General features: G+C 41.0%; 1 protein-coding gene and 1 long non-coding RNA gene across 5 annotated transcripts; one reads left to right on the top strand and one right to left on the bottom strand.

The window, feature by feature from the left end:
• Nucleotides 1–443: 443 nt before the first annotated feature.
• Nucleotides 444–96,255, bottom strand: SIK2 (salt inducible kinase 2). 3 transcript variants are annotated; one of them, XM_067565272.1, is made up of 15 exons: nt 95,968–96,255; nt 84,027–84,143; nt 78,032–78,095; nt 55,664–55,825; nt 36,413–36,537; nt 34,163–34,286; nt 33,005–33,225; nt 31,250–31,402; nt 26,821–26,985; nt 16,915–17,143; nt 15,524–15,808; nt 15,185–15,348; nt 13,870–13,983; nt 12,800–12,891; nt 444–10,387 (listed from the first exon to the last, which is right to left on the bottom strand). In XM_067565272.1, exons 1-15 carry the CDS (start codon nt 96,115–96,117, stop codon nt 9,805–9,807), a joined length of 2,748 nt encoding a protein of 915 aa, XP_067421373.1. In that variant the 5' UTR covers nt 96,118–96,255; the 3' UTR covers nt 444–9,804. The 3 variants fall into 3 exon arrangements, with proteins under 3 accessions (XP_067421373.1, XP_067421381.1, XP_067421388.1); XM_067565280.1 differs by lacking the exon at nt 95,968–96,255 and adding an exon at nt 82,544–82,686 and having other exon boundaries at nt 84,027–84,135; XM_067565287.1 differs by lacking the exon at nt 444–10,387 and adding an exon at nt 10,597–12,015.
• On the top strand, nt 4,186–26,645 carry LOC137164416 (uncharacterized). Of its 2 annotated transcripts, XR_010923021.1 has the most exons (4): nt 4,206–4,248; nt 21,197–21,260; nt 24,510–24,645; nt 24,756–26,645. It is a non-coding gene; the product is annotated as an uncharacterized lncRNA (long non-coding RNA). The 2 variants fall into 2 exon arrangements; XR_010923020.1 differs by lacking the exon at nt 21,197–21,260 and having other exon boundaries at nt 4,186–4,248.
• Nucleotides 96,256–105,977: the final 9,722 nt, after the last annotated feature.

Raw genomic sequence — 105,977 nt, 5'->3', positions numbered from 1 at the left:
ATTTGCTGTTAAGTCAATTCAACAGAGACTGTTACATAAAACCATATTATGACATTTTCCTTACACAAAATTACCCCATTAAATTACCTTTTGGTACAAAGATTTCTTATTCAACCACCATATTTAAACATCTTCCTAACACTGAGTGACAGCAATACAGGAGACACATTCTTCACGTTAGGGATATTGTATTGACTCATCTTGCTCAAGACACAGAAAATTCAAGAATTGGGAGACACCCACATTTCAAAATAAAGATAAGATCTGCTACAAGAATTGCTGGCTCTCCTGAATAGCTTTTCACAGAGTAAACTCCTCCTAAGATTAAAGGAAACTACCTCTGTATCCCCTATGTGCAATTTCACTGTCTTTTTATTGCAGACAAGGCTCAAATTGGGCTGTTGTCACAAGCTCCAGAATCTCAGCTTTTATTAAAAAAAAAAAAAAAAAAAAAAAACCAAAAAGGTCCGGCTCTAGCTGTTTTGGTTAGGAAAAAAACCTTAAAGGCGTGAACTGAGGGTAAAGTTTCCAGACAGACTGAAGCAATAGCTTTCAGGAGAGAGGGCTGCCCTGCTTGTCTTGATAGTGTTAACGCCATGCCCCGTGATGATGCTTTAAGTGTCACCATGCTCAACTTTCGCTGCTTTCTGTCAAAGCCCGGGGGGGAGGAAGAGCGAGGCCCACGTTGTGCCGATCTGCACGCTCTCCTGTGAGTGACCTCTCCTGTTGGTGCAGTGAGTGTGGGGCTTGGGCGGTACTGCCACCTTGCTCTCTTCTCCTGCTGACCTTTGGAAACAGAAGGCCAGAGGGGAGAAGCAGAGCCTGAAGGGACATCTGAGCCCCAAAGGGGAGCCAATCCCTCAAAGTCCAATGGCCGTCCAGTCACCCCCCTCCACATTCTTCAACAGTGCAGCATGCTCTGGCTGGGAGCCCAGGCTGCTGTTTGCCTGGCTCCATGTGTTGCTGACCCTCCCCTTGCTGGATGCAGCCTGCAGCAATCACTGCTGGGGTTACACTCGGTTCACATTTGTCTTCAGCAGCATGAGGGCTAGAAACACAGGTATATTGAGAGGAGAGTTTAGATTCTCCTGGCTGAGAGCTGGGCCCCAGGCACACGTCTGTGCCTTAATCTTGCCCTGCCCAAGGATGTATCTGAACGCCTATGAAGGAAAGCCCAGCCTGATGAGCCTGGCAGGGCCTGCACGATCATATTCCTGACAACTGCACAATCCATCAAATGGTATCCCTAGGGGCAGAGCCTGGGCAAGTACCACTACTCTGTCACCCTACCAACTTGAGCCCTGACTGCAGACAGAAAAGGTACCAGGGGAGCCGCCTTCCCCTCTCCCTGTGCCATGGGATTTGGGCATTAACCAGCTCTTCTGCGGTTTTACAAATGGCCTTGCCTTCGTTTGATTAAACATAGCCCCAGATAAAGTACATGCAGTGCTACTAGCAGGCACGCAGCAACACCACGCAGCATTAATTTCATCCAGCGGCACTGTCAACACATCTAAGGGGCAAAGAGGATACTTTTAATACTTGCTTTTAAAAATCAGCTTACATTTTTGGAACACTCTTGTGCAGCCTTGTTTGGTCTGGGGTTTTGATAGAGACTTATAAAGAATAGGTGCTGGTGTTTTCTTGGACAGTAACATGCCATCACCTTGCGCCAGATGGGACGGGAGGTGCATGGCCTCGGTTTGGGCTAATGTTCTCAGCAAGGACTGACGTGAATAGCAGCTGCTGCTGTCACAGTTTTACCTTTCCTCTGCAGTCCAGTCCTATGCATGTTCTATGCCGTATGGCTCCAAATTTCTATGCATGTTCTATGTTCCTGTGCCGTATGGCTCCAAATTTGCACGCCTCTTCCCCTAGCCACTCTGCAGGACAGGCCTTTGCAAGAAAGTTTTTGGAAAGCTGTAAGTGAGAAGGTTGCCCTTTGGGACTGTCAATGTCACTCGTGAGTCCCTGACTTCTTTGCCTTGTGTCTCCCACTGGTGGTTCATTCAGTTCTGTCTTCCCCGGGATGACTTTCCTTATACTCTTCCCCCACCAACCAACCACCTGTCTGTTCTCTCTCACTCCATTCCCAACAAAGGCTCCAGGGAGAAGCATTTTACAAGCTTAGCTTGAATAGCGTCTGGATTCAAACACCTTGGGAACTGTCTAGTCAAAGGGAAAATTAGCGCGTTGGAGGAGGTGAGTGGCCGAGACAATGCCAGCTCAGAGTCAGCCAGTTTCTAACTTAGAGCATGCCCAATTAATTGCTCAAATTAGATTATTAAAAAAACCCAATCAGCAACACTGCAACCCTCCCCTCTGCAGCCTGTGCATACAGGGTGAGGATAGCGATGCCTTAAACGGCCTGCGCTGTGCACCGGCCTCAACGGCATCCTGCTCCATTACCTGAGGGCCAGGGACTTTGCGAAAAACCAAGTGGCATGGGCCTGAGGGCCAGGGTGGGAAATACTACAGCGCCTAGTTTAACGTCTACGTCCTGATCTAAAGCCAGCAGCTTATACAACTGAAAGGGGGGAGATTGGCCTTGCTATCTAATGGGCCCCACAGTACTTGCTTCTAGCCCTGGAATGTTCTGAGACTGATATAAATGTCATCAGGGAAAGCAACAGGCGGCCATTTGAAGAAGTGTTACTCCAGCCTCTGATTTGCATCATGATAACTAAGGCACCTGCGCTAGAGGTGGAGCAAGTAGCCCTTCCTGTGCAGCACTTTGGAACTCACGCTGGCCGGAGGTGGTGTAAAGGTTCTATTGATACTTGATTTGAGATGGCCTGGTTGAGTCTCACATGACTTAGTCACTGCTGCGGACTACAACCCACCCTCATTAATCCTTGCAATACCTCAGGCAGCATGACCATGTACTGCTATGGATGTAAGAAGGCCAAGGGAAGGAGGCTGCAGAACACAGCCAGCCCCCACCACGTACCAGCAAGCCAGGGGCTGGGGTCATCACCTCCTGCTTTTTTATAGGAAGATTGTTTGCAAACAGGAAGTAGGGACTGTGAAAACTAGATTTAAGAACGTCTTGTCCAGGGAGCTGAGCTGCCCATCACCTCATTTTCCTATTGCCTGATTCACTCTGAATTCTGGCCCACACTTCCACTCACATTTCAGGCAAAGGGCAACTCAGGCAATCCCACAACTTTTACCCTTCTCACACAGCATTGTAACTCAATTGTGGTGCTTTCCTGCTAGGGTGAAGTGTTGGGGGTGGGGGGGGTTGAAGGAGGCTGAAACAAGTTGGTTTTGGGGATGCAGCTGTCAGTGCTGTATGTCCAGTGTATCATGGGCCACATGGTGTGGGATAAATATTTACTAAAAAACCATCCCTTCTCTCACTGCTCTAATCTCTGCCTTGTTATTTCTAGGAGTAGGAATGCAAAAAGGTTTATCTGGCAGTTAGCTGTAAGAAACCAAAACTGACTCAAAATGCTAACTTCACATCTCACTGCACACCCATACTTTGCTGCAGAGCTTGCAGTTCTTTGTGGTCTCACACACACACACCACAGACAAGCAAATCAGGGCTGAGTGGGGCCCTCACTGACACCTGTGCACCACTCCTTACAGGTGCTGTCCTGACACAGCCCTTAGAGGAGCAGTCAGGTCTGGGTGGGGCAGGGTTTTTCTAATTCAGGTTGTGCTCCCCTAGTAAATCTTGCTCAATGTAAGTAGGAATTTAATAGCCCCAACCAGGTTAAAAAAGAACCTTTCAAAACATGATGCTAAACTGATCTGAAGTTTGCAAGAGAATATCATTGTGGTTATTGGAGAGTTAGAAGAGTTAAATAAAAGATCCTAACCCAGTAGGTCTCAACTTTTTCTCTACTGTGATCCTCCTCCCAGCTAACTAGAATCCAGGATAGTCTCTTGTTCTATTTAGCACTATAAGAAGGCAGATTAGTAACAGCTCCCTCATTAAGAACCCATTTATCTGTATATTTTCCTTACCCTAGTAGTCTGTCTCTATAGCTAGCTGTCCCTCTGTATCTATTGCTTTTTATAAAGTTTTCCCTCTCTATGTGTGTTTAAGTTTCCTTCTCTATGTGCTCAGCAGGCTGCCATGATTCCTTTTTATAGTCCCTCCCCCTATCAGGGCGGAACCATGAGACCTGCCAGGTGCACCCTATAAAAGCAGCAACACACAGCCTTCCTTAGCCCTAGGGAATCAGTTCTAGTCACACTAGAAAAAAAAGCATCTTTTGAGGTTAATCCAACTGCAAGGTAAGGTTTTAAGAAAAACTTCTAGATTTAGTTTATTAAGCCATAGTTCTCCTGTCATACACAACATTAGTACAAAAGGCTCAGGAAAAGTAACTGGCAAGATCAAAACTAAACTGTGTTTATCCCTCAAGTGTCTTTCTCTAGTTTTTCCTCTCACTTTTAGAAAGAAAAAAAAGCTACCACAGCCTGCAGCTTCAAGTAAACCAAATATATTTTGTGATAAGGAAGAAAAATATGAACAAGGACTTCAATTTTAATACCCAACTTTAGATGGAACAGGTGCTGCTGCTTCTGCAGACAGACCCCAGAAATTGTAACTGGGAGTCTCCTTTTGTCATTCGTTCTTAACTTGTGGATTTTAGTGATATTTCTCTTAGTGATTGCAAGTGACTGTAATGCTGGTAAAAGGTGTGGGATTAATACCTCTGCAGGGTGCAGTCCTCTACTTAATCCCCAGAACAGATACAGTCAGAGCATCTGAAACTCCCCACTACAAGGGGGGAAATTGTCCTTTGCACTGACTCTTTGGAATTGGACTGAGAAATAGACTTGCTGTAATACCCCAAATAGCAAGGGTGGGTTACAACTGAGCTAGTTGGGATTTGACAATCTATGCATGCTTTTGTACTGATTTAACTACATTGGTTTAGAACACTTAAATCAGAAGCCCTTTGGAGTTGGTGTTCTACTGTATAATTTATTCCTGTATATGTATGGGAAGGAGTTACATTATAGCCACTTTTTACACCAGTATAATCTCATCCATGCTAGAGGGCTGCATGGATTTAACTGTTTCTAAACCTATATATTTAATAGGTACAGCCTTCCAGGGAAAACAGTCCAGAGCCAATTCTCAATCACTGTATCCACTATGGTAGAGCAACTCAGAATTTTCCACCCAGAAAGCTTTCCTGCACAGAAAATGGAGTTTCATAAACAACCAACATTTTCACAGGAAAATGTCATTTGATTCATTTTTTTAAATGAAAAGTCATTGTAACTTTGGTGCTTTAGTTCTTCTTGTGCCACCAAATGCAAAAGAATGAATGGAGTTGAGTTTTATTCCTCCCTCCACCTTTTAATTTTCTAAATGTTCTCAACTTTGGAAGATTGAAAATGACACACACACAAAATGAAATGCTTTGCTCATCTTGTAGATTTTTCCAAAATTGAGATGGTTTTAAAAAGTGAAAAAAAGAAAATGTCCCATGACACTATTCATTTTATTGCATTCGGGGGGAATGAAACTCAGAACAATTTGTTTTGAAAAATAGTGAATTTTCAATTTCAAGCCCTGCTAAACACAAATAACTGATGTGAAATTGTTTTTCCATTTCTCAATTAGCTTTAACATTGAATTCTTTTCCTGATCAAAACCAAATGATTCTTCTTTTACAATGGCTTTGGGAGGGTAGCGTTTGGGCCAGGTGACCTGTCAATTATAGTGGCAAACATCTATGGCCATACCCAGTCTCTTCTGGTGCTCAACATTGTGTGAGATGGAAGAGTTTTTATCACAAAGTATAGGAACTACCATCAGGTAACCTGCACTAAACTGCTGCTTTCAAGTCATTTGGATTTAAGGATCAGTGTTCCCTGAATACCTTAGAAATTACCTATGGTTTTAGTCTTCTGTTATATGAAAAACTGGTTTTGAAGAATTACTTTCCTTATTCAAAATTATCTACACCGTAGGCCAGTGATCCTGATGCATTAAGTAAATGTTGCCTGTGTTGCGAACAGGTGATTTTTGAGATCAGGGCATGCTAAATGGGTTGCATGTAATACAGAAATGGAGCTATCATATGAGGCATACATTTTCTTTCTTCATCTTTGTCTTCTGATGTCAGTTATATGAACTAAACTGAGTTCTGCATCACCTTGAAAAAGACAGTCCAGAGAACCTAACCCTGGTAATAACATGCTAATTTTTCATTACTTGTATCTCTGTGTCTCAGTTGCAGCCTGCCATTGGAATAACTTCAAGGTAATGCTATCATGGTGGTTGATAAGCTTATTGTGTAGAACAATTTTAGATGCCATTTTAGCTCACTAAAGATTTGAAAATGAAATGTACATACTCTTTATTTTGTATTAATACACTGCAATTGCTTTAGAGTCCAGTATACCAGTTGCATGTAAATACTACAGATGAACTTGCCAAACTGGAGCTCACAAAACTAGTGCATTTATCCCAAAGCAAAGTCTAAACCCTCTAACTCCTTAAAAAAATACATTAAAGAACGTACCACACACACATATTGCACTTTTCTCCATATGAAATTTTTACCCCATATACATCTCACCAAAGTCTCTTCAAAGGAGTCTGTAATACAAGATAATAAAGGTAATACTTAACTATACAGTACTATACACAATGCTCTAATGTAAGACACAACAGACTTGAACAAAAGCAGCCACTTCAAAGTAGCATGACTACAAGTGGTGCCCAGGAGATACTCTATTGTGGCATTAGAAATTTTTTATTCTAAAGAAAATTACATGAAATGTTAAATAGGTTGTTAGTTGAGGGAGAATCCTCTTAACCTACTTCATGTTCATAACATTCAAAACTCTTTAGCTCCCTAGATACTTGCACTGTCAAACTCAACAGCTTAGACTAGCTGGGACCCTCTGGTAAAGAAATTACTAAAATAAGTTGAGAAAGAGAACAGAATTATTGTTGTGGTTTGATCTGTGCCCGAGTCCTGATCCATGTCAGCGTACTGCTGATAAGTTAGAGCTTAGGTTGTAGGGTTTGTTGTGGAAATAGTTCAGAAAATGGGCAGCTATGTTTTGTAACCAACTCCCCTGTGCAGGATTGGGCCTCAATTTATTTTTCATGCTATGGAGACATTTCCATATCCTCTTCTCGCTTCTCCCTTGTGCAGCTCTGAGTACTCAGCTTGACTTCATATTTCTACAAATGTTTGCTTCATGTTCGGGGGCCCACTCCTCACACATACATGTTTGTCACCTGCCCTGCTGAGGTGCTGACTCTACTGGGCTGGCCCTTTGTTCCACGGCAGTGTTGTTGCCAGTTCCCTGCTCTCTACTAGTTTCTTAAGACCTAGGGGCTGTTCTTTGAAGATGTTTAATGCCACTATAAAAGTTCCTATGCAATAGGGCATTAAGTCACCTTAAAACAGTCTTTAGATCAGTGGTTCTCAATCTCCCCCAGATCAGGAGCCCACATTACAACAGAAAATCATTAGTGGACCTCATGGCCATCTAGCCATAACCTCTAGGCTGGGAATCCATGCTTTAGATTAACATGGGATTTCAAAAAGCAATGGCTTTAGAATCACTGTGTAGTAAATACCAAGCCCTGACTGCACTATAAATGAATTAGTGACCAATATTACACAATATGCTGTATAAACATGTCAGATTTTAGCATACTAGGAAATAAGGCTATTGCTGGCAGCAGTGTTGAACTTTTTCTTGTTTAAAGCTGACTGATATGCAGTCACTAGATTTTTACCTTTGCCATGTAAATACTGCATTATTGCTCTGTGTGCTGGCTGCTCATTCTCTCTGGTGAAGGGGGAAAAAAAAGAGTTCTGCAGTCTGCTCTTTCATAACTGAGATTTATGAGAGGAAATTAGTTGAAGAGTCAAGAAATCTGATGAGAAACACCAGTCAATCAGGAATTCCCTCTTCTGCTACCAACAACTTAGTTCAATGCTTTGGTACTTTATACAGTGATTGGAGAACTTGCCCGTGGGCCAGTGTAAAATGACATCCCCCTCCCTGATTTGGTGGGGTTGGGAATTTGCAACAAGACTTTGGTTTGAGAGCAAAGTCACAGGTGCAGTGTTGACGACTGTGTGGTGATGGATACAGATGGAGCTATTAGCATATTTAGCCTCTTTCCTCACTTTGAATTTAATGCAAAGGGAAACCTTCCAGACAACAAAGGTGTTTTTTCATAAGCAGTACCTGCTTTTCTGCTGTCCTTTGTGCTTTAAAGAACCTGTGTTGTGCTTAGTGTGCCCATCTGCTCAAAGAGAGCTAACCTCTCCAACTAGGGGGTACTTTTTAGAAATACACAGTTCTCCTTTAATAGTGTCCCACAGTATTTCAAACACTGGAGACAAAGCCCAAATTACAGGGATTAACCATGTACTTTCTGTGGATCCAAAACCCAGCTGCTGTCTGGCATTTTGTGAACTGCAAGGGTGTGGAGACTCAAGTGCTTGCTCAAAGTGAGTATCTGTTGAAATGGTTAATATAGCAACAGTTCTTGACACTAAATATTGCTGTAATAATTTTAACATTTCATATATATATATATATATATGAGCAACCAAAACACTAAGGAAGTTACATTGTATTCCACATGGTGGAACACATGCTCTGAAGTTGACTTTGGCTTTAGCATGAATATAAATGGGGTATTGTCTACTTTCTTCAGAAAAAAGCATATAATCTGATAAAGAACCCAAAAAGGCACAGCACTATCACTTCACATGGGTTTTTAAGCTCATTGTCCTTAAGTTCTAAAACCCTAAATAATTGTCCAAATATACAAAGCTTAATAAACCACCAGCAACGCATACTGTAAATTCAAAATAGTTATTTTTTAAAAAGCGACAGGACAGCTGTATCCTCTCCAGTGCCCAGAGCCGCTTCGAGGCAGAGGCCTCCACAAGAGGCTGTCTGCAAAAAGGGTTGATTGGCTGACCACTTGCTGCAGTTGTAGACCTCCTCTTGGTATTTCTTGGTAGTTCCACATCTCTCAACTGATCCTTTTTCTTTGGAGTATTCTGCACCCCATCCCAAGGCCTCTAAAAACACTGCAGTGCCCATGGCAGACCTCGCTCTCTTGACTAGGTCAATGTATCATTTTGTCAAAGATCCAGAAACTTCCCAAGTGGGCAATTAGAAGTTTTTTGGCAAGTTTGGGGAAATTCTGTTGCTAGCAGGAGGATGTAGAGTCTGTTGGAGAAACACCTGGTGTCCTCAGACTTACTGTGGACTAATTTAACATCAGTAGCTTAGAACCAGCATTGCAATGCCAAAGTGCAACTTTCCTTTACAACCACCATGCACTAAAGTTTCAAGAGTTCTTGATTTACCTTCAGGTTACCCAAGTCTTTGACTTCCAATGAAAAATATATTGCTTTTATTGCCAAGAAGTATAATGCATCACACATTCATTCTCCTTTCTTTTATGGATCTGTAACTGGTTTCGCCTGGTACTGGATGGATGCTAGTAGAATTTCCAGTTTTTAGAAGGGCCTTTTCCTTGCTGTTAAAACTAGGCCTGTGATTTTCTCTGCAAACTGGTTCTTTGTTTGACCAAATTGCACTATCCATCTCCAGCCCTTGCCACCAGCTTTGTGACGTGGTATTGACAGAATGAACTAGTGGCTACGTAGCTTTTAGCCATCCCCTGCTAGTACCAGTCAGGTGGCTTTTATATCCCCCAGTAGGGTCAAGGGTTGGAAAATAAGCCATGAATTTTAGGGTTGGACCAAAAATGAAAATTCATATGCTTTTCCTTCACTTCACCTCTCTTCCATTCTGAAGTTAACACTGCAGATCACTTGGTTAATTCACCAAGACAAAGCCACTATGTTGGGGGTCGACAGTCTCCATCATTTCACAATCAAAAAGTCCAGGCAACTCTGAAAGGGTTAATGCCTCATAGCTGGACTGAGACTCATGAGGTGCTGAGCTCCTCTGGTTGTCAGGTGATGCTACACTACTCTGCTGGGCTGAGTTCATGGAATACTGGCACTGGTTTGGGTAGTCTGGCTCAGAAGAGGTGATGACTGGCAATTCACAAGTCTGATAGGAATATTGTAAGGGCTGTGGTGGTGGCTGCTGTTGCACATGAATCTGTGATGGCAACCGAGGTGAGCTGTGGATCTGTGATGGCGGCAATGACTCCAGCTGTAGTTTCTGATACTGGCTAAGAAAAGGATCATATTGCATTTGTTCTGAGGAAGGCTCCATTACAGGGCTCAGGGGCTGTGCCAGGCTGAACTGTGGTGGTTGCTGCTGCTGCTCCTCCTGGCATGGAAGTGGCAATTGACTTGACCTTGGGTATGAGCTTTCGGCTATTTGCATCTGGTTAAAATAAGCCTGCAGCTGGGACTGCTTCTGGAGGAAGAGTCTCTTCTGATGCAGCCTGAATCAAGGACATGAACAGGAATTATTTTTAACCTTTGAAATATTATTTATGTGAGACTGTCTGCTAGACACTAACAGCCATAGCAGAGAAGGGTGACAAGTATGCTGGTTCCATAACCTTTGACAAAGCCAATCCCCGAACTGGTAGTTGGGTTTCATTTACAACTGAACCATGCTAATTGTCACTTTGCTAATCTGCACGCACAATGGGTCTCTCCCTGCTTCTTAGCAAAGGTGCAAATGCAGACACAATGCAGTGAGGTGTGTCACTGCTAACATTATAGAACCTATTCTAGTGGACGATGAAATATTATCCTAAAAAATTAAAACTTCACTATGCTTGTGCATTATGTGATGCAGCAGGGATAATTTATTTTAAAAGCCCTCACTTCACCCCCACAAAAACAGTAAGGGTGCTGATCATAAATTCTCATTGGTTAATAAAAACCCCAACCTCAACCAAAAATGCATATATGTGGCTTTTTTGTTTGCTACTTGCTAAATTGCAGAACTCAGCAACTGACACTGAGTCTCCCCAGCTACCAAGGCAAATTAGGGATGTTCCACTGTATTCCTATTTATGACCTGCATCTTCCCGCTGGATTTTAACAAACACCCGTGCTCTTCACATCTGATGAACAGGAAGAACTCAACACAAGGACTTTTGTTTCATAGCTACCTTTGGCAGATTCCGGGGATACCACAAAAGTGGGATCTCCAGTCAGCCAATTTGCAGGGCATCCAGAAATATGAAGTCCTCTCCTGGCTAGTCTCTACAGCATCAAGGAAAGGAGGTATCCAGACAAGACTGTTCCCAGCTCACCTAGTTAGGTAGTTTATATTTCCTTACAACCCTCTTTTCTTTATTTAAGACGTGAAAAAGCACATGAAGTTGCTTTGTAGCAAAATAATATTCTCAATGGCTGTCAGCCCTAGCCCTCAAGCAGTTGCCCCTCAACTCTACAGTCATTCGTGACATCAGACTGCAGCTCTAAAGGGACAACATCCATTTCAAGAAGGCAAGTGAAGGTTTCATGACCTCCATCTGTCCAAGTCCCTCTACCAGTGTTTGTGGTATTACAAGCACATTTAATTTATTTTAAATATTTCCCCCTCATGTCAATGTGGCTTATCTGGATATGTCTCACTAAATCAATTCCCTGCCATTCCCTTGGACACACTGCTGCATCCCCATCCTTCCTATTTGCTGCCTGTGCACACAACAGTTTAATCTCCTAAGGGCTGTAATGCTTTGGTCTAATTCTGGCTGTGGGGCCAGACCCCTTCTGACCTTAAACTATGTGGTTCTTTCACACAGCAACCAGAGCTAGGTTTAGCTCTTATATAGTCCTTTGTATATGCTTGCTTTTTTGCTTTTGTATCAATTTTCTCCAACTGCCCATCAGCCTAGCAATTTAAATATACAAAACAAACAGTGAAAGGGATTACAAAACGAAAAGGTGGGGGAAGGAGGGGAGGAGCAAAGATTTCTCTTCCAATCACAACTGTTGTAGTAATCTTAGATGTTACAACAGGTAAAGTGTCATTTCTAAATTGACTGTCCTTTCCGATGTCTTTAAAAGCCTGATATACAGGAATTCCTCATGTTCTTTGTGGGAAAATTATCTGGTCATGGAAAAAAGGCAGGAAATACCCAAATGACTAAGGATTCCAAGTGGTGAGACACACCATCTGTGTTCTGAGTTACCATAAATATTGCAATACATGGTACAGAAACCTTCACTGGGAAATCATGAACACAGAAGTATAGGAAAAGGATAGCTCTGAGTACTGCCCCCAATTCATAGAGAACCTCTGCACAGCAAAGAAACCTAAGAACACACACACCACTATGCAGAATCAAACTTTATGCTCCTTTACTGCAGTGGTCAGGTGGTCCTGGCTGCCGGGACCCGACTCCCTGCCAGTCTCGCTCTCCCCACACTCTAGGGCTGAGGTCTGGAGGAAAGCAGAAGGCTGCACCCTGAGTATCAATCCCTCCACCCTACCAGCCCTTCAGCATGGCCCCCCATAGCCATTAATTCATCGGTCCTGAAAAACCTAAATTTGGATGAAATTAGCAAAACCTGAATAAAACCTAGGAATTTTTCAGCAAAAAGCAGTAAATACTGATAATGAAGGGTCTTATTAGTATCAGATATACCAAGAGCAGTGTTATCAGTGAAGTACAGGCACATGTCCCCACTAGTTCTCAACACAGAGATCCATACCCACATGGCAGGGACCTTTCTTTTCCATTAGGAGCTGTGTTCTTGCAGTTTTTTAATAGTTTGCCTGTCCAAGAATCTCTGTTCCTGAACGGACGCAGGGATTGTCCCAATTCTCCTGTTACTCCTGAGAGGAAGTTGTGTGCAAATGAGTCATCTACCCAGATTGTGAACCTTCTCACCTATGCTCCTGTAACTGCTGTTCCAGGCTTCGGGGCAGTTCTTTGCAGTACAGCTGGCAGGTATTCGGGGCTTTTGACAACAGGCTGGGTTTCTGCAACAAGTACCAAAAGATGATAGAATTGAAATGTGAAATGAAATGCACTGTCTTTAATGGATGAGTCCAGGAGAGACTGAACTGTCCCATAAAGTCTCAGCTGGGGAAATACTTGTTTCACATATCACAATGTGAGGGTTTGAGATTGTGGGCAGCATTTTTCAAAAGTGGATGTGCACGTTTTGGATGTCCAACTTGATATCTAGCTGTGCAGCAGCACCAGTTACTGGCAGCGCCTAGAGGCCCCAATCAGAGATCTGGACCCTATTGTGCTAGGCACTGTCTACATATGTAAGTCAGACAGCATTTGCCCCAAACAGCTTCAGTCTAAGTAATCACCCACAACTGTAACTGAAGCCAATAGTAGCTGCAGGTAATCTGTACTCTAAAAAATTAAGCCCAATGGCATTCAAGTTGGATACCCAAAATAATGTGAACCGCTCTGAACTAGAGCACACTTGAAAACATTGGTCTGTTTCTACATGAGTATGTACTAACTGGTACTCTCTAATTGATTTAAAACATTCACTGTGGTTTGACTTGTGGGAATTATTACACAAGCTGGAAGAATTTGCAGAGTTTGTGTTCTTAAAAGGAAACCAGTAAAAATGAAGAGAAATGTTAAACTGAGATGGAAAAAGGCTCCTCAGATCACTTCCCAGACCAGATCTTGGTACATTTCCTTTAAAGTAATGCAACCACAAGGAGCTACCAAGAACTGTTACTGAACTCCTGTTACTCATAGTTGCCTCTAATTAGCACATAAGTGACTGGCTAAGAAAGTGGAAAACCAGCAGCAGTAGCTGCAGCAATCAAAGGAACCAACCATGTTACACAAGAAAGATAGGTGTAACTTGATGTTTTGTTGCTTTACTAGTTATCCACTGATTTTTCTCATTGAAAATAATAATTCAGGAGCCAGAGTAGTGTGTAGTATCAATGACTGGCTTGACGCTGTGGAGGGAGGCACCATACCTGTAGTCTGTGTTGCAAGTACTGTGTTTCTAAACTCTGCCGTCGGGATAACAACTGGGGATGCACACCATTAGGGAAGGCAGATACAGTCTCCTGCTGCTGAGAAGCTTCCTCCTGGCAAGAGAAGACAAGACTATGAAAAAGGACACTATTTCCTCCAGACAGACACTACATTTTCTGCTTAAACCTTTTAGGGAGATGCTTACACAGATCTCCATAGATGCAGCGACTGGGGCTCTAGTGCCACTTGGTGTGCAGGATTCACTGCTCACTTAAGCAACAAAATGATTGTTTAGATTTCCTCTGTGCCACGTAATACAAAAGGACTCACCTGACTAACCTGGAAAAATGCAAGGTATTTTCTGACTCATTTGTCCTCAGATCCCAGCGGCACCAGGACACAGTGACCCTGACCCTGTGAATTGTTTACTTGCCCAGCCTTCTCCTCACAGTTTTAAAACAAATACAAAAGGTTTTTGAGAGGAGTTAAAAAGATCTACACACAGTGGGTGTCTCCAACAGGCAGGATAGCTGCTGATGTGGCTGAGAGGGAATGATTCACGGGTTGGCACCACAACAGCTCCATGAGCTCTGCAATGTCACACGCGTTCTTCTGAACATAGTGACGTTCTGGTTTTCAGAAAGTAGGGAGTGGAACTTAAATTTCACAATGAAGTGTGAGAAAACCGTGGGATTATCAGTGCTTCAAAGTTAGCAGTCTTATCTAGAGCCTTCCGCAATAGGTTCTATCGACTACCCAGGCTGATTATTTCCCTGAGCAGGTGGGCCCAACAAGGAAGATGGAAAATGCTTCTTTACATTTGCTGCCTGCCTCCTGTTTGTTTACAAACAGGTAAATAAGGGTAAATGGGAGCAACTAGATTTTGCCTGGCAACAGGCCAAAACTGGCCAACTGAGGTATCACCAACCACATTTAAAATGATGGGGAGATCAGTTGTGTTAGAGCACAATAACTCCACTGTGGCAGAGCAGAATTTGGCTCTATATGGAACTAAAACATCCTTTAGACTGAAATGAATAATTGATGCTTGGCTCTGAAAAGCCAAGAATACCATCTCACTGGTTCCACCAGGCTGGCAAACACTAACCCACAAAAGCTCAATACCTGCTCTACCCTCCATTACACAAGTGACAGGGAGAGGAAAAAATTTAAGCTATAAATTAACATCTCTTCTAGATCTCCCTGTGTATCTCCTCTCCTCTTCATCTGTCTTAGAACATCAGCTCCTTGAGGAAGGGGCTATTTCTGTTTTGGCTTGTACACAATCAAACATAGTATCAGTGCTTAACACACCTGAGGGGGGCTGTTTATGAGATTCTGCAAGTGGGGAGCAGTTGACGTTAGGCTGGGCTCTTCTTCTGATCCTATCTGTTCATATAGCAGCTGGGCTTTATTCAGTTCCAGGATTCCTTTGGTTCGTGCCAGATTCTGAAGGTGCTGTCTAAATGCTACAATTCCTGTACGAAAGTCAAACAGAACAACATCAGAAGAGAAGCTATTGCTATTCAGTTTGCATAGCAATGTGAACTCTGGCAGAGCCCATCTCAGTCATATTTCACCACTAAAGCAGGGTTAAAGCACACATGGTACTAGGTTTTGTAGAACTTCTCATGACAACAGTGAAACAGTTACCTTGTGTGAGGGATGTGTCAGATGCTCTGCGCCCCTCTCGGAAACTGACAGGGGAACGGTTGTGGGCCTCTCGTTTTTGGGAGGTCAGTGCCTGCATGGCTGGATTGGCAGGTCTCAGGCCTATGAAAGGGGGTGTCATTCTGGGTGCTGGCTGATGGGCCAGCACCATTTCCTTCAGGGAAGGAGTATCCTCGAGGAAGTTCAGATCCCTCTGAATAGATCCCATATCATATTCTGAGTCAATGCTGCCCAAAGATGGATTCTCATCTAAGGAGAAGACTTTCCCTTTGAGAAATAATAAAAGTCAGATTAAATGGAAAGTGCAGTCATATAGCAAAACAAAGGAAGTGCCACAAGTTCAAGCCATTCTTGCCAGCACTGTCTCCAGTGACTGGCTTGGAAGAAGGGTAATAAAAATGCGATCTTTATAAACAGTTATGTAATACCTCTAGCACTGGAATGGGGTCACACCATTGGTTTCAATACTAATGTTGAGGGTATAACAAGTTAAATGGCTTGGCTGGTGAAGATACTGCCCTTTTCTAGAAATCTCCCAAAGCCCTTTACAAACTAAGTATCACTTCATCTACCCCAGGGGTGAAGCACAGTAGCAGTGGACAGGTACAGTACATAATTACTAGGATCATGAAGCACTCCACATCCAAGTAAACTGCAGTGAGAATTTAGGGAGACAGAATAGAATTATCCCAACTGGGATCCAGCCAGGATAGTGGGAGTCAACGTTTGAACTCTTGCAAAAATGCAGTGCAGTCTTGCATGGTTACATGTGGTTATGAACTTGGTTCTAACAATCGCTAAAAGACAACAGCTGAGCACTTTAGCCTTGCACTAAGACATCAGATCAGTATTGACTCTGGTAGAATGCTATTAAGTCACCAATCCTGCTTCCTTCACCACACTGTTTTTCTTGAGGAATTTCCCATTCAAGTACTGTCTAGATTCTGTTTAACTTGGGAGATGACAAGATCATAGCCCAACTTGGCCTGGCTGCATCACCTCATTGGCTCTGCGCTGCCAGACAAACTAGTGTTTCTTGCCAGGCCCAAATATCACCTGGGAATCGAATGTGTTGGAATGGTTAATTATGCCAAAAATGTAACAAATTTAAGTTGCCTGCCACCCTCGACCATTTCTACATTGCCATGGGATTGGATGTGGTTGTGCTGGCGTAGGCCAGCTGTGAATTTGCTCCCTTGTCTTCATATCTGCCTCTATATTAAGTAACAAACAATAAACAAGAAGCTGCTTCTCTTGATAGTCACTAATTTAATTGACATGAAATCAAGACCGTGTTCTTAATCCAGCATGTAATAAACTGGGCTCTTAAAGTCTACATTAAACTTCTGTGGAGACCTCTATTATTTATGTACCTGTGCCTGGCATCATGACCAGCTGATTGGTCACTTCTGCCAGAGTGTGACGTCTTTTCCCACAGCGGGTTGCTTGGAGGGCTGCAAATGCTTGCGCAGGGTCGTCTTCTGAGTCGCCTTCTGTCTCTATCCCCTCATCAATAGAAGTTTCCATCATACTGGTAGGCAGTGACTGGCATCCTTTCCTCATCACCATAGGGGGCACGGGATCCAGCAAGCAGCCATTTACCTAAATGCCATAGGGAGAGGAAGAAAGACAGCATTTATTTACTAGTCGAGAGACTCCATGAAGAATCAGAACTCTGCCCTATATTGTGAGATGCAGACAGACTCAAGGCAGCTTGACTATTCAGTGTCGTCCGTGAACTCCTCTAATCTATTGATTTAAATCAGACCAGTTCAGAGTTCCAAAATGAGATTCCAAGGGTAGAATCATTGGTCCCCTTGTTTCTTAGGTTACTGTTGGAATCTCTCTAGTTTAAAGTCTATTTCGTTTCCAGACTACTTACTCTTGTCAGGAGTTTAACTCATGAAATCTGCTTCAGGCTTAGCCAAAATATTGATGAAACATTTGATTTTTGTTCTCTTGAGTCTGCCCATTGTTTAACATGGACAAGAAGCGTATGTAAGACCAAGTTTGCAATATTTAATTCTGCGCTGTCCCTGTAAAGCTGCAAAACAACACATTCTCCTAAGTGCTATGTCAAAGAATCAGCAAACATGCCCTTCCTTGGTTCATGCCTAGAACTGGTCATTTGCATTAAAGGTCCATTCCTCTTATCTTGTCTGCTAGCTGAGGTGGGGATGTCTGGGACTTGCAAGTGAAAATGAACAGCATCAAATTGCTCAATGTAAAATTATCTGATTTGTTAATAGTGAATAGAAAAAAAGATGAGCTACTCACTGGAGCCTGTGTTCCAACCATACTGTGGCTGGTACTTTAGAGACAGAATACTGTTTTTTTTAAATACTGCATAAAGTACCCTAGAAGCTATAAGCAGCTTCCCATTGCAAGACTGGCCTGGGCTGCTACTTTTTCTTCTGGCAAGATTGGGGTGGATAAAAATCAGTGTTTTAAAAACAAACACTCCCCCTCCCATTTTATTTAAATGAATTTTTAAAAATTTAATGACAAATTTTGCTTTTCAAAATAAACCTATTTAAAATTAAAACTGAAATGGACAACCTATGTTAAGGACTAAATTTACTATAATTATAATTAAAATTAAATATTAAATAGCACATCTGCGGCTGAAGTTTTGAAGAAAGTCAAACCACTGAAATGGTGGAAGTCACTGGCTCAGCCCTTGGAAGCAGAGTTTGTTGAAGTGCTAAACCAGCTTTTGACAGCAAGTAGCCTCTTCTGCAGGTGCAGAGAATTTTTTTCGTTTGTTTAATTAACTAATTCAAGTTCAATTACTAGCTCATTCAAAGTTGAGAAACCAATTGGGAGCTGAAAAATCAAGAATGTTTTTTCTTCCAACCTATTAATAAAAATGAAGGATGAGATATTAGAACTAAAATTTTGACGGACATGATGACCAGAAACATTTAGTTCAGTTAACTACAGACACTTCCTTTGTTTAATAAAACAGTACATTTTTAAATGGAATTTTGATACTTATTTCTTATGTATCCAGCACATGTAAGATTTTTATTTAACTAATAATTCTAACCTGCTTTTTGTACATTCTTAAATTAATTCCAACTTCTATCCAAATACTGCTTGACACAAGTCATGTGTAAAAAATGAGATATCTAGTAAATAAGAAATGTCTAACGGTTTCCTAAGATGATAAAATAGAATTAACATTTATTCAGATTTTTTTTTAAACTGTAACTGCTTAAATAAATGTGTAGAAATATAGTATATCTTTCTGGTTAGCAAGAAATACCAAATTTAGGATAAAGGTTATATTTAGTTGTAAATCAAACAGTTTTAATGGTTACTAACCAATGAGAAACTACCTTTCTTCAAGAAAATAAAACAGATGCAATTCAAGATAAAAATTAATTTTTCAATTGAAATTTAAATAATTTTTTGTTAATTTAAAATCAATTTTACAATTATTTATTTTAAATCATTTTAGGAAGGAACAATTGATGGCACACTCATATGAAATGGGAAATGATTACCTAGGAAGGAATACTGCAGAAAGTGATCTGGGGTTAGAGTGGATCACAAGCTAAATATGAGTCCACAGTGGAACACTTGCAGAAAAAGCAAAGGTCATTCTGGGATGGAAGCAAGACAAGAAGTAATTCTACTCTACTCCATTCTGATAAGGCCTCAACCGGAATATAGTATAGTGTGCAGTTTTGGGTGCCACGTTTTAGGAACAAAGTGGACAAATTGGAGAAAGGCCAGAGGAGAGCAACATACATTATTAAAGGTCTAAAAAACATGACCTAGGAGGAAAAATTGAAAAAAATGGGTTTGTTCAGTCTGGAGAACAGAAGACTGAGTGGTGACATAAGTTTCTAAGTACCTAAGATTGTTACAAGAAGACGGGTGAAAAACTGCTCTCCTTGACCTCTGAGGATGGGATAAGAAGCAATGGGCTTAAATTGCAGCAAGGGAGGTTTAGGCTGGACATGAAGAAAGCTTCCCAACTGTGAGAGTAGTTAAGCATTAAAACAAATTGCCTAAAGAGGTTGTGGAATCTGTCCCATCTGTTAAAAATCTCCAATGACAAACACCTGTCAGGAATGGTCTAATTATTACTTGGTCCTGCCTTGAGTGCAGGATGATTTAACTCAATCCACCCTGGAAAGATGTCCAGTATGACATGAAGACCACCTCCAAGTGCCACCCCCCCACACACATACCCCTTCAAGCCATCTAATGTAGTTCTGTTTCAAAACAGTACAACAATAATGCACACTAGGGAACTTTTAATGCACACTGGGGAACACTCCAGCAGGGTCCACAAGTAGTGCATTCTAGAATTCACACCTCTCTAGTGTAGACTAATGCACCATGTAGACAAGCCCTAAGGCTCTTGGATGTCTACCATTCAGATGTGGCTCCCAATAAATTGTTTGCCATTGTTCTGATGTCTAAGCTGGCTAGGGTATAGTTGTCAAGTGTAGCTCAGTAGGGATGTCTGGAAAACAGATGAAAGAATGAAGAGGCATCCTTGGGTTTGACATTTCATGGATCAGCTGATAACATTTCCTCATTATTGGTTTAAGAAGGTTATAGGAGAAATAATGTAATCCTCTATTCTGGTCTAATACTGAACATTTAATATTACACTTTTGCCTTTATCATGTATAGTGTTGTAAATCTTCTCCACACCCTTCAAAGGGAGCCTTCTTCCCACTGCCTGGAGTCTGAGAGGTACTCTGCTCTTGAGTTTTCCTCTCTCCTGTATTTGCATTTCCAGTCCCTCCAGCCAGATGATGAGAATTACTTTTCTGCTCTTCATTAATCCCCAGACATACGTAGTTGCAATTGTACAAAACGGTGTAGAGTTCTCTATGGAATTTAGTCTCATCAGATTAACTTCATAATTAGTTACCTGCTGAGCTCTTTGGGCCAAGAGTCCACACATCTCTGTGTATTTTGCTTTCTAGTCTTTCATCTGGGAATGTAAAGTCTATACCTGGATAAGGGTTAGAGTCGGGAGCCCCTCTGCCAAGCCAGCTAGGAACCAGAAACAGGGAAAGGGCAGGCATTCAGCTATGCCCAGGTGGAGGATCCACAAAGCCAACCAGATGAGAAATGACTTTGCCTGGTGGTTTGAGCTGGAACTTAACTTCTGTGGACTCATGGAAAGGAGACTTCAGGGTAAAACTGAAATTCTCTAGTTTGTCAAGTTCTGCTTGGGTAAAAGCTGAGTCATGTTTTGGGGTGATACCCCTGGCCAGCTGAAGTTGTCCACCTCCACAGCTACAGGTTGCTAAATGATAGATATTTCTATGGATAAACTTGGAAGGGGAAGAATGCATTCAGGCTTTACCTAGAGTAATTTGGATTCAGTTTTATTCTAGACACTTCCTGCTAACTTTTGGAATTTAATTCTTAAACTTCCCTATCATTAAACTCTCTCCAGCTTTCTGTGTAACATTGCCAAACCGTTTTAAAACCCACTTGAACAGGCAGCTTGGTGCCAGGCCAGGGTTATTTCTGTACTCTCCTTCACACCATTCCTGCAAGCCACCAAGTTGTGAGCACGGCTGACCCAAGGACTGAGACTGGACTATTTTCTGGCATAGCAGTGCACAGCACTAACTACACTCGCCAGTGACTTGGATTTCATAGGTTGTGTTAATACAGGAACTGCTCGTGTCCCTCACCAGTCCTGACTGAAGAGTCTAGTGGGCGGCTGAATTTTGAGAAGGTACGCACACTTCCCACTGGTGCTGTTTAATACTGACAATGTACTTTTGTGACATTAACAGAACAAGAACAAATAAGATGCCAACACCATGCTGCAGAGCTTGCATTGCTTCTGGTTGATAAGAAATTGTCTCAGCTAGTCATTTTTACAATAATATGGGGCAGGTCATTGCTGTTTGTTTTCTTTGCATTGCTATAAACTTGAATAAGAACTTTGCACATGGTCCTAAGCTAAGCAGCATTAGCACAGTGCAGATGTTCCCCCTACACACTGGAATTATGCTGGCTATACAGTGTAACTAGCATAACTTCCTATTTATTAAACACAAGAGAAGATATCAAAAGACTAGGCCTCTGTGCCTTCCCTGGAGTTTAAACTGCTAGTAGGGGGCTTCTAGGGAGTCAGCATTCTCAAATACAGGGATGCAATGGATTCCTGCCACGGTTTCTGGAAGGGGCTAGCAGGTGCGTGACAGATAATTTGGCCTCCCATCCACATGGGAGCCTGCAAACAGAAAAGTGTTAGTGACACCTGCGGCCTTGCTAGAGGCATTGCTAATGCCAACTCCAGCAGTTAAATCTGCACAAAAGGCAAAATGCTAGGCCCTGTGACTCTGTCTTGATGGGCAAAAAGTGTGACTGCATGTTAGCTCACTATAGCCTAGGCTACCTCTCTAGCTACAACAGGGCCAGCTAAAATGTCTTCAGCCCAGGGTGGATTGATTTAAATCAGCTATTTAAATCACCAAGAAGAAAGCCTCAATTTAAATCACTGATTTTAATAAAGGTTTCTATTTGTACTTCCTTTATTTTCTAAAGAAAGGTGCATTCTCACTAATGGATGTAACCATTAAAACATGTTGATTTACACCTGAATAGTCCATACGCTAGATTTGGTGCATCTTTTTGCTACCTAGGATGGTACACTAACTGCACACATTTATTTAAGCAATTCTATACCTTAGTTTCACATTCTTATCTAGTGTACGTTTTTAGTATATTTGAAAATGGTGAATGTTGTAGTGCTTATTTACTAATAAGTAACTTTTTGCTCATGATTTGTGTCAAGCTGCATTAGGAAGGGAACTGGAATTTAATTAAACACACAAAGCAGCATATGAAGTTTATTTTTCTTAACTACCTTAAATGTTTTGCATACTAAAAGTTCTTATCAAAACATGTTTCACATTTACCACAAAACAATTTATTAAACAGATTAACTGTAGTGAATGAATTAAACTGATTATTTCAAATCAGACTGGGAAAACTTTCAAATTTGCCTAAGTGAAAGTGACTGGAGCTAAAAGCTCCCACTTGCCTAATTCTCCTGAAAACGAGACAGTCTCCTGAGTTACTTAGCTTGACCTATTGTGCCCTACTTATAAAGCTTGACCTCAAAAGTTACATCCCCCCGATTCTCTCCTTATACAGAAAAGCAGCCTTAACTCAAAATCTGATTGAGGCTCATGGATTCAGCATATTTATTTAAATGTTCTAAGATTATCATTTTAGTCTTAACATATTTTGAATTCAAATTTAATTTTAAACAGGTTTATTAAAAAAAATTTTAAAAATCCAAATTTTATTTTAATCTATTTTTATCCACTGTTTCACACACTATCTTGTATCTTAAAGAGCAGTTAGAGGGCATTTAAATTATATTAGACTAACTCAATTGAATGAGAACAACTGAATACCCCCATCCTATCTGCTGTCAAGACGGTGCCTATTTTTCTCCTCCTTCCGAAGTGCTTAATAAATAAGGATTTAATATTTGCTATGCTGTTATCAGGAAAGAGAACAAAGCCAGGGATACACCAGTACCAGACTGGTGAGTGCAAATTACTTGGAATGCTCTGACCACTTGTTTGTTAGAGATATAGATCAGATTTGATGTTACAAGCCAGATACAGAATAAGAATAGGTACCAGAGAGCTTTTCCTGAACTCAGCTGATTTCCATGCCATGAGAAGCAGCACTGTAAAATGACAGGATGAACACCAGGTTCCTCCCAATGACTACCAAACCTGTTCTGTTTTACAAATAAAATGCCATTTTATATCCCAACCCTGCACACTCAGTCTGGGATCTGAGTTAAGCTGTTTTTTCCTAGCTCACGCATCATCAAAAGTAATAAAAATTCTGCCACTTCCCAAGCCAGAAGCAAATCCAGTTTGCCTTCTGTTAGCTGAGCTAGCTATGCTGCTGCAGCAAGAGCTAGAATAGCAAAACCAGTGCAGACTTATTTTAGTAAAGTCAGCTGACATGACCAAGACTAAAGAAGGAGTAGATCTGTTGAATAAGGTTTGGTTTTTACCAAGTAATTTTCTGCCTAATCATTTCATATATTTCTGAATCTGTTGAAAGAAAAGAGTAGCAAAACTTCATTGTTATAAGAGTGCTTATAGAGCAAGACTTAAATATTGAAAAGGGCTTTCTATGCCCTTCTTGAACACTTGTCTTTTCCAACTGCACATGGGACAAACAGCCATAAAAAAATAAGATAATGCAAAAAACCAAACAAGCTGGCAGTCTAGAGAAATAAGTTAGGGCCCTCTGTTCACTACATCCTCTGGTTTTGGCTCCTGTTCACATATGGGATTCAGTTCCTCCATTATCAAGGGCATGGGCAGAGCAGGGCTGCTGCAGGTCAGAACTAGCAAACCAACATCAGGGGCCAGGACGGGAGTAGCAGGGTTGAGATGCACTGGCAGAGCTGTAATGGGGAAGTTTGCATTGCAGTTGTCATTCCTTCTTGTGCTCATTACTGGTATTAGTCCTTGGACTTCCATCAGCACTACATTTATGCACAAACAAAATCTGATGAATTGTAAGCCCGGATGCAGGGTTCTCCCACTAAAATTCTAACATGGAAAACGTGGTATTTGGGTCGTGGTATCATTCTTTATTAAATGTTTTGAGGGAAAATGTATTGCATAACAGTTCATCTACAACATGAAGTGTCCTTTGGTATATTGAAAACCAAAATGTTTTCAAACAGCCAAAAGTATTTGTTTGGAAAACAGCTTCTCAGCATAGGCAGTAGCTATTGGTAGCTATTGATCACAATGGTCCTAACAGCAGCCTGCGTCGTGTAGCTCTAGGGAAATACTTCCAGCATTCTTATGAAATGAACACCTATAAATATTTTGTGCTTGTAGTAGTAATGTGTTGGTATTTAGAAAGAAATACCAGCTCTGGATCTGATATTTTAAGACAACGGCTCTCTATTTTTTTTTTCTTTCCCTAGTGTGGATCATGTCTTAGGAGTACCGCACAGACACCTCCACCTCCCTTCCTATCTGTGGACCTATACATAAGTTTCAGATGACCACCTATCATTGTCATGCATTTTGTGCCATCTCCGGCACTTCTGCCTTTTCAAGGTAAAAACCTCTGCTTCTCCCACTTGAAAAAAGTTTAATATCCCTGTAACAATAATAGTTTCTTACATGGAAAGTATTTAACGTATTTGCTGTCTTGTAATGTATTTTAGAAGCTAAAATGAGAGGACAGCCACCATCAGATGGTCAGTCGTTTCTCTGTGGACCACCAGTGATACATGGATCATAGTTTGAGAACCTCTGAACATGGACTGTAATACCTTGCTGTTGCAATGTTCTTGAAGTCAGTGTGAGCGCACTCTACAATATAAAGTAGTCTCCATGTGCTGGCCTATTCTGTTCAAACTGCATTTATTTAAAAAAAAACCTGCAGCGTGACGAAGAAATTTTTAATTTTCAAAGGCTGCTTCTTTTAAGTCTCTTGATTTGATGGCCATTTGCTTTCAAGTGAATCAATAGTTTTTTTTTGCTGCAAAGGGACCCCACACACAGCTATTCAAATCAGTGAGGTGAAAAAAGTTCAAAGTCCTACTGTCAATATCTAACTATCAACAAATAAGAAATCCTACAGAATGGCAAGCAGGAAAAAAACATGGGTTGAATCAGGCAGAATACACCATGCCAAGGTTAGAATTATAATGGGGTAACATGTGAGAATGACAATGTTACATGTGAGTAAAGACATTTTTGAACAAATCAGTCCAATGACAAACTCCTGAGTTTTCTCCATACTGCCCGTTCATATATCTCTGCCTCCCTGCAGAGTATCCCAGACAGCTAATTTGATGGCAAAATACATCAACCTAGCCATAGCTCCCTTCAGAGAGTTAAACTGTAAGTGTACACTTGTACAGCTAGGGAGCTGTCCCATCCTATTAGCAGAGTTCAGTCTTACCTGTGGAGGTACAGGCAGCCTACACAAAATCTTTGGCTGATTGCAGGAAACAAAACCCATTAACTGGGGCTGCAGTTTAAGATGGTCTCCAGAGCAGAGTTTATATCCATTTCTAGTTACAGAAATGGCCTTGTGAAGAGGATCAGCTGTAATCCCCCTGAGACACAGCAGTCTGCTAATACGTTCTGTCAGTATGAATGTCCCTACGGGCTAGTTACTGTTCAAGAAATGGACTATAGTAAACAATTAATAAATACTATATTTAAACTGAAGTACTTGTCTGCCAATTCTCCTGAATTTCATAAGGCAGGAAAGAGTGAAATTCCAATAGCTTTAGCTGCTACCGCAAGCTCATGGTTAAGGCTTCATTAGAATCTCTTGTTCTCAAATATTTACATTTCTGAAAAAAAAATGACCTTTTCAGCTGAAAGTTTCCAGTGTTGGTCTCAGCACAAAAGTGGGTATTGAAGTTTGAGGAGCAGCCACTTGCCCCTTTTTACACTTTCTGATGCTGGAGACAAATATACTTACTTCAACTTCATACACACAACGCCTGCTCGAGAATGGTTTCAGGCCAATTTTTACATTTGGGGAGGAGGGGAAAAATATCTAGGGAGGTTGATTTGTTTTGTTTTTTTTAAAGGGCAATTCAGGGGGCTTTGAATGTTAAAACTAAAACCCACAGATGCAAGCTTAAAGGGCCCAGGATACAAAATTATTAAAGGTATACAATGAATTCCTATATCATTGTCTCAAACTTTTTTTTTTTCTCATACACCTGTAGTAGGGGTATGTATATGTGACATTCACATTTATACCATGTGTGGACATAGCATGTTCAATAAAGACATTCATGATGCACACTGACTGGCTTACCCATCCTCTGACCACTAATCCACCTCCACCAGGTCACCCCCTACACAGATAGGATGAATAAAATTCTGCTTTTAAATGCCTCAGAGGCAAACAGGGAGCAAAGATACAGGAACTTGGAGAGAGAAGGAGGGTTATGGAGCTCAAGAATATAGAGTTTTCACTAAGCCCAGCTATCTCCAGGGCAGATGCCAGTTTGCATGAATGTGGGTAGGTCTGCTTAAGTCAGCAGTGACACCACCTTTAAAAAGCTGAGAATCTGACCTTGGCTCTTCAGGGTTCTGCACTAGGAAACAGACCTGCTTGAAAGGCCAACATGTTTGTTTTCAATTAACTTATGGAAAAAAGTGCAGATCATTCCCATACCCTATGCTACTGTTAGACAATTTAACAGTACCAACATCCCCAAAACATTAGTGACACTGAAACAGGTAATTTATAAGATGTACCTTTGGGGTATCAACTCTCTCTTCCTCCAGGAATGCTGACTCTACAGAGCAGCTGGATGGCGGAAAGGAGAAAGCTTCGGCAGTAGAAGGTGGTGGGAGGCCTGGAGACCTCAGCAGCCTGGGATTCTGTGAATGCAGGTTCAGGGGGGGCACCACAGCTTGTGTCTACAAGATAACAAAACCAAACAAACAGTCTCAGGGCTGAAGAGGAATCATGAACAATGAAGACACCAAGCTAACTGCGAATATGAAACCTGGTATCAGGGCTCCCCTGAGGAGTGTAGATTTTTCTGCTTGTCACTGCATGACAAGGAGAGAGGTTTGATATTAGTCAGACTTTTGTCACGTTGGATAAAGGGAGAGATGTGCTTGAGCTAACTTCCTTCAAGGTCATTGGCATACCAGTGTCATTAACATTAAAAACATAGTCTAGCTCAAAGGTAGCGGGTGGGAGTTATTGCCTAGTTCTTCATATGGAAACACAGCCTTGCAGGCTTAGACTTCAGAGTTAATTTAGTAAATAGAAAGACTTACATTTCTGAACAAACCGCATCTCTTCAAAGATGGCAGAAGAAAATTGCTTGGAATCTGCAGCATGCTCCAAACTGCGCATGCTTTCCTAGTTCCACAAATCCCATTCCTCTGTCATGAACTGATCCATGTTTGAAAGTCTCATTTAAAAAACTTTTCTTATATAAACCACCAGTGTTACAATGAGGCAAATGGCTATTTTAAGTTTTGTCTAAAGATCGTCCCACCCATTGACCCCTGTAGAAAAAAGTCAGACAGGAAGGGAAAGGATTCAGATGTGAAGTCAGGCCCCCTTAGAGGAGACTTTTCACCTGCAGAACACAATACTAAAACCACAGGGGCACCAAACTCCAGGCAAATGTGGTGAAATCAGGGAACTTGACAGTTCCATGGAAATGGACAAGAACAAAAGAACTGAGGATCCACACAACCTGTTTGTCCATGAAAATCAAACTGCAATGCACAGGTGCCTGTGGGTTTACCACATGAGGCCAAACAGATCCATATTACAATGTTGCATAAAACTGAATATAGAGGACAGACTTTCTTACTGCACCTGTGCAAACGTTGGGTAACTCTGGCAATAAAACACAGGTCTGCTTCATGCAACCTAGTAAAGATGTGAGGGGGTTATTTTGTCATCTTTTTTCCATCAGTTAGTCTCCACTTGCTCAGCTGCTGCCTCAGTTACAGCTTAACCAGATTTCAGACTTTGTTATGATGGGAATTTGTTTCTAAAACAATTTAAAATATAACCTGTATAGTCTTATGCAATTTTATATGGGAAATTCACATAATCCATCCTGGAAGAGAGATGAAAGAACCATCAACTTCTCAGAGTATCTGGGATTAAATACTGGCTGACTGAAGTCAATGAGAGTTTTGCCATTGACTTCAACGGGGCCAGAATCTCCCCCCTCTTGGAATTCTCAGTCAAATTGCACAATCAAAGAGGGGGAGGGCAATCTTTTATAAAAGTGGTTGGTGCCATAGCTGAGATTGGTAGGACTGATGGGATATGCAGAATGCTGTGGATGAGAACCGAATGTTACCTGATCTAAGGTAACAGCATATCCTGCCTCAGTAAGTAGCTGAGGGTTACTTTTCATGGGAATTAGGCATACCTCTTTGCTATAAACACTGAGATGAGAAGGCACCTCAAGGCAGTATCATAGCTATGCAGACTAAATTCCTCCACTGTCCCTAAAGGACAGTGATTAGACGCAGCTCCCCCATATTTAGACACGTCTGGAAAAAAATAGTGCCTGTATTCCTAGTCACAGGCTTGGCTCAGTGCTTCCTGGTGCACCAGAGGCACAGACTGATCATGTGATTACATCTGTTTGGGCTGCGCATCCAAATAAAGTGTTTACAAACCACCGAGTTCCCTACAAAAATATTAATCAGACTCAAAGAGATAATGGAGATCCCAAGTGTAAACAAGGCTCTAATGGCTTCTGATATTTTACCATCAACATGTTCATTGATATGGTAGTCAAAAGGACAGAAAGCCTGCACAGCCTTTTCTAGCCCAGGGCTCCCCTATCTACAGCTTAACAAGTGGTAGCCTGAGTGGGAATACTAGTAAAATTCCCTAGCGTAGACACAGTGAACATCATTCATGTGTGTCCCGGACATCTATCTATTCAACAGCCTGAATGATTTTCAAATCACCATGTGATTTACAAATGTGTTCATTTGCGTTAGCTGTGTCTGACCTGCATTTTCAGACCTGATACAGTTGCTGCCTTCCACTTCAGGAGAATCTAAAACAAACTGTCTTACAACCAAGCCCCCAGAGCACCATCATTGCTCTGATTCCTTCTGGAAAAGAATAATGCAAGAAGTCTGGTAGCAACTAGAATCAGACACATCCAGACACAGCAGCACTCAATACAGAAGGGACCAGTAACTTGACAGAATAAAAAAAAAAATATATATATATATATATATATATATATAATCCCACTAAAACTTGACTCAGTCATTTTAGGGCCAAGTCTCTCATGTTTTCAGTCAGGCATTAATGGAAATTAGAAGCCAGGCACTGTTTTTGCACTTTAATGAAACAACAGGGGAGCATGTAAAAAGAACTCTAAGGAAATTATGGGAACAAAACATGATAAATTGTACATGACCTTTCTCTGTTTGGAGGTAGTAACTAGGGAATAAAGTGATCAAATGGCAAGAGCAAAAGTGCCCAGAGTCTGTATTGAATCGTCAGTTTTTGAAGCATACTTGAAGAAGATACTGAATGGAGAGGCCAGTGTCTGAGTTTTTGTGAATGTATATAATGTATATAAAATGTGACATCTTTGAGACTCAAATCAATTAGCTAATCATCATAGTGGGTCTTACACAGAGGTGCTGGAAAACCCCAAAGGAGTCATTTACAGTACTCAGCCAGCTGTGCTACAGGATTGCTAGCGAAACTAGATTCCTGACCGCACCTCTCAGGAGAACCTTGTGCTGGTCTCAGCAGAAACAACATTGTGTTTAGTGACAGGTACATATACCCTTGAGGCACTAAGTACATGAAGACAATGGTCGGCATATCTGCTGCTTAGATACCACAATGAATAGGTGCCTTAGAGAATTAGATTGGACAGATCACCCTTAGAGATTTGTCTTGGTTACCACCTCACTCCTCTGGATTTAACTACCAATAGAATGCATAGCTCAAAAACAGCAGTGGGAAGGTTAGGGAGCATTTTCAAAGGGCCCTGAGAGAGAGAGAGAGAGAGAGAGAGAGGGGGGAGAGAGAGAGAGAGAGAGTGTGTGTGTGTGTGTAAGAACACTGAGTAGTGTGTGCAGACCATCAGGCCCCTTCAAACACAAAATCCTTTTACTCATCTCTAAATAATCCCCTGTAAGACTTTCAGCTGCTCATTTGCAGATTACATTCAAGATACTTGGAGCACAGAGCAGTCTGCAGCACTGCTGAGTAGATGGAGAAAGACAAACTTGTCAGTTACTGACAGCAAAGAATGCTGAATCCTCAGAAAAGCAGAACCATTGCATTTAAAAGTAGTGTGACCGCACACTTTCATTTGAATGCCCCTCAAAAGCTGCCCTAAGAATGCTGAGGGTGAAACAGAACTAAACAAACAATGAACTGGGGGTTAGGCATGAAATTTCCTTACCCATTAATCTTGAGGACAAGTGAAATCAGCTTGAGCCTCCAGTTCCTTCAACCCCCATCATGGAAGCCAAAAGACTGTTTTCCTCTCCCCACCCAGCAAGCAGAGAGCCTCAATCTCCCTTGCCACCTGTTTTCATCTCCTGGACAGCGTCTCAGCCTAGAACTGCTCTGAGATCTGTACCAGGAAGTATCAATCTCTAGCCTGCTCTGAGCCAACAGCCTTTGCTCTGTTCTCCATCGGAGGTAGGAGGCAAGATCCTTCATCAAGAAGGACAACTCTGTGTGTGTGCACAGACCATGACGTTGGAGCAGTTCATTGCAGGGAGTCATTCTGACCCAGGGTGGCCTCCCAGGAACCACATGCCCTCTCCACAGCACATTGACCCTAGTGCTCACAAAATGAAACAGGAAACCTAGCTAGTCCCCCAGGTGACAGCCACTTGGGAATTGGCCAATTTCCAAGGGTTCTCATCCCATTGCTTAGACAGACACACATGGTACCTAGTCTCTCACAGGATTTGACAAGACCCACAACTCTCAACAGGAGTCACAAACATCTGTCTTGTCACAGGATGATTTTGAACAGAAACAAATGCAACGCACTATACCCAGAGCAATGCAGCAAAATCTTGGAATTCCGAAGACATAGGAAAGAGTGAAGGATCCTCTGACACAGAAATAGCCAGGAACAAGAGCTTTCTGAAACAAGAACATTTTGTGCAGTGATCAGTCCCATCTCTGCCTGGAATCAGTTACCTTGGCGACTGTCTGTTCAGCAATGGAGCTTGGCCGACGCTGACGAGCATCCAGTCTCTGCTCCACAGGGAAGCTACTCCGATGTGACTTGAGTCTCTCCACTAACAGGTAATATATAGCAGCAAAGTGGTTATAACTCTTGTTCTGCAGAGACTGAAAAGAGAAACACACGTGTCTAAATGCAGCCAACCATGTGCATCTTTCCTGGGGAAGGCGAGAGGAAACCTGACCCTCCATTCCCCAAAACCACAAAATAAGGAATTAGGAGAAGAATCACACTTTTAGCAAAAACCAAACCAAACCCTTGAAGGTGATGGGGTCTTTAGCAAGGGTCAATCTGGAAATCACTCTGAGAGGAGAGAAAGTTTCAAGCCAGAATGGCCAAGCAGAGAGTGTCAGCCTCTGGAGGCACAATGGTCCTTTTAAGTTAAAAAGATCAAGTAGCTGCAGCTGCAGTGGGAGCCTGCTTCCAGAGCAGGTGCTCACTGTGTTCCTATCTGCAGTGATAGTGGATGTCTTTAAGACTGGGTCTTAGCCCTCTGAAGGGAGCAAGCTCCACCACCGCGCCATGAAGGGTAGGCTATTCCACCAGCCCTGGGGAATTGCCTGTGCACAGACTCAGCCCTTTCTGGCAGGAAGTGTTAATAGTGCAGCCTCCACGTTTGCTAAAAATACCAGCCATTCTAAAGGAAATGATCATGCTGAGTCTTTAGAGAGTCTTTTCAGCATTTATTTCTGGTAAGAGGCATGATTTGGAATCCAAGAGAGAAAGACAGTCAAATGCTTGCTGCTTTTATGCTTCCTTTTACTCTCCTCTGAATTTCACCTCTCCATTCTCTCAGAAGCGTAAAACCAGTTACTTTGCTTCTGATTTTGCCCCTCTCCATATGCCAAATAATGCTTTCCCTAACACCGCCCTGTGAATCTAATGGAGCAGAAGCCAACACAGCTCCTTTGCTTTGCTCCTCTGCCTAAGAATCAGCCTTACTGGCAACACAGAAGCTTCTGTATCCCAACAGGGGATCTTACAGGGATATCACTTCCTAGGAAAACCCCACAGGAATTATTCACAGGCATTGCAGTTTGCCCTGTGGTCCATTATAACGAGCTGCAACCCCAAATGTTTGCAAGTGCACGAGCTCAAATAAAAATACCAACCAATAATTAATAAAAGAACCACCTCCAGTTTTGGCGGTCCTGGGATGCCTGGAGTGAATTAATTGACCTTTCCTCTCCGGAGCCATGGGTTTCAATTATGATTCCCAGCACAAATGAAAGTTAGTTAGGTGATTTCTTCCCAGGTCCCATTTTTTACATAAGCACCATACATTTTGCTATGACTGGCAGTATCTGTACAACAGAAGCCCAGTTCCCTGATAAAACTGTTTGTGGGAACTTGCCTGCCGTATGCTCAGCATAAGCCCAATGCTTTCATGAGAACCTTTTCAGTTAACTAGAGACATTCTCATTCCCCTCTGATCTCTTTTATTAATCAGCTACAAAGGATTGAGGCCAAAGTTGGCTAGAGCCATTATTGTGAACTACAGGATATTTAAACCTTCCAGAAGTTTGGGCACATCTTCTGTAACTTGTTGCCAGGGTCTGTACAACTGATACTACATCAGCAGCTTAACTTTGCTGCAAGAGTAACAAAAAGCATGTTACGAGAGAGACTCAGGTAAAATCTAAATGAATAAAGCAGTACATGAAAGGAGCTCCCTCAAGGGTTACATCTTTGTGGAAGATCTATTTTACCTCAATCGTTTTCTGTTGGTCTATTCCAAGGCTGTGCATCAGCCGCAAAACCTGCTCATTATACTCTCCGATGGAAGGCTCGTTCTCCTGTCCTTGTGGATAGAGAATAGGTCTCTGCACAGGAACTTCTATTAGCATCCACTTATGCTCCTTAATCTGAGCAATTGTCAATCTCTTGGATGGGTCTAGGACCAGCATTCTCCTAATCAGGTGCTCACACTCTGTTGGAATACAAATAAAGTAAAAAAGAGAACATGCTACAAATTCCCAGCAAAGAGGCTACAGTGCACACAGTGTATCAATCTGACACCTACTGATGAACAACAACAACAACAACAACAGGGAAATGCCTTAGTTCTACCTAATTTTTGTGCTAAGTAAATTTCCTGAAAGGAATCTTGTGAACTAAAGACTTTAATTCACACCAAGAACAAAATCAGCTTATTGGGGTGTCATTATTTCTAAGCATCTTCCAAAATAATAACAATAATACTTAACAATCTCTAGGAAGACACTTGATATGTTCAACGCACAGTATTCCTTTAATTTAGGATAGAATATTGGCAGCTCCTTCTCAGCCTGCAGGCCAATACCCGCATCATCGATTCTGGGGTTTCACTACTAAACCTTTCCTCATTGTGGTCAAGAATGACAGAACAAGATCCAACAACTGCAACAAACTAGGCAAAGTCTGATAGTCTCACAACAACATGTGGTCGTGCCAGAGATACAAGACCGTGACACTCTGGCACGTGAGTTGGTTATGTGGTTTGTTGGGCTTTCCTTGATCTTTGTTGTTGTTTTGCTCATTTAAGAGATGCAGTCAAAGAAAACAGGAAAACCCAATCTGCATTACACTAAAATGATGGTGATTTTGTTTACCCTGCATTTGCTTTCTAGACTAAAATAAATGTTTGTTTTGTAGCTTTGAAGAATGAAAACTACTTGCTGCTTAAATATGTGAATTTTTTTCCATTTCTAGTCATAGGTAGGAAGTGGGGCCCTTCTCTTCATCTACAATTATATTCATTGATCATTAATGACTTGGTTGTCTTGTCCACCATCTGCAGTTCTTGCATATGTGGAGAGACTTCTCTAGATGTTTAATTTAATCAGAGCTTAAAATTCCCAAAGCATAAGGACAAATATATTGATTACCTTCTGACATGAAATAGGGGATCCTGAACCTTCCTTCCAAAACACGTTGTCTCAGAATAGGGAGTGTAGGTCCATCGAAAGGTAACGCTCCACAGACTAGGACATAAAGAACTACACCCATGCTCTGCAAAACAGAGAACACTCCTGCTTTTACCTTCCAAATGCACACAAGCACTCTTTGCTCTGAGATTTGCTAGTGAAACCCCAGGCTGTCACCAAAAAAATTAAAGTTGTTTCTACATTCTGCAGAAACAGAGTTAAAGAAAAAGGAGTCATATACTTGGAAATCCCTAAACCTTAAGAACTCTCAGCTAAGCCAAAATGGCTAGGTTTGCAGTGCCTTTTGCTGAAAAGCAGGTAAATTGGTGTGTGTGATGGACTTAAGACTCCAGCTACTAGAGCAAAGCTCCATGCAGGTGTTTGAATGGTACATGAAAAATGAGCCCCTATTTCAAGTGAGATTTAAAGACACTGTTTACTATATCTGAATATGTTGTTCAAACAAAAAACTCACCTCAAATTCCAGTTGTTCAAAACACAGGACCCTCAACCCGTCCTGTTCACTGGCTTGCAAAGTTTTAGGGGGAAAAACCCACTGATGTTTGCATGGACTGTGATGGCTGTGATTCTGCAGTGCTGTGTGTGAAGCCCGTTAGAGGGATTACATAAAATGTGCAAAGAGCAACACACAACCAGAACAGCAGCATTCAGCCAACTGTCAGACAAGTTTCTGAAACTGTGTGTGTTAATTGGCAATGTAAATGGAAAAAGTCTTACAAAATTTGCCAAAGAAGGTAGTGCCATATGGAATTAAATGACCATACCAGTCCCTGGGGACATGAGTCAGTATGGGTAGCCACGACACTGGTGTCTTAAGGGAAAGGAAAAAGCATTCTAAACACACACCCAAATTGTGTCAGTATACTCAGATTTTAAAACTCAAAATATATAAAAATCAATGTTCTCTATTTATCTGCCAAGGCCTAGTTGAGGATTATGTCTTCTTGCAAACTCAGCACTTCTACAGACCATTTCCATTAGCTGCTTTAGCAGTTGTCAATCGTTGCACAAGACGACAGTATCCTGAACTCAGGTCTGGGCAGGTAAGTGAAGGGGGGGAACTGCTTTTCAGATGTTTATTTTAAAATGTAAATACACTTGCGGTGTTTTTAGTTTGCAAAGAGATTTTGTTAATGAGCCGAAATATTAGAATAGTTTAAAAAATATTTACCAAAGCTCTGGAATTCACTTTTCACTTTCAAGAAATGTTCATGTTACTCTGAACCTTGTGCGTGGCATGAGAGTACTGAGTTCATTTGGCAGCTATAGGACAATAGCTCAGCAAAGCTATAACCTTTACTCATAAAGAAGTGCTTACGGGACACTGTTTATCTGCTAAAACAACATGGATCTCGTTAGATGAGCAGCTGCAAGGTGAACTTCTATGCACTGCCCTGTTTGTTCGTACTGAGAAATTAATCTGCATCTCTCACATGTATGCAGTATTAGCACAGACTGCGAATTTCACTGTATCTCTGGGTACTTCGGGATATGGACACATCATCATCAAGACCAGAACACTAAAATCAGATTAAAAACAAATTAAGAATGAAAAGCCTCATGTCTGACAGTGCATTAAAGAATGCAAGGAATCTTGCTCAGTGCATTTTTCTCCCTCTTTCACTTCATGCGATTTAGGTTGTTTTCTGTCCTCTTCCATTAGAGGAGCAAGCAGGGAAACACACACACTGATTCAACAATATTCATCTGCCTGCAGCAGAATGGCACGGGGCACATAGCTTCTTCTTTTTCTCAGCTCAGAGAGAAGGCAGCCAACAGATCCCTCCCCTTTGTGTTAGTGACTCACACAATCCCTGCACTCTCACCAACAATCATTTTGAACTCCTGAGGGAGAAGGAAGCAGTGCATTGAAGCAGGGACATTCATGCAAAGAACCTATTCAGAACCTCACATTCAGCAAGGGACAGTGACAACTTTTAGGCTTAGCTAAATTATTTCTTGCAGTAACTTGATATGTACCTACCATGTAACCTTAATGACAAACTGGAATTCAAAGCAATTTACAAAGCAAAGTCCTAGGCTTCAAAACTATTAGGCCTTAAGGTCATTTTGTGACTTGGTCTAGAAAAATAAAGCCAGAGGGGAACAACCTGTCTTGAAATTCAGAGGTGATTCCAAAGTTAATAATTTCTAAAAGGTGATTTTAATCTAGTAAATAAAATAAGATACCCAGATATCCAGTTGGGGTCCTTCATACTGCTGCCCTTCAAAGACTTCTGGGGCTGCGTATGGGGGGCTTCCACACCAGGTGGTCAGAGGCTCATCACTTTTATAGAAATTTCCAAACCCAAAATCTGTAGGGAAAGAAAAAAAAAAAAAAAAGTACTTTTAATGCATCTACATTTTAAACCTACATCCACCAATGACCTGATTTTGATGTGCACTGGTTGGGCCTAAAGGCCCACTTTCAGTCATAGCTCTTTTAGAAATCCCCCATATTTCCTGCAATAACCAGAGAGACATTTACTCAATTTTTTGCTCACTGTGCAGATTGCTAATTCTTCCTTTAACAGCAACTGCACAACCAACCCCCTCCTCAATCAGCACACCATAGTGATTAATTTCTACCACGGGGATAAATTTGGGTTTATAACAATGTAATCGTCTAATGAAGTGAGAGAGTGGCAACCAGGCTGTATGTGCTGAGCCTACTTACTCATCTATATGTGTCTGAGATTCCATACTGAACGGGATAGCTCCTTGGCTTTCTCTAGCCTAGGCTTTCTTTAGTCCTGAGCACACTCAGGGTGCACTGTAAACATCGACAACCAGGGCATCAGCTTTGGCAAAGTTCCTTCTCTCCATCTCCAAAAACAGTAAGTACTGTATGTGAAAACACACAGAGCCTTGTATCGGCAAGGAAGTCTGCCACTCACCCGTCTACGGCCCTTTATTGCTAAAAGCAGGCTCCGCAACTGAACACTTACTTTGGACAACTCTGCAATTTATGGCCTAAAAAAGTGACCATAATTTGGAACTTTTTATCTTAAATGCAATCCTAAAAAGTTCAAAATCCAAAATGCACAGGTAACCACTTAAAGAGACTTAGTTAATTTGAAATTAAATCAATTAAAAAAAAAAATTTCAGGTTCTACACAGCCTCCCCCCCTTGCTACCTTCCAGTTTGTATGGTTTTACTATCACATTTTTCTACTTTTTAAAAAAAATATTGGACAGCTAAATGATAACCAGCACGAATAGCAGAGCAGATGAATTACTGACTCGTAAGGATTTTTATTTTTACAAGAGTAATACCTTGAGGCTCCATTGTGCTATGGCATTGTATATACACATCTCTGCCTTGAAGGGCTTACATTCTAAACAGACAAGTCTGACAAGGACGGGAGGGGAAGCAGAGGCTCAAAGAAGGAAAGTCATTTGCCCAAGAGCACACAGCAGGTCAGTGGCAGAACCTAAGGCACAGAACCTTGGTCTCTTGCGTTCCAGTCCAATGCCCTATCCATTGGGGAATGCTGCCTCTCCAAGGAAGCATCAAAACAGATTTACAACATGCTATCAGATGCTCAAAGTAAACAAACTGGAAAAAAAAAATAGAAAAAACATGTTTCTCCACTCTCTCAGTTCCAGTAACCACAGTGGTTACACGTAACAGTAGGTACAAAAACATTCAGTGTAATTTTTAAGCTGATAGGCCTTTCAGGCTTTGATTGCTGATTTGAACTTTGACAATGTCTCTGGAAATATGGCTTTTACATAGCTATTAACCCTGACTTTAAGAGTGAGTTATGTGCCATCAGCTTCTGTGCATATACAGTGGACATCCAGGGACAATACACCCATTCTCACTGCGCCACCAGATAAAGTAATAAAACAAAATTTGGGGAATGTTGTGTGTCTATTGCCACAATCCATGTCAGCCCTCCGGCTCTCTCCTGCTTCCACACCTACTTCCTAGTCAACACCTTCAATGCTCAGCACTACTGTGATCTGCCTCTCTGCTCTTCTTACTTCTAGCCATCCTTCTTTACTTCCTTTACTCTGTCCACACATCATTCCCTCTCTCTCACATGTGGCTCACAGTAACATCTTCTCCTCCTAGCACACTCATTTCAAACCCCTCCTTTTCCAAACCATTCCTTCCACAAAGCCACTCAGTGCTAATCCACACAGTGGCGTTAACTATTTATTAATAGCGTTTTAAAAATAAACCTCCATTGTTGAGAGACAAATGCATCTGCTCATCTCTTATGAATTTCTGACGCCACTAAATAAGTAGAGGTTTTGCCATAGACTTCAGTGGGACCAGGATTTCTCCCTTGCTTTATGAGTTGTGGGTCTGAATTTTTTTCATATACCAATTTAGAGTTGTTGGACCATGGACTGTTCTGTATGGAGTCAATCACTGTTGGCTGTGGAAGAGGAAGCTCTCAATGTGAAAGGGGTAGTGGTAAAGAGAGTGGGATGGACATATTCTTTGTTTAAAAACCTTCAAGAGTTAGACCTGTGGTTCTCAACCCGCAGCCTGCTTGCAGCCGAATCAGCACACAGCACATCCTCAGGGCCATACAGGTAGTATATATATCGTGTGGATGTGGCCCACAACACAAAGAGAGCTGCATATGCAGCCCACAATGGTAAATACTTGAGAACCACTGGGTTAGACGAACCCCACCTTTAATGTTAACTAATGGACTGTATTACTGTAGGAAACTAAGGCCTGGTTGTGACATTACCCAGGGTACAATCTGGACTGATAAACAGCTGAGTTCCCTTCATCCTCCAGTCTGGGGTGCCTTTTACACTACTTTGCTGTGAGGGCTTCCACTTCTGGTCTGCTCTTTCACAGCCTCCAGCATGTAAATTACTCCCAGTTATATTGTATGAGCGTTGTAGCCAGCCACTCATGAACAATATAGAGCAACACCAGCAAATTCCCAGTCCCAGACTTTCTGCATAAATGCATCTCTTGTACTGCTCAGCTTTCTCCTGGACAATACAAGCCCATATAAAGACCATCATTTTATAAACAGAACTTAACAAGCTACGGGCATGTCTACACTGTTGCAGCAGCAGGCATCGATGCAACGGCACTGAATGTGTCTGTGTAGACCCGCTCAGTCGATGGGAGAGTGCTCTCCAATCGACTCAACTGGTCCACTCCCCAAATGGCAGTGTCGATGTTACATTATGTAACTAGCATATCTCATGTTGACCCAGCTCAGCAGAGTAGACCAGGCCTTAGTGAATTCAAAGGGAAGTCTTTCTCACCATGTTTCAGTAATCTTACTGGCTGAATTCCTTTCAGTCAGAATCCCTACTTCAATCCAATGCTGCTTCCTTGTTCTTCAGGTGTTGTCAATGCCATGGGTAGAGATAGAGATAACAAAGGAAGAGAGAATTTGGAGCATCTACTCTCCCTTCTTATAGTTTTCTCTTCTTCGAGAAGCATCTCTAGCTGAGGTTCAGGAGACAGAAAGTGTGTGGGGATGGGAACCCCAATCTGTTTCTTTGACAAGATGTAGATTTTTTACTCACATCCTCTTTCCTGCCAAAGAATGGCTACTTAATCAAGTAATGATCCATTTGATTTTGTCGACACCTGGCTGAGGTGACAGCTAGCCTTTTGTCTCTGGGGAACTGGTTTGTGACTGCTCCTCAGACTTGGAACATGTCTTAGGAATTTCATACAGTAGAATCTTAAAAGTTTACACTGTAGCCTATAGGACTATCCTGCTTGCTTCCATATATATCTTTCCTTATAGATTTAAGCATTGTTGTTTTATTATAATATAGTCATAGATTCATATTAAAGTATTATAGCTGTAATGCAAGGTACCTTACAGGCCACATCCTGTATGAAAGCTAAGGCAGTTAGCATTCATATGTTCAGGACCTTTGGCCCAGATAAGTAATGATGAGTTAAAGGATAAGACATATATGGTTATAACCTTTACCCTAGATAAGTCAGGAGGCATCAAAACAGGGGGGGGCTGTCTCAGGTTATGCCCCGAGTAAATCTCATGTTATGCCCCGAGTAAACTTCACAGGTACACCACAGAACCCACAAAAAGGGCCAGAAATAACAAAAGGTGAGATAAACGAACTGTCTGGAACCATTTGGAAAGGATGTGAATAAGTCATTAATACGCATGAACCTGACAGCCTATAGAATAAGTGTACCCTAATAACTTGGGGGTGAAGAATGCAAGTTTGAACTTCGGAGGACTCGTACTGCTCAGGGTATAAAGAAGGGGCAAACTGTGTTACTTGGGGCGATCGTCAGCTACTCCTTCTTGAAGTTGCTTTTAGTTAGTGTATTAGGATTCCTTTGTTTATACTGAACAGCTCTCTCAACCAGGTCATCAGGGAAGGGTGTGAGTATATTAATCCAAAGCATACCATAGAAATATTTATGTCACATGAGTCTCTAAAATAAGACTGTATTATCCATTATCCATTTGATTATTCATTTTCTTTTAATCAGTCATTTTATGTTATTTTAATAAAACTTATAAAGTTATCCAAATTTGGCCATCAGTGTGAGCATTCTTGTCGTGCACCCCAGGATCCCTATGAAACTCTTCTGGAGCCTGGTTCTGGGACAAGAACTTCATTATCTTCTGATCAGATCAACTGGTGAGCCTATAACCCCATTCAAACTACAAAAACACCCAAAATCAGGCTACAACACACAATGTTGCCGCACACATTTTACCAGGACAATGGTCAACAAATTATGAATTTTTAAAAGATACCTTACAAGTTGTATTTTGGGTGAAATTTATCACAGTCTTGTAAAAGGGGTGAATATACAGACTATCACACTGGTCTATATTAGAAAATTAGGTCAGTTTAACTATGTCAGTCAGGGGTGTGAAAAATCCACACCCGAGTGGCGTTGTTAACCAACCTAAGTCCCCACGTAGACAGCGCTAAATCGATGGAAGAATTCTTCCATCAACCTAGCTACTGCCTCCCTGGGAGCTGGATTATATACACCAAGGGAGAATCCTACCCATTGATGTAGGTCGTATCTACGCTTAAGTGCTACAGTGGTGCAGCTGTGGCAATGCAGCTGTAGCATTTTAAGTGTAGACATTGAGGCACATAACATTAGCAGGTTACAGGCAATCTAAGGCCCACAATCCGCTATACCGTGCAGAACATCCTTTATGCTCAGCATTAGTCTAACTTGGTGTTAGCCATTGTTTAGCTGCTCCTTGAAATAGTGATCCTGTTAGCTTTTCCACAGAGTAACAAGTCATACAGTATCAGATTTCAGCGTGTATTTTTAAGGCGATAAAGCTTTACCCTTCTAAGTAGCTGAGCTCTTAACGTGTAACTGTACACTCTGTGACTTGGGAAATCTTGTGAAAGTCAACAGTGCTGATACACAGTAATCAGGCTGTTGATTTAGTCCTATCAACTGCTGAATACCTCTGAGGCATGTGAATACCATGTGGCAGTGATCAACAGATAGCTTCACTGATAAATACTGTGGTTAGTAGACATTGTACAGGCACCGCTGATACCACTTCATTTTGCTCTATTTGCATATGTTGTATTATGTTTGGGAAAGAACTCAGCTCTCGTCTCATCTGACCTGTGCTAGTCATCGAGTCATCAAAAAGTAACATGGCGTTACTGTTAACTATATGAAAACACAAGCTAATCCCAAATTAAGAGGAATTGACAGTCTTCAGTAAAAGTAACCTGTTCTTGCTCTGGAATGGCACACATGTGGAGTTGAAATTGTAAGGTTTATTTTCCGTGTAAAGGTATGTGCATTTCTCTACCATAAGGCTACAAGATGCTTGGTTCTCCTTGGGGATGTCTATACTCCAACTGGGAGCGAGCCTCCAGCCTGCACAGACAAACTAGCACTAGCAGGGCTTGAGCAACAATGATAAAAATAGCAGTGTGGTCATTGTGACTTGGGCTGGAGCTTGGGATCTCAAGCCTAGTGGGTCAGCCCAAGCCGCAACATCCACACTGCTATTTGTAGCACGCTAGCTCAAGCCCCGCTAGCGCCAGTCTGTCTACGTGGGCTGGGAGGCTCACCCCCCAATGCAGTGTAGACATACCATTAAGGTTCATTTAGTTTTCTCTACCTTTGTGTACTATACAGCGTCACTCAAGAGTGTTTTCTTTGATGAAATTCAGCAGAACCAAGTACTGAAACAGAATAAAATCTTAAGTCAGTGGGTCTCACAGAACTTCAAGAAGATTCCTGTGAAATCAGGGTAGTCGCAACCTTTTTCATAACGTAGATTACATCTTAATAGAAAGGCTGACTCCTGGATACTTCCACTCCCATTCATAATTGCATAGCACCCATTTAGTAGCTACAGCAATTGCTTATGTGTAAAGTAACATCCACAGAATATTCAATGAATCTTCTGCTGTCTTTTCATTAAATGTAGCAGCTGGGAACAAAGAAAGCCAATGCCACATCACCAGTCAGCCCTCTGTAGACCACAGTATGGAAATCATGGCAGCATGAAACATGGTTTAAGCTGATGCAAACATTAAGTCAAAATTCACCCAGTATGACTATTCAAGGGGAATTCCTCCCTAAACTGGCCTTTTAATATGGCCTGTTTTGTGGCCTATCTGGTCCACATGAGCAGTTGAAGTGTGTAGTTCAGTCACACTACAAAAGCAATCCATGTAATTTCTTCCTTGCCTTATCCCTCTCCTCCTTCCACTCACTCACTGTTATCTTGAGTTCGGTGCTGGACACAGACACAGGAAGTAAATGTCTAAACTAACTTAAGCTTAGACTAGTTCTCAACTGACATCACCCCTTGTTACATGAAGTTTAATAATACTTTACACCTTTATAGTATAGATCCTTCCATCCAAGAATCTCAAAGCATTTATTATTGAACTTGCCTACCTTATAGGTTATTTTGATGATAAATATCCCTATTTTACTGATGAGGAATCAGAGGTGGAGGTTAACCGACTTGCCCAAAATCACACACTGAATTAGTAACAGAGCCTAGACCAGAGCCTTTCATGACTAAAGTGGCTAATTAACTCCTAAGCATTAAGCAGAAATCAGTGTCTCTGAACCTTTGTCTGGACATTCCCAAGCATAGAAACCAACAGGGATCCCTGAAACGATGCTTTGCTCCACCCTCTCTTACACTTACATATATTATATTAAGTGGATTGTGAGTGACCTTTCTATCATCTCTGTTTCACATGATTTGCTCTGGGAACATCACACTCAGATGACTCCAAAACATGAGGACTCCAGTTTCCTTTCGTAAACATTAGCCTTGTGCCTTTTTGCTCAGCTGTAACCATGTGGTCCAACTATTCCCACATATTTCTTTATCATTGTGTCAGGCACATCTCACAAATTGGTTTTCTTCATTATATAAGCCATTCATCCTATTCAAGACACCACAGAACTTGCAGTCATGAGAGAAGGACATGACTTAAGGTAAGCATTTGGCAGCATTTTTATTGATGATAACCAAACACCACCACCAACCGTCACATGCATTGTAGTTCTATTTGCTCTTTGATACTGCATTAGGTCATCCTCTCCCCATCTCAAATTAACCGTACTCAATATTCCCACAAGTAACAAAATAGACACTAGACATATCCCAGGGTTATCTTGTTGGGAAACATGAGTAAGAGGTGTTAATGGATGGGCTCCCTTTCTGAATGGAATGGTCTATCTCAATTGATTCAGAAAGTCACTATCGTATTCTTCATCTCTCTCTTCCAGACCCACCTCTGCCAAAACGCCTATAAGAAGATAGCCAGTTAACAGTGGGTAAGTCAAAGGAGTATTTGAAGGTTATGGATTTTTACTGAAGAGGGAAAATGTTTACACTCTGTGTTTTATACTGATCCTCTATATTTCAGATACTAGTCGTCTGAGATAGAGTGATTATGCCTTCAAATTTGTTTGAACTGCCCTAGCACGTTGGTGGTGCTACCAGAATTCAATTACTAGACCTCTTTCATTTTTGTAGACACAAACATTAATATGCTCCTCCTTCAACACCTGTGTGTATAAATATTATGGGGGCTCCCCTCTATTGGTATGTAATTCCTGGATTAGGTATACAACACGAGTCCTTTTATTATAAATCAGATAGACTGTCGCATAAAACTGTAATGTAGCATATGGTAGATTAGCATACATGTGAACACAGTGTGACTTGGACTCAAGTCAAGGGTTAAGAGACTTAAAAGAGGGCAGTAAGAATCCTGCTCTTCCAGCAAATGGAGTAATTCAATCTGGGACAATTGGGCAGGGCCAGGGCAGTTTGCAACAAGAGGCAGATCGTCTTCCCAGCCAGGGCAAAGAGGGTACATCTCCACAGCAAAAAATGGCTGGTGGCAGTGAAGCTCAGAGCCTGGGTCAATTGACTTGGGCTGCTGGGGCTTGCCCTACCAGACAAAAAATAGAGGTGTAGATGTTCTGGCTTGGGTTGGAGCCTGGGCTCTGAAACCTGGTAAGGGGAGGAGGTGGGGGGGGGGGGAGAAACAGTCTCACAGCCTGGTTTCCCGAGCCCCTCCCTCTTCACTGGGTTTCAGAGTCCGGACTCCAGACTGAGCCTGTCTGCTGTTTTTAGCCCTGCAAGTGACCCAGGCTAGGAGACTCACTGCTACTGGATTTGTTTGTTTTATTTGGTTGCTGTGTAAATGTACTTAGAGGGGCCCACCTAACTGTGCAAGGAGGAGCTGGCAAGTTAGGGGAGAGACGTGCATTTAGGGTTTGCATTACCAATGTTACTAAATACTGTATTCTAGTTCACAAATAAAGTCTTGTTTTGGAAAGGCAGTCCTGTATCATCAGATAACATCTGCTGGTTGCATTGCTCCTAAGAGAGGAGATCTCCAATGGGTCCGAGCTCATTTGGACCGGTTCAAGGAGTCACACTGAGAAATAGAGGTGCTGAAGCCAAGAACCCAGTCTTGGAGTCATGGGGCTCCCACACCTCGGGCAGAGTGGAGGCCCAGGGCCTATCATATAAAGGTCAGGGGCATAGCATATTGTGTGGAGCCATAGCATCACATTTGAAAACATGCAAAAAGCCAGACAAGCTGGCTAGACAGGCACCCAGACAGAGTGTCTTTTCAGTGGCCCTGCAATACACCATTGTCAGCTGGAAGGGCATACCATGTTTCCCTTTCTCCCTCCCCAAGACCCAACAATTGCAAAATAAGTTGTGAGAAATACTTAAGGAAATAGTATAAATGAAAAAACCCCCAAAACCTTCAGTCTCTGTTTATCACCTGCCCTATTCCTATCACAGCCAGACTTGTGTTGTGACATTTTTAATTCACTTTGACACAGTTTTTCTTCACACATTATTGGCTTAGCAACCTTGACAATACTTCAGGAGACGTGAGGCAATTTCTTCTCTCAGAAGCATTTTGCCATCTGTGCAAGTGTCATTAAGTCTGAACTCTCCCCTCAGTTATCTTGAATTTGTCAGATCAGTTAAGATTTTCAAGAGTCTCTAAGCACTGCAGATAGACACCAGTCTTTTGCCAGGAACTGCAGCATTGTTCAGGTGCCATTATTAGGAAGTTTCCAGATCAGATCACAGTTACTTTCCAAGAGGTAAAATTACAGTGACTTGTCTTGGAGGGAAACGTACAAGGTGCTATTACAATTCTCAATGAAGACAAAAGTTAGGTCTAGTCTGCACTTAAAAATTAGATCAACCTATGTCACTCAGGACTGTGAAAACATTCATACCCTGCGTGCCATAGTTAAGTCAGCTTAACCCAAGTGCAAATGCAGCCAGATCGATGGAAGAGTTCTTCTGTCAACCTATCTCCTGGTTCTCAGAAAGCTGGATTAACTACACTGATGAAAAATCCTCTTCTATTGATGTAGGAAGTGTCTGCACTACTGCAGCTGTGCCGCTGCAGCGCTTGTAGTGTAGACATACCCTTAGTTTGAAGATTTTTATTCTTTTTAACTAATTTGGACTATGTTCTGATATACTACTACCTGTTTGCACTCTGGGTACTTACTAGACTATGTTGCTATATTCATATCATTTTGGGCTCCAAGTTTTTATAAAAAGTACCAGAATGCCTCCAGATAGCCTTGTCTTGAAAAATTAAAATTAGTGGTATGTAACAATACAGTTTAATATAAACATTCTCTTGTGTGCAGTGCTAATATTTCAATCAGCATCTTAATGAATCCAGAGAAGGGATCCAGATAAGGCCAGAACTCTGTAGAGCTAGAGACCATCAAAATAAAGGTTACTTACCTATAACTTGAGTTTTCTGAACAACAAAAGAAGAGAAAAGGCCTTTATATTGGACTGCTCATGTATTAAAAAAGTGTGTGTTTTTCTAGTGCACAAAGGATTTTTTAAAATCTTGAGGTTCTCCTCTTTCTGTAAAATATGTAAGTTACATAACCAAATACTTGGTTTTTATTTAATATTCACTAAGCCTACACCAAGGCAACTAGGTTTTATAACTGGACTGCATGGCCCTGGCAAGACTTAACTTCCTGCTCCCCATTTGGTCAGTGGTATGGCACATTTTGAATACATACTACTCCAGATGCTCAGACAGCCTGTGACCAAGTGGTGTGCGTAGCAGTACCTCTTTCCCACAATAGAGAAACTGGGATTTGGGGAGGAGTTTATGTCATGGATAGAGCCATTGTATAGATTCCCCAAGAATGTTCCTTTTGATTAATGGTGGAAAATCGCAATCTTATTTTCTGAACAAAGACTAGACAGGGTTGTCCACTATTTCCTCTTTTATTTGACATCACTCTGGAGCCATTAGCTTGCTGACCGTAAACACTAGATGTTTTTCAAGGTCTCTCTCTGAACAATTCCGAGTTGCCATGTATGCAGATTATATGCTGCTTTTTATCTCCAATCCTACAACATCAATTCCTTCCCCTTCACTCCTGAGGAACATACATATCTCTCTGGTTTTAAAGTAAATGTTGAAAAATGGTATGCATTGGCAATAGAGTACAGCCCAAGCCAGACACCTATTTACTCTGATTTTTTCATGTAATGCAAATTTCAGATACTTAGAGATACATATTCCAGCAAATTGCTCAGATCTTTACAAATCCAATACACCCCACTGTTAGACAAAATATTTGGATAAATGCCAGGAGTTCCATGTAAGCTGCTAGGCCATATCTTTGTAATAAAAAGTTACCGCTTTCTTGTTTCCTTCTAGGTTTCTATAATTTTCTTCCATTTTTTTAAAAATAAAGCCCACATAAAACCCAATGTATTTGGACCAAAGAAATCACCCAGACTTAGACAGAGCGTTGTATGTGGCCCCACATTTAAGGTATACCATTGGACTTCCTCACTGTTTGAGTTATTTATTTTCAGTTTGATTGGTTTGTTTTGATCAAAGCATTACAGAGACTGGTACTCAAGTAAATACAAAACAAACAATAGATTTTTTTCTTCATTTCTGTGTTTGTGTTTTGTAATCGCTGTTCCACTATAATCAGACTTCATCCTGGATCAAAGATGATCCATTTAATATAATAAGAATTTTGTTAATATTTCTTGTTCCAGATCTAGCAATCTGATTTAAAGAATACTAGTGTTCTTCAAGAGAAAATCTTCCATAGAGCACCTGACATCCTGAGAATTGTAGGAGGGCTGCAATTGGACTCGTTATAAGGGATGAGGATATACAATGGAGTGATCTTTATTTTCTTAACCTTTGTCTGCATCTGTGCTTCAAATAATCGATCATTCACAGCTTTGTTTTCAGTTGTATAAATTGTATGTTTCTGCAGTCTGCAAATGTTGGTCTGAATGATCTTGGCATTTTGTTTCCTTGTTATCTCTTTAAAAATAATAAACTACTTAAAATAAAAAAATGATTTTGAATCAAAGAGGTAATTTTTGTGCTTATGTAATTTAAACGAGTCTCTGTTAAAAAAGGGAAACAATGGACTAATGTTTTAAACCAGTTTTCAAGCTGAGAAATGGAAGCTATTTCCCAGAAATAAGAGAACCACTGCAATTTTTGCTGTGCATCCAACAATGGGAGTTAGTCTGTAATTCATAGCTTTAAAAATCCTCCTGCTGAAGAGCAAATAGCTTCAGGGTTAAATTAATCCACTTTTTAAAATTACCAACAGAATTCAACCTGCCTAGCTTCATGGAGACACATGGATCTTTTGTTATGATGGTAATATGACTGAAGGAGATAATTGTGAGGAGAGAGATGCTGATAAAGGAAAGGTATGAGTGTGGTAGAAACAAACCTGACCCACTTCATGAACTGAATACTGATCAGCCATTCTGACGTCAATGCATATTTTACTGTCCACCAGCAAGACAAACCAGCCGTGCACTCTACTTCAAAATAATAGTCACTCCTACCTGATCTGGTTCAACTACAACTGCAATCACGTTGATGTGACCTATGCAGTGTCTCAGTCTATAAAAGATCTTAATCCAAGCTTTCATGGGCTGAAAGTATACAGAGAGCTTCTCACTGTTTCATTCCTAGTTCAAACCTGCGCTTATTTCCCACAGGCCTTTATAAAGCACACAGATTTTATTTGGTGGAGCCATAGTGCACAAGCAATCATTCTGCACTCTAGCCTTCACAGACCCTTCAAAACCCAACAAAATCCAAGGGGAAGAAAAATAGTTTGACTTTTTTCTGAGGCAGTTTCGGATAAGAACAAATGTGACTGTCAATAGCCCTAACAACGCCACCCTTCTGCAAGCAGACATCTTGTATTATCACTATAATATTGGGTAGTGATCAATGGCTCAATGTCTAGTTGGCAGCCAGTAACAAGCAGAGTGCCCTAGGGGTCAGTGCTGGGGCTGGTTTTGTTCAACATCTTTATTAGTGATCTGGAGGATGAGGTGGATTGCACCCTCAGCAAGTTTGCAGATGATGCTAAGCTGCGGGGAGTGGTAGATATGCTGGAAGGTAGGGATAAGATACAGAGTGACCTAGACAAATTGGAGGATCGGGCCCCAAAAAAATCTGATGAAGTTCAACAAGGACAAGTGCTGAGTCCTGCACTTGGGACGGAAGAATCCCATACACTGCTACAGACTGGGGACCGACTGGCTAGCCAGCAGTTCGGCAGAAAAGGGCCTGGGGGTTACAGTGGACAAGAAGCTGGATAGGAGTCAACAGTATGCCCTTATTGCCAAGACGGCGAACAGCATATTGGGCTGCATTAGTAGGAGCAGTGCCAGCAGATCAAAGGAAGTGATTAATCCCCTCTATTCGGCAATGGTGAGGCCAACTATGTCGCGTTTTGGGCCCCCCACTAAAGAAAGGATGTGGACAAATTGGAGAGAGTCCAGAGAAGGGCAACAAAAATGATTAGGGGGCTGGAGCACATGAGTTATGAGGAGAGGTTGAGGGAACTAGGCTTGTTTACTCTGTAGAAGAGAAGAATGAGGGGGGATTTGATGGCAGCCTTTAACTACCTGAAAGGGGGCTCCAGAAAGGATGGAGCTAGGCTGTTCTCAGTGGTAGTAAGATGACAGGACTGGGAGCAATGGTCTCAAGTTGCAGTGGGGGGAGGTCTAGGATGAATAGGAAAAACTTTTTCACTAGGCGTGTGGTGAAGCACTGGAATGGGTTACCTAGGAAGGGGGTGGAATCTCCATCCTTAGAGGTTTTTAAGGGTGTGGCTTGACAAAACCCTCGTAGGAATGATTTAGTTAGAGGTTAGTTCTGCTTTGAGCAGGGGGATGGACTAGATGACTTCATGAGGTCCCTTACAACCCTAATCTTCTAATATATAAAGCCCTTCGATTTAAATTTTTACCAATTTTTACCAGAAAATTCCCAAGTTCTACAAAAGCTATTTGTTTTCTTCCAGTTTTCACCCCAATTTTGGACCACTGAAGTACATGAAAATACTGATTATGTTAAGTTAATCCAATACATTAGGTAGATGTGTTTATGTTAATAATAAATTAGTCTAAATGTAAATACAAGGCTGTCTGTTAAAGTAAAGCCAGGTACACAATGTAAGGAAGACATGCGTGTGTGTGTGTGTATGTATGTACTGTTAATATACAGTTCATGAAATCAACCACAGCATGAAACTACTTTTACTTTCAATTCTTGTACTTTCCTCTATTTGTTGCTTTATTTCTATTCTCCCATCCCCAACATTAACTTCGATTCTTACCCAGAAAACTGATGTTTACTTTTTGCACTGATTTTCACCCATTTTTAATTTTCTGTAATGAATAGGATATGATAAATTTCCTAGTAATTTTAAACAAAATAAAATAAAAATGAAGGGTCTTGTCAATATATGACAATATATAGGGTGGAATGGTTAGCCTAAGCAGCAAGGACGACACTCTCACAAATGCTTCAGCACACATTCCCAGGAACAAATGTTTTTGGTTTGAGTGTCTTCACCATTGAGCAGAACTGCATAGGGCAATTTTATTCCTATTTCTACATTTGACTGAGAAGTGTTCTGCCACTAAAAAGAAAAAGCTTCAGAATAATAGCCCCAAGAGCCAGAAGCAGATTTGCAAGCAAATTAACTATCGAGATGCATCAGGAAGTTACTGTGAAGCATGCAGCTGGGTGGTTGACTCTTTTTTTCTTCCATGGGAGAATTGTATGTTTGGTTGGATTTCCCAGATGCCTAGACTGATTAGCAGAGAGAGGGCCTGAAGGATTAGTACAAAAGGCTGATGCCACTACAATAGAAACACTCTTGGGGTTAGACATCAGCTGTGTTTGGTTTTCCTCTGACGTTGCAGAACTCTCTCTCAAAATAATCAATCGCTTTATATTGCTGTTTAAAAAACAAGCTGTTGGGGAGTTGGGCTCCTGGCTTTCTTTTGCTCCTCCTCCATTTGATGATTGGAGGCACAGAAGAACACCGCAACTTGCATCCATCTGCGCATAAATGACCCATTGGGGAAGGGAAAAGGGGCAAGGATCTCTTTGACAACACATCACCACAGTCTGGGCTGAAGCACTGCATGAAATTCACTGCCCATCACTTTGTGGACTGAATGAAACAGGTGACCAGGTATCAATCACCATCCTGTTTCTGACAGCTATAACTGTCTTTGGACTAGCTATCACCACAGCCACTGCTGGACAAAGGGACCACGAAGGGTTTGAAAAAAACTGTACACAAGAATCACAGCACGTGAAAAGTGTGAGGCTCCTAGCTAACATGGCTACTTAATCCATGAGCCAGCATAGTAACTAGCATTTTGACAATACAGTGGGAGCACTACACAAGATCCAAAGAGAGAAAGCCTGACATAAGCAGCAAATGGAGTCTGCTAATAACTTTATAATTTTGCCTTGCTTTTATTTCTGAATCCCGGAGAATGCACACTCTAAAATTCCCTATGATAGAATAGCTCGTGTCTCTAACCTTTCCTTGGCTAACAGGTCTCCTGGGATGCCTCTGAAACTGTTTTTGTGAGCCTTTGTTATGCTTGTGCTGGAATGTTCAGAGAGACAGAGAACTTGCTTCCCTGTGGTGCTAAGGACATTCATGAAAAGAAGACCTTCTCTGAATACAGCACAACCTTCAAGGGAGCTGAGGCCCCTGAGGAAATCTGAAAAACAATCATCAATCCCTATTGCACTATATCCTGTAGATATTTTATGCATTATATTACTGCCTAGAAGCCATCTCTAAGAAAACCCATTTTCACATGACATGCTTACATTGCTATGGATCTGAAATGTATTTCAGTTCCCTTTTCATTGTCACATATGAAACACGTCAACACAAAAACACTATGAAGAAATGACAGAATTCAAGAGCCTAGGAACCCACCTGTACAAAAGACAAGATGACAAAAAGTGTGTCGCAGCCTACCAGAAACATCCCATTCTCATATCAGACAGTATATACTGTAAGAAATCTCTCTGAAAGTACTAAAATAATCCTTCCCTCTCTATCTTGTTTTAAATGCCGCTCTCATTCATGGAGTGGTTCACTTCTTAAAGGCGACATGAAATTTTTATTTGTTTTTTAAAACTGAGTTGGTTTCCTTTATTGCTTCTTTTGGATAAAGGAGACCTGGAAGGCTTAAGAGATTTTCCTGATTTTTGTTTTTTTTTTTTAACCCTAGAAACATCAGGAACATCAAGTCTGATCTTCCCTGGTTTTGCTACAGGATCTCATCATCTCAGGGGTGTTTACTGGACGCTCTAGCACCTTAATGAAAAGGGTGAGGGTGTTGAAACTTTAACAAAGGCTTCATTTACCAAAAATGCTATTAAACCGCTGAAGCTAAATAGGTGTTTAAAATCCCTTCCCTCCTCAGTCCCTCAACTTTCATTCTCTTGGCTGTTCTGATGTTCCCATTTCACTGGTTCTCCAGTCATCATAGTCTTCCACCCTAGATAGGTCTTGAATTTCTTGTATAAAAAAAAAATAGAATCCCCATGCCTTTTTTTTTTTTTTAAACTAAAACCTTTTAGCCCACCTTCTTTATACTTCATAAATAAAAAGGAACAAGCCAATTTAAGACAAAAATCTGCTGAGTGTCACCTTTAACACATTTCTACAGCCTTGACTTTATGGAAGATATCAGAGATCAAGATGCATTTTCAGTTAGCTCCTGCATCCTGGCAATGTCTTTTAATCCACTGCAGGAAAGCTAAGTAGGAAGTCCAACAATAAGATGATATGATAGGGATTTGTGACTTAAGAGTATCTCGGCAGCTTTGTCAGCCAACTGAAAGTCTATTTTCAAGTGTATTTCACTGAAAACCAGCTTTTTACTGCAGAGACTCCTTTTTCCTTACCCCCACACTATTACTAATGACAAAAGTTCAACAGATCTCCAAGTCAGGGCCAGATCTAGGGGTAGGCGACCCAGGCAACTGTCTGAGGTGCCGGTCTTGGGGGTTGCCAGGCTCTGGGTGCTGTTTTTGTTAGCGACAAAAGGGAAAATAGAATGTTTGAAGTAGTTCATAAAGAAGCTACGGACCATTACTACTGTAGCAAAATGATTCAAAATGAATTGGCTGACCTTATGGTAAGCAAGGTGCTTGATAACACATTGATGTGGCTCAGCAAAGCCAAGTACTACACCATAATAATGGACTGCACTCCTGACATTAGTCACAGCAAAAAGATGGAATTTACAGAAAGATTTGTTCACGATGAGGATGGCTGTATCCAAATAAATGAATGCTACCTGTTTCCGGTCTGTGGACAACTCTACTGGAAAAGGCCTAACAGAACTGTTTATGAATATTTTGAATGCAAATAAAACAAAGCTTAAGGACTGCCGCAGCCAAGGCTATAACAACGGTGCGAAAATGATGGGAAGAAAAAGTGGTGTTCAGGCAAGGATCCTTGCGCTGAATCCAAGAGCTTCATGCCTTGTGGCTGACATTCCCTCAATCTGGTATGTCAGATGCAGCGTCATCCTCTTTAGATTTAGTATCTCTCTTCAGAGTAGTGCAAAGGATACATAGGTCCTGTTTTCAGCATAAACTATCAGGTGGAAGATCCTCACGGACAACGTTACAAATCTAACCGTAAAGCCACTAAGTGATACTTGCTGGGAGAGCCGCACTGACAGCGCAAGGCCAATGAGGTACCAAGTGACTGAGGTTTACAACGCCTTGATGGAACTTGGGCAGTTGAGTAAAGCCGAGGCCAGGATCTGACACGAGGCACAAAGCTTGGCAAAACAGTTCATTGGACTCCAAATTTCTTGTCTCAATTGTGATTTGGCACGATATCCTGTTCCAAGTGAACGTTGTAAGCAAGGCATTACAAACTCACTCGACAGACACTGTGACCACTACTACTTTGATGAGAAGCTGCCTTGATTTCATTTTGGCCTAAAGAGACAATGGATTTGAAGATGCCAACACTGCTGCCAAAGAAATTTCGGAAAACTCAGGAGTTGAGCCTGTCTTAATTTGTATTTATCAGAAGAGGAGACTGTTTAATTACAGGGCAGAGATGAGGTGATGGGAAGCTTGGAAGAAAAATTCAAGAGGGAATTGTTTACTCGCTCATTGACACTGCTCAAGTATCCATCAAAGAAAGGTTTGGACAAACGAAGCCCCACAAAAAGATGTGGGGGCTTTTGTATGACCGCAGTAAGGAAAATACTCTTGAACAACTGTACCGACCTTCACTGGATGCTGAGGCATGGGGAATGTTCGGACATTAATAATAAAGAGCTCTATGTCAAACTGGACAACATCCATCACATTTTGCCACATGTGAAGCACTCTCCACTCCCAGTTCTCCAATTCACTCATGATGCAGAACCAAAGGACACTTTTCCTAATGTGTGGATAGCTTTGAGGATTCTGCTCACCATGCCTGTTACAGTTCCAGTGGCGAGTGTATCTTTTCGCAGCTCAGGCTCATTGTAACATATCTTCAATCAAGGATGGCTGACAAGAAACTGACATAGCTGGCCAATGGCATTTTCAAGCAATAAAATAGCAAGTCTTCAGATCCCTCTGATGCTGTGTTTGAGTTCATGACCAAAAAGGCAAGAAACGCAACCTTTTGAACTAAAGGACTAGGGTTAACATACTACGGTTGTCACCTACTGTAACACTATTTATTATTGGTCCACCCAGTGTTGGTGCACAGTTCAATTTCTTGATGTTAGTACATTTCAGTCATAATTTAAAAGTTTCTCTAAGTTTAGAGAAAATGAATTTTTTTTATTTGCTTATATATGGCATGAATAAATACAGATTTACAGATCCTAGTGTGCAAATTTATCATCTTATATAACAGAGATAAATCATGCATGCAAATTGTACATCAAAATTGTGAAATAGGCTACAAATGCAATAAAAAATAAGGTATTCAAAAGTTTAACAAAATGGAGCGGGGGAGAGGGGCACCAAAGATGTTCCTTGCCTGAGGCACCATTTGGTCTAGGGGTGACCCTGGTGTCTCCCAGCCCTTCCCTATGCCACAGTGTCAGGGCAAATATCACTCTGGAAGTGTTCTTGGCATTGTAATGAGGTGACAAGCAGCAAAAATATCCCACTGCATAGAACATCTGCTGTCTCTAAATGTATTACAAATAAATCATGCATGGTAAAAAAAATCAATAGGTGTCCATTTTGAGCTTTCTGATGTTGAAAGAAGTTATTTGATGAATTCTGTTTTAACCTGTACATCTAGCAGCGTTAATGAGGTGTCATGACACTACAAAAAATACCAAACAAAACCCGACACCACAACTTTACAAATTAGTTCCGTTTTCCTGGAGACAAAAAGGAACTAAATCAGGAGTTATTTTTAGTTGGTATTTATTGCCCTTATCACAAATTACCCACAATGCAAAATGATTAAATATATGGCCTTCTTTTGCCTTTCCACTTCCTAGTGTTAGTAGAATCTCATGAGCAACAGCAACTGATTTGTTGAAGCAGACCAGAAGCTGCCATGGGTACAAATAAGTTATTATTGAGAATCAACTGTATTCTGCATACCTGCTATTTTGATGTTCATGTTGTTGTCGAGTAGGAGATTTTCAGCCTTCAGGTCACGGTGCACAATCTTTCGGCTATGACAATATTCCACCGCAGAGAGGATTTGCCAGAATTTGCGCCTGGCCTCAGGCTCGCTCAGACGACCGTGGTTAGCAAGATAATCTATGAATATAATGCAGGTTTCAAGGGAAATGTGAGAATCCTGTGATTAATTAATTTCTTTCAAACATTTACCATTCAGAAACAAGAAAAGGATTTTAGGCACTCTCAAACACCAATAGTTATTCACTCAAGCCCCTCTGCAAAATGGCTTCAGAGTCAAAAAAACCACCATGCAACATAGCTCAATAGTCCCTTCCATTAGTGCTGCATGTTTTGGTTTGATAGTCTTTTGTCATAAAACAGGAACTACTTCCATGGAAACCTACTTAATCACCTGAAGAAGACATTCACACTTCACTCCTCCTCTCTCCAGATATGTCTACACTGTGCTGTAACACCGCAACACAGACCTTTCTTACATGAGGGATAAGGTCAACCTAATGATGGGGTTCAGGGCACACACCTATACCAAAGTAAATTCCTAGTGTAGACCAGGCCTAAGTCCCCGAGTAGAAAGTGCCAGGCTGACGAAAGAATTCTTCCATCGACCTAGTTACCGCCTCTTGAGGAAATGGATTACATATGCCGATGGGAGAAACCCTCATGTCAGCAGAGGTAGGGTCTACACTGAAGCGCTGCAGCAGTAGCATTTTAAATGTAGGCATACCTAACCAAAGTGACTACAAACAATGATAGCGCCACTCCCTCCCACACCTGCCAGAAGGACGGAAACTAAGAAGGGAAAACCAACACAGTAGGCACTGAAGACACTGTATACAATCTCTGCTTGTTGCACCATCACTGATTAGGAGAGAAGGGCAATTGGGACGACTCCCCCACTTATTACCCTCAGAAACCTCCATCAGTGGAGGGAGCAGTGAGTGGACCCTGCTTCACAGAGGACTCCAGAAGCTTATTGCATGCTTTGATTCTGAAAGTGGGGTACGCAAAGGTCACTTGAAGCAGTCCTATAGGGACTGCTCCCTCTAAGAGCCCCCAAGATGCAAATCATTCCAAAATGATCAGGGAGGAGATGGAGATATGCCTCGGGGAGGTGGCTGGCCACAAAGAGGGGAGGAAACTGTAACATCACAATGGCTAAATGCCACAACCAGGTTTTCAATCCCCAACAGATGAGAGCTGTCATGTCTCTTTGAACGGTCTAGATGCATGACGATGAATGATGACTCAAATAGGTTTAAAAAAACGACTATTCTCTATTGTTTTTTGCTTGGATAAATCAGAGGAGACCACACAATCAATATAATCTAATGTTTCTAAGGTAAGTGATAGCTTGTATTTTTAATACCATCATAGGCTGTTTTATAAACCTGCATCCCCACCCCTCATTTCCATTGCTACTCATCAATAGATGATAAATGATGGCTTATTAGCTGCTAGAATGAAATATAAAGTTTGCATAGTGCAGAGGATGGTGGAGACAGTCTGCTGCCATTTGGCTGTGATTCCCGTGCTGTGGCTGGAGTGGAAATTTAACAGGAAAAAAGAAAAAAAAAAAAAAAAAAAAAACCCAACTTTTACATACTGCCAGGTCCATAAGGCATTTAAAAGACACCCCCGCCAAACATTTCCCTCTGTCAATATTTCAGCCATACAAAATATGTAAAAGAAAAAATCTAATTTACAAACCATCAACAACAGTTTAGCTACTTGTTTATGATGCAACATTGAAGAAGAGTAACATAGCTGGCAAAGGACCATCACACACTTAAGACATATTCAGGGCCAAATTCTGTGTATTTGAGAACAACTTGTAAAGCCACCGAAACTTCACTGATTTCAGTGTATTACTCTGACCTTACATCAGTGTCAGAGGTGTTGGATTCAGTCCTTAATGAGTAAGGAAGCATTCAACATCAAAACTAGAGAGGAACTGCAGTCAGGTGACTTAGGAGAACCATGTTAGAGTAGTAATTTAGGAAACGGGGGGGGGGGGGAGGGGGTAGGAGGAGGAAGAGGGAAGAAACAGAAAAAAATTGTGGAAATGGCAGAAGTGCTAAATGACCTTTTGTTTCAGTTTTCACCAAAAAGGTTAGTAGCGATTGGATGTCTGACACAGTGAATGCCAGTGAAAATGAGGTAGGATATGAGGCTAAAATGGTGAAAGAACAAGTTAAAAATTAGTTAGACAAAGAAGATGTCTTCAAGTCACCACGGCCTAATGAAATATATCCTGAAATACTCAAGGAACTGACTGAAGAGAAATCTGAGCCATTAACGATTAACTTCAAAAAGTCTTGGAAGATGGGAGAGATTCCAGAGGACTGGAAAAGGGTAAATAGTGTCAATCTATAAAAAGGGAAATAAGGACAACCCAGTGAATTACAGACCAGTCAATTTAACTTCAGTACTTGGAAAGATAATGAAGCAAATAATTAAGCAATCAATTTGCAAACACCTAGAAGATAATAAGGTGATAAGTAACAGTCAGCATGGTTTTGTCAAGAACAAATCATGACAATCCAACCTGTTTCCATCAAAAAAAGCAAAGAAGTCTTGTGGATAGGGGGGGAAGTGGTCTATGTGGTATATCTTGACTTTAGTAAGGGTTTTAATACTGTCCCACATGACCTCCTCATAAACTACTGAAATATAATCTAGATAATCATGGAGCTACCATAAGTGGGTGCATAACTAGTTGGAAAATCATTCCCAGAGAGTAATTATCAGTGGTTCACAGTCAAATTGGAAGGGCATATCGAGTAGGGTCCCGCAGGGATCAGTTCTCGGTCCAGTTCTGTTCCACATCTTCATCAATGGTTTAGATAATGGCATAGAGAGTACACTTATAAAGTTTGCAGACAAAACAAGCTGGGAGGGGTTGCAAGGGCTTTGGAGGCTAGGATTAAAATTCAAAATGATCTGGACAAAACTGGAGAAATGTTCCGAAGTAAGCAGGCTGAAATTTAATAAGGATAAATGCAAAGTACTCCACTTAGGAAGGAACAATCCGTTGGCACACATACAAAATGAGAAATGATTCCTTACGAAACAGTACTGCAGAAAGGATCTGGGGTTCATAGTGGATCACAAGCTAAATATGAATCAACAGTGTAATACTGTTGCAAAAAAAGCCAACATAATTCTGGGATATATTAGCAGGAATGTTGTAAACCAGCTAATCTGTGCAGACACAGGAGTTTGGTGGATGTGAGGACTAGGTGATTGAAATCAAAGGTGCCGAGGAAGGAGGGAGGAAGATTCTCAAGAAAAAATTTGCTAAGGGCTCATTTTAAAATTCTTCCTCTACCGAAGGAATCTTTTAGGAAAAAAATACAGAAAACAGAAATGAACTAATGTGAAAAATCCGTAGACTGAATTCAGTCAGTGTGTGTAACTAAAGGATTTTAGTTCTAGTCTAACTGTAAATCTTAATGTAATATTAACTAATATTAACTATGGAGCCACTTCCTACACCTTCATATTATTTATTACTGAAGATGGTCTTGTGGAACAGGATTCATCATTTACAGAACTACTGCTGACACAACCATCTTTGTCTGAATTCAACTACCAAGTCAAAGCTGCACTTTAAAATGCAAACAAAGATGATGTAATTGGGTTCTGAGCCCTGCTTCTGTATGTTTGAAATAATCTGTCTGGAACATCTGATTAATGGTTTTACTTACGAATTTCAGTCAAAGTGCTTATGTAATTCTGATGGGTCAAACAGGGTTGTCCTAGACATTGTAATGCCAAAAAGCAATAGCTCTAGGAAGCCTCTAGGTAAATTGCTTAATTTTACTGGATTAGTTAGACAACATTCTGTTTTAATGGTAGCCCACAGGAGAAAAAAAATTAGGTTTCTTTGCTGGGAAGGTGGGTGGAAAGGAAGTTATGAGAAGGCCTCAGGGGTGGTTTTTGTAAAGCCAAAATCCATTTTTTTTGCCTGCTTATTTTTCACATTAGAAATTCAGCTCTCATTGTCCCAGAAAACTCTAGGGGGTACGTCTACACAGTGGGGAGCGAGCCTCCCAGCGCCAGCAGACAGACTCGTGGTAGCAAGGCTCAAGTTAACATGCTAAAAACAGCAGTGCAGACACCGTGGCTTAGGTTCACACAACCCCCTAAATCTGCGCTTAGGTGGCTAGCCTGAATCTCTGCCAGCCCCGAAACATCCACATTGCTATTTTTAGCATGATCGCTCAAGCTCTGCTAGTGCATCAGTGTACTCGTACTAGGAAGCATGCTCTCCACTGCAGTGTAGACATATCCATACTATTTAAAATGTTATGAGTTGTTTTATTAAGACCTAATTTAATAACTCAACTTTTAAATAAAAAGATGGACTTTGTCAAATATACATCCCCTCTGTGTCCTCCAATTAAAGTGTTAGCACTCCACGAAGCATGCTCTGTCTGAGACCCTTAAAGAGATGTGAAATCAGGGAAGACTAGACTTGGCACTTCTGCCTGGTTATTTCTAAGGTAAAAACAAGCACAGAAAGAAACCTACTCTAGAAATAAAACCTTCAGAGTTTTTTTTATACCTTATAAAGAAGCAAAAAAAGAGCATAAACCTAATTTGAATAAAAAAATCCTTTTGACAGTCTCCTTTAAAAGTGAGTTCATATAGCAAGATTCTCTTCAGTTTCAGGCTGGGTCTCCTTTCTGAAGTATTGGAGTTTTTCACAATCTTCTCTCCCAGCCAAGGGGGGCAGAGGGGAGAAAATTAAAAGTAGAAAATCTGAATTGGTATTAGATAGCTATAGAGAAAAACGAAAAAAAAAACCTATAAAAAATGGCTGAATAGCACTTCATATAATATAATCAGCTGTAGAAACACATCTGGTTGTTGACTGCATTTAGACTGGATGAAGAGGGGAAAGATGGTCTTGTGGCTAAAGCATAAAGAAGGGTGTGTCAGGAAGGCTGAGTTTGTTCCAGCTCAAAGAATTACTGTGTGAACTAGGATAAACTGCTAGCCCCCCCCCCCCTTTTTATTTTCCTTCAGAAGTGGCTGCAAACTTTAGGTGGCCAAATTGAGGTACCCAGAGTCTGCTTTTCAGAGGTGCTGGGCAGCTGAAATCAAGCTACAAACTGCTCTACATTTTAAAAGAGCTGTACAAATATTAATTAATTGAGCCTTACATTCTTCATTCACTTGACAAGATATATGCACTGTGGGGTAAGTTGTGATAGGTTCTTGTGTGAGCATATAAGGGACGAGAAGGTGCTCTCCCCTCACCCTTATAGCAGCTTATCACAAACTGGCCGTATAAATATTTTTTCTCCTATTTTACAGATGTGGAGACAGACACAGAGGTGAAGTTCTGGCTTGTAAGTACCTGCAACTCAGGAGTTCTTGGCTCCCAGTCACATGCTCAATCTACAAGACTACAACTGCTTCCATAAGCAGAATGATTGCTCTCTGAAGCCTAGTTTACACTAGAAAATTAGGGGCATGTCTATACTGATGGTGGCAAAGTCGCCATCGCCAGATCGATCTTTCTGGATCGATTTAGCGGTCAGTGTAGACCCGCTCAATCTATCAGGAAGTCGACTGAGTAAAACCACCCCCCTCAAGTAGCGCAGCGAAGACACCGTGCAGAAGGGAAGCACAGCAGTTGACGTGAGTTACGCAAGCTACTCTGCATAGTTTGCGTAACTCCCGTTGACTGCCGCCGAATCTTCAGGTAAGTGTAAACTAGGGCTGAGTCATCTTAAGTATGTCACTCAGGGGTCTACACCTAACCCCCAGAACCAGACAATGCTAGATCAACAGAAGAATTCTTCCACCAATCTAGCCACTGCCGCTCAAGGAAGTGGATTACTTACACCGATGAGAAAACCCCTCTCGTTGGCATAGGCAGTGTCTACGCTGAAGTAGTGCAGCAGCAGCAGTGTAACTGTGCTGCTATAGCAGCCCTAAATTTTCTTTCCATAAAGGCTCTTTCAGCAGACATATCATATTATGGGATCTGATCATACCTCATAAGCTAAACCAAATTAGGCCTGGTCAATACTTGGGTGGAAAATCAAGAAAATGCCTGATACTGCAGTGTGATCTTGATGATTCACATGTTGCATTTTCTCTGAGTATCAATGCTGAATCAATGCACTGGCATTGTTGTTGGAGAGGACATCTTTTAGGCAAGATATAAAGCTGAGCTTCTCACCATGCCTGGTCTCAGAGACCCTCTGATGTTTTTCCAGTGGGCAAATATATATGAATCGTAGTGCTCTGCTTTGCTAAATACACCGTTTCAAGCTTACAGAACTCTTCTGTATCACATTCTTATCTCAGCAATGAAAGAATGTGGACAGATAACTGATTTATTATAGTGCTACACCACTACTGTGGTTATTTACTCAGTTTATTGCATCAATGTAATAATAGTTACAGGGCAATAGTCACCTTTTTATTGTTCTTTACACAGAAAATTAAACCCAGATAGCGCTCTCTCTCTCTGCCTCCCAATAATATCTTTGAAATCCTTCCATCATACAATATGTAGCTCATTTGATTATTTTACTATCATTTTATGAGCGCTTTACAATAATAAATATGTTGGGAACACTATGCAACCCTCTATCCATACAGCAGTGATACCATTCATGCTGTGAAAGACATGAGTGTGTTAGCATGCTGCTTTTTTGTTATACACAAACCCTGATTTTAAAGGGATTTTTGAAATATCAGTTAGAAAGTACCAAATTCATGTCGAAACTTGATGCAAGATTTTTGCCCCACACATTTAAAAAAAAAAATTGAAGAAAAATATTTTTGGCTGCTCTGGGACAATGAGTATGGAAAACAGAGGGAAAAGTAGTAATTTTTTTCTACTGTGAGTCAATAAAATTACTCTCATTTAAAGACTGACCTTTGACAAGAGATCAAGCCACTTCTGGGTCAAAGTAACCTAAAATGAAAATTAACAGCACACAAGATATTGATCTTCAAAAGTGTTCACTAAGAACCTGATCAAAAGCTATCAAAATCAATGGGAGTCTCCACTGACTTCAATGAGCTTTGGATGAGATTTCAGGAGCACAGGGTGCCTTCTCCATACTTATTTGCATCTGGATTTAACATATTCATTGTCTACTCCTAATCACATTTATCCCCCAACCCACGCTCTAGAAATCTTTTGTAATAGGAATGCCATTTCCCTGTTGGATAAGCAACCACTTCCATGACCTCCTGGATCATCTAAGACCAATCATGGCACAGCTTCTGCACTCTGGATAAACTGGAAGAATTTGCCCACTAGAGAGTTCAATATCCATGTCTATTCCAAATAATCTAATTACAAGAGCTATTCAAAATAAACGGCTATTTGAGTATATTAACAAGAAGGCTCCAGGAAGAGGAACATGAAATATCAAGTTCCTTTTTAAATCATGGGATCTTTAAATGTATGAATCAGAAAAAGCCAGCATGATGTGCCAATGCCTTGAGGGCTTACTGACCTTGTGCTATCTAGTGGACTGAGTTAAGTGTCAGCTGGGAACTCAGATGCACAAGTACATGGCAGTGAAGTTTTGGCTCTGTCCTATTGGCTAGAGAAACAACATCCTCATCTCACAAGGATGAAAATTACTTCCATCCTGGCTCAATTAAATTCTTGTACTTCACATGCTGTTGGTGCTACTACCTTACGAGCAGGTACTGTGGGCAGTGCGAGCTTGCAGTCTCTATCCCCCAGGCACTGATATGCTAGAGACTTCAATTAGATTGTATTGACCATATCGTCACCAAAAAATATTCATGTAAAACACCCTGGATCTGATTTGCAGAAACAGATTTGAAGTCACCCCAAAAGTCTCTAACCTTCCTCCTTAAGCTACAGTGCATTCATCGGGTTTAATTTAGCAAAGTGCAAGAACAAACAAAAATCTGAAGATTAAGGTTTGTGATTTCATCATATTTGTATGCTGAATATCATCTCATAATACTAAAATCACTTTGACAAATCACATGATATCAAGGCAAAGTCAGGTTTCAAAGGCACACCCTGAAAAACAGTCAGTGCAACTCACTTAACCCTTTAGCAAAGACATATTCACAGGCCTATTAGGATAGGTCTACACTGCAATGAAAAACCCACAGCTCTGAGTCTCAGAGCCTAGGTCAACTGACTTGGCCTTGCGAGGCCTGGGCTAAATCGTTTAGGGTACAAAGTCTTCATATAGTCTCAATAAACTTGGTCACTACTCTACTCAGGTAATAGCATTATACTGATATCTTCTCCCCTTAACTTACCAATCTGTGATACTTGTATTACCCTGTGGAGGCTTTGCAAACTTCACTTCTATCCTGTAAGTACACAGCATCCTGCTGAGATACTACAGTAATGGGCGGCAGCAGTATACAACAGCCTATATGCTGTTATTTTAAACTTGTATCTTGAACAAACTTCACTCCCACTTCATATCATTTGAATATCTGCAGTGTTGTAGCTGTGCTGGTCCCAAGATATTAGAGAAACAAGGTGAGTGAGGTAATATCTTTTATTGGACCAACTTCTGTTTGTGAAAGAGACAAGCTTTCAAGCTACACAGAGCTTTCTACAAGTCTTCTTCATTTGGTTAGGTGTTAGTTGAGGTTGTTTTTTTTGTTTGTTTGTTTCACTGTTTCTTTGAGTAGTTCAGTAGAAATTGGAAGCCACCTTAGATTGACTAGACCAACAGCTGGAATAAACAGGCTTTTCACTTGGAAGTGGGGCGGGCTTCCTGTTCTGGTTTCAGCAACACATTCCTTATTTGGATGAGTAAAACATGGTGGAAAGGTTACGAAAAGGGTGATGCTTTGAAATAAGTATGTGATCTAACAAAAACAAAGTCAGGAGAAGCCAGTGGTTAATGCTTTGTTTCATTTAACATGCTAGCCTTCATATGGTTTTTCTTGTTGTACATGTGAGGGATCCAGGTAGATTTGAGAAAAATGTCTGGTAGTGAAGTAATCTCTTATTCATTTTCTGCCTTACGTTAATATGGAACAGAAATGACTATTAAGCATTCAGAGGACACATTTTTCCTTAGCTAAATCTGCAGAATGCCTATTTACACCCAGATCAGAACATTGTATGAAAAGACTTATTTGATAAGGGTTGTGATATATGAAAAGGAACTGATATGAACATGTCTTCCATCTCTGCTACATACAAAAGACTGGCCACGATTTTAAGTGCTTAGATCCTAAGAAATACTATAAGTGAACAAATTCGCAGAAGCCAGCTATTTATGTTCCTTTGTTAATGGCACAATCAGAAGTTTAGAAATCGTCAGAAGTTTACCATTATTAAATGTCTTCCTTACAAGACTAGGAATCCACTGTACGCCTTTTATTTGAGGTCAAGATATATGGAAAGGTCTTTCATGTATTTTAGGAAGATCCAATCTTAGATTAAAAGGTAAGAATAATGAATTTATAGTATGAATGAACTCATCAGCTTTAACTTAATTCTTTACAGCTTGCTTATCTTCTCCATTCTTTGAAATATTCTAGGTGACTCAGTGTCAGCTGACTATTTCGGTATAAAGCAGCTTCTCAAGTGCTCTAATATCTACATGCTAATTTCTAGTTGTCTCCAGGCTAAAGGGATTTTATACTATAGGCTTTGCTGATTTCAGCAAAGCTCAATTTCAGGACAATACAACTTTACCTGGTCTTCTCTGGTGAGTAGCACAAGATCAGGAACAGAATTTAGGTCAGTCTGATGTAGCTGTGCATGAATTACTAGGTTTTTCTAATAATCTAAAATAGGAATGCTCAGAAAAATAAAGGTCACTGGGCTACTGATGTCACACGCTTTTCTCTTTCATTTGCATACTCATGACTCAAGAATACCTCACTATTCATGTTTAATTTAGAAATGTAGTTTACTTCAACTCTTAGTTTTTTATTGCTTTCTTTGGAAAAATACTTTCCACATGTATATTAGCCTCTGTCCAAATTCAGTAGTATGTTATTCAATAAAAATGTACAGGTACCTGGTTATGTCACATGGGTATTTCAGAGCAAGAGAGTCACTTCAGAGAAATACAAACACTGGCTGCACCGATGCAATGGTGGTGGCAGTGGGGGGGAAGGGGGTGCTTGTTGTTTTTGCAAGAGTACAGGTAAGAAGTGTTGGATCAACAGCCCTTGAGAACAGAATAATCTATTTTACCACAGAACAGCCAGAGTATAGATAAGGCTTCCACAGGGCATGCCACTATGCTTTAACCAAAACCTGGAGGAACCCCTTCTAGGGGCAAGAAGACAATGGGAACATCTATCTTTCAGACTATGTCTACACAACAGACTTTTACTGGCATAATTATGTTGGTCAGGGGTGTGAGGAGATGTAATTCCTACCGACATAGCTGTGCCAGCAGAAGCCCCTAGTGTAGATACAGCTACTCCAGCAAAATTGTGCTTTTACTGGTATAGCTTGTTTCGTTTGTGGGGGTGGTTTTACTACACTGGCACAAAGCTTAACCTTGCCAGTACAGCTGCATCCACACTGGGAGAATTCTACCAGTAAAAGAATACCTGTATAGGAATACCTGTGGGATTTTCAAAGGAGACTAAGGAAGTATGGTGCCTAACTCCCAAGGCACCTACCACTCAGAGGTGACTTTGAAAATCCCAACCCTCAGGAATATTTCAATGAGGTATTTTCCTTTGTCATTTCTTAACTTATTATATAGCAGAAATATACTGGTATAAGGCAAGGAGATCTACCAGCACAAGAGACAGTAGAAGGGCTGAGGGTTTGAATGCCCATAATTTGCTGATACTTTAGGATAAATTAATAAGATAACACAGTAACAATAATGCTGTTACTACTTGTTTGAGGAAAAAAGCCCTACGCAAAATCCAGCTGCAGACCCATGTACAAGAGTTTGAGGCGGATGAAAATCTATTCTCCTAAACCTTGGCCAAAAGCATCACATTCTTGTCAACAGTGATTCATGCTGTAGGATTTATATGCCAGGTTGGACATAAATCACAGAATAAATCAATACCCTATGAGATTTGGTCACATTTATGGCTCCTGAACTATGCAATGAACCTTTTTAGTAGTGGGGAATACCTAAGATAGACCATAATGATCAAGATCGGATGAGCTACATTAGCAGGAGTGCCACCAACCACATAACAATGACCTCAGAAACATTCCTCCACCCCACACCCTGCTCAATGGTTAGCTTATTTTTAGGATGAATAATCAGCTTTAGCTTCAAGAGTCTGAATTCTTGAAATACAAAACAGAACAATTGGTCATTGATGAACAGAACTAGTGAATCAGTCCCTAGAAAACAACTTCACTGTAATTAACACTTGTCCAAAAAATATCTGCATCCCTAGAAACTTCAGGTTTCAGGCACAGGATTTGGTGGAGGGTTGGGAAGAGGTGGCTGTGAAAATACCTCAAATATGCATAAAAGTGGTCACTGAAACACACTTTGTTGGTCTGTAGAACATTAAACATACTGAAGACTTTCCCCTACTCATAAATCAACTTTCTCTCTCTCTCTTTTTTTTTTTTAAAAGACTCTCTCGGGTCTGTTTATCTCTTACCAGCTTGTAAAATGTAACACCACTTAAACTGACTAGATTTTTCTCTGGAAGGAATTCCTCCAGCTTCTGCCAGTTAGGGTCACCGCTGTATTCACAACTGCCACTAATTGTGTAATGTTCCAGATGTCCATGGGGAAGAGCCAGGAGACTTACTTCAGACCAAAGATAAGATCAGATAATCCTCTCTATGAGCTAATGTATAACACTACCCAACATTATTTTGGCTGAGCTGTGAAGCATCTCAATGAGATGCACCCCATGGATGTTTATGCTGAGAATTTGCAATACTGACAAACAATGAACAAGGGAGTGCTTACTAGCTGCTGACAAACAAGTTAAAGCATTTTCTGTACAGTTTATACTACCTCATTCAAGAATTAGAATTAAAGGGTCTTCCACAAAATCTCTCTGATTTCTAAAATTAAGTCATCAAGAAGTATTTTGTTACTAATTCTGCAGTACAACCCTTTGAAATAATCCATTCTTGTCTGAAAGACTCACTCAATCTCTGTTTAGGTGTAATTGTGAGGAGCAGAGCATGATTAAAAAAGACAAGTCAGCTTAAGAAAAATGGAAATCCAAAAGGATGATGTTTATTTCAGCCGAACTGGTGGACATGGCGAAGTGTCAGTAACCCATTGGTGCTGGAACTAGAGGTGCTACCACACCCCCTGGCTTGAAGTGGTTTCCATTATATACAAGGTTTACAGCTGGGTTCAATGACCATCAGCACCCCCAGTAAACAAACTGTTCCAGCATCCCTGTAGAAACCTGCAAGACACTATGGATTCTGAGCTCCAAAAGGGCACTCCACTATATGCTACAGGGTGTGATCCAAGAGCATGAAAAAAGCAGGATTTATTTCACATGCTATTAGGCTAGAGGATGGGAATTTAATACAAGACAATAAAGCATTTGGTAGAAAGAAGAAAAAGCTTTCACCTGAAAAGTTCTGATTTGATTTTCTCTGATGATTTTTGTGTAAACAAAAGCCTTGTTTTTTTCCTCTTTGCTCTTACACAAGACTTCTTCTGGACACAGGACACCCTGGCACTGACACATTCAGTCTAATGATAAGGATTTAAAGGTGAAAAGAGAATGCAGCCCAGACAACTGGAATGGGCTTTGTAAATTTTAGTGAGTTCAGTCTCAGTCCAACCAAAAACTGTTAAGTAAATGAGATGGTAAAATCATACAGCTTCTGACTCCTCCATTCTGTAATCATGAAGGTTCTCAACATCAGAGCTGAACTTTATTCTAACTGCCCAATGCTGAATTATTTTCTTGCTGGTGATGTCAACTGACAAAAGTTCTGCTTCCATGAAGCTGCCCTCACCATCCCAAACTGTGTTATCATGACTGAAGGAGAATGTAAAAGATTGCAAATGCCTAAGTGTTGAACATAAAAGACATGAAGTTAACAACAAAGCAAAAATACCATTGTTACAAAATACCCACATTCTATTTAGAACATTTACTAGAACAGCTCAACCAATGAACCATAACTAGCAAGGAACGTTCTAGATTCAAAGATAGTTTTAATATTTTTTCTTCACCCTTGATCTCATTTCTGTTCTAATTCTAAGTGGTCTTAAACACTACTGTAATCTTCCTCTCTTTGTTCCTTCAATTATTAATCTATTCTGAGGTAATGCCTAGGAACCACAGTGATGGGCCAAGACCCCATGGAGCTAGGTGCTGTATAAACACAGCACAAAGCTTTTGGTATTAATTTTTGGCATTAGTAAATAATGAAACATTCCCTTGTATAGCAGTTTATCATTATAGTGGATTTTTCTGCTTTTGGCAACCTGCAGAACTAACAGCAGGGATCCTTTTTCTCCCTTTGAAATTTCAACATGTTTCTACAATTAATTGCTTCTCTCACCCTCAAAAAAACCAGTAATCAACCCAACTACAAAAAATATTCAGAAGAAGAAAAAGGCATTTCCATATAGAAATTCCAGCCAACAGTGAAAAGTCCCATCCACTAACAGAAGACCTAAATAACTCATAAGGAATAATCATTACTCAGAAAATGTTGAGCTAAGGAAAAAAACTGTAAAACAATATTAAACTTTCAGTAATGCACCTAAAGCATAATTCAATTCCTTTACACAATAAGCTCTGGTCTACACTACAGAGTTAGGTCAATGCAGTGCAGTGTATGTTGATCTAACTCTGTAAGTGTCTACACTAAAATGTCACTTCCAACAATGTAACTCGCCTGCTATGGTGACTTAACTCCACCTCCATGAGAGGTGCAGCGCTTAGGTCAACGTAGGTAGGTCGATGCAAGGTCAAGTGTAGACACTGTGTTGCTTTCAACAACTGTTGCTGGCTTTTAGAAGCCGTCTCCCTATTGCCCCACACCGACAGTTAAATCGGTGCAAATGCTCTTGTTGAGGAGGCGCACCACCAACACAGGGAGCATAATGTGGACGTGCAAAAGCGATTTGATTACTGCAGTGGTTGTACGTTGGCATAACTTAGGTCAACATAATTTTGTAGTGTAGACATACCCTAAGAAAATTCAGCAATAGACAACAATTCACAAGTTAGGTTATGGAGAATCAAATAAATTTAGTGTTAGAGGCATCTTCCCCATTTACATATCCTTTACTATACATCTAGTAGACCATAAAGGTTTTTGTTTCACCATAGTAAAAACACAGTTAATCTTTTTAGACTCACAATATTGCAGGAAATATGAGAGATATTAAAACGCAGAGACAAACATCACCATGCAAAAAATAGCCCATCAGTTTCTTTCTACAAACTTATGCAGCCTTGGCCCCATCAGGGAAGATACAGTCTTTGCTCTGTGCTTTTTTCTAAAAACCACCACCTCTTCTCTTCTCTCCCCCCCCCCCCCTTCTTATACACACCTCAATCTCTCCTGACCAGTAAATACATATAATATACAAATGGCAACAAGAGAAAGTAATTGAACTGTTGCAACTGAGGATACAGCAGCCAAATCTTTATTAAATATTGAGAATAGTTTTGATTAATTAAAAGACATTTCAAACTAATGGGAGAAACACAAACAAAAATACCAGACCTCTAAAGCATCTAACTTTAATTCTAATGCCAGAATCTCGACAAAGACTGTTTCCAAAGACATCATGGAGTTATAACAGAAAATTGTGTGTGAACCTGATCTTTCTGCACAACAGACTTACTCCAATGCTGCAGATGCTAAGGGAGATTATGAGGGAGACAAAAAATGAAAGAAAAATCTCTCTCTCAATGTCTCCTTAGACGTCAGAAATATTCCATGGAAAACAAGTCTATCTAGTTTCTTATTATAATGGTGTCCATCAGCATACTATCTTAACGCTTCCAAGAGATATTCTAATTAAGCTCCATACTTGATTTTTTGTTTTCTTTTAGAAGACATTAGGTGTCTGAAGATATCAGGATAAGTGGCTTTCTTGAGCTTGAGCTGAATGCATTTTTAATTCAAAAATACAAGTCCATAAATACTGGGACAGGCTGGGTGTGGAGGCAGGCTTCTAAATCCAAAAAAACTCCTGATAGTCAACCGATTAAGGCCTAAATTTCACTTGAAATATTCCGAATACCTATATTTCCCAGTCCAAGAAAAACAAAACACAAAACAATGAAATAATCAAAACAATGTGAGGTCCTACAAGTCTAAAAGGAGAATCCAGGCAGCTCAGTAGGGGAGGCTTTCGAGATTGGGTAGGGTTTCAGCCGGTGTAGAGTGAAGGGGTTGCCCACTCAGCAGGCTCTAGGCAGTGGCAGCTTCCCCCCCCCTTTAAAAAAGCATGTTAATCACCTGGAATATATTTACAACAAAAAAAATTAGGTCAATATCTGTTATCTTCCCCTAGGATGAAACAGAAAACCAGACCCAATACAGTACAGAACTAGAAACACACACATAAGATGTCATTCTAACAGCAGAGACCTTCCTAGCTCTTTATAGTAGGATGAACTTACAAAAATACCCTGGGACAAGATGAATTAGGTGGTCAAATACCATAGTTATTGGCATTGTATAAGAACAGACAGAGAAAGAAAGAGGCATACATAAACATAAAATGATTTTCTGCCCATCTAAGCTAACATTTAGGGGTACTAAAATGACATTCTTCCTTAAATCTATCGCCATGAATAGTCTGTTTACTAGATATTTACAATTTTATCTTTATAAACAAAAATCAACTTGAGAAAATGATCAAACACTATACAAAAATAACAAAATCAAAGCTGACTTCTTACAATACCAAAAGACCTGTCTTTTACACCTGCTAAGTGCCAGACACACAGCTCTTACTGTAATTTCTATGAGGCTTAAGGAGTCAAATAATTTCAGTCCCAGTGCACATGGTTCCATGAACCTGCTTTCTGCATAGTCAAGATTATAGGAAGGTAACAGGATTCATAATTGCAGAAGATCTCCACTAGCAAATAGCTCAGCTATCTAGAGAGTCAAGGCTTATTGAAACAAACAGCATTTAGGGCATCATTCAACCCCAATTAAGTCAATGTACAGTCTGTCATTGATTTCAGTGGAAATGAATCAGGCCCTTACCACAGATGGCATGAATTACTTGTTCTGAAATTCCCATATGTGTATTTACCAGCATGGCTGTCACTAGATTATTCAAATAAAGCTAATTTTGAATAAAAAAATCCTTATGAAATTACAAGTGTAGGTAGTGAGTTTGCATAGCAGGAGTGATCATATCTCAACTGCACAACAGCACTGTGGCGCTGTGTAATATTTGGGAGGGGAAGGGGTGCGGTTGTTCTTTAGAATGTTAAAGGAGCAGATTTTCCCCTCCTTTACTGGATGTTTCTAGATGGGATTTAAATCATAGCACAAGTCACAACAAAGCATGCAATTCCTCTAGATCTAGTATTTCCCAACTGGCGAGCTGTCAGGTCTGAGCAGGTGCGCCATGGAATTTTTTGAAAAACTACTTGAAGAGTTCTGGATTGGTTCATGAACATTCATAAGTTCATTTGGAGACTATATGGTGCTATGCCTCAAAATAATTAAAGGTATCAAGATGTGCCACGGCAGATAAAAGGTTGGGAACCACTGCTCTGGATAACAGAGGTCCTAATTAGTTCCCACGAACGTTTATAAGGCTAGAGGATCCTATATGAACCAGGCTGTGTTAATGAACAGTGTTAGTAAATGGAATATCATTCTTTATAATCTTAAGGAAATGGCACGATGAATATTATATCAGATTCTCAAAATCTTCTAAGAGAATTTAGGAATAACTAATCAGTCTCTGGGCTAGACAAATATATTCCTGTCAGAACGACTCACTGCAGATATGGGAGCCAAGAGAAGGAAGCTTTCAGCCATTCTTTGAGAAGTAACACCTTGTACAGTAAATAAGTGCAATGTACTTATGTAGCTCATAAAAGTGATGCATTCAAAGATATCATTGATGTTCTGTTCTGTAGGTTTCCTCTCTGTAGCCTAACTTGGTAGTAAGAACCTTGTTTAAAAACACAAAGGGACGGTTACAGTTAATTTATTTTTGAAAAAAGTTCAGTCTGTTGCTACTGGAGTGAACTTTACCCCTGGCTTTTTCACAGAGGCAGGTAGCACTGATGTGACAGCTCAGTTGCTGAAGGCTGAGATCTCAACTCTGTACACATGTCTGAGGTGGTGTCACTAGGGCCCTGTGTACAAAATGAGGTCACTGAGGACATAATGACCCAAAGAGAACTGGCTGGCAATGTCACAATAAGGTCTCATGTGTCTGCCACACTTTCAGAGCACTGACAATTATTTAATATATATTGGAATAGTGCTCAGAGAGAGACTCTGGATAAGAGCCCTACTATACTAGGCAATGATTACCTACCATTCATTCTAGGGTTTTCTATAGTGCCCACAACCACAGTAACTAAGTGCTATGACAGAACAGAACAGTAAAGGAAAGGAGCCAGTGAATCATTTGTGCAACCGCAGGATTGCAATAGGGGGCCAGCTTCAGGACTCTGGAGCCTCACCTTGTTTCCTGTCTTGCAACCTGAGGACTGAACAAAAAGCTTTAAGGAAGATGTTTTAAAGTTTCCAAGACACTCTGAAGAGCAACAGTTTGACCAACGGTTTGATAAACCCGGTGGCCACAGATTCCAAGATTCAGCAAACCCCTTTCTCCTTCATCCTGAACGCTTCCTTCTGAAGCTTCAGAAACATAGGGGCTCTTTCTCCACAGAGACCTTGCACCTTGTGTGGTCATTTACTCCAGCGCAGTGAGTGCAGAGAAGGTGTAAAATGCTACCAGATCAGAATGGTAGCATTTTACACCCAGTTTGCACAGGTGCAAGTGATGAAAAGTTGAAGGGCAACAGAGAATCAGGTCTTTAGTGTTTCTGAAGCTCGTCTACTCTTGAAACACTACAGTGCCACAGCTGCAGGGCGACGGGAGGGTTTCTCCCATTGGCGTAGTTAATCCAGCTCCCCAAGAGGCAGCAGCTAGTAGGTCAATGGAAGAATTCTTCATTGGCCTAGTGCTATCTACACCAAGGGTTAGGCCCACTTAATTTATTGCTTGGGGTGTGGGTTTTTCACACCTCTGAGCGACGTAGCTGGGTCAACTTAACTTCTGAGTGTAGACCTGGGCTGAGATTGCTAATAATCACACTAACCGACCTTTCTAAGAAGCTTAGGGTAGTGGTAAGAACTGGGTGCTGGAAGCCAATAGACACTGATGCACAGACCCCCCCCCTTTCACATTAGTGCTGAGAGATACTAAATATCACTGAATACTATCTAATAGGGTTAAGCATGAGACTTGGATGTAAATATTTCCTGGGGGTGTAACAGAGTGTGGTCACCCACCAGGATGTATACACCAGAGCCAATAAAATAACAGGATCAATTTCACTATGCAATGAAATTATTTCACTATGCAGTGAATCCTTACTCATGACCTCTGCCAGAAAGGAAGAGATGTTTATTAATCTGGGCTTTTTCATGATAAATTAAAAGGCATGGAACAATATAAAATCCTCTTGCACAACTCTAATAGAGGACAAATTAAATGTTTAGTTACAGAACACAGACTAACAATAATATTGTCTTCTTTCACAGAGCCTGCAACACATCCTGCTGTTCCAAGATCTATGCTTTGCTGATCCATGTCAGCCTTGACTTGCTGCCCCCATTCACCTTTCCCATTATTTCAGCTCTGAGCCTTCCACACAGCTTTACTAGCACACGTAAATCCTGACCTGCAGCTCTCCCTGCCTCCTGTTATTCCAGACAAGGCCCTCTCTGCGGCAGGGCCCATCAGCCATGCCAAACACATACTGGTTTTGTGATATGAATCAATATCTAGTAGGGATTCTTATGGAGCCAGCAAAACGTATTTTCAGCTGTGCCCCATGGAGGATATGAAACCAAGCCCCTAGAAGATACTGGTACATCACCCCAGTCTGCCACCAAACACTCATTCTTTTTAAATAAAGTTTTATAAGCAGAGGTAGAAATCCTTACCTAAGGTGTATCTAATTCCATTTCCATTTACCCAGAGAGCTGCTTTACATATTCAGTTTACGTTCAGCAATCCTAAATCTCCCCGATCCTGTTCCCTGTTCATTAGGCACTTACTCAATGTCACACCAATTAAAGGAAGACAAGGTGCACAGATTAATTAACACAACATGGCTATACTTCAACCACCACCATTGCTTAAGAAAAGCCATATTTCCAAATCACCAAGAACAATTATCAGTTCTGTCTTTTCCAGTAAATCTCCATTCTCTGTTGGTGTCAATCTCCAAATCTGGTTTCTGTAGCTTATGTGCTATGAGCCCACTTATGCTATACTCTTGTGCTGTTAGCAGCCAAGTGACCAAAAGTTATGTGGACTGGAGAAGGCCCATCTTCAGCTTCCAGTGCCAGTCATCTAAAATGTCCCGACTGAAAGCGAGAGAATCAACATTTTAGGTCCAAACCACAAGCACATACTTGGCTTAAAAATATAGAGAGTATATCAAGAAGCAAAGATATGAAAACAAAAACCCTCAAGTAATTTAGTTACTGGCCTGGAATCTGCTGACTGCCTATTAATTGCTTGAACTCCCAAACTATTAAGAGACCACCCTATGATTCATGAGTTCCTCACCCCACATGATGACACCCACAACTACTGGAGATATATCCAGAATGTGAGTGTCTTTAGGAGACACTTTCTTTTTCACAATCTTGTAATAACTTCAAAATGAAGCTCCCAATTCATGTTCATAAAAAACTAGAGGCCTTTGTTAGACAGTGAATTCATCTCCCACTGAGATGTTTCCAACTGTTCAGAAGAACAGAAGCTTCCTTCAGATCTTGTTATCCTAACAAAATGATGGAGATTCTTTATTACTACCACTGTGGAAAGCATACCTTGCAGGAATGTCCTTCCAGGTGAAAACTGGTGAGGCCTGAAAGGCAAACAGCTTGTGAGGCCAGAGGAAACACTGCCTTTTATATAACCAGGTGTCTTGACAGAGCCTCTCAGCAAATTATGCTTATTTCAGTAGCAAAACTCTTCAGACAGGAAAACAACAGAAGAGCAGAAACTACAGAATGAAAGCATAAGACCTATCTTTATCCCAAGCCCCTTTCCTAGCTATATATAGGCAGTGAAAACTGGTAATGGGGAAAATGATAGCAGATGCCCCAGAGGTGTCTTGTGAAATGACAACTATTCCTTCATGATAAAGAGAACAGTACAACGTCATTTTAACACCTTTGGTGGTGGTGGGATGATTCTTTTCTCAGGTAACTTCAGAGAGCAAACCTTTGCCTCATGGTGTATAAAGCACAGGCTTATTACCTTTTATGATTGCAAATCTGATGGAGAGAGGATACTACTGCTTTACTGACCCTCTCTTTCCTTCTATATAGCCAGAACTACCAACTCCCAGGATCTACAAATTACATTGCCCTCTGCTTCTGAAACTGTAATGCACGCATGAAAATAATTTCTGGGCCAACATTTTTCGTTAACTAGTAGTTTTATAAACATTAAAAAGGAAAGGAAAGTCTGCAAATTCCTTCTGCTAACATGCCATCATTTGGAGAGCATACGACCGGGGATTCATATATGCATCAAGATGACCTCTTTGTAAACATGAGGAAAGGCCGAATTGTCTTCAGAGACCAACAGAAGCAAAACAACTCTTTTTAAAGTATCACAACAAGCAAGATGTCAAATTTCATACGAGTTTATTATGAAAATTCCACCCCGCTCCAATCTCAGTGCTCAAAGAAAAAACAAACAAAGACAGGTTTGTGTTAACTAAACTTATCAGAATTTAAGTGCCTATTGTAGAGCGACTCCGAGCAGCTATGAATAAACACTCCTCATAGGAACCACGTTAAAAAGGTAAGTCTCATGACTGAAAAAGGCTAGAAACAAGAGTACTTTATCTTACCTGAAATATAATTTGGGACACTGTCCACTGTGAGAGAAGAACATCTGGCATTTATTGTGCTAATCATAAACCCAGATCCTGATCTCCGTTACACTGGTGTAAATCTGGTAACTTTGTCTTTAACTGAGTTACACAATTGTAAATGAGATCAGATTTTGGCCCACACTCTAAGGGTTAATGCAATCCTTGGATGCATTAAACTATGTATTTGGCACTGGTGCAACTGCTGCTGGAATACTGCGTCCAGCTCTGGTGCCCACAATTCAAAGAGGATGTTGATAAACTGGAGCAGGTTTAGAGAAGAGACATGAAAATGATTAAAGAATTAGAAAACATGCCTTATAGGGAGAGATTCAAGGAGCTCAAGCTATTTAGCTTAAACAAAAAAAGTTAAAGGATGATTTAATTACAGTCTACAAGTACCCAAGTGGGGTACAAATATTTAATAATAAGCTCTTCAATCTAGCAGAGAAAGGTACAACACAATCCAATGGCTGAAAGTTGAAACTAGACAAATTTAGCCTGGAAATGAGGCATAAATGTTTAACAGTGAGGGTAATTAACCACTGGAACAATTTACCAACGGCTATGGTGGATTCTACATCACTGTAATTTTTAAAATCAAAATATGATGTTTTTCTAAAAGATCTGATCTAGGAATTATTCTGGGGAAATTATTTCGCCTATGTTATACTAAATGTTATACTAAATCAGACTAAATGGTCACAATAGTCCCTCCTACCTTGGAATCTGTATATTAAAAAGCAATGTAGTTTCATAATCAGCTCTGCTAGAAGGACACCACATTTCCAGAACAGAATTTTGTTAAACCTTACATTAAGCATTTACATTTTTAGGAAATATTTTTGTATTTCAACTAATAAAATGATGAAAACAGTTTCAACTAGTGTCACAGCTTTTCCTTGACAGATAACTGAGAAAATATATACTACAGGATAAATGCCCCCGAGGCGTCAATTTAAATAATAACAGCCATACTGGAGGTCAGACCAATGGTCCATCTAGACCAGTATCCGGTCTTCCAACAGTAACTAATGCCAGATGCTTCAAAGGGAATGAACAGAGCAGGGCAATTATCAAATCCATCCCTGTTATCCAGTCCCAGTTTCTAGCAGTTGGGACACCCAGTTATACTTCTGGCCTTCACATCATCCCCTGGCAACAAGTTCCACATGCTGACTGTGTGTTTTTATTTTACAAAAATTGATGAAGTAAGTTGCAGTAACAACCTGCAAAAGTAAATGATCTAATATTTTAACATTAAAATATTCTCTTGCTTACCGAAAATTTCTCCATTTTTGGCATATTCTGTCACAAGGTACAACATGCTTTTGGTCTCCATCACCTGTTGATGGAGAAATTGCACATTAGTTTAGTTGGAGAAGGGTGAAAACTATCTCAACATTGCTATTGCAGCCCTTCTCCCCCAAAAGAAATCAAGTAAGTTCTCAAGCCTGCAAACACATACATAGGTGCTTAACTTTACTCATGTGTGTGACTTCAACAGGGCCACTCACGTGCTGATGGTTAGCCACATGCTTAAGGACCTTGCTAAAATCAGCACATAAATGACCATTTAGATTTGATTCTTAGCCCCAAATAATAGCCATGAGAAGCTGAAAACTCCAAATGCTAACTGAGTGAAAAGAGTTGGCCTGAAGGTTGTGGGCACTTGAACCAATACTTCTGAGTGACTGTTTTGCTGAACTCCTCTTCTGACTTACTGAAGAATTGTTAGCATCTAGGGACAGGAAAGAAGCCTCGAGCCCTTGCTGCTAACAATCGTCATGACGGAAAAAACAATGCAATGCACGTTTCGCAGAGTCTGACTGATCTAGTAAGTCATGAGAGCCAATTATACCATAATGCACCTGTGCAGTACAATAATGGAACCATCACATCCTCAGTTTCACCTTTCAGGAAATTCTACAAGCAATTTCCAACTTCTTTTCTACAGCCCTGCTGCTGTTTGAGTAAGCTTTCCCACAAGAACAGCCTGGTCTCAATTCAGAAATACCAGGCAAAAATTTACATCTCTAAATCTGACATAAAAAGTTCTGCACTGTCCCAAACAAGGGGATTTCACCTAATAATGCAGGACATGAACTTCCCATGAAATCTACCCCCCAAAAGGGCTACTTCCTTGATTACACTGCAGTTTTCTTCCTAAGCACCACCCTAGCCCACTCTTTTAAACACTCCTTCAGAAGCTCTTTACATAAGTAGCAGGACCAAAGACTGAAAACCTCTATTTTAAAATAAAAATAGTCATTAAAGACTTTTTGTCTCCAGCATATAACGACAATTTGAGTGCCATTCACATTTTGGGCTTCAACTATATTAACAAACCCGAGCACTGTAACTTGTTAAGCACAGATCAACCTGAGTAAGTTGTGGGCACAGCTGCTCCTAATTGTGAATGTCCTGCTTTTTATTTATTCATAACCTTAAAACTACCGCAACAGTTTCTAGTAAATAACTTTTTCAAGAAATATATTTGAAAACCTAAAAAACAAAACAAAACAAAAAAAACCCATATCTTTAACGTGTTATAGTAGCCATGTTGGTCCCAGGATATTCCAGAGACAAGGCGGGCGAGGTAATATCTTGGTTAAAGAGACAAGCTTTCAAGCTACACAGAGCTGAAGAACACACACGTGAAGAAGTGCTTTGTGTAGCTCAAGTTTGTCTTTCACCAACAGAAACTGGTCCAATAAAAGATACTACCTCGCCCACCTTATCTCACACATATCTTTAACAGAAAGTTATAAAACCCATGAGTTACCCAAAATATTTGATATAGCTCTACAGACAGAACACAATGACTGATCTTCAAACAGTCCAATCATATCCAGATCCTTATTCAATTCTATAAAGGTCCAGAGCACATTTTGCCTGAAATTTTCATTTTTGAGACACAAAATAGTATGGGGAAAGGTTGGTTGGCTGGTTTTTAACCCAACACCTGGAGGTAGGGGAAACCTCAATACTTTCTACATTAGAAAGCCATGAATTTGGTCCCTATTTTAGAGATTCGAGCCCAGCCCAGGGAGCTCTGAAGCGCATATTGTGGACATACTTCAATGATGGGCACAATATATGTAGATAGACTAGAAAGACTCAATGTTTTTGAGATGCTAATGTTACTTTTATCTACTTACCTAGCTATCAAATATATTTCTAATGTGCCAATGACAACATCTAGGAGGCAAACATAAAATGAAAAGTGGCATTATCTTTGTCGGAAACTGTCTTTGCTTCCCTCCAGTCCTTAATTTAACTACTTTCCACTCCCTCCTCTCCCTCATTTTTCTTTTTTTGTCATTCATTTAGGAGATCGTGGTGATTCTTACATATGCTAGCTACTAATTTTATCCTCTAACATTTGCCTCTCTTCTATGAATCACAAGTTGATTTTAAAAGGAAGTGCTAGACTATTTCCCATGACATGAAATTAAAGCTAAACACGACTTTGCTAAATCAAGCCCTTTGTCTTTATTCAGTGGAATAATTCTGTCACCAAAGGGTTGATCTTTTATGTAAGTGATTCCATTGCCTTCACGGGGCTGCAGGATCAGGCTCCCCATTTGAATGCAAAGGGTTTTTCTGTTTTGTTTTTTGGTGTCTGCAATTTGAATTAAATATATTTCTTTCATGATATTTCAAATTCAAAAGCAGATGAAGCAACATTCATGAAGTAAGTTTGCCTAAATTTACTAGAAAGGTGGTTGACAGGCAATTTAGGCCCAAAATGTAGATTCTGTAATATATAAGGTTTTAGATTCAGATCAAAACCTTACTCTGATATACTAATAACCCAAAATACTATAGCATTATATAAGCATGGATAACAGAAAATGAAAGATACTAGAAACAAAAGTGAAATTGACTAATCTATTTTTACCATCCAACCTAAGTAAAATGCAAAAAGCATACAGCATAAATAGCAAAAAGTAAAATAGATTTTTAAGAAGTCTTTCAGGTCTAATCATCTCATGTGCTATAGGTTAGGACTTTCATTTTTCTTTTTTAAATATATATAATTTTACGCTGAGGGGGTCCCCTTTAATATATTATGAAGAAGTATGTTTGGCACCCATCCTGCAAATACACATATGCAACTTTACTCTTGTGAATTCAAAATGTCCATGTTTGTAAGACTGGGTTCATTTTGCCATATTTAAGAGAAATGAGATACATGAGTATGACACAGAAAGAACACGTAGTTACTTTACCTGACAGTCACTATGGTTCTTCAAGATGCTGTCACATCCATGAAGACACCTCATGCATGTGAGATCAGAAGCTTGAAATACCAGTGTCCACTGGTCTGCACGTGTGCCATGCCATCCAAGGGCATGAAACAGCAGAGCGGCCACAACAGCCCCTCAGTTCCCTTGCTAATTCAGAGTCCCAAGTAAAGATAACTCCAAAAAAGGATGGAGGCTGAGTAGTGGGATACACATGGGTGATGACATCTTGAAGAACAACAGTTACTATAAGGTAACTGTTCTGTCTTCTTTGAATCTATGTCTATATGGTGATAAGCACTGATCCACCCTGATATTGATGGAGCAATGAAATCGGCATATTCCTCCTCTTCCTCCTCTACGTGAGTGGTTCTCAAACTTTTTAAATGGAGCTCCCTGGGGACATCTGTGTAACAATTGCACCCCCTTCACCTAAACCCCACTTTCAGAAAAAAAACAGGGCCTGCATATCATAGGCGGAGTTTGACTGCTTGATTTGGGGGGGGGTGGGGGGGGGGGTAGCAGCAGCTCCCACGCAGATGTGACCTGCCAGAGAAAATGGCAGCGGCAGCAAAGAAATCACACCTGTCATCAGGATTATCCTCGGGCAGCAGCATGGATGCAGCTACCGCCTCCGGGAGCCTGCAGAACGGCAGCGGGGAGGGGGAGGCGGGGGTGGAGGGGCAGGGCAGCGCTGCTGCTGCGGAAGGTGGCTGCCGGGAGCAGCGCTCCGACTGGAGACAGAAGCAGTTGCACAAAGTGCGGCGCATGGAACTGGACTGGCTCTGTCCTGCACTTCACCAGCTGTGCTGGGCCTGCCACTCGCAACAGCCTTCCTCTGCCTCTGCTCCCCTCCTAAGGGTCCCCCACCCCCAACACCTGCCCGGGGCTGTCCACATGAAGCGCTGGTGTCCCCACTGCCATCCGGCCCCACTCTCAACCTGGCGCCCCTCACCCAGCAGGGGGAGATGGCTCCATCATCGTAAGTTTGGGGGGGCATTGCCCCCATACCCTCAAACTCCACCCATGGTGCCCCCCACAATTCATCTCACACCCCCCAGTTTGAGAACCGCTGCTCTATGTCACTAGGGAAAGGAGGAGTAGTTCCTACTTGGGAGAGTGAAGTATGGCTTGATTTGGGTGATGGTGAGACTTGTGGTAAGTTTCGTTTCAGGAGTGGAGACTCTGGAGTATCACATACTCTTAGATCTGAAATGTGTCTAAACTCCTATAGTGAATAGGGAGTTAGCTGCCAGTGGCACATAACAATAGCACAATAAAGGGCTCTGTATCCTACTTCTCTTTTTGAACTTCTCCCCATAATTCCGTCTCCCTCTTATCTCCCATTGAACTCTCACCCATGCACCACACATGTAGGTGTGGAAATGTTATATTCTTGAGAGCCAGAGGACTAAATCTACTAAACAAAGACCTCTAAGGAAGATGCCCTCCCATCCCCACACTATTCAGAGGCAATGCCAGGTGGGAAGCCAACCCCTCCAAACATCACATGAGGAAAGAAGAGGGTTGCTGAGATTCCTACCACAATGTGTTGTCCCCCTAGACCCTGCTTGGGGGATCCAGACTTCAAATCAGCCTCCAGCTGGTAGGCATCTGATAAGGTTGAGGACCCATTCTCTCGCTGTTCCCCCTTCTGTCCCAGAGCTTTCTCCAGCTTTCTGGTTGCTGCGGAGAGGAGTGAGTGTGAGTGTGTGTGTGTAATTTCTCTACTACTCTATCTCCGCCTTAGCCTCCATTTTTGAGTTCACCTCCCTTGTGAATATTCCAGTGCTGCCCCTGCTCACAACAGAAAACATTTGGGATGCCAATAAGACAAGATGGCATTATAAGTCACTGATCATTTCATGATGATTTTGATTCAGCATCAGTAGGAAATGCATGTGGCATGATTTAACAACATCTCTACGCTTCAGACTTCAAGAAAGAAGTGTGTGCAATGAAGAACAAACCAAGAAACTTTTGAAACTGAACTCCCTTTATTTTACCTTTTTGTGCCAAAGTCTGTTAAATTATCAAGACACAATAAGATGAGTAAAGGGGCAGTTTCATCTTTAACTCTAAATCTACCCAGTTGTAGTGCAAACCCTGTACATCAACTGAAAACAGTCAGCATATACAAAGATGCTGTTGAGAATTACACAAATAGCTTTACAGACAAATTTCTATAGGTGGGTCTGCAACCTCACGGCCTACTGTGCGTATACAGATTTAAACATGACTTAGGAAAAATGAGGATCCAAATCATCATTTGCCCTGCATCTTGTGTATTTACTTACACCAATGTAGAATGGGTATAAGGCTACTCAACAGAAAAGCTGCATTTTGTACCCACTTTGTGCTGATGTAAATGACTACACAATAATGAACTGGGACTTAGATTTTTAGGGTAACTGAGCAGTTCAGAGGATTAGGTTTAAGAACCTTCCATTTGCCGATGGTTGGTTTGAATTGAAAGTTACCATTTGTTGGCAGGTTGGTAACTTCTCTGAAAGGAGACTGGTGGGTTCAGTCCAGATCCCATGGGTCAAGTCTTTATGAGATAACCACTGTCATAACATTTGGCATCCTTCTGAATAGTAGTCTCAGTAGAAAAGCCAATTTGGGCACATAGGCAAAGCAATGTGAAGGAAGCTTGCATTACTGCTGCTCATACTGTACCTGCACTGTGAATAAACAGAAGTTTCAGTCTCCAGGTATCTCAGTCTGGCACCTCCCAGCAGCACTAAATTCACCCAATTTTTAAAAAATTAGATCTCAGGCATCTCTGCAGTTAGTTCTTCTGTGTGAGGCAGACATGAATACTACCACAGAATGAATTAGGCCAATATGCTGTGCATGCACAAAGATTAAAAACACAGCCAAAACAACTCAACCACATGAAAGCTGAATGCATATTATGAAATAGCAGCCCATAAAATGTCACTGATGTAGGACTAGATATCCATAAACATTTTACACAAAAACACATGGGGGGAAGGGAGATGTAAGAGGGCTGGTAAATGTACCTGGTAGAGTTTTATTATGTGTGGGTGGTCGAGCATTTTCATTATCTGCACTTCTCGATAGATCTTCTCCAGGTTCACTGCATCCAGCTGAGATTTGTCAATTATTTTTATTGCCACCTGTAGCCAAACAACAACAAAAAAATCTACATTTTAAAATAAACTTTGTCCATTCTTGTCTAAGCCTGCTTGCTAACAGGACACCAAATTCTTATGACTCTGGGTCATTTTTAATGTAAAAAATATACTTGCTATATCTTAGAATCTGACAATTCACTTATAAAAAAATAAGACACACAAGATCCGCTGCTGTGGATCTAGGAACTCAGCTGCTGACCAAAATCTCTTTAGCGTTATGTATGGGTGCAGACAGCACCAGCAGGGGCTTACACAGAGGAGCAGAGACCAAGTGCCCCGATCCTACAAGTGCTAAATTTGTGCATGGTGAGCAGGCGGATTGAAGTCATAAATGGAGAAAGTGAGGCCTGAAGCCTGGGAACCCAGAAGTGGTAGTGAGGGATGAAACAGCTTGACTAAGACTTCTTGCAGCACCATGTCAATATCTGGCACAATGCAGTGGTAAGTTCTCAAACAAAAACTAGTAATTATTTTTTTTAATTTGTAAAATACACTAGTAAAACCTTCAACTACAGCTTGCTTTGCTATCCCAGACCTTGATCTTGCAAACACTTATGCACATGCTTAACTTCATGCACATAAATTGCTCCAGGCAGCCAGGATTTCACCCACAAATTTCAAATAAAGTTTGAAATAAAGTTTTTGACTCTGCACATGGAATCAAAACATACTTAGCTAACGGAATTCAGATTGTTACGGATTTTTATTTAACTGTGATTAATGTTCTAGATATAAGGATGTCTGTAATTACTCTGGTGAGAAAGTGTAAGATCTCTCCAGGGAAATTCATGTCAGTTAGAGTCCATGTGATTTAGAAGCAAGTTTGGGGTCCTACTGACCTCATTCCCAGTCAATACTGGAGAACTGAGTTACATAGGACTATACTTAAGGGATCCCCAATTTCACCAAAAAAGGAAACAAAATGTTAGATACTATAAAGAATGCAAGAGAAAATACTGAGAATATTAGAGAGATCAACAGTATGTCTCACTGTGAATACCATGTTAAAAGTGCAGAGTTAGGCAACAAAAATCAGAGCCACTGGAAGACCTCCATATGAAAAGAGACTGAAAAGATTAGGCTCATTTTGATAAGAGAATAAAGTTTATAAAAGAGTAAGGTATGTCAGTCTTGATATTCAAAGCCCTCGATAGGACTGGATCCAACTACCTGAGATATTACCACTCCTTCTGTAACCATGACCTACAACTACAGATGCATTTCCCAGGAACCATGACACTGTTAAGTATAGGGAACAGCTGGCAAGCACAAGAGACACAAAGGTTCTCAAATATATGTAGGCACCTAACTTGCACCAATTTCAGTACACAGGAGATGGACTTCATTACCTGAATAAGAATGACCAAGGGCATCACCGCATTAAGAACTAATTAATTAACTCATCTGACTTGGCTTTCCCTCTCAATAAACCTCTTTATACACACGTCTACCATCCCACCCTTTAACACACAAAACAGAAATAATTATACAACACCATGAATGAATAAAGTGATTTATCCTACTAAGTGGGAAAGGAGAGAGCGAGAGAAAGAGACAATTTTTAGAACTTGGAATGGGCTCAGCTGTCACACTGATGGGGTTCACATACATAACAGCAACAGGGTAAAACAGGAGAACCTGAATTCTATTTCTCATGGTACAAGTACAACATCCAATTAAACTGAAAGTTGATAAATTTAATAAGGATAGTAATAATTTGAATCCAAGATCTTAGCATAATTTAAGAAAAAACATTTATATGAATAACAAGGCTAGCTATAGTTACTAGATAGGAAGAAACATCCCCTTTCATAATGTTAGGCATATGTCTTAGAGCATGTCTATATTCGTAGTATGTCTTTTATCCTAACCCCTATGTGCGGATTACTTATTATGGGGACTCTTGCATCTGCCTCTTGAACATGTGGTATTAGTATCTGTTGGAGACCCAATAATCCCTGAATCTGTCCTCTGTAATCTCCACATCAAATTCAAGTTCATTTCACCTTGACAGCCCTTTACAACTCTACCCCTCTCTATCATTTTCACGCATACCTCGCTGCACCATCTCATTAAGAAAGCCAGCCTGGACTGCCTGTTTGTCCACTTCTTCCACATTAATCTTCATGCTTTCTTCCCTACCACTCTTTATGCATGGAACACTCATCCTGAATTATTTCATAATGCCTCTACCACGTGCTCCTTCACGTCCCTCCTCGAGACACAATTCTACTGTGATGTCTACGGAAACAATCACAAGGACTGTCTTTTTGTTCTGTTTGTACAGCGCCTAGCACAATGGGATCCTGGTCCATGACTGGGGCTCCTCAGTGGTACCGTAATACAAATAACTGCTACTACCACCACCACCTGACAATGGCTAGGAAGATAGCTAGTAGGGATTGCTGAGCTCTATTTGATTGATTTGTAACTCAATTAAAAACAGCTGTAAAGGATGCAGAACTATCTAAATTCCTCCATAACTAGTCTATGTAACTACCTTTCTATTTATATTACCTTCATTCTCCTCCTACCACTCCCTCTGATGATTTATCACACCCATTTGTTGCAACTTGTCTTAAATTAGGCACTAATCCTAAGACTTCTACACACACTTAACTGAACATGAGTAGTCTCCTTGCCTTCAAGCATAAAGTAGATAGCTGAAAAGAACATGTATGCATTTCAGTTGACTAGAACTACGCAAATATTCAAAATTAAATGTAAGTCCCATGTAAGACCCATGTAAGTGTTTGTCAGATCACGGCCTAAGTTACTGTCTGTATTACTTCTTGTTCATACACTCCGTAGTTCACTTCCTGGTCACATATTAAAGCAGAGTGGTAAGCAAATTCCTTTTTTTGGCGTGATCATACACGATGTAGGAATAAACAAGGATATAAACAATAATTCAGTCTGTTCAAAAAAATGTAAGGTTCCCCCCAATTTCTGTTTATTGCTAATAAAACTGATCTGTGAACAAGTTTATGGAGTCACAATTTCATCAACCTATAAAACAAAGTTCCCTAGAAAATTATAAGGCTTTAAAATATCCAAAAACAAACAATAAAAAAAATGGAAACTAAAATTCTTATACACACATTAGGAAATATTTGCTTTAAAAAAGGTTTCCCTATGTGGCAGATTTCCCCACTTTCCCTCATTTACTTTATAGTAGCTCACTGAAAAAGCAATATCAAACAGACACTGGAAGTGGCCTTTTATATTTTCCTCATCAACCATAAATAAATAGGGTAGGTGTGCTCTGGGTAGAGCACTGTTTCCAGCACAACTCAGCTCCTCCCTCAATAAAAAGAATGGAAACCACTACTTCTCACTTAAAAAAAAAAAAAAAGCTTCTCAACTATTCTGGGGTGACCCCCACTCCAAATTGGTACTTCACTTTATCTAGATCCATTCAGAGTAATAATGGCAGAGTAATAATAGATCTATTTTACGTTAACTGGGACGATTTATATTCTAGTTTATTAATGAAGTGGAATCCAAATATACTCATTCACCAGACAAGCCTAATCCAAGAAACCAACCACTCTCTCTCAACTGTTTGTAGGTAAATAATGGCAAAATTGACATTAATAGCCTAATCTCTCGACCTCCCCTGTACATAGTATCTTACAGAGTATCAGTCTTGCCTCCTACTTCATTTATCCACACCAGCCCATTGCTCTAACTGTTCCTTACTATATGCACAGACTGAAAAAGCTTTACGTACAGAAAAATTTCTGAGACTTTCCATTTCCTCTCTGTTCTTTCCTTTCATTGTCCTAGCCCATTTGTTTTTGCCTTACACTTGACCCACAGCACACTTTTTCCTCGATCTTTCCTTCTACCCCTTTATGAGGCTCCCTTTAATCATAACAAACAATTTTCTGTCACTGCTTGCCTGCATCTTATGTGTGACAAGACTAAGGCACAGAGGTTGGCACGGGCTAAGTTATGTAGGGACCCAAAGAGCAGAGTGCTTATGTCTGATATGAAGGGTGAGGAAAAGCTAGTGAAGGGTGCTGTAGGAGAGCACAGTCAGAATAATGGAGCACACTAAGTGCCTGTGGCAGCAATCTGGACAACTTGAAGGAGGAAGCAGCAAAATTCCGCCTTCCTAGGCTCTTTCTTCATCTTTTTCAGTTCACCCAAAATGCTGTCACTCTCTTAAATACACACTTCTGTATTCTGGATTTCCATTCCTCCTCCCCCAGGAAAAAAAAAATCTATAATTTATATGGCTTGTAATTAAAAGCTCCTGCAGTGAAGCGTATAAGCTCCTTGAATTGAACAAATGCTGCTGGGTTTTCCATCTGAGCTTGGCATTTCCACAATTTGCTCCTGTATTTGAATATGGAATCTCTACAGAGATTATAAACACTGAAGGAGCATAAATATTTCAATGAAGAATGTTTCTGCTTTCAAGTCTGTTTACAAAAATTTCCTAAATTGACAACTTTATCCATGGATGTTTTGCTAATGTTGGGAGCTAGTAACTGCCTAAGTACACGCCCAAAACAAAGTTTTTAAAACACTCAATTCAGTTGAGTTGTCTTGTAAATCATTTATTCCTCAGTCAGACCTACCTAAATAGAACACTTCACAAGAAAAAAACCAAAACAGATGAGTTGAGAGGGTAAAAAGGGTCTTTATTTACCTGTAATCTCACTGACTGTTAATCTATACCAGATGCTTGTTATTTTCCAAGAGCAAATAATGTATAATCATAGTTTATCATTTTTTTTATTCAAATTATTTAAAAATTACTCAAAATGGAGAATGCATTTTTCACATTTATTTGGTTTAAATGCCTGAAGGGACTTTGCTAACTAAAAAACAAAAATAATCTCTGAGCTGGGACCAAACCATAGGCAGTTTCATCCCCAAAGGAGAATCTTTCAGAAAACTGAGTGGTGAAATTATGAGTCCTGCTATAACATTTATTATAGTTTAACGTTAAATTAATGTGCTTTCTTTATGGCTTTCTGCTACTCCCTTCTTTTTCAAACATTCCCCATTGAGATGACATGCTGCAGATGTTTAAAAATCTCCTAACTATACAACCTGTCTAGACTTAGAAGATGGTGAAAAGACCTGAAAATAACTCCTTCATTTGAACGTCAGGAAGCCATACAGCTCCAAGAAATTCAGTCCTCAAGTCAAATGTTTCTGTGCAAATCCAAGAAAATCTCTTTTAATGGCTTCCAAACAACATTAACCTCCTCATACCAAAAATCAGTCACTCAGACTCTAAAGCAAAATGCATTTGCATTAAAGACCAGCATGCCACACAATTTTATTAGAATCTATTGTACAAGAGTTCTACATTTCCCACACTATGAAATAGCTGTTCGCTGCAAAAATTCAACCAACACTTAACACTGTTGCTCTAAGTACCCTGCACTTACAGCTATGTAACTTACAAATACCTGTGTCACATTTAGTTTTCATGTAGGGTATTCAGGTATAGTAGTATGTCAAGGAATCTGACAAGCCAACACTTCCTATGAAGTTAATGTCTTTATAAAAAGCCGTATCTCATTAAGAACAAGAATGTTCTTTTAATGTCCTCAGGCTTTGAACTTGTGTAGGTGATCTTGTTTTCATATCTCCATATTTAATCGCCAGTGATATGATCCAAACTAGTTCTGAAAAATTCAGTTTTGGTCACTTAAAATGTAATACTTTGTAGCCTTACAACTTTTTTTTGGTTAAATCTACATTTAACTTTGCATTTAAAAATGCAACAACATTTTTTTACAATTAGACTTAAGAGGCAAGTTACTCAGCTGTATTAGGAAAACTCTGGTATAAAATAGAGCTGAACATCACTCTGAATGGGCTAAGTCCATCTACAGTCCACAAAACAAACAGACTTTAAATTAGCATCCAAACACTCCTCCTTCCTGTGGTTTAGTTATTATTACTAACAACAACAACAAAGAAACTTCATTTTAGTTTTCTTCTCATCACTAGTTGTCCCTAGGGTTTCCCTCCCGGACCTCCTCTGCTCTAATGTTCTCTCTTTCCAGAGAATCCTTTAGTATCTTCCTTTTCATTCTAGTTGGAGTTAAAAAGCTGCCCTGGCAAAATAAGTAAAGCCAACTTCAGCAGCTTTATACAATGTTCTATCGCCTGCTGTGAGGGTAGATCAACAGATGAATTCTGCTAACCTGCTAAAAATCCATGAACATGCTCCTGCTTCAGTCAAATGTTTAAAAACCAAGATTTTCATCATACAGATCAGTCAACACAACAGTTGACACACAATCTCTCTTTGATATAAAATGCAATTATATGAGTCTAAATATTTTTTATTTAGCTGCGTATTAGTTCATTTTTTTGAATTTCTAAAATAATCCCACATGTGGTACTCTTGTTGAACAAGAGTATCTGTTTAGCGGCAACAATTACAACAAAAAAGAGTTTATATCAAATAAATGTAGACCAATAAATATTAAAGGCTTCTTATTTCTAGCTCATCCAGAGACTTTGTAAAAACACTCATGATAACGAACAGAACAAAATGTAGTAGGTACTCTCTTGCTACAGTGAAGCGCTAGTAGTTTTTCTGGAACAAAGATGCAGTAAGAGGTGCTGCTAATTACAGAAATATTTTGGTGTATAGTCTCAAATGCAGTTTGAGGTTTTATATTAAGATGGACGTTGTAGGCAATATATGCCTATATATTTTCTTAATCTGAAAGGTAGTATAATAGTAGACATCTGGCTCCTCTGTTCCAATGTTTAAATGTAAATTAGATACTTGACCCTTTTTTGAATCCTGAATTTTCCTGCCCATTGTCAGATCTGAAGGTTTAGAGAAAAACGACTTGGAAATTCGGTAAAACTACATATAAATGTGAATAGGAACTTGGCACTGAGCTCATTTTCACCAGCAATTTTAACAGTGTCTTGATTAGATAAAATGTGGGTCAAATCCTATTTAGTTCAAATTGTAGATGCTGCTTCTGACTGCAGCAAAGATTTCATTTTAATTTTTTGCACCAAATGTTGAACTGAGATCTTCTTTCTCAGTAAACTTGAATATACTGCTCACTAGCAATCAGTAGTGTCTTCCGGAAATATCAGAACAGCACTAATCTTTTCAGTACATTGCATAAAGGCTTACTTGGTGCATGACTGAATTCTCATTTCTGTAGCATGGTCAACCACTAAGTAACACGTCACCACCTACAGCACACACCAAATTAAGGACAATTATGCAAGTCATATGATTCTAGCATACTCCTGTAATTAAGACTGCAAATCATTGTGTATTTGACACACCTTTCACCAGTACCACACACAGCTTTCATGATTTAAGGGTAAATAAACGCTTTAAAACAGCTTAAAGATGACCTGAAAAGGGGTAAAAATTGGGGTATGCTCCCCTCCCTCATTTTAAGATGAAAAAAGCAAGCAAGATTTAAAAAAGTCTTTAGGTTTTTAAACCTTCAAAACATCAGGAATATTAAGTCTTTCCTTCCTTGTTTTTGCTAAAGAACTAGAGAACTGGAGTGGGAGCCTTCTCTGCCTTCAACCAAAGGGGCAGGGAACTGAAACTGTCAGGCATCCAAATTTAAACAGATGTCAAACAAAATGAAGTTAGTCTGACTAATAATCCTTACTTTCAATTGCTCAAGATTAATTTAGTTTCTATTTTGTTTTGATGCTATCCTTATAGGCGTCCAGAAAAAAAAGACCCAGACTTCTAATGTAAGGGAAATGTTGAATATTTTTCAGATCTATAAGACAAAGCAAAAAAGGCACAAAACCAATTTTTCTCCCTTGCAGCTGCTGTTTAAGTCACAAAAGTCAAACTAAAACCTTAGGCCCTCTCAAGGTTTGAGAAATTTGCACCAGTGTAATTACCTTACTGCAAACTCCCAATGTGGACTCATTGTAAAAGTGTAAAACATGGCTTACTCTGCTCTGGATTAAGTCATGCTGGTGCAAGCTCCGCTGAAACCATGTAATGCTTCCACACTATGGGTTTGTTCCAACATAGCTACATCAGTATTTGCTTCCCTTAAATCAGTTTGAGCTAAACCAATTTGTGAGGCATAACAAAGAGGGTGGGGGCTGTTGTGTCATTAAACTAGTGTACTTATGAGTATGTATTATGCACATGCACACTTGATCAACCAATGGTTTATCTAGTTCAGGATTCAGTACACTGGATCAGCCAACCATTCATCTAGTTCAATATTCTGTCTCCTACAGCAGCCACTTTGGAGGAAAATACAGCTACATATAATGAACAATTAGGCAATAACATGCATATAGGAGAAGCTTTTCCATGGTCAAGCAATTGGTGGCTGACACACATCCTGAACCATGAGGACTGATTAGTAACAAGTGTTTGTTCTAGTTCATGGAGTGATGGCTTATATCAATACATAAATGACTAACCATTTGAGACCTAAGTTTAATGCCCTATATTTTGTAGGAAAGAGTACCAAAGGTTGGTTATCCATTTGAGTATTTCCTTTATCTGTAAGTTTATTGCTTTTATAATTCCAGAGGATGTCCCTCTTGTATTATCAGATAGTAAGGAGCAGTTTCCAACTGATGTTGTCTACCATTCATGTTTATACCTCATGTCACTACTTACCTCCTAAAACTAAGCAGTCCTAATCTTTCGGAGTTTCCCTTAGGACTCTTTCAATGCTTCTAATTAATTTTTGTTGCCATCTCCTAATTTTTCCTATGTCCTCCTGATCATAACTTCTCCTGTGGGCATACTCATAAACATAATCATCTGATCACAGAATATTTCTGTGAATCAACAAGCATGTACTGCAAGCAAGAACCTATCAAGAATCTAAATGGTAAGGAATACACAATGGGCAGAGCAAAGATTGCCATTACAACAATGCAGTTACCTCCTCTGAAGCATCTGGTACTGACTACTCTTAGAGGCAGGGTATTAGACTATATCAACCATGGTTGAGAATCCACAGCAATTCCCACATTTCTAACTTTCACATTTCTTCACTTGAGTGTTTAACTGCAACCTTAATGTTGCATTTGTATGGTTTCACATTTAATTTAGAACTAGTATGCCATACTTCACCTTCTTGGCTACCTTTTCTTATGTACACATTCTGTTACAGTCTGATTTCACTTTTATCTGTTAGGCTAATTTCATGACAATTAAGTTTAAGGTTTTCAGTGTTCTACTACCATTCCACTACATAGGGTCCCATATATAGGATAGATTCTGTATGTATATCAGATTTATGTACTTAATACCTATTGCATTTTTTAAATATGACTGAAAAACAGTTTTAGGTTTGACAGAATTTTTGGCTTGGTAGAATTATGTATATAAAGACTAAGCATCCAAACAGCTCCACAGGAGCAGGGCTGCATGAAACAAACCTGTAACTGCAAAGTACTTATGCTGAAAACAAGGTAAACAGATTCATAATGTAAAGAGCAGTGGCAGGGAGATGAAGAGTCACACCAGGGGAGTCTTTGCTAACAATTACTTTTCCAAATGAGTCTCAGCAGAAACACATAAATGTAGTGTAATCATGCAAGTGAAACGTTGATACAATTCTGATTCTAGAACTTCATATATCTGAAGTTTTCCTCAAACTTAAGACAGTCCTACTTTACAGGAGGTTGAATTTGAGCACAGAGTGACTCCAGAAATATGCATAAGAGTTATTAGCTACACTCTGAGTTTGAATTTTCTTCCCCCAGAAGAGTCATCAGAAGTCTCAGCTGACCAGAAACCCTTCCAATTTCTTGTGTGTGTATAGCTGGCCAACACTTAGCTAAGCAGCTTGGTGGAATTCACACAGGCCTGATTTTTTTTTTAACCATTTATGTAACAGTACTTTGTCAGAATGCAAGTCCCCTTTACCATTAGTGAAAGTTAATAGTGTCCCCCTCTCTTGCAACCCAGCTAGTTTCTCCTACTGACTGATCCAACAATGTTCTATCTAATCCTATATTTATATATTTCTGGTTGTGGAAATAACTGATAGTGCAAAAAAAAAAAAAAAAAGTGCACAACAAGGTTTAACCACAAACCATTGGCAAAGACAAACCTGCTATAAAAACTATGGGAAAAACCTACGTTTCAATTTAGTTTGATTTTAAAATACACCATGTCATTCATAGTAAGTTCAGCCTCCCATTCATAGTTCTGGAATCACCTTCATCTTGACAATAGCAATTCACAATGTGAACTATAAAAACATCTTCCGGACTGAGCACAGCATACAAGGACCTAGCCAAAAAGCAAACCTATTTAACCAAATTTAAACTTATTTATATTGACATTTACTAAAGTTTTTAGAACAGAACTCTATTAATTTCAGCCATTTTTTGAAGCTGACAACTTGTAACAAACAGAATATTGCCAATGTGTTTAGGCTCAAAGTTTAGATGATTTTAAAATTTCACAAAACCCAACAGAAATCAATCTTAATTTTCCTTGTATTTTAAAAATTAGAAATATCCCCGCCCTACTGCACTGCCACTGAGACACAGTGCATGAGGACCAAAAAATAAAGAGGCTTACCTACTGCCTCATGAGTGAAACATCAACACTATAATTGAGAAAAGAACACTACTTAAAACGCTAAATTCCAAACTTGGGTATTTAGTAGTAGCAAGGCAAGGATTTAAAAATAATTTGACTCAGTGCCTTAATATGCAATTTGAGGAGTGAGGCCATAACTTGATCAAATTTCCTTTACTACTTTGGATTTTCATAGACTCATAGGGCTAGAAGGGACCTTCAGAGGTCAATAACATTGCGCACAGAAACGTAAACAGTGACCGCTAACTACCACCTGCCCTGCAACCATATTAAAATTAAAGTTGAATTAAAGTTAAAAATTATAATTCTGCCTCTTGATACCTGTAATTTAGTACACAGACAGGCTGATTCAGGGGAATGGGATATGAGAGAATCCTTTTTCTTTAAACTGAAGTACCAAAGCTGGCTCCACGTCCAGAGATATTGCACAGATGGAAACGCTGAGGGCGGACTAAGGAACCTTTAGGATTCAAACCTGCTCTGCACTCGGTAATGACGAAGTTGCCACACACCTGCTGACAGTGCCTCTCATGAACTGACCCTCATCACACCAGCATCTCGGCAAGGGCACGTAGGTCCGTCTGGTTCTCGGGGCTGCTACAGCCCGCGAACCTGCAGACGAGCCCGGCACGGCAACGACGCTAGGCAGAGCTTTCACCAGCACAAGTTGGCCCCGTACAACAACAAAAAATATATTTCCTCGCCCACCTTGTCTTCCTGCATCTGCGCGGTCAGCCGTCCGGGGGCTGCCTAGTGCATGGCCAAGGCAAACTGAATCCACCCTCGGGGCCGGGGTAAGCTCGCCCCGCCGTCACCGCTGGCGCTGTCGGGGGGGGGGGAGCTGCCGGGGCTGCCCCACAGAGCTGCCCAGACCCCCGTCACCCCCCCACCCTGCTGGCGGGGAGGCAGGCACCATCCCCGGCCCCGCGGCGGCTGCAGGGACAAAGGGAGCTGAGGGGCGGCTGCGGGCCGGCCGGGCCTGTGACAATGGCATTCAGCCGTGGGGGGCGGGGAGGGAGCCGGCCTGCCGCCTCACGGGCCCCGCCGCGAGCCGCCCCACCTGGGCCGCTCTTCTGAGGGGCCGAGCCCCTGAGGTTCGGGGCCGGGCGCCCCGCGCGAGGGGGGGAGGGGCGGTGCCAGGCCCGTGGGCCGGTACCAGGGGCGGGGAGACGTCCCCCCTCCAGCCGGTCCCGGGGGCCGAGGGAGGACCGGTTCCAGCGGGCGCCCCCGCCGCCGCCTCACCTCGCTGCGCGTAATCCGGTGCCGCGCCAGCTTCACCACGGCGAAGTTGCCCTTCCCCAGCGTGCCCTCGATGTCGTAGAACCCCACGCGGACGGGCCCGGGCCCGCGGGGCAGCAGCGCGGGGGGCCGCCGGGGCTCGGCCATTACCATGCTGGGCTGGGGGGGCGGCGGCGGCGGCTCCGGCTCGGGGTCCGTCTCTGTGCGGCCGAGCGGCGCCCTGCTGGAGCCGCGCCGCGCGCCGCCCCGCCTCCCTCCTTCCCTCCCCTCCCCTCCCCGCGCGTCACCGCTCGCGTCAGCGGAGGAGGGGGTCTGTCCCCATGGCAACCGTAGCCAACCGCCACCGGAGGAGCAACGGCCCCCTGGGGCTGTTCCCTGGGAGGTGCCCCGCCTCCCGCCGAGCCGGGAGCTCCTCTCGGAGAGCTGTCCCCGGCAGAGCGCCTACCCCCTCCTCGCCGGCCTGCTCCTGGGAGAGGCCATTGTGCGGGCGGGGGGGATGGATACGAAAGGTCCGGCCCTTGTGGGAGGGGGGGAAGACCCCCCCCAGCACTAAGAGCGCCCCAAGCCCGGGTTAGCCTAGACTCTACCTGGCCTATCCCCACCGCCCAGCCTGCTCCCCGCCCCCTGGCACTCAGCCATGCCCCCCCGGCCTTGCATACCCAGGTTCCCAAGCACCACTCCCCCCCCCCCCCGCCCCCTTCCCTCCAAGCCTGGTGCCCAGCTCTGCTCGCCCCTCCCCCCCAAGGGGCTACCCCCAGCCCCTCCCTGCTCATGGCCACACAACCAGCCGGGCCCCCAGTGCTGGGGCCGTGGGGGGGGCGGGGACAGTTGCCAGGGGTTCCCACCCCGGGGCCTGTGAGCACAGCGGCAATTGGCCCCATGGCCATGCTTTGGCCCGTGCTCTCCCCCCTGGACTCCTCATGGAGGGGCCATCTCTGCCCCATCAGAGGTCCCAGGACAGACACAGCCCATGGCAGAAGCAGGCCTGTCCAGCCTGGCCTAGCCTCCACGGCCAGCTACCGCACCTGCAGCCACCCTCGCTTCACTGGTCCCAGTGGGCTAGCCACCAGGGCCGCCTAACCCTGGCCCTGGGCAAAAAGAAGGAGCACAATGCCTCTTTCACAATCGTTTTCCCTTTTAATATTAAATCCACCTAGCCGCAATTACCAGTGATGCTTCCATTTATTTTAAACCGCTGCTTATTTCAAATACATTGCCCACTCATAACCCCACAGCTTGCCCTTTCCTAGTTCATTCAGTCCCTAACTAGCTTCTCTCTTTGCCTGACCTGTCACATCATGAAACATCCTCCCCGCCCACACACACACACACACACACACACCCCTCCCTCTACTCCCACACCTCTTCCTGGACAGTCAATTCTTTCCTTAAAACCATAGGAGTCTAAAACAGCTGATGGCATAGACGCTGCTGGGCCAGTGAAAGTATATGCTGCTGCTACTTCTCTTTGCCACGGTGTGACCTTCTACAGTTTGCCAGTATGGGTGTGCTGCGGAGGTTCTAGACACCACTAAGCACACAGGGTGGGGGGCATTTTGGGCCTGATGCAAGGCCTAGGCATAAGAGGAGGGCATGCATTGTCAATTTGTGTTAGACCTCCCCCGCTTTCAGATGCCTCATGTACACAAAAGCATGCTAAGAATAGTTCTACTTGGGTGTAATATCCTGTAACCCTCTTTTACTCTTTGGAGTTTAGCTTTTCATTCTTTTGTGCACGATCACGACACTGCAGCGTTTCAGTCATCTGATTCATTTTCATTCACTTCATTCTATTATGCTGCAAAAATCTAGTAAGTTAAAGATAAAAAAAAAATCTAACCCAACGTTCATGTAAAATATTGTTTAACAGTTGTTCTAAATCAGGGAATTTGCTTTGGTACATTTTATATATATTTGGTAGCAAAAGAATCAAACCTGCCTCTTTCCTACTTTTATAAATGTTAAATCTTACCAAATCTGTCTGAAATCAATTATTCAGCCAGTTAGACTTTGTGTTTGCAACAGAAAACTTCATTTGCACAGCCCTTCTTGTACAGAAGAGAGTAATGTCAATTTTGGCTGAAACGTACAGACTAAAACTTCCAAACAATATTCATGGAAAAACTGCAGCCAAGAGAACAGCCTTTCTGCAGATAGTTTTGCTACCATGATTCATTTCTTCTTGTGCTTCAAACAAGGGGATCCAAATACTTTACACAAACATTTTTACAATAACCTGTATGATCTCAAACAAAATACTAAGGAACTATTCAAAGGCAATTTCAGCAACTGCCAGACAAGTATCAAATGTGGAGCACATGTGCCCTCTAGTGGACAATTTTCCTATGTATATTATAACACCACAGTGATTTATTAAGATGTCAAAGGAGGACATCTATTTAATTTCTCTCCTCTGCACAGATTACAAATTAGGATAAATCAAACAGATGAAGAGAAATCAGCAATCACAAAGTCACTTGTCTGTGCAAAAATATAAGTTAGGTGCAGAAGACTGGCTAAAGGGATAAGATACTTTGGAGGCTCAGAGGGGTAGCCGTGTTAGGCTGTATACAGCAAAAACAACGAGAGTCCTGTAGCACCTGCCTGCAGAAATTTGTTAGTATTGAAGGTGCTACAGGACTTTTTTTTTTTTTTGGTAGGCTCAGCAGTCCACTAATCCTACACTCTCCTTTGAGAGCTATTAACAAGTTCAAGCAAGAAGACAATCAAGAAACTAAAAGCACCTACCTGCGAAGAAAAGTCAGAAGACAAGCACCTCTCCCATAGCTTTTTAGAGCCTGTTGAATCCGTATCTGAGGCAGGGCAGGGCAAGAATGTTTGACAGTCCCTAAACCAGACCGCATCCTGTAAAAGGTGGAAAGCTCCACTGCAGTAGTCGTAGCAGGGTAACATTAGAACTGTTCTAACCCCCATCTCAGGTCTGGACACTGGTGTTCCAATTAAATCTTCACCTTCATTACTAAACTCCATTCCTAGAAGTCAGACTATGTATGTTTCAAGGCTGGGATAGGCCTCTCATCCCAAACTGATCATACTAATGCATTCAACTTCTTACTAGGTCACATGTGAGTGTTTCTGCTAGAGAGTACAGTAGTGAGTATATAGTCACAGCTGTACCCTAGAGAGAAAAGTTAGTTCATTGCCACCAGTCTTTGTTGCGGATTTCCTCCAGCAGAGGCAATGCAGCACCATTTGGGAATTTAAGAGTCCATCCTCACAGCCTGAAGAAACGAGACTTTGTGGTCTCAAATCTGCCATAAACAGCATTAGCTTAGGGTACATTGAGTCACAATGATTAAGAAAGGCAAGTTGAAATATTATTAATATTTAAAGTGGTGGATTAGACATGAATGTGCAGTTCCTTTATTCTAATCCTAGTTCAACCAATGAGTTGGGTAGCCTTGGGCAAGTTATGACACGCCTGTCCACCTTCCCAATCTGCAAGATGGAGGTAAGTGCCCAGGCTGCGAGGATTTATTGATGGTTAAATGCTAAATTATCTATAGAGCCAACTTGCTGGAGAATATGGGATACAAAGCATTGGAACTGTATTTCTAAATTGTGAGGAAGTAATATTTGTACGTATATTTTTTAGGGAGAAAGTTGTGTGTGGAGCATTATTCCTACCAAGATGGCAACCTATATGCCCTCTCCAGCCTATAACAAAGTACTCGGGGCTCCTGCCTCTACCTCAAGCCAAAGAGAAACAGAACTAGCCAACTGGGTTACAGCGGTGCCCAAGTGTCTGATATTCTGACTACTGAGACAAAACACCACTTTCTTAACTGAATCACACTTTTACACAACTGAAAACAGTGACACTGGAAAACAAAATAGATGTATTTTTGCAGTGAAATATGGTTACAAAAAAGTCCAGTGCAGTTTTGAGCTGTCTACAGAAAGATATCCTGTCACAGGACATGAAACTAATTACCCTCCACCAAGCCCTGACTCAACCATGTCTAAATCCTGGCATCATTGCGAGTATCACACTACCAGAGAGCATGTGTTCAAAAAAACAAACCAAAAAAAAAAACACCTTAAGTATGCATTATTTGACTAAGGGGAAGGCTATAACCCTACAATTAACAAATGGAAATAATAATGGGGAGGAATTTTTAGTGTTGCACAGCACAGTGTGTGTGTGTAGGAGTGATGGGATGAAAGAAAGTTTTTTTTCCACTAATATTCAGCCTTATCAGAGTAATGTATTAGGCTATGGAACAGTCTCCTCCCAAAAGCAGTGGAAGTGCAATTTCTCAATGCTTAAAATAAGACTGAAATAAAGCTTAAGAAAATGTGCTATATGAAACCATCTTGCACTGGCCCCTCGGAGATGGACTGAATGTTCTAATGCATCCTTCCCATCTAACTTCTATAATCTCATTGTTCTTAATTTGGCTATTCTGTGCCTGTGAATTTGTTTGGAGCACATTTTATTTATACTACATTTGTCTACTTTCATTAATCATATGCACAAAAGGTGAGAGGGTTTTTCTGGTTTAATCTTCAGGTTTGCTGATGCCTTCCCTTTTCCAAACAACATGGGTGGATGATCCAAAGCTGATCTCAAACTTTCCTGACTGAAAGAAAGCATGTTTTTCAATAATAAGCTTCACCTCTGTCCTACAAGCAGCAGCTATGACGTGAGTGCATGTATCACATCTGTTAAACATCATCAAGGAAACTTATCTCTCATACAAGCTCCTGTCCTCTTTCCACCCTCAGAGCAGCCTCAGACTTGAAGGAATAAGGAACACTGGGTATCTCAGCACTGAAACATTTAACTTGTTAATTCAACAATGGCATTAAAGACCTCCACAGATTAAGTGCTAAATAAGGGTTGAAAAATTCTAGACGACTTGTCAATAATTGTCATCACCATATTTAACATTTTGATTTCAGAATGAAGAAAGAACACAGACTGAGCATTATTCGGCCCCATTAAAAATAAAGAAATGAACCTAGAGAGCTTTAATACACAAGCACTTACGCAAAACTTTTCAAAATTAGTTTACTAAAATTAACCACTTTTAAAACCATATTTCAGCACCAAAATACCTGGCCTGACCATAATTAGAGATGCTGAACACCTATAGCAGGCTTTCATTGACTTCAATGAGAGCTGCAGGTGGTACTTCTAACAAAAAGGACACACATTTAGTTACGAAAACGTGGATGTAAGAGCTTACACACCTAAGTTTGAATATTTTGCTTCAGCTTTTTGCTTGTTTCCTGTTTAAGGACTCAAAGATGCTTATGGGCTGCCTAAAGCCAGAATAGAACAAGACTTGAATGATAAAAATGAACACACATCTACAGCTGCTTATACTAAAATGCACTAATTAATGTAATGAATCCCAGGAAGTTAGCCAGCACCAGTTAGTGGCCATCCCTTTCCCAGGGCCAATCCACAGCCATTGCCTTGCATTACCACACTGATAACCAGCTAGCAGGTTATCATTCCAATAGGTAGCGGCCATTTTCTGGCAAGGATTGATCTTAGGGCCTTGAACTTGCACCACTGAAGTCAATGGCAGGCCACCAAATCTTGGTTGGCAGGCACTCTCAAACTCCCAGATATCCATGACAGGCCTATGTCTCAACCAACCTCTAATACTTATCAACAGACAGAAAGAGCTATAGCAACTTACAAATATTTTAATGTTTGCAATGCACAATGATGGGTGGCATACAGCTCCAGAGCTGGCTTCCCAATTGTTTATCTTGGCAGATCCAACTCACAGCAACATCCTGCACTCACTTCTGTTGTTGTTTCACTCCCATATAAACACCTTCTGCCAAAGCCTTTGGTGCATCTTTGTTTCCTGGTGGCTTCTGCAAATTGGTTTTGCTTCAGTCATGTTTTTTTATTTAAGTGCAACAGAAAAAATAAATGTTGCATGAACTCTGTCAATAGCTACTGACATTTCAGATGCTTCAGAGCCAGTCTTGTTTGGCTGCAGAACGTAGTTCATGAGTTATTTAGGTTTCCTCTTATGGCCAGAGAGACTCCACTGTGGAGCAGTACATGTCCATATGTATCTCTCTTCGTGACTTGTTTCATTCACCATGTCACTCTCCTTCCTCTGCCCTTTCTCTAATCAGAGAGAAAACAGATGGATCAATGACCTGAAAGCTAGAACCTCCTTAGAGGCTTCTTAGTGGAAGCAGGTTTTAAAGCTGGTGTGGTTTTCACAATCATGTGAAATTATTTCAAAGTGCTCTGGCTTTAGTGCCCACACAATGGCCTCTGTGCTACTTTATCCTACTTGTTTTGTACAGTTCTGCATTACAGCTACTATACCTTTAGATAAAGCTCTTCCAAGCCAGGGAACTGCCATTTGATTGGCACATTGCAGCTACCGCAGAACATGGTGTACACACATAAAAAAGGGAAATATTTTTAATTATTGAATCTCACCAGGGGAATGAGACCAATGGAAGCCTCTCCCTGGGACACTGCAGACTCTCAATTAGGAATGCACCTCTGAGAAATCAATGCCAGTCACAGGGAAATCCTTGGCAAGGGCAGACTACTAAACAACTGTTACCTAGGAGACACTGGAAAAGCGCAGGCTAGGAGCTGTATTTTCATAAGAGACTTCACTTGCTGTACACAGTGTTGGGCACCAAAATTGCTCAACCAAAGCACATATTGAGTCAAATACTCTTCAAAATCCTTATTAACAACTTATCTTCAACAAGCTTCCAAGATGTTCTAAAGGTCTGTAATTATCTGGCCCATTACCATAGTTTCTGAGCATCTCCATCTTTAATGTATTTATCCTCACAACACTCCTGTGAGGTAGGGCAGTGCTATTATCCCCATTGTATAGATGGGGAACAGAGGCACAGAGAAGCTAAGTGACATACCAAAGGTCAGACTGACAGAGCACGGAACTGAACCCAGGTGTCCCAAGTCCCAGGATAGCATCCTAAACACTCAACCATCCTTCCTCTCCTTTAAAATAGACATCAAGTATCCGGCACCCTGCTATCCAACACTCCCAGTTCATCATCAGATCAGTGGGATATGTTCAGGCAAAATGCCAGTTTTAAGAAACAAGCCCCATTTGGGAGCAACTCTAGAACCCAAATGAAAGTAGTGTCAGTGTAGACAAAACAAAACGCTGTGGAATCTCTCAGGAACAGGACATGTTCACCGTGAGCATATAACAACAAGCATGTTAACCTTACATGACAGGACATCAGAGCAGGCATGAACAGATAGGTCACAGCTGCCTAATCCCAAACTGCTGCAGCCAGCTCTCTGGATAAACTTGGACAAGCACAGACATCACAGCTCCTGCAGGCAGCTATACATTTCAGAATTCAACCTAATGACCATATTCACAGCAGAAGTGTTATTGGCAGGACTAAATTGATAAAAGAATTCTAGAAACAAAGCCACATTGCTATTTTTTCAAGGCCACACTCCCTCCTTCCACAGCCTAAGAATTTACCTCAAAATCTACCCCTTGCTGCAGAATTGTGAGCCGGAACCCAAACTTACACTTAAAAAAGAATGTCTCATACTTTATGGGTGGTGACCGAAATTTTCCAAATGTCAATCAAGTGCAAACCAATGCAAGGTTATCTGCCTGAGTTTGCAGACAGCCTGAAGCAATAGCTTAGGAGTGAACTGTCCCTCAATTCATCTCAATGGGGTATTAACTTGAGATGTTAATGATGCAAATATCACTGCCAACATTAATGTATTTCATAGATGATCCTCATTTTTGCATCCAGTTAGTCAACTGGCTTACCTCAAACCCATGCTTCCTCCCACACTTCCCTAGATGCATATGCAACTGCAATAACTTCTGGCTTCTCCCTACCAGCTCAAAGAATGGTCAGGCATTTTCAAAAAAACCAACCCCCCCCCCCCCAAATTCTGCATCATACAGACCAAGAAATGTAAGACCAGTATAATATAAATGGCATTTAATATTCAAAAGCAAAAGGAAACCTGTATTCATTTTCAGTTAAATGAGACTCTCCATTTTTAAACTTATCTGAAATTGACACAGGAGCTCTAGTTTACTGCACTGGATAGTGCAGGAACCTTGCCACAGGATTTATGTCAAGCTTCCTGTGGAGCACACAAAGCCTTGGTTACTGTGATCCAAATATTCAAATGACCACATACAAAAAAGGAAAAACACACATTAAAAAGCTCTAATGATGATCATCAAGTTAATAGTAAACCCAAAGACATCAGTGCTGCTTTCTCTCCTGAGTTCATATTCAGATCCCACCCCCACCTTACTCAAGAGTTTGTCAGCATCCCGGAACAGATACAAGCTATTAGCTCGTTGTACTAGATGGTTTAGCATGGTAAAACTTGGCTGGCAGAAATGAGTTTGTTTGGGAAAATGCCTCTCTTATGCCTTGACAAAGTGGGTGAGATAATATCTTTTATTCAACCAACTTCTGTTGGGGAAAGAGACAAGTTTTTGAGCCACACAGCTCACTCTTATACACCAGAACTTGCATCAGGACTGAAACTAGCTTGTGGCCATTATGAAGTAAGTTAAATCTAACTGTATCAGTTGTCAGATACATAGGAAAAGAGAGTACTTCCTTGATCCTTGTTTTGACACTCAGCTTCCTCATTACAATCCCACAATGCCTTTTCAATGTGTAACAAGGGGCTCTTTTGTAGTATTCAAGTACAAGATCATTGGCATCCAGTTGTCAAAGAACACAAGCCCATTGGCAGACCCACAAAGTTTGCACCCTGTCCGTCTTGGTTTTGATCCTTTCTAGGAAAGGCTGTGTGGTGTTCAAACTCACTTCAGGTGACTTAAGGCAACTCCGGGGACGTCTCCATGCAATCAGGAGCCATACAACTACAGTAGCAAGAAACTGCCAGTCACACACTTATTTTAGCCTCCTTTCTCCAACATCTGTGATATCTGACATTATCCTCCCAGGTAGAAAAGAGGAGACTAAATGGGATAAAACGCTGGATAAAACGGACAAGAAAGATGCCCAGAGCCACGCTTACCTTCATTTCCAATATATAATCCCAATTCTTTAATTAGGGGGCTGTCTTAAATCTTGTATTGTGCTTCAAAAGGCTTTAAAAACATAAGTTGTTGACTAAGATGGGCTGTGAGATGAAATAAACCCATGTCTTAGGCTTCACATGGCAACAAAAGCTTCATATTTTTGTATCAACAGCTCAAAAAATAAAATGATAATGTTAATGCATTCACTAATCGATAAAGAAGGAACTTAATTCAACCACAGAGCTGTCGGCACATCCCTTATAATCATGCTGTTGCTCTGGTCTAGATATTTGTGGATTGTTGGGGAATTGGATACAAACTGACCTGGTAGGGTCACTTGCATAGACTTTGGAAGGTTCCCTCATATCATCTTGGTGGCTTGTGTGCGCCCTGGACTTTTCCTAGCTGTTTAGAAATTCTATTAAATGTGCTACAAACAAGAGACTGTGATAAGGATAAGAAACTTCATTATGTCGAGGTGGGAGGCAGAGGACAAATCCAGAATCAGTATATCTTCTAACCGGAAGAGAGATCTTAGTGGAGCAGCTTCACCGTGAGGACAGTGTATGACTGAAGATGTGAGAGGAGGGAAGCTTAGCTCTCATAATCAGTCTAGAAAGGGAAAGAAAAGGAAATACAACCAGTACAAGGCAGACTTGGAGGAATTAAGAAATCCATTAACTAAGGTGTGCTGAGAGGAAGTATTAAAATTCACCAGTGCAGAAAAAGGCTGGGAAATCTTAGGGCACCATAATTAAGGCACAGAAGCTACAATTCCTCCAACCCCTTCAAAAATGCAGGGCAACAAGCAGCATCTAATGTGGTTTCATGAAGAGCTGCTCAAAAGTGAAGTTTAGAAAAACTAGACCATTTCCTCTCATCTGAGAGAGGCAAATCCATGATCTATGCTACTACCCCATCCTGACATTTCTTCTAACCCTGGTGTTGGGGTACTTGAAGTTCCTGTGGCAATGA

This window comes from Emydura macquarii, unplaced genomic scaffold, assembly GCF_026122565.2.
Source record: "Emydura macquarii macquarii isolate MOO-44397 ecotype Brisbane River unplaced genomic scaffold, CSIRO-AGI_Emac_v2 contig_312, whole genome shotgun sequence".
NCBI lineage: Eukaryota > Metazoa > Chordata > Testudines > Chelidae > Emydura > Emydura macquarii.
The sequence above is the reverse complement of the archived record's forward strand: the minus strand, read 5'-3'. Positions and strand labels throughout refer to the sequence as shown.

Excerpts from the sequence above, each read along its gene's own strand:
- SIK2 (XM_067565272.1), bottom strand. The coding sequence starts at position 96,117 with ATGGTAATGGCCGAGCCCCGGCGGCCCCCCGCGCTGCTGCCCCGCGGG. Across the intron at positions 17,144-26,820 it reads AGAGAGTTGATACCCCAAAG|GTAAATGGCTGCTTGCTGGA; the intron begins GTACATCTTATA and ends TATGGCATTTAG. Across the intron at positions 10,388-12,799 it reads CAGCAGTTACAGGAGCATAG|GCTGCATCAGAAGAGACTCT; the intron begins GTGAGAAGGTTC and ends TCCTTGATTCAG.